This window comes from Pseudonaja textilis, chromosome 1 (assembly GCF_049901715.1).
Source record: "Pseudonaja textilis isolate UNSWEBS1 chromosome 1, rPseTex1.2, whole genome shotgun sequence".
Taxonomy (NCBI): Eukaryota; Metazoa; Chordata; class Lepidosauria; order Squamata; family Elapidae; genus Pseudonaja; species Pseudonaja textilis.
The window spans coordinates 233,414,080-233,558,258 of record NC_141990.1 but is presented as its reverse complement, the minus strand read 5'-3'; the positions used below and the strand labels follow the sequence as shown (position 1 = coordinate 233,558,258).

Here is a 144,179-nt window from a genome sequence, read left to right as displayed (position 1 = left end):
TTCAATTTTCAATTTCATCATCAAAGTTATTATGAATTAATCAGATGCTTTTCTGAACCACTAGTTTCTGCTTCCTCTGGAATTCCAATTGGAAAATATAGTAACACCTGTCACAACTATTCATAACACATAACACCAACAATTTCCTGAACTGCTCAGCAGGTGGCAATAGTGTTTTCCACTATTCCTATTAACTTCAAAAAAGACTCCATAGATTCCTTAATCTTAGTATATGAAAGAAATAACGATACACCCCTCATAATCTGTCTGTTGGACTGGTACAGTGCTCATTCCTTTATTTATTTGATGTTTTCCCCATCTTTATTACTTTATAAGTAACTTAAGGCTGGGAATATATACAATACTCCTATTTTCCCCACAACAACCCTGTGAGGTGAGTTGGGCTGAGAAAAAATGACTGGCCCAAAGTCACCCAGCTGACTTTCACACCTTAGTCTTGATTAGAACTCAGTCTCCTGATTTCTAGACTAGCACCTTAACCACTACACCAAACTGGTTCCTTTAGAGGGAATATTTATTATAATATGGCAAGTAGGACTTAGCCAATTTAGAGCAATTCTATTGTTTTATGTTTTGCTCTGTTGGGAAGAAATATTCTTCTGGGTTCAGTTCCAAGTGGGGAAAAAGAAACTAGATTCATGGAAGTTGTTTGGAAAGAAGGTTTATTGATGAACAGGATCACATGCCTTGGAGATCTTGGGCAAAAAAAAGGAAGATATGCTGAGGGTCCCTGGGTTTTATACCCTCTCTGGTTCGAACTTCCTGGGGCACAGGAAGAGTATCCTGACTGGTTGCTGTCAAGGGTCATAGCTAGCCTTGTAGGTTGTCTGTGTGCTAAGTTTGGTTGAATCTTGCTGGGTGATGCAATGAAGGGCAATTAAATGGCTCTGCCTGAAGGAGGTAGATCTTTGTTATGTAGAATAGACTGGCCCAGGCCTTAATGGCCCATTAACAAAGGAGGGAGGGTTGAGTTTTTGCCTCCCTTTTAGGGAAAATATTCTGCCCTTTTAATATTTCCTAAACTATTTCATTTTTCTAGAAGGGTAGGTTTTTACTTCCTACCGTGTTTCTCCAACAATACACCCCCCTCCCCAATAGGAAGGCCCAGCATGTTTTCTAGGTAATGAGGTGGAATTAAGGCCCTCCCCCAATATTTAGGCCTATTTAAACCATGCTTTCCCCATTACTCACATCGCTTGAATTACAAGGTGAAGAGAAATGGGGGAAGGGTGGGGGGACTTGCCTTTAGGAGTGCCCTCGGCTAGAGCACCCTGTGGCAGAGTTGCCTCTATCGGCCGATAGAAGCACCCCGCGGGCAGAGTCACCAGCCGCTTCTCTCAGCCGATAGAAGCGGCCTCGTGGCGAGGCGTGGCTGCCCGCGGGGCGCTAACAGGAGTGCCCCACATGCACTCACTTCACCACGAGGCCGCTTCCATTGGCCAAGAGAAGCACTCCGAAGGCAGAGTCACCAGCCATTTCTATTGGCTGAGAGAAGCGGCCTCCTGGCGAGGTGAGTGCGCATGGGGTGCTCTAAGTGGGGGTGCACGTAGGGGAGGAAATTAGCCGTTTTTGGGGGGCTCCAAAAAAAAAATACGGCCCGGCCTTATTTTGTGAGAAACACAGTACAACTCTGACTCGAGCTATTTGCATTACAGGAATAATGACTAGTCATGAGAGAGACCTGCTCTTTGGGTGGGACTATAAGAGAGGCAAACTGAAATACAGAATATACTGACAATGAACTATTTTCAGTGTCATAATTTTTCCAATTGTAATATCTATCTATCTATGAAAATGCTGAACCTTCACAAAGGGCAAAAAAAGCAAAAACTGAGGCTCTGAATTGCAATCCCAGCCAGGAATGCCAGGAATACCTTGATCTCAAAGGACAAAACATTCACTATTGGATGAAGTAAAGTTAGTCTGCTCTGCAGAAAAATGAAGCTACAGCTTTAATAGTTTGGATACAAAATACAAACACAAGAATCACTGGAGAAGACTTCAATGCATGGAAAAACCAAAGGCAATTGAATAGGAACCTAACAAAGTGGCTGGATACTATTACTGGTGACACGAGCATGGCCTTCAAGGAGTCAAAGAAGCAATCAATGACAACCAATCCTGGTGCAACTATTTCCATCAGGTAACCAAGAATTATAAGCAACTAAGAAACCACTCCAGATCCCATAGTACATTTGATGTCCTTAAGATAATTTGACTACTTGTTTTTTGTGTTTTTCAGCATGGTGCACTTGTTTTATTTTAACCATACTAGAGCACTGAGTAATTTTTTTCAGGAGTCAGTGCTTAAATGATCATGCTATAAAATTAACTTTTAAGCCTGCAACCCAAGTAAAATTATTCAAAATCTATGCCTGTTAAGTTATATTATACTGACAAACTACTGTATAACCATGCTTGCATAGTTAATTGTTCCAACTGATTAAATGATTAAAGTTAAATCTGTAGGCTAATTAATTTGGATCAATGTGCCTGAAAATTCTGTGCCCAGGGAGAACTTCAGCTTTGATGTTAAGATATTATGTTTACAGAGAATTTGTAACGTGTACCTTCTCAGCATGTCTACATTCTGGCAATTGCTCAGGCTGTTATCTGATTTAGCCTGGACAACCATGACTTTAATCTTAAATTCTGCCTTTGTACTTTTTGCTATACCAATTTTTTAAATCTATTTAATACAAAAGTATATATATCTGATTGTAAGCTGCTCAGTCGGGTCACAGTGAGATGGGTGGCAAATAAATTTAATATATAAAATTGGTTTGCTTAAAAACTATATGTATAATATTGAATTTTAATATGAGAAATGTTATAAATTTATCAATTGAAGTTAAAATGTTTGCTGGCTGTCTTCTGAAAACTGATTGTCCTAGACTAATACAAGCTGTTCTAGCTTTTATATTAATTTGTTCATTGATTTGGTGTATTCCAAACATAAACCAATTTATTTTTCAATTTCATTCATTTATATATTTAAAATAAAATTACATAGTTTTTTTTTTAAAAAAGTCAAATTTTGGAAAAACCTTCATTCCCCTCATCGCCTGATACCTGAAGATCTAACTATTTGAAAGCATGCAAATTCAAATAAATAACTACAACAGCGTTCTATGTATAGTCATGTTGGTCACATGACCACAGAAGTGTTTTTGGATAATGCTGGTTCCCTCTGCTAGGAAATGGAGATAAGAACCACTCCCTAGAGTTGGATGTAACTGGATAAGGGAAACCTTTACCTTTATAGATGGCAGTCTGAATGACAAAATCCCTGCCAGCTAAAATTTGATATTATCTTTCATTGCACTACATCATAATCAATTTACTCAAGCCAGCACAAGAGATACCTGCAACTTTTGTGTGTTTATTGTATGTCACATAAATGATCCATTACAAATGTCAAAACCTCTAATTGTACTATTCTCTTTCCGGTTGATGGGATGTTACACATGAATTTTAATTAAATGATTGCCAATCTTGGCAATATGAAATATATATTATTTAAATAAGTTTGAAATAATCAGGCTATGTTTCCCAATACATCATTCAGGTTATACCTTTGTTCTGCGGAAAACAGGAGTTGCAGAAGAGGTGAACACTTCAGAAGGTAAAGAAAAAAAGTGACTTTGAAGTAGCAGTCATTTCATTCATACCTTAAGGGAGAAATCAAAGTTCTGAGTTCTACACCAATTTGTGCTCTTAATATTTAGGCTTAATGCAAAGCAGGGTACAGAAACACAGATGCCTGAGAACCATCCATTCCCACCTGCCTTCCCCACTTTTGATTCTGTTTACATTTCTTTTTTCTCTTTTGCAGTATTCATCATATAGCTCACAAGATAATAAAGGGAATGACCATGTTCTGTACTAAACTGTCAGTCAACAGTAGTAACCACAGCTGATACTCTGATTTAGTAACCACAGTTGATATTCTGATTCATGGCTATTGATAAAAAGCCAAAACAGATATGATACAGTAGTTGAAAAGAAAATATGCCACATCCTTCCCATCATTTTAGACCGCAACCTCGTCTAGTGATCCAGACACAAGAATTTGTATTCTGTGTTATTATTTACTACCATATGCCAAACAGCCTCCCTAAACTCAAGACTGGGCATGTAGGAAAAACTGACGGGATAGAATTATATTTCAAACTGAAGCAAGCTAGAAAAGGATAATTTAATCCATGTGATTGTCCAAAGGTACTTTTATTTTCAAGAGGCAACTGGACTTTCTGGTTTTTCTTTGAAGACCTTTCGCTTCTCATCCAAAAAGCTTTTTCAGCTCTGACTGGATGGTAGAAGCAGCTTCTTGGTTGAGAAGCAAAACGTTTTCAAAGAAAAACTAGAAAGACCAGTTGCCTCTTGAAAAAAAAAAAAAAGCACCTCTGGGACAATCATGACCTGAACGACTGAGAATGTCCATATAGACAAATCCATGTGATTCTTTTAACTTCTCTGAAACTAAAACCCTTTCCCTTGGTGCTTATTTCGAAAAAAAGCCCCCCCTTAAGCATCCCTAAACAGAATCCCCCTGCAGTCTCAGGGAATCTTTCCACCACCTTGTTCTTAATTTTGTCTTGCACGGGACAAAGTTACAATGCTCCTCAAACTCGACAGCTCCAGTTTTCTACTGTTTTATTTCGGCCTATAACATCTCCCTTCTGGGAATGACTGGAAGATGAAGAGCGATTCTAAGGCAGTGGCTGAAAATCCCGGGGGGAAAAACGGTGGGGGGGGAGCCAATATCAATAATACCTCTCTCTCTCCCCCCCCCATAAAAAGCATCGCCTTCGTGTCAACTTTTTAGTCAGCGTTAAAATGTTGCCCCTCCCGCCCCCCGTTCTGCCAACCAATCGGATGACTCCCGTCGTCAAGGCAACGGGACCCTGGTCGTCTACTCGCGAGGTCTGAAGCTGAGGAAGCTGGTTGCTTTAGGCACGTGACCTCAATAACGGCGAAGCAGAAAGTCGAACGGCTTGAAACGTTCAAATAATTTCGACTAGCTCGACGGCTGGATTGCGTACATCACGTTCGACAGATCCCGAGCGAGCCCCCCTCCCCCTCGGTGTGAATCCTCGCCTAGTCCCGCGCTCCCTCAGAAAAAAACATCACGGGAGCTCGACGTCACCGGCCAAAAGCCGGTGGAAATTGACCGAGGAAAGGACGATGGTTGTTAAGACCGGAATTTCCTCTTTTTTGACGCATGCGCCTGGCTACATAGCGGGCCGCCTAACGGCGCCGGCTAACAAAAGAGCTCTGGCGCAAGCGCAGTGCTAAATAGCGGTGGATTTGGGGGCGTGGCGAGAGAGAGAGAGAGAGAGACGAAGGGGAATCGGCCGAGTTTTCCTGTTTGGAACATCGGCCGATCTGCGAGGGCGGAAGGAAATCTTGCGGGTGGTGCCATGGCGACCACCGTTACTACACAGCGGGGCCCGGTGAGTCGTGTTTGCTTGAAGATCCGGGGACTTTCCCATTTCGCTCATCTTCAGAAGGGGATAAGAGGGAAATGTCATGGGGATGTGTCCGGGGGCTCTTCCGTTCTCTTTTTCCTATTATGTGAGCGCTTAGGCGCGGGCTGTGATAACCTGGTTGTCCCTAAAGGCGGCTAGGGTGGGGACGGACAGCTCCAGGGCCGTGATGGTCTTGGGAACGGTAGGTGGAGTCAGAGGTCACCCGGGCTAGAGTCAGTTCCAGAGGCAAAATTCAGCTGGTCCGGGGGGCGAGGAACCCCCCCCCCCAAAAGAGCTTGAGTGAGGGCCTTCGTAACATGAAAAGCTCTTAAAAATTAAAACCAGCCTGTTGGTTGGTTGATCTAACTTTTCGGGCTTTTTCAGGCCGAGATTTTTCTCCGTAGTAAATGATCGTGCTATGAACCCAAGAGTGTTCTCAAAGAGTAAAACAAATTTCCAAAAGAGAAATCCTTGATTTAAAAAAGGATAATATTGTCGCGCTTCTATCTCTTTCACTTGCTGAGCAGGACAGTCATAGAGTTTGGCTGTAATGACATTCTTTTGTGGCTATTGCATTAACGTATTTTTGACTTTGCTAATAAAGTACCGTGTTTCAGCTATTTCTGCTTAGTCAGAAGCATGTGTTTCATCTATAGACAATAGTCAGATGATCCCAGGGACAGTTTATCTTTTCAAACATTTGGGATGGGAAGGGTTCCCCCCCACAAGGGTTGTATGTATAATTTTATATCTTCACTATTTACTAAGGATTCGTTTATGTGTAGGCTTTATTTTGAGATTGAATTGCTCAACCTATTGTATGTCTTTTTAAAAGGATGTATTGGAAGATTGTAGAATAGATAGAATCCATCTAACTAAAATGGTAATGATTATTAGAAGTCAGCATGGATATGTTAAGAATACACACCACACACACATATATCTATGGATATACATACATACATACATATTTTCTTAAGTTTTTGCAGGTACTTACATGTATGGTATTCAGCTTTGTTCGGGTATTTTCTCACGTCCTTGTAGTTGCGCTTTTAAAGTTGCAGCAATGTTTCTGCAGAATCTTATCTGCCAACATCAGGCTTCTGTATTGTGTTCGTCACAGGTAGTTGCAACATGTTTTCTTCAGATTCCAATGGAATACGAACTCAAGTTTTAGGATTTTACTTGGGTTGAAAAGATGGTGACAATACTTAGTAGATTTGTAAATGACCCATACCTAGGTAAGTTACCTAATACTCTAGAGCAGGGCTGTTAAACTCGGGGCTGTGGGCCAGATGCCATGCCTGGTTTAGCAAAGGGGAAAAAAATTCTGATATGTCACATGACACCACCGTGAAAACATGAGTTTGACACCCCTGCTCTAGAGCAGTATTTCTCATCCTGGATAATTAGGTGGATTCAACTCCCATGATTCCTCAGCCAGCATGCTGGAAGTTGAAGTCTACATGTCTTAAATTTATTAAGTTGAGAAACACAGTTCTAGAGGATAGAAATACACATGAAGAAGATATTGCTGATAGAAAGTTAATGACTGAATTAATTTTAATAGAGACAAATGTAAATGCCATAATATTTCTTCTGCTTATATTTGCTTTTTTTCAATGTACTGTCACCAAGCTGTTGATCCCCTTTCTATACAAAAAGGGATACCTGCTTGGCAATAGTGTATTGGAAAAAAGCAAATGCAAATTTGCTCAACAAATGTACAGTTTCCAAATCTTAAGGAATATTACAATCACAAGAATTTATTGTCCAGACCTTTCCTTAACTCTTGGGCCCAGTTTTATGTACTACGTTTTAGAAAGTATTCACACAAACTGGAACAATTTAAAGAACAACCAAAATCAATCAGAGGACTGGAAACTAAGTCTTATGAGAAGAGAGAGAGAGAGCAAACTCGGCATGTTCAGCCTTGATAAAAGATAACTGAAGGAGTATATTGTAGTATTCCAGCCATCTGAAGAGATGTGCCACTTTGAAAAAGATGAAAATCTTATTCCCTTACACAGCAGGAGACAAAATAATGATCTTAAGTTATAGGAAGATATATTTCAATTAAATGATAAAAAATAGTAATTGCAGTCTGACAGTGACATCAATTAACCAGAACCATGGTGGCTTCCTCTTCATTGAATGTGTTTAAGTAGAAACTGAACTGATACCTTTCTAATCATATATTAATATATAAAGTTTATTTCATAAAAATAGAAAGAGGTTAGGATCTCGGAACATTCACATTCCTTGATTTTTGTCTTATAAAAAGTATTGAAGTATTTTAAATTTTGAAAAGTTACAATTTTAAAAAATCTTCTGCCCTGTTCCCCATTGGAAATAATAATGAAAGCCAATTTGCTGGTAGTTATTTCAATCTTTGACTTTGATTTGGCTGTAAGAGAACCAAAATGGACTAAATTTAGCAAATCATAGTCCATAGGTAAATTCACAAATACCAAACAGCATAGCCCTATACCAGATATTAGGACCCCAGATATCAGTACTATAAACAAATAAAATGTTTCTTATTTGGAAGAAACTAGGAGAAATGAATTTGGTTGTCAGCATTTTAATTAAAAAAGGTGTTGATTCAAAGTTGATCTTCATTCCATCTTCATGCTTTCTGGTCCTTGATAATGCTCATGTCTGACTGCATTTTTTATTTCTATTTAATATATTCAAGAAGAAAATGTATTGTGTTATCCTGCATTCCTTATGGCAGAGGTCCCCAATCAATGGGCTGTGAGCTGTTTGCAACCAGGCCATAGAAACAGTGGTCAAGCATGCACATGCACACATGTATCATCACTTGTGTCAGTGGGTGAGTGTGTGCACGTGTGCTCGATTCACACAAATGGAGCTGCACATGCACGCTTGCCAGCCACTTGCAGGAAATCATCCTCTCTCCTCCACCCCACTCTGCCAGTTTGCAAAGCCAGAAAGGTTGGGGAACTCTGCCTTATAAGTACCATTTTAGGCTTCTCAAATAAATAAATAAATAAATAGAGGTATGCAATAAATGAATAGTGCAGAATAGCATATTGACTCACATTTTTATTTTCTTTACTTATACTTCCGCTTCTGGGTTTTTGGTCTTGCAATTCGGCTAGTCACTTTCTCTTAGCCCTAGGAAGAAGACAATGATAACCACCTCTGGAATTTTTGCCAAGAAAACTACAGAAACAAGTCAAGACAATTGCCAGGAGTCAGCAGTGACTTGAAGGCACACAAACACACAAAAATAGTATTTAGGGAAATATAAACATCTTCATTTCATTGGGGAAACATATATGAATATTTAAAACACATAAAGGTTATGCTTTTGTTTCTTTGAAGATACATAAGAAGTCCTAACAGTACAGATAGGTTCATTCATCAGCTTGTGATTCACATTTGCTAAGAAATAGTGATTCAGATTTGAATACAATATAGTGGACCAAGTAAAGGCCTGAGATAAGAAATAGTGATTAAATCTAGTTTATATGAAAACAATCATTAAACTTATTCATACCGTTCTGTCCTGGCTTCTACACATCCACACATCTTATGCATTGGCTTCATCAGTATCATCCATTCCATTTTTTTAACCTGTTCACTTTTTCATTATATATTTATAAATTAATCTAGTGTATATGAATACCCATCTATCCAAGAAGCTCTGGGCAGCAATTCACCATTGACTTCCTCTGTTCTTATTTTACCACATACACTTCTACATTCAGCTTTTAGGTTTTGTGGGACATATCCAGCTCTCACTTTAGTAGAACTAAGCATAATGTTATGTGCAGATTTTTTTCATTATTTGACATTCATTCTTCGACATTCTGTTCATGATCTTTTTCCTAACATTTGCACAGCTTAATTTTTTTTAAATCCATTTCCCCATTTTCCCCATAATGTTTGTTCCTCTTACTGTACTTGCCAGCATTGTATTTAACCTGCAGACACTCATTTTCACTTTATAAAACAGAACCATTTTTGGTTTTTATAAATACTTTTCCCTAGCCAGTCCTCTTGTACAATAAAATTTAACTATCATTGTACATCATTCTCAGTATCTGAGTTGGTTCCCAGAAAATTCAATCAGACTTATGTGAACAACCGACTACAAATTTGTCTGTTACTGATAAAGATACTGGCCTCCTCACTGGTTTATAGAAAAACTGTGGAAAAGAAAAGTCCTTGCTTAATGTAGATGGGGATATATTGGACCTAAACTGAATATAGTACAGTTGCTGAAATTCTTATGCCCATACTCTTTTCATCTTGTATATTTTGCAAAGCGAACCCTAAGAATTGTGCTCAGAAAAGAACTGCTTTCTGTTTTGGCAGCTGTCAAAGAACATGACATAATTGTCATGCAATAGTGCACATACATATACATCCTTAATCACCACAGTTCTAATGTTACCAGGAGCATTCCTTACATGAATATTTATCCATTAATGTGTTAATCAGTGGAGATTCCAATCTTCAATGGAGACTGAGTGGAGTAAGTGGCCAGTTTTAAGTTTCTGGGTGTTACCCTAAAAGAGGACCTGACCTGGGGTGCCCACATTGCAGTCCTGGTCAAAAGGGCCCAGCAAAGATTATACTACCTGACACTTCTCAGAAAACAACAACTGAATGAAAAACTGCTGGTGTCCTTCTACCGCTGCACCATAGAGAGCATTTAAACATACTGCACCTCTGTATGGTTTGCCAATTGCACTGTGGCAGATAGGAAAGCACTCCGGTGGGTTAATATCATTGCCCAGAAGATCATGGGTTGCCCTCTCCCCTCTTTGGAAGAGCTTTATAGCTCCCGCTGCCTTAAGAAAGTTCAAAACATTCTCAAGGATCCATCTCATCCTGAGAACTCTTTTTTTGAACTATTGCCATCTGGCAGACTGTACAGAATAATAAAAACAAGGACAAATAGACTGAAAAACAGCTTCTATCCCAGGGCAGTAGCTCTTTTGAATTCTGCTGTATAATACAGTGTTGGTGCGGTGTCGGGGGTTTCTGGTTCAATGTGTGAAGGATGTGTGTGTGTGTGTTTATTTCATGGTCATGATCATGATGTGCACTGAAGATGGTGTTCGATTTCATTGTACGAGGTGCAATGACAATAAAGCAAACTAAACTTATCAACTGAGGGGCATCACTTATCCTTGGTTTAATATTGAACCACTTCTTAAGGATTCTATTCTCACATAGATATTAGTTCTATCGTATAATGCTCTTATCACTTCCCACAACTAACCTTCTTCAATCCTACATCGGGATAAGTCATTGTATAATCCAGTCTTTACTTTATTAGTTGTTTTTGCAAATAAAAAAAATTTTTTTTGCTTCTTCATATTCATACTTTTCTCACTGACTATTGAACAACAAAAATCTACAATTACAGCTCCTTGCTTGCTCCTTCACTGCTGTTTTCCATTTTTTGCTCATAGTCATTGTCTAAGCCAGAATTCCCCAACCTTTCTGGCTTTGTGGACCAGTGGGGAGGGGGGGAGAAGGGATGGTTTCACACGAGTGTTGGCAAGCGGGTGAATGCAGCTCTATTTGCATGAGTGGTGGGCATGTGCACCCACCGCTCACGCAAATGGAGCGCATGTACATGTGCTTGCCTGCCGCTTGTACATGTGTGGATGTGCCCACTGCTTCCATGGCTTGGTTCCGAACGGTTCATGGCCCAGTAGTGGGCTGCAGCCCAGGGGTTGAAGACCTCTGGTCTAAGCGACTCAGTCACAAGTCAAGAACTTACCTATGTAGAGGAACAAGAAAAATAATTGCATTGTTCCACTTGTCATTCAAAGATGCATTCCCCCCCACCCCCGAGGTATGCTACTTGCTCAGTTGTTCCATAATCATCAGATCCATATTTTAATATAAAACACCCATACCTGAAATGACTATTTTCAATAGTGTTCATAACTTCCTTTTTTTTTTCTTTGCCATTAGCATTTATAACATTGTTTTGGCAAGTGAATGAATAGTCATGCTTTGCAACTCCATATAATCACTAAATATCATAGCACTTGTTAGGTCTGTAGATAATTTAAGAATGTATTTTTTCTGTTTTTTTAATGAACAGTGGTTGAGGTTTGTGGCTTCATTGATAATTAAAGATGACATATGATATACTATAACATTACGTTTAATACAGATAATGCAATGTAGTGGACCTAAAAAGTTACCCAATTCTAATTCGAAAGAAAAGGAAAGATCATTCATGGAAGAAAGACCTAAACTATTTTTACATAATTTCAGTATTTATAAAATACTGATAATTTCAGTATTTATACTCTCAGATGTAAAATCTCTAAAGTCTAGATATTAACTTTAGATGGCAATAGATTTTTTTTCTTTTAGTAATCCTAGATAAATGCATTGGAAAGATAAATATATGGCCTCATTCAATCCTGAGCTGATTATATATGCCACTATGAGCAGATTCCCTACAGATGTAAACTCTGTATGGACAAGTAGAATGAAATATAGGATGTAATAGAATAGGTTTTTAAAAAGTACAATAGTTTTATATATTTGTTAGAAAAATACACGTACACATACATTCACTTGGATATTTACATTGTAACTTTACTATTGACACATCATACATTTTATTTTTTTCTATTGTATTTTTCACTTTTAAATCACCGGTTACATATTTTTTTTGGCAATGCATGTATCTGTGTTTTGCTCTTTCTTGTGTTCTTTTTCTGTTATTTTAAAAATAAAATAATTTACAAATGAAAGCAAATATATGTGTCCCAGGATAATGATGCAAAATTGAATTTGGGTCGGTTACTTTTACTTCTTTCTAATTGAAATTATTTCTCATTGAGGACATTTTGGTATGGGGTAAGCAAGTGAAAATAAGAGCAGGTTATATTTGTGTTGCTATTAAACTGTGTGTTAATGCTTAATTTTAGAATTTGCAGGATGGATAACAAAGAATGAGAACATTCAGAGAGACCCAGGATAATACTAAATCTTGAAAATGATTTATTAAAAAATTGTCCCTGAATATACTTATAGTATCAGAAGGAACCAATCTCAAACAACTGGATGAGCCCAAGTGGCATGGTATGTTTCCAGAACTTGACTCATGAGGAAGTCAGGTAGAAGGGCAAATCTTACAGCCCTTTTTATCCAGGCTTCCACTGTTTGGAATGCTCATCCTGGTACTGGGATAAGTAGCAAGAAGGAAATTAATGTTTGTATTTACACTGATTGGAGAGGAAGGGATTACAAGCGAGTGAGCAGGCACATGGTTGGAAATACACAAACGAAATTCATGAACACTGGCTGATTCCCTAGCATTCTTGAGCTATCAGCCAGAGGACTCTAATCTACTAATTAAGATCATAGAGCTGAGCTTGTTAACTTGCAGTTAGTACTTTTTAGGGATGTGGAGAAAAGCAGCTCAGGAAGAGATGTTTAAGCAGTCTTTCCACTTGGTGAGGAGGGGAAAGCAGATCAGCAACAGGGCAATGCAATACTGTAATGGCAAACACATGATTAAGAGAGAGACCTTACAAATGTTGTAAATATATGCATCGGTTGCAAGTTTACTTTTTTCTCACAGTTATAATTGTGAGTGGACCTCTATTGAAGCAGTTGCTAAACAAAGACAATATATATTGATTAAGATGGCAGTTAGTGTTCTATTTGCAGTATGCTTACTTATATATTAAATTGTTCTAAAATAAAATGAGGTAGAATTATTTGCAGAGGGATCACGTTAAAGATCTGACCGATATGGTATGTGTGAAATATAAAGAATGGTTAGAAGCAGAAAAGAATGGAATATCAGAAATAGATACATTTAAAGAGGGCAGTTGGATGGATAGCGGGCATTATCTAACTGGATTATGTGTTTTCCTCCATAGGTATATATTGGCGAACTTCCTCAAGATTTCCTTCGTATCACCCCAACGCAGCAGCAACAACAAATCCAATTAGATGCTCAGGCAGCTCAGCAATTACAATATGGAGGAGCTATGGGTACTGTTGGGAGATTGAGTGTCACTGTAGTGCAGGTATTTTAAAAAGTACACTTTAAAATATACATCTCAATGCCAGCCTATAAAATTAAAAGAGTATCACTGGCTCCTGGCTAATAATTATTATATATTGTTCTTACAGGACATAACAAATTATATGCTGTAGTAAACATACATTATTTCTAGAATTGTATATTGTTGTAGTAGTACAAATTATCTTTAAAGTCATTAATCAGCCTCTAGTATGAGCATATACATTTAATTAATATGTGGTTTTTTTATTAGGAGGTTTTTAATCATCTAACATCAAGTACATAAGATGTCTGAATGTGATCAAGGAGGTTACAGATTCATTCCTACACAAAGGACTGGTCTCAGTTTCATTAACAGGATTACTCTCATATTGTCTTTAATTTGTCTCTTTGGCAGAAATCCATTTTGATCAGGATGGATAAAATTATTTAAGTATTTTTTAAGTCTTTCTGCCAATATTGAAGCAAAAATTTTATAATCTGCGTTTAGTAGCGAAATAGGTCTATAGTTCTTGATTTGTAATGGATCAGCCTCCTCTTTTGGAACAAGTGTAATATAAGCTTCTGACCATGATTCTTCTTTAGCATAACTTCATTCATAACTTCTAGCAATGGGAGATTCAATGATTCTTGTAATGTTTTATAAAATTCTGCCGGGAGTCCATCTGGGCCTGGTGCCTTTCCATTATTTTGCTTCTTAAGTGCTTCAGTTAACTCCATCATAGTTATATTGCTTTCTAACATTTTTTCAGTCTCTTTAGGTATCTTGGGTAAATTAGCATTCTGTAAATACTGCTTAACTCTTTCTTCATCAATATTCTCTTGCTTATATAATTTCCCATAAAAGTCTCGAATGATTTCCTTCTTCTCTTTACTTACCATGGCAAACTTGGCCTTGATCATCTATTAACTGCAATATTTTCCTTGATTCTTTCTCCTTTCTCAGTTTATATGCTAACCATCTGCTTGATTTGTTTGCATTTTCAAAGTAGTTCTGTTTAGCATCTCTGATTTTCTGTGCTAATTCCTCTTTCTCTATTTGACCCATTTTGTGTTTAATTATATCCATTTTTAGCTTAATGTCCTTTTTCTGTGACATTTTCTGTAGCTCTTTTTCAAGTATGTTATACTCATCATCTAGAGCCTTAGAGGCTTGCCTTTTCCTAGTATTCCTTTTCCTTGTATAGTCTATTATCAAGCCTCTAGCATATGCCTTCATTGTATCCCATACATTCTGAATTGATGTATCTTCTTCTTTATTTTCTCTAAAGAAAAAGGCCAATTCTTTCTCCATCTACTGTGTGAAGTCTTTTTCCTTTAAAATAGTATTATTTAATGTCCATCTCGATCTTCTTTTTTGTCCTTTTCATTTAATTGTCATTGGATTGTGGTCTGCCCAAGTACTTGTTTCAATATTTATTTCTTGAATATTAGATATTAATTCTGTTGACATCCATATGATATCTATTCTGGACCATGATAAATGTCTATTTAAATAGAAGGTATATTGTTTAGTTTTAGCATTTCTTTCTCTCCATGTGTCTTTTAAGTTTAATTCATCAACCATTTTAAAAAAGGATTTTGGGAGAGTCTTTCTGTTTTGCTTTGTTGTTGTTGCTGTATAGTCCAATTTATTGTCTACAGTACCATTAAAATCTCCCATAACTATTTTGGCATAGTCCAGTTCAATTATTTTCATATGCAATTTTTTGTAAAATTCTTCTTGTTTGTCATTCGGAGCATAGATTGCAATCAGGAGTGTTTTCATATTATTGTCCATTATTTCCACCATTAGTACTCTTCCATCTTCATCAGTATAAATCAGTTTTGCTGGGGTGGTCTCTTTAATATATAAAACCACTCCTCTTTTCTTACATTGGGTCAAGGAGGTAAATATTTTCCCTAATTTTGGCTGTACCAACAATTGTTCATATTGTTTTTTAATATAAACTTCTTGTAGACAAATTATATCAAATTTTAATTTCTCTAATTTATGAAAAGTTTTCCTTCTTTTGGCGGGCGAGTTAAGCCCATTTATATTAATTGTAATCAGTTTTTTCTTTTCCATGGTTATATTTTATAGTTGGGTTTAGCAGCTCTCATAGATCTTGGTTCACATTGTTCTTTGGCTCCCTCCTTTCCACCTACTGCGCCTTCTTCTTTTTCAGTCCCCATTTCTTGGAATTCAATTAGTGAGATTTCTTTTTCTGCCTCTTCCTCTTTCCTTCCAAAAAATTCTGTATAAAATAATTCTGCTTTCTCAATTGAATCAATTCTATGTCTCTGTTCTTGCCATGTGAACATTAACCCTTCTGGAATCAGCCCTATAATTCACCTCTTTTTTAAGTAGCATTTTAGCCAGGAATCGGTATTCTCTTCTCATCTCTCTCACTCTTCTGGGTATTTGCTCAATCTCCTTGCCTTTGTATTTCAATGTTTTCTCTCTTGCCACTTGCAATATTTGCGTTTTAATGGCTTTCTTTGTAAATCTAATATGAACTTCTCTTGGTAAGCTATTTCTCATCGCATATCTTGTAAAGACTCGATATACCTCATCTATTCCATCAATCATCTTCTCTTCAGTTATTTCCAAAGCTTCGACCAATATTTCTATCATTATCTCAGCTAGATTTTGTCCTTTTTCTTCCTCTATGTTTTGAAATCTAAGATAAAATTCTGATCTGTCCATCTCCCATCTCAGCATATCACTTTTATCTTGTTCAACCACAGTTAATCTGTTATCAATGTTTCCAATCTTCTTGTCTCTTTGTTTATCTTCTTCGATTTTTTGGAATCTCTCGTCATACTTCGACATCATTTGTTGAATGTTCTCCACTTTTTCATCAGTTTTCCCTGTTCTTTGTTTGATGTTCTCTATTCTCTTTTCAATAGTCTCTGATCTTGCTTTAATATCTTGGATTCCTTGCATAATCATCTGTAGAGTCACTTTTTCTTGTTCTTTTTCTTGCTTTAACATTGTCTATATTGAACGTTGTCCTCCAGATGGTGGAGAGGCAGAAGTAGAAGTTGAGGATCCAGGAGCTGTAAGTTTCCTACTCATTTTAAACAATTCAAAATCTTCAAATTCTTCTAAACCTTAATCCAATTGTGAAGTAGCCAATTATAATTCAGAGTAAAAAATAAAAATGGTAGAGAGGAAAAAAGCCAAATAGTAATTAAAAAAAGGGGGGGAGACAAAAAATTCTTCAGGTTCTTGTAAACCTTAATCCAATCAGTAGTTAAATAAAGAAAAAGACTTAAAAAAAACAAGAGAAGGGGAAAAATTCTTCAGGTTCTTCAACACCTTAATCTAATTGAAAGGTCTCAAATATAAAAAAATTGCATAAAAATGAACCAAAAGGGTAGATAAAACAAGAACAAAAAATGCCAGGAAAAAAAGAAAAGGCTTTTAAGGCTTTCCCTTTAAAATAAAAAGCAAACGTGGAGATTGGACTTCCAAAAAAAAAAAAAAAAAAAAAGACAAAAACAAGCTCCAACCAGGCCAAAAACCCAAATAGTTATTATAAGAATAAAGATTTTTTTAAAAAATACAGTAAAGCTGGTAAGGAGGGATAGCACAGCTTAGAAAAAAATAAAAAGAGCACACTGCACTTTGTTTAGTTATCCAAGGCTCTTATTATAACTCTCTTCTCCAAAGATTTATCACCTTTTCTTTTTGTAAGCTTCAACACCAGGCTCCAGCTGTTGATAGAAATCCAGAAGAGCACCTGCAATAACACTCTCCCATGCTGTTCCCTCTATCTTATCTCATAGCAATGTCCTTGAAAAGGAGTCTCAGTTCTTTCTTTCTCAGCTTTCTCAGCTTCGTCTGGTCACAGGAAATAAAGCATTTTCAAGCCTCTAGTTGGCAGTGTTACAAAGTTTCTTTGCTCTCACTTTCCCCCTCCTTTCCCAAGCAAAACGTAATAAAAATTACCCCCCCCCAAAGGAAAGAAATATTAAAAAGGGGAAGTAACTAAGTAACTAAAGGGAGCCTCTAGCCTGAAATATTACAAAATCAAAAAGGAGAAGAAAAGATAGGTATAAATAAGAAAAGAACCAGTCCAGTTTCAAAAATACAAAATCGCGTATAGAAATCCAGCAATGAGAAAAAAAAAAAACTTACTTTGACACTTCCATTTAAAATCGCCGCTTAATCACTTCTGTCAAAACTTTTAAAGATTCTTTCTTTTCCTTAGGGTGTCCTTTCAAGTCTTAGAATAAAAAAGTTCTCACCAAACCGGCACACTTTCTCTTTCTCCTCTCTTCTGTTTTGGAGCTGTCCCAACTTCAGCAGCTTTAATGGCTGCCTCTTTGCCGCTGGCAAGAAGAGCTTCTCCTGGATCTACCAGGGACTTTGCAGTATCCCTGGGATCAACAGGATGCGCTCTTCACTTTCTCCGTCTCTTTGGAACGGTTTATATCCGTTTGGACCGTCCAGGGGAAAAGATATCGGCTGCGATCTCAGACCTCCGAGATCGCATGCCGTATTGTCGCGACGCCAGCTCTGCCCTCGCCATGGGGTTTTTCAAGGTCCCATTTTATTCCTTGTGTTCACTGCCTATATGAACAGCTGGATAAGAATATTGAAAGATTAAGAATAAATGCCCTCTCTAGGCTAATGGCAGTCAGTTCCCGTTGTCCTTTACATCAGATTAAGGAGAGGCAGCAGAATGCTGAATTAATGCCTGGCTGCAATAATCAAGGCCAAAAAAACTGAATTTCAATCTAGATAAGAGAATTCCTCATCTATTTATATAAATAGCATATAGCTTTAAACTTACCCGTTAAAAGATCAAGGCTGTAACTTGAGATGGGTGTGTGTGGCATTCCTGAATCCATCTTTGATAGAAAAGTCACAAGGTCTTTGTGACATAAAGCATCTTTCTCCAGCTTAGATTGTACCTCTTCTTGGATGGAGGTAGCCTTGTTTGATAGTCTGATAAATTTTGTTCCAATTACAGCAGTATATTATAAATGAAGTTTTCCTTGAAGGAGGTTTGCAAAATTCCTTTAATATAAAATACTGTGGTGGCAAAACTGGAACTGAGTGATACAAACATACATTGCAGCTTTCTTTGCTATCTTCACTAGCTCCCACTTCATTTCTAATTCCAATTCAAGTTTTTAATTTTTACCTATAAATTCCTTCAGGACTTGGTTCTACATTAACCAAATGTCTCTGTTTTTGAAAGGATTGTTTTAAATTCAGAGTTTGTTTTTTTTACAGATGAATAGTCTGCTGGTGACTATCATGATATTTCAACCTGATTTTAGGAAAAAATAGTGAATATTTTCTAGGAGAAAGTAGTTTTATCATTTGGTTTTGAACTTTTCTGATAAGATATGTCTTTTGTAATTGTTTGGGGTATAATTTTCTGCTGGCCATTTTGTTCAGCCAGGTAATTTCTTTGTAATATTTGTTTATATTTCTCTGAATTTTGTAATTGGCAATCACCATATACCATATGTAAACATATTCCCCTTTGAAGACATTGTATACAGTTCAGAGTGCTATGGAAGAATGTCCTTGATTTTATTTAAGCTTTGTAGAAAACAACTTTTTGGGGTTGATCTGTTTAATATTGCAGTATTTATGTAATTGAGCTTTTACATGGTTGAGAGAATCATATGTTGACTTGGACTGAATTAGACTTGAATAGAATATTGTAATTCTAATAGGATAGAATTATGTAGATGTTTTAGCCTGGTAATTTGTATAATAGAAAGAATTTAAAATTCTTTTATTGTGTGTGGGTTTGTGTGTTTTTTTCTTGTAGGCAAAATTGGCAAAAAACTATGGCATGACGCGCATGGATCCATACTGCAGAATACGACTTGGTTATGCCGTCTATGAAACGCCCACTGCTCATAATGGAGCCAAAAATCCTCGATGGAACAAAGTTATTCAGTGCACTGTTCCTCCTGGGGTGGATTCTTTCTATCTTGAAATATTTGATGAGGTAAGATTGAAAAGGATGGTGGTGGTTTTTTAACTACTTTCACAATGCCTTGCCATTCCAGATTGGAGGAGAGTACATATGTACATACTTTTATCAAAATAATTTCTGGTATTTTTCAAGTCATTTGTGAAATAATCATATTCGTTGTAGTAAATCCGTGTTGGTTCAGCTGATTTGATCAGCAGGTTCCAAGAATTATAATCTATTTGTTCAAGAAGGATAAAAGCTTGTGATTGATAAATGAATTAATTAATGAATTTGTACTGTTTTCAACATGGCCTGGAGTGATAAGTTCTTTGTAGCCTCTCCACCACCAGTTTCAACTCTGCTACTTTTCATATCCATACTTGCAGCCCTCCCACTTGCGTTGCTTAAATAATTGATCAACAGTTAACAGAAGCTCCACACTGTAGGTGTATCAGCAGGATACCACAGAGCAGAATGTAGTTGATGGTTTGGAGGAACATCAGGGAAATTACTATTATAATTTTCTTGGGATTATCCTAAAAATGTTGTTTTAATATATTCTCTCACTGTGTGTTCAGATCCTACTCTTTGGTATAGGATTAGTCCAAGTCTGATAAATTCAATTCTTTCAAGTGATTATATAGTGACTGATTTATGCAATATTTCCCTAAAACTTGTCTTCGGATCTAGTAAGTTGAGACAATTATTTATTTCTACAGGTTGATCATCATTTCATGGTACTTTTTTCAAAAACTTTCTTCACATGTTAGGTTCCATCCAGCCTAAAGTTACTGACTTTTTTTAACCATTAATGAAGTACAAAGGTTTTCCAAGAGGCAACTGGACTTTCTGTTTTTTTTTTTTTTTGAAGATGTTTCTCTTTTCATTTCGCTTCTTGGATGAGAAGTGAAATGTCTTCAAAGAAAAACCAGAAAGTCCAGTTGCCTCTGGAAAAAGCACCTTTGGGACAACTATGAGCTGGATGACTGAGAATCGATTCAGAAGGAAACTACTATAAAACCAACCATACTGTTGAATTCTTGTGCTGTTACAAAAATGATAGTTTATGTAACTGCATACTATTAATTTCCAAAGCTATAATTCCAAACTAACAGAAATTAAAATATGAGCGATGATAATTGTATTATTATTTTGGCAACTGACTTACAAATACAATTTTCTGCAGACATATCTAATATCACTGCACAAATAAAAACCTATTCTGTGCAGTTTGTGATAACTTCAATTTTTCTTCACTCAAGTCTGTACTGTAAAATATACACCGCTCTGCTTTGCTATATCTGAAGCAAAATAACATTCCAAAACCTGTCCTAAAGAATTAGTTTGGTGTAGTGGTTAAGACATCAAGCTAGAAACCAGGAGACCATGATTTCTAGTTCTACCTTAGACACAAAGCCAGCTAGGTGACCTTGGGCCAGTCAAGAAGTGGAAGCAAACCACTTCTGAAAAACTTTGCCAAGAAATGGCAGAGACTTTTCCATGGAATCTCCAAGAATGAGACACAATTGAAAGGGGGGGGAAATGTGCAATACTAGGATGACTTAATGAAACTAGGTGATTTATTATGGTTAAAAAAAAGTCTCTTTTTAAGATTGATGATTTTTTTTCTCTTGTCAGTTCTACTTCAGTTTCCTTTGAAAAATCAACATTAATACTGCGAAGAACAATGTAGGTTTGTCTGGCTATAGAAAACTAAGTAACAATTTAGAGATTGGAAGTGTCTCAAATTTCCTCTTACTTCTCCTGAAGGGCTAAGTGAAGATTGCTGCAGATCTTATCCACAGAGACTAAAATTCATAGCAACTTCATTTATAATATGCTTATCTTCCATAGAGATTAAAAATAAAATAACAGAAGCCTTATTTGTATATTTGCTTGCACATATATGAGCAAAAGTAGAAATTTTTATCTGTTTTGAAGCTTGCTTCTCAAATACATCTAACCTTTTACATGCATTCAGCAATGGAATATTTTTCATATAATCATGCTAATGCTTGAGGGTATCTGGAAAGTACATATAGCTGGGCATATTAAATCAGGAATTCAATCAATGTGATTCATGTGGTCTTGGTTTAAATCTGCAGGTAAGCTGACCCTCACTTTTTTTAACCAAAATACCACAAAAAAATGAGGCACCTATAGATAATTTCATGGCTTTTGGTTAAAAATTCAGGGCTCTTCTTAGCAGCAGGTAGACTTATATGCAGATACATATGAAATATATGAGTACTTTAAAAAGTATTACCATATGGATAAGTCCATCAACAGGTAAGCTGAACTCAATTTTGGGGGGTATATTTTGGCACCTAAAATTCTGGGTTTATCTTTGAGTATATATGGTAATATTTCTCTCACTGAATTGACTTGACTTCTTACCAGGGAATAAACTCACCTGCTTCTGAAAAAAAGGATTGCAATTTTATGTTACCTCATTATCTAATCTAGCATTTAGGAAAATCATCTGTTGGAATATATTTCTTCATGTATTTCATTTTCATCTATTTTTCAGAGAGCTTTTTCAATAGATGATCGCATTGCTTGGACCCATATTACTATTCCTGAGTCACTGAAACAAGGAAAAGTTGAAGATGAATGGTATAGCCTGAGCGGAAGGCAGGGAGATGACAAAGAAGGAATGATTAACCTGGTCATGTCCTACACGGTAAGCTAGACAACTTAAGCTAATGGCTTTAGTTAGGAGTGGAATAGTTGGATTATAAAATATTGTTAAATTGACAGTAAGAGAGAAATAAACTGTTACTAGCTAGTGATGACTTAGTTAGATGTTATTATTATATGGTTTCCATTCCAAATTTTCACTGAATCACTAAACTTTCATTTTCCTAAGTTTATAGAGTACTCCTAAATAAAGAAATACCATTGGTATGATGGTTGTTTTTCTTCTAAACAAATCATGGAAAACTTAGGAAATGAGTACAGTTTTAAATTTTTTTAAAAATAAAGATGGCTCTCAATTGCATATGGACAAATGTTGCACATGATTTCATTTACATCACTTAAATAATTTTTAAGGCATATTGTTGTATTCTTCTTAGAGTAGTTTCTAAAATTTGAATTAATTGAAAAGCCTTAATGAGAAATACAGGACAGATATTGATAGGGGATAGTAAAGTTCTGTAGTTTTCTGTATTTGTTTGTATTCTTGGGACTCAGAAGTTTTCTTTGCCTATAGCACCTTGTTTTAAAAATCAAACTTTTCTCTATAAAATTGCTAACTACATAAAAATATGTATTTTTAATTGTGGAAACTGTTATTAGAGCCGATTGGGTCTAATGGTTAAAGCATCAGGCTAGTAAGGAGACTATGAGTTCTAGTCCTGCTTTACCCATGAAAACCAACTTGGTGACCTTGGGCTAGTCACACACACTTAGCCCAACTCTCCTCACAGAATTGCTGTGGAAAATAAGAGGAGAAAGGTGGTGTTGGATTGTTTTCTACCTTGAGTTATTTGTAAAAATTATAAAGGCTGGATACAAAGAAATAAATTTTGCCTTTCTGATATCGCATATTGTTTTCTGTAAACTCTTACATAATGGTTCTCAAAAGAGCAGGACTGGCAGAATTTCAGCCAATCAATCAGCTCTTCAGAAATCATTTTAGAAACTTTGCATTATTTCTTTTATATTCTGTAGTAAAATAATACCTAAAATAATACCTAAATATCTGTTTTAAGTTTTCCTAAACGGGTTAGACTAATTTGAACTGTGTAAAAATTATAATATTTTCCTTTAAAATATAGGCTCAGGAGCATCTCCCTGAATTTTTTTGCCCTGCTAAATTCTTGTTACATGATTCAAATTGTTATTAAGTGTAGTAAAATAACTGATTCAATTGGAGAGTTTCTGTAAATACTTTTCTTTCCGCCTGCCTTTTTTGTAGCGTATATTTTAAAAAACCTTTTTTCTTATTATTCTATTATTTCCTATTTGAAATCCAGTCTTTACCAGCTGCTATGATGATGCAGCCCCAGCCAGTGGTCCTGATGCCAACAGTATATCAGCAAGGAGTTGGATATGTACCTATTACAGGTATGATATAATTTTCCATTTTTAATCCACACTTAAATTTTTTTTATTAAAACAATAAACATAAAGAGAGGGGGAAGTTGTGTTCTCTGAAGAAACTGAACCATTGAATGAGGAAACATAATTTGAAGATAATAAACATATTTTTTGTTCACGTTGCCTACAAAGCTTCAGTGAGGCCAATGTAATATTTATATATTATTACTTTAGTTTTGATGTAATTCTAACTGTCATACTGTGATAATGAGTCTCAATGATTTTGGGGCTACCTTTGGGTTATTGTATCCTACCCCACCCTAAGTGCAGCTAGAAAGAGGAGATAGAAGCTTTTAATTCCAGTTTAAATAAACTGCAGCTTGCTAAATAATCCCAACTTGATCTAACTATTATTTAATTATGAATATTGGAAGCAAAGTAACTTCAAACCAGGGGTGGGATTCTACCAGTTCGCACCTATTCTCTAGAACCGGTTGTTAACATTCTAAGCAGTTCGGAGAACCGGTTGTTAGAAGAAATTACTGGCCTAATCCTGTAAGGAAGGCAGGAAGGAAACATTCTGGTGTTGCTTACAGAAACTCCCTCTCCCTGTCTCAGGAACATCTCTGGAGTTTTTTCCCCCTCCTTTGCTGGTACTTTGCTTGTGTGGAGTGACCATTCAAAGTTACAATGGCACTGAAAAAAGTGACTTATGACCATTTTTCACACTTACGACTGTTGCAGCATCCCCACAGTCATGAGAGGCCAGGCGAGGAGATGCGTGCCTCAATGTGAATGATATTGAGTTGGCCATACCCAGCCAATAACATGACCACCAAGCCATGTCTACCCAGTCACATGACCATCAAGCCATACCCACCACCTAAGCCACGCCCACAGAACCAGTTGTTAAAAAAATTGAATCCCACCCCTGCTTCAAACTATAGTTTATTTCCACTAACTGGGGTATATTCACACATAATGCTAAGCAGAGGGTTAAGTACCACCAAGTTGATTAGTGGTTAAGTGATTTGCTTGATTTGTCCCAAATGTCTGATGAAATGTTTTGACTCCTAAGACCCATTTCTTTAGTGTCTGTCTGGTTGTTAGAAAATAGGCTGTTCAGGAAGAAGGCCAGTATATGTTAATGAGATGAAACTCTTCACTGGCTTTCCCCCATCCCAAACCATTGCTCAATATGCTCTTTGGATGTAAAAAAAAACAAGCCACAGCAGCAAAGATACAGTTGTTTGAAAGCTCCTCCCAAATATTCTACGATGAGAGGTCAGAGGAAGGAGTTCAGTACTGGCCGCTCCTCTTAAATGTATTGCAGAGCTTTGGATAAGATAATAAACCAGCTTAAGCTAGGATTATGGCTGGGTAAAAACATAATTGTGATATTGCTAACTATATTATAGAGACAGTTTACAGTTCAGAATTCCCCCCTTTTCCCATGGAGGATAGACATATAAAAGGCCTGAAGTACGGTTTTTAATAATAAGTTAATAATAGTGTGTTCCAAATAGCAATGTTATGGCAGGAAGAGCGCACTGCATTTTTCTGTCTTGTTCTTCTATGTTCAGATGGTTCCACAGGCCTTATAGCATTTCAATGTCTTGTAATAATAAAACTACTTTTTAATATCACTGCTGCTACATTAAATTGTTGTAATAGATAACTGTTTGTTGTTGAAACTATCACGAGTTGCATATTTACTTTATTCTACAGTGTTGACTTTTCCTGTGTCAGGAACATTATTATAGGTAATTTTGGGACTTTCTCCCAAGGAGAGGTTTTTCCCCCAAGTGTTGCTTTTTCTAGTGCTACTATACATAGGTTCTTCTCATCATGAATATTTAAAAAAAAATGAAATGTGGCATGTTTCATAAGTAAGAATATGTTCTACTAACTTTTGATTGAGTGTTGTGTCAGGCGTGAAAGACCATGTCCACACGTGAAGGTTCAATTAAAATTATTTATTGCTAAAAACCTGTGCACAGAAATCTTTTCAACTAATGGTTAGCACCTGGTTAGAGTTAAATAAGAGTCAAGGGTTTTTTTTGGACTTAATTCTCTTAAGGGTACATAGGAATTCCAGGCTGATGCTCCTTTTCATTCTGCCTTCAAGTTCTGCCATCCCTTTTCCTACATATTTCCTCTGTTAATTTGGGATTTTTCATGTTTCAAAAAAATTGAGATTTATGTATTCTTGTACTAATGCTAACAGCTGTCTCTTTTTCACTGCTGTTGCTGTAGCTAATGCCCCAGTTAGCATATCTCACTGGGCTGTCTACCCTCTTGTCTTCTCAACAGCTTCCGTTCTCTCTTTTTGTCCTGCCCCTCATTCCCAATTAGATGCTGATTCCAATGGGCTTGGCTTTTTCCCATTCTTTTCCCCCCACACCACCAAATCCACTGTTGCCTGGAATAAGCAACTCCTTTCCTCCATCCTAAGGACCAAAACAAATGTGTTTCACTTTAGGCATGAACTACTTGAAACCCAATTGTTCCATAATATAATCATTCATGCATGGAAAATAGATACTCCTTGTTTATCAGGCAGAGTTGGGACTGGCTACATGGTCATTAAGTGAAAAGTGTATTCTACAGAGGGGTGTTATGTTTTAAATTTCCAATGAATAAAACAAAGATCCAGGTAGGATAGTCCATTCCAGGCACTTATTGGATCTTGCAGATTTCCTGAGTGGGATTAGGATTTTCTCAATGATTTAGTAGGCAATTCTGTGAAACAAACTACCGTGTTTCTCCAACAATACGCCTCCCCCCATAGGAAGACCCAGCATGTTTTCTAGGCATAAAATGAAATTAAGCCCCTCCCCCCAAATTTAGGCCTAGTTTAAAACATGTGAAATTGGGGGGAAGGCGGGGGGAACTTGCCATTAGGAGTGCCGCGCGGGCAGCTGCGCCTCACCATCAGCTGCTCCTAACAGCCAATCATGGTGGAGCACGGAGGGCTCCCTTACCCCCACCAAGCACCTTTGCTGCAGACCCAGGTCAGCAGGCGGGCAGCATCAGCATTGATGTCTGGCAGCGTTTCAGCCGCTTCTCAGGCCTCCGTAGCTTCCACGGTTCCCACTGGTGCTGGCGCCTCTCTTCCCAGCGCTGTCTCCAACAACAGTGTCTGAGTCGCTCCTGCTTTTCCCCCATCCCCATAACAACAGGGAAAAAACCCATTTTGAGGTACCTGGGAGCACTGCGCACTGCGTTTTGGTTTAATCCCGAGCGGCTGGGTGGGCATGAGAAGAGCCAAGCGAACGTCTCTGCTGCTGCTACCCTTGGTGCTCCAGCCTCGGGCTCTGCAAGTTTGCAAAAGTCCCGGTGCGTAGCCCATTCCTGAATTCCAAGCACCCAGGCCGAGCTGCAGCTGTCCCTCTCTCACCAGCGCCGTCTCCAACAACAGCAGCAGCAACAGTGGGAACTGTGGAAGCGTTTGAGCCGCTTCTTGGGTGGGGGAGCCACCTCCGTAACTTCCACGGTTCCCGCCGCTGCTGCTCTGTTATTGGAGACAGCGCTGGTGAGAGAGGGACAGCTGCAGCTCGCCTGGGCTCTTGGAATGCAGGAACAGGCTGCGCACCGGGACTTTTGCAAACTTGCCCAAGGCTGGAGCACCAAGGGTAGCAGCAGCAGAGATGCTCGGCTCTCTTCACGCCCACCCAGCCACTCGGGATTAAACCAAAACGCAGCGCAGGGCACTCCCAGGTACCGCAAAATGTTTTTTTTTTCCTGTTGTTATGGGGACGGGAAAAGCGGGAGCGACTCAGACGCTGTTGTGGGAGACGGCGCTGGAGAGAGAGGCGCCAGCACCGGTGGGAACCATGGAAACTACGGAGGTCTGAGAAGCAGCTGAAACGCTGCCGGCAGACATCCAGGCCCACCCGCTGACCTGGTCTTCAGCCCTTGGTGGGGATAAGGGAGCCCTCTGTGCTCCCCATGATTGGCCGTTAGGAGTGGCTGGTGGTGATGCATAGTTGCCAGCGGGGCACCCTAGGTGAGGGCATGCGGGGGGCGGGAGAAAGAAATTAATTCACCCCTGAAAAGACGTCCTAGCCGTTTTTTCGGGGCTCAGAAAAAAGACCCGGCCTTATTATATGAGAAACACGGTAGTTGAAAACAGAAATGACCAAGGCATTGAACAGAATTGCTTTTTTGAGGCCTCTTTTTTTAAACTGATTCCAAACGGTTTCACTGATCACTTCACTGATCCAGAATATTAAGAGAGTAAAAAGATACAGAGTGGCAATGACACAAGATCAAAACCGAATTTGACTAGGTGCTGATTCTACCCTACCAAGTGTCAGAAAAAGTGGTGGTGAAGGATCTCTAGACTGGTTTTAGCTGCTGATTGTTGCTTGGCAGCCCAATTCAAAATAACCTAGATATTCTTAGGGAAGGAAGAGTGGGCTATTATATCAGAGGACAGCAAAATGAGTTTGCTAGTTTCAGGTAGGGTTGGTAATTGGATAGAGCCATCTGAGGCAAATGGAGAAAAACCTGGAAGAATTAACAGATTTCATTGTGTTTTATGATGATGAAATTATACTATGTTTTATTATTTGTATATCGTTGTAAGTCTTATAAGAAGGCATTAGGGAAATTGAATGAATTAATACATGGAATAATATATATAAACCACCTGAATTAAAAATTAGCAGATCTTGTAGTACAAAAAAGCAAATTTCTTGTGGCATAGATTAGAATCTATGTCCACTTTGTTAGATAAATGAAGTTTTCTCTTCAGTATACAAATAGCAACCAATTTACATCAACAGTGTTGTATCCAACAAGTGAAGAATGTGTTTTAGAATTTCATGCAGGATACATGAAGATGTGTAGATGAATACAGATAGGAATAAAATCCATTCTTCTGTCCATCACGCAGCATTAACTTGCCCATGTTCTGATAAATGCTTCAGTGACTTTTATATAATCATATTATAAATATATTTGACATTTCTTCAAGTTTTTTTAAAATAGAAATTACCATTGATATGATATTTCTGAGTTAGAAAAAGAAAATTGGAAGGGGTGAATCAACAAAATGAAGAGATATGAAGGGGTGAATCAACAAAATGAAGGAAAACAGATTGAATGAACTAAAATGTTCTTTCAGTCTCTTCCATAAAAAAAAAAACTATCCCGGGATTCAACAGTACTGGATGATTGTCATCCAGTTTCCAACTTTCTCTTTTTAGGGAAAGTTGTCAAAAAGGTGATTGGCTTGCAGCTTCAAAGGATCTTAGAGGAAGTGAATAATCTACGTCGCTTTTAGTCTGGTTTCTGGTCAAATCATAATACTGAGACAGCATATGTGTTGATGATTGGATGGCATATACTGGAAGTAGTGGATCCATCCTGGCCTTCCTTGATATTTTACCAGCTTTCAGTATCATCAAGCTTGGTATCTTTCTGGACAAGCTAAGGGAGTTGGGAGAGGGATGTAATTGTGGTTCCTCTCCTTCTCTGGGTTTAGTTCCATATGCTCTTGGTAGGTGGTAAGCAGTCCTCTTGGACTTACAGTTCCCTGTTCAAAGACCAGGCAGCAGCCTTGAGTAGGAGACCCTCTGCAAAACTTCATCTAGTATGCCAGTTGTACCACACTGGTTAACTCATGTCCTTGTTTTACCATGTAAAACAATGCCTCGTTTTACTTACAAACTGCACTGGCTCCCATAGGCTTCTGTACAATTGAAGGTGCAATTATCACATAGAAAGCCCTTCATCAATCATAAGCAGCGTCTTTGCAGAACTGCTTGTCTGTTGTTGTTTTTCTGCATGCCCCATATAGGAGTGGACATTCTTCATGTCCTGTCCTTGAAAAAAATGCTACCTGAGACATTTCTTCTCTGTTAAGCATCTGCCCTGTTAAAAAGTCTTTCCTCCACCCAGAAACATTTGACTAGTTCTGGCTCTGTTAACCTTTTGAAAGTTTTTGAAGACCTGGATGATCCCTGAGGCTTTGGGGCCAGGATATTAGATAAGTTCATTCCGCAGGATGTAATATTTCTGGTTATTCTCATGGGGTCGATTGGGTTTTTGTTTTTAATTGTATGCTGCTTGGAGTCACAGTTTTTCAAGAAGGGCAGTCATGTACATCTTCTTATAAATAAATAAATATGTATGAAACTATTAATAGGCCAAAACTAAATGGATACTGAGAAGATTTCATATAATAGATTCAGCTGTTTAAGGAGCAAAATCCTAGAATTTAAGATCTAAAGGGCAACTGTTGGAATTTTTTCCAGCTTTCTTCCTGCAAGGGTATTTCTCATATAACACAGAGTAATATCTGTTTTCCATGTCTTATTCTTTTCCCTCACTTTCATCCGTCCCTAGGGCTTGAATATTTTGCTCTGGGTAAGTTGTCTTAATTCTTTTTGCATTCCATCCCATCTAACAAGAATTCTGCATGATATTGTATAAATTGATTTTTATTTGTATGATATGCTTTATGTTGGATTGCAGAACATTGCAGGAGGATGTCACAATACGTAATCTCATTAGTTAACCCATTCCATTTTCGGTAGGTAATAGAACCATAGCTATATGGAAATAAACTAGTGGTTACTCAAGAAAGATTATCTAACAACTACAAACCTTAATTTAATTTTAATGTATTAATCTTTAATATACTTTATTTTAAATGAATATATCTATCATTAAAATAAATATATTTATTGTTATCAGATCAGAAAATATAGGACCAACTACTTTATCATCACTGGAAGTATATGCCTTATAGCTTCAATAATCTTACACATGTAGTTCATCTTTCATTAGTTTGGCCAAATTGTACTGAGATTTCGAAGAGTGAAGGATTAAAGGGATGAAGAGAGAATGATTTTTTTTCTTAGAGGAAAAAATGGTGGCTGTCAGAAGACAATATATAGAGAGCATGAAACAAGCAAAAATGTTCTGTTTCAAATTTGAGAAAAATGTCTTACTCAAAACATTCCAATGAAGTTGGCTATGTTTCAGCAAAAAAAAACCATGGGATATATTTAGGTGCTTGAAACATTTCCAGTGTTTAGTCATAGGGAACAATAAGGATTTGAAAAAAGCCTCTTACTCCTTTACTTATGACTTTAAGACTACCAGGCTAGATTGATAGACAGAGGTGCTTGTTATCCTATCACCAAATCTACAAATGGCCAAGATGTGAATTTTCTAAAACAATTTTTTTTTAAAAAGGTCATAGATAAGAATGGAAACAACACTTTTTAAAGACTTTTCATACAGCTGCAGAAGCTGAACAAACATCCAACATACAGCATGATTTCATTTCAGCATAGTCTATGAACAGCAGCAGCAAAGATGTGCAGGATACAATAGAAACCGAAAAATAACACACAGAGCACAGACTATTAATTTAATGTGCCCCCAGCACATGATTTTTTTTAAAAAAAATCAATATATCTCTATCAACCAAACAAGCACATATTTGAAAAGAATTTTCACTCTTCTTAGATTGGATATTGGCCATTGAGAATTGCCTCTGAATGTAGATTCCCAATAGAGTCTGATGAAGACAATTTGGTGATTAGGACCTACCATTGTTTGTGTTTCAGCAGTTGATTAAGTCCCCGTTGTTTTTGCCTGGGCTTTATTCTTTCTGGGCATTGAGGATGGAACTGTCTTTGCTACTTGACTGGCAAAGCTGGACAATGTACATTAAAAACCATCCTAATTAAAGGACTCTGGACTCTTGAATCATTGCAAATAAGCAGTGTTAAAAATGGATCTGTTTTATTTGAACCCTGGAAAAAGCCCAGCATTTAGAACAGTTGCTAAAATTTATTTTAAAAAGCAGTCTAGAATGTTTTTGGACATTACAGAGCAAGGAATTTGGTGAGTTGTTATATATTTTGTTACACTTTTAATGTGCATTGTCTTTTTTCCAATACCCTTTATTCCCCCAAAAGTGACCCTGTCATTTTAGTGCACATTTTATGAATAGGGTCAGTCCTGTTCTTCCAAAGTTGATACCTACAGCAAAGTGAGAATTGAAGTATAAATATGCTTTGGGTTGTATATAGCAGCGGTCCCCAACCTTTCCAACTCTGTGGACCAGCGGTGGCGAGAGGAGATGGTTTCATCTGTGGGTGCCGCTTGCGCAAATCCAGCTTTATGCACTTACCCACTACTTGTGCAGCCCTGGGTTTGGGGTCCCCTGGTATATAGGAAGCACTTGTTCAAGATGTTTGAATGTGGTGAAGTAACATTGTGTTACCCAGAAAACATTCTATTAGTTGGAGGTTGACTCAATTTCAAGTAAAGTTTTGTTAGGTTCTCTATTTTATCACCTTAACAAACAGTTCCATTACAGTATGTTGTTTTCTGTTGAGTTATACTCTGCAACATCATGATTTGTTTGTAATACGTGGAGAGAGAGAGAGAGAGACGGAGAGAGAGATTAATTGAGTGTTGCTCAGTTTTTCAGGTCATCTAGATATATTTGCAAATGCAAAGCCATTGCTAGAAACACAGAGATACAGCTGGTCCATGGTGGCAGTGATGGGCATATTACAATATGCCCATGGTTCATTCCTATTTTGTGAGCTGTACTGCTTGCCGGTTGTCTTATGGATGTAACTCTCAGTGCTTATTTTCACCTCTAAAGCTCTTCATGCGCATGCGCAGGGAGACGGGAGAGTGCGGGGGGTCCCGCATGTATTGCATTATGATTACAAAAAGGTTAGCCATCACTGGTATAGGGTCTGGTTTCTGCCCACCAAGTAAGAACGGGCAGGCTCTTCAATTTAACAATGTCATCAATCAGGACCTAGGAAGTGTACCTTGTTTGCTGAGGCACCTTCCTCAGGAATAGTATCCCCACAGAGGTCCACATGGTTCTTCAACGTTTGTTTCTGCTCCAGGGCCTGGGGACAGAGTAACTGATGAACCCTTGACATTTCTAGTGGAGGTGGGGTTTGGATGTGTGGGTGTTATGTTGGTCTTTCCAGACATTTAGAATTTAATGATTCGTCCATTTTGTCTTTCTCCGTTGTTTGAAGTTAGGCAGCCTTTAAATTTAAATAAATAGGGTCCAATTGGAAAAAAAAGTTTCAAACAGTAATATGGTCATTTGCTTCATTTTATCTCAAATATGCTTACATTTAAGTCTGTTTACTCCAGGACACTACTAAGGGAATCTGGATCATGTTAGATTCCTTTGCAAAAAAACCCACAGACTTTGGTAACCATCTAGTTTTCGCAACTGGTATTTTTACAAGTTTCATTTGCTTTATTATAAAACATAGGAAGGAATAAAAATGAGCTGCATTTCCACTGTCTCTCTTGCAACATAGTATTAAATTCATGATTAAAAAGTCAGTATTGTGACATCCTTACTACAGTATAAAATGTTCAGTCAAGTGTCTTGAGGAAATGCCCTTTGCTTGATTAAATAAATGCTCAGGATTTGAGAACAGTCAGGCTAAAGAAGGAAATGCAAAAAAAAAAAAAAAAAGAGTACAACAGTGTCCTTCTCTGGTTATGATATGTGTTTAATATTCATCATAAGTTTTAGTTTGGGCAGGGGAGTCCTCACTCAAGAAAACAAGATGATACAGTACTTGAATCAGATACAAAGCTATCAGTAATAATGAAGGTTGGAAAGTTCTTTAATACATTTGAAAATATTTCAAAATAAAATATTGTATTTCTCCTATGAGATCAAAAGTGATGAGAAAAGGTAATTTGGATATAAAGGCACTTGACTGCATTAGAATATTGTCTTTAAATTCTGTAATATTTTCTGCATAATATGAATTATTTTTTATACTGAGTGTTGCTTTGTAAAAATATCATGTATCATCAAACCCATTGCCATTTTTTACATTTTCATTTCATTTAAGTGCTGTTGCTTATATCTATATGCTTTCTCACTTTATCAGTGCTGATGCACTTTAGCAATACTGATGCCAAATTAATTTTATAAACTTGAAGAGCACATTTTAAATGGAAAATAATGGACTATGGTAAATTCTGTTTTCAATTCTTTATTGATTATTCTGTGCTGCATTTGCTTGTTTAAATTCAAAAGCAAGTTGATAAATGATTGAAGTGTCTGTTTTGATGTAAAAACATATTTTAATGTTAGTTTGTATTAATTGGCAATATTGATTTTCCAAAGGAAATTACTTGAATGAAGATATTATTAAATTGAAAAGAGGCACAAGATGTTTTGGCATTTTTGTAAAGCATGGTACAATTAATGTTAGTGGTAGAGTAAATCTGAAAATTCCTTGTAATGGTTTTCTAAAAGAAAATCCAGTGGAGGTTGCTCTTTTGAAGTGGTTTATAATTCTGTATTTATTCAGGATTTTTATTCAGGATTTTTCTTTAAGACTCTTAATAAATGCTGCAAAACAGTATGCATAACAGTATGCCATATGCATTACAGTAAACTGTACACAAAATAATATTGGATTATGGTCTGTACAAATCTGGATTGGTACCTACATTGCTAATCCAGATATGGGAAAAGCTTCTGCAAGTTAGGTTTCTATGAATTAAGTTCATTTTTTTCCCCACTCCATCAATTTGAAGCTTATAAGCAAATCTAATAATTATCAGTATTAGAGGTTTCCCTCAAATATAAAAACAAGATAATAAGTGCACAATACAATGTTGTAATATCATTTATTCTTTATTTGAACTTCTTTTCTTAACATTGTGAACCTCTCACAGTTATCAGAGGGTGTTTAAATCTAGTTATAGCATCAACTTAAAAGTTGAAATAATTAATATCCTCTGTTTCTATTGGCATTATTAATTAACTTTTCAATAGTGAGAAACCAGCTGTGCTAAGTTTGGTTTATTCACTATATTTTCAAGGATAAAAGAACAATTCCTAGTAATTGTGCATCATTCTCTCTAAATTGTTATATTTATATAGTTTCCATTCTTCCTCTATCCTTGGCAGACTCTTGTTTCCTTTGCCAGTTTCTTTGATTCACTCTGAAGATAATTGGAAATAGTTAGTTTTCTTCTTTATCTTTTCACGACTGCAAAGCAGGACTGATATTCAGGAAGTATTATTGCAGGACACAGGGGTTCAAGGAAGTCCTGGCTAATTGCCTTGAGAAGTTGGCAACCATCTTAAAGGATCAGCATTTCTTTGTTCTCTCTTTAAAAAAACATACTACTTAAAAAAAAGAAGGGTGTTTTTTACTGCTTAAAAAAAAGAGGGTGTATACCTTGGTTTCTGTGATGCCTGAATGCACTCCTTCTCTTCCTACTCAGATAGTTCTTGAAAATCAGTAGCATTTTCTAATGTAATAATTTGCCACATTGCTCATCTTGCTTGCATTGATTACAAATAATTAACACTGAACCAACTCTTCATAGAATTTAGGAAAAAATAGTTTATTTTCAGGGGTGGTTTTTTTATATTTAAATGGGACTATATCACAGAGCTAAATTGTTTTAGGTTTGTAACACAAAGATTTTTTTTTTAATTCATGGAAATTTCTACCTTTTTAAATGTCCCAGGATTCCATGTAAAAATGGATTCCAATTAGTCAGAAGCAGAGGGGGAATCAGTCTGCTACATCTGCCTGACTTGTAAAGGTATAGGCCATCATTTAAATCGTTAGTTAAGAAAACTAAATTTAATTATTGAAACTGTTAATAAAGATTCACAAAATCAGAATTTCTAGTAAATGACATTTTATTTAACATCATAACATAACATGCTGGCTTCATTTTAGATGATATCTTATAAATATCATTTCTGTACTCTATAAATAAATGGCATTTCAGATTACTGATGATCAACAAACTGAATGACTATTTGGATACCAGCAAGAAGATTTAATATTATAAAGTTGTTAGAGTTAAACCAGTTTGATTTTGGTTAATTGTTGTGGATTATGGGAAGTTATTTGTTTCTTGATGAACTAGGAGAACACCTTACATCAATTATTATATTCTGTGACACTTACCACCAATGTTCACCAACATCTTTCATACAACTTTAATGATCAAGAATTGTATCTGGTATTTTATTGTACCTGCTTAAATGCTTTTTATCTATATGTCTGGGATTAACTGAATTTCTTAAAGGGGAGCTTTTAGAATTTGGTATTTTCCAATCAATCTCCATTCTCTGTCTTTTTCCAGGGATGCCTGCTGTTTGTAACCCAGGCATGGTACCTGTGGCAGTTCCTCCACCTGCAGTCAACCCTCAGCATGTATGTAATGAAGAGGATCTAAAATCTATCCAGGACATGTTCCCCAACATGGACAGAGAAGTAATCCGTTCAGTACTAGAAGCTCAGAGGGGGAACAAGGATGCTGCTATCAACTCCTTGCTTCAAATTGCAGAAGAGGCTTAGATCATTCTCATACTGCCCTTCATTGTTACCTTTAATTTTGATTTGCCAAGCCAGGAATTTAGTCAAAAAAAAAAAAACATCCCAAGCAAGCAACCTATCTGAGAGGCTGTAATCCATTTTTGTCATGGGTGGTCATTGGAATATTGGTTTTTACAGATAATCTTACAGAAATCTCAGCCATTTTATAGCTGTCACTTCCACCCTGTTCGCATTTCTGATGAAAGGTAGTGTTGAAATACCTATACCAATTCCCCTCCCCATTTTTTTGTTTGGTTTCCGAAACCAGCAACTTTCTCCCCCACTTGTATGCATTATGCATTTGGAAGTCCGGGAGTAGGGTGAGTATCAATTGAGGGATGAGGGAGACTGCTGTTCTACAAAGTGCTTTTATTAAAAGCAATCTGTCTCTCAAGTGATTCCTTCCTGTGAGACAAAAAGTGATCACACAGCACCCTTTGCCTTGTTTAGTGATACTTGAACATTAAAGCAATTTGTAATACTTGCTACTACAGGGATACTAGCTTTGTTGCAACTTTCACAGTTTTACTAATGAGAGACCACTTTCCAATCTACTCATTGGGCACCAATGCAATGTATTTATAATTTTTAATTTGCTGTGTTCCTAACTTACAATCAATCCTTTTGCAAGAGACAGAAACATACAGGTAGTTTTTGGGTTACAAGCATTTCTTCAGCAGCCATTCAAAATTATGACAGTGTTGAATGAGGGGGACTTGCGATGGGTCCTTGAGGTTGTGGCCATCGCAGCATTCGGCAGTCACATGATCGCCAGCTTCCCACAAGCAAAGTCTGGGGAAACTGGCAGGAGATCACAAGTTACGCTTGCAAGTCATTTCTGCTGTCCCCACTTTTTCTTCCAAGCAGCCAGGGCGGGAAGGAAGATCTTATACTCCATCTCCCACCACATCCGCCAACCTGCATTCCATAGTACCCACTTAGAGCACCTGCCTACCTGCACTCTGTAGCGCCCACCCAAACCACCAGCTTGCCCATAGCGTTTGTCCTTTGACTGCTTGCTTGGGATGCCATTTCAGTGCCTCTTTCCACATTACGGTCATGTGAGGTCCTTGCTTACCAGCTGGAATTGGTGTTGCTAAGTGATGCAGTCACATGTGTCCCATTTTATGACCGTATTTCTTAATGGCACAATTGCTATCGCAACCTGAGGAGTACTTGTATGCCAAAAGGGGACAGAAATCTTCCTGGTGTGTTTTTATGCTTGTTTGCTCCTATATTTGTGAGAAACCCATAAAATTGAAGCAGTAGAAGGTTATACTGTAGAAATTCAGCATTACCAATGTAATATACTCCTTGTGATAAACAATAATGCTTTGAAAAGAAACATACCTTGTCGGGATGAAATCTGATCTTTCTTTTTTTTTACCCTTTTGACAATTCATTTTAAGGTATAATATTTCAATGGAATATTCACTGTTGCAAGGTTTCATAAGATTCCATTTAACCTTAATTCTATTAAAAGCGAAAGATGCGAAAAATATTCATTGCCACAAATGAAGACATGCCGCATTTAGAGTACAATCCCAATATACAGAAGCTGTACATAATTTTCTATTAGAGTTGTAGATCTGTTGGAGGTAACAAAGTTTATATTTGTTTAAAGTTGGAAAAAGTGAAATAATGCACTTTAATAGACACATTTTACATGCTATTTGAGTTTTTTTTAATTGTTTTAAACATTTTTAAATGCTGTCTATAATTGCGAGACATACTTTGTATTTCCTAAAGTGTTTGAAGACAATAAGGCATCAAGGTGATCATTTTTATTGCTTTGAAAGAAGAAAAACCTCATTATTTCCTGCTTTTTTTCTCTCTAATAGAAAAGATCTATTAGAATAGCTTTATTGTATCATCATGAAAACTCCTGGCAGAGCTAGCTATAGTTAAAATATTTATTTTTTTAATTGTTAAAATATATTGAGAAAATAATTTTAAATACCATATCAGATTCATTTATTGCTTTGTTTAAGTTCTAGCTATTTTATTCTCATAGGTTTAATAGATTGGTATTTGTGAATGCAAAATCAGTCCTTTCCTCTTCTGTTGCTTTTTACATAAAATAAGTGCTTTTCAGAAGCTCCGGAAGAGGTATGTGTCCATCTAAAAATCAAGTATGTTTCTTTCTCCATAGTTTGCAGTACTGTCAGATTAATGTTACAGTTAATGTCAGTCATATATCAGTAATACATTGGTGAATTCTTGTGAATTTGTTTAGCTAAGACCCTTAAGATATTTTATTAATTAGAAGCAAGGAGCCAAAAGTCTGGAATACGCCATAATACTATCCCAGTGGAATAATGTGAGCTGCATAATATGGCTATGCAGATTTTTCAGTGATGCTTCACTTATGAAGTGTCTTTTTGGATCAGGAGGTGAGCTTCAGCTGAAGCTTTGGCACAGATACATCATGTACCTTCCAAAGTCTTGTGTTTGCATTTTTACAGATAGTTGGCACATTGATTTTGACTTCTGGATATTTGTTGAACCTCGAAGCCTCTGCTGCTTTTTTATGTATGCACAGTCCACATCCAGAGAGATTTCTGAAGAGTCTTCATAGCTCTTATTACAAAATTTAAAGAAAGTTTAGACCTATTTCTAGATGTTTAAGTTTACTCAGAGATAAGACAGTGAGGAAGGTTTTAAAGAACATGTCAGTGAATTGTATTCTTGCTCTTTTTGAAGTTAAATTAATCCACATTCAGATAGATCCAATGGTTGGTTTAGTTTTCTTGCTAATAGGGTTATTCACAGAAATCTGATCAGCAGTTTTCCACTGACAAGGATATTTTTAGAAGAATTTTTAGAAGAATTCATCTCATTTTTCCAGAGTACTTATTTGGAAGGGGTAAAGCATCTGGAGGTTGCAGAGAAGGAAACTGGCAGAGACCCTGGCTCTCACTTTGCCATTCAGCCAATTGGAAAGCTCTGCTGGAGGAAAAGCTTTCCAATGACAGTGTCAATTCTCAAAAGAGTAGGATGCAAGCATTGTTACAATTACATCTATGTTTTTGTGTTCATTCCTGGATGTACTTTGATTCTATAAACAAAGTTGGAAATTCTTCCCATGGATTTCAGTGAGATCCTGCAGTCCTGAGTGAAGTTGGGATACAGATTTCTGAGGTATAGAACTGAAATGCACCAGTTATCTACTACTTAGAGTAAATGCTAGGCAGCAAAAATTCCTTGCATTTTTCATCATCTTCTTTGTGACAGCAGTTTGTTACACAATCCACAGCATCTCTCCACAGCCCAGAAGCTGTGTTAAAAGTCTGATGTGCGTTGACAGTAGCTTTAAACTCACCAAGAATCCAAGACTAGTTAAATTCAGGAACATTTTGCCCAGCTAGATGCTTGCCACCTTTTATTCAATTCTGTCTGACTGTGCTGATGATTCTAAGCGTTTCCCTTTCTAGATATTATTGCCTGTGTTGGCTGACCTGTAATGCTGTACTGAGGGTGTTTTGCTGTAATTCTGAAAACATTTCTTTATTACTCTTATTCATATTCAGCTGTTTGCATTATACAACTTATTTCCCATTCTATCTAATTTAATAAATGTATATCAAATCATTTTTGGCCATGGTCTTTTATGGGAGGCATCAAATCATGACAACTGCTGAGGCTATCTGTATTCAGTAAGATGTAAACAGTCTTCATAAAGCATTAGCAGTTTGTATTCAAATACGGAATATCTAAAGTTCTAAAGCTTCCTTGACTAATTATTCATTTGTTTGTGTGTAATGGAATATCTCCAAGAATGGAGGGATGCATTCTTCGAAGGATGGAACAAATCCATTTAAAATTGGTAATCTTCAAGGACTGGAGTGGTATCCCTATGTCAAAAGAAATCTAGATTTGAGTTGATTTTCTGTTAATTCATATTGCAGTTTTTTTGCAAGCAGTATAGCAGGAATAGTAGCTGTTTCAGTAGAGTTGTGAAAGCAAGTGAAAACTTTAGTGAAAACTTTTTACTTCAGCAACTTTTATCAATTTTTTAAAAATGTTGTCCACAAAATGTTGTATAGGTTTGTTATCCCCTTCCAAAAAGTACGAAAGTGGGTAGAGAAATAATAAAATGGCTTCTTTCTCAGCCCTCTCAGACACAGAGAAGAGTCTCTACTGCTGCTACAGTGACTGAATGGAGATGAGGAGATTGTGAAACTGCTCCTTGTAGAGCCACTATAGGGCATTGCATGCCAAAACAACTAGACACAAAGATACTTTCTCCCCCATGCGTTCCCCTGCTAAACGTGTAATTCCCACAGCACTGATTTATGCCTAAGGACATCTAACCATATAGTAGGTCTGTACTACTATTTTCCTTCTCATCTTTCCTATTACCTGCTCCTGTTGGTATCTTATGACTTTTGCTTTTTTGGTTATATCTTATGACTTCTGATTCTATCTTATGGGTTACCACTTTGTTCTTATGTACACTGAGAGCTTATGCACTGGACACAAAATCCTTGTGTGTCCAGTCACACTTGGCCAATAAAGAATATTCTAATTCTCCTATTCCATTCCACTCCATTCTATATACTTGCCTGAATTGAATTGTATTGCTTTAGACTCCTGGTACATTTGAGTGTTTGACAACACTTTCTCTAGGCACGGAGCTTCATTTGGGAGTTGTCTTAATGCTTGTAAAGTTTTGCAAGAAGCAAGTCATTTGTACACATCCTACAAGGGGTGGTTGCACAATCCCCTCATTTGCTGTTCAGTCACTGGAGGAGCAACAGAGACCCTTCTCTGTCCGGTTGGAGAGGGCTTAGAAAGAGGCCATTTTAGTATTTTTCTACTTATTTTTGTTCTTCTTGTAAAGGATAAAAAAGCCAATGTAGGAAAGACAGAGGAGATGTTTTTAGGTATTTAATGAGTTATATGCTTCCAACAGGGTTAATAAGCTTGTGACAACAAAAACACTGTTTTGTAAATATATGACTAAGCATGCTACTGATGCGACTCCCTCTGATTCCTGAAGGTGCCATAAAGATTAAGACAAGTCTACATTGCCAATGTTTTATAAAAGCAGCCCATTGGAACTTACGATCCCATTTACAGACATTACTTTGGAAGAAAACAAAATGGACAGCAAGACTAACAATTTCAATTTAGTTCAAACCTGGCAGTTTCCAGGATGATCCAAATGCTGTGGCCTCGGCTGTTTGCTTCAGTCTATCTTGACTACCATACAGTTTGCTATCTGATTATGTACTGGTTTGATCATTGGTTAGATGCAAAAAAGAAAAAGAAATACAACCCCCATCATTTATATTATTGCAATCTTATGAAAATACTCTATTGCCCCAAGATTCTTTGTTATGGTGGGTAAATCATAAAGGTCTAACTGGAGAATTAAGTTGGAGCTCCCTTTTTGCACTTATTAAATAGACATATCAACGATTGAGGAAATTCAAATCAGTTCACGTTCTTAGCTGTATTCAGAACTCGGATGTCTTTTGAACTATTCTTTTAAGACCAAGTGATCAACAAAACAGCACCATTTTGGTGATGCAATATGTCACAAACAAGGTGGAAGCAAACATTGTTTAACTCTGTAATGCACTCTTGGGAAATATATATCAAGTGCCCAATGCAATGACTTGATAAATATCAGGACAGTAGAAATGCAATATAAATGAAAGATGCGTTTGATAGTCATCTAGTGCTGCCCAACAAATAAAGTCAGCAAAGTATCATTCGGTTTGTGACTCATGGTGATACACAATTTCTTCAATATAACACAGGAAGCTAATCTGGGATCCCAAGGTAATGGACAGGAGTGAAGTCCCTGTGTAATGCTCACCTTTCTGGCTTATGTTCTGGCTCACCTTTCTTCTTTCCCAAAAGATGAAAGAGTACAAACTCACACGAACACCGGCAGGCAAGCTGACTCGGACTTCACAGAGTTAATTCTTTGGAACTGATAATGTCCTTGGCATACCAACACACTCTGCCTGCCAAGTCCGAATTGATAACAAGTAAAAAGCTACTCACAGAGAATTACAAGGCAGACCACAAGAATCATTCACAACGAAAAACCTGAAGTAAGATTAAACCTTGTCCCGTACAAAGTTCCAGCCGACAACATGCCCAATTTTATCCCCTGTGGGGTGTGGCTCAATGACTCAGCTCACTCTCTGACCCTCCCACGCCTCCTACGTTGCTGCTCACTTTTCTCCCTATGACGCTGCTTAGCCAACATTCTTCCTCTTGACTCCCTGTCAGGGGCTGCTCTGATATGCCTTCCTCCTGATTAATCTCAGGCTGTTCCTCTTGCTTGTCTGATGAAACCTGAGTCATTATCAGGGAGGAAGGCATTGCCAGAGAGGAAGGTCCTGGGGAGGAAGGCATTCCCAGTTCCTCCTCCTCATCTTCCGAGTCCTCTTCCTCTAACAACACAGGCTCGGGAATCAGAGCCACAACACTCTTATGTCCATTCCACTAATAACCAGATACAAAAACTACACATGCTTTTAGATTAATAAGGTATTGCTATGATCAGATGTCAATTTTATTTATTTATTTTATTTTATAAATCCATTGGTCTGCTGGTGGCAGTTTCCAAGCTCCCTTCATGTGGCTGGAGCAATCCTTTTACAGGTAGTCCTTGACAAATTTTTGTTGTTAAGTAAGATATTTGTTCGGTGAGTTTTGCCCCAGTTTATGACCGTTCTTGCCACAGTTGTTAAGTGAATCCCTGAAGCTGATAAGTTAATAACCTGGTTGTTAATTGAATTTGGCTTCTTCATTGACATTGCTTGTCAGAAGGTTGCAAAAGGTGATTATATGATCTTGGGATACAGTCAACAGTCATAAATATCAATCAGTGTCCAAGCATCTCAATTTTCATCTCATGATCACAGGGCTACTGCAAAGGTTTTAACTGAAAAATGTTCGTAAGTCACATTTTTCAATGCTGTTATAATGGTTAATGGTCACAAAATGAATTGTAAATCAAGGACTACCCTATATTTTAGGCAGTTTGGAGGATATGAAATGATAACAAGAATACTTTTAAAACTAATATATCAATGAGTACAACCCCTTCCAGCAAAAGTGCTACTAATAATTGTATGTGTATTTAAATAATAATAATACAGAAAGCAGCACATTTTAGGGGTAAATTAGCACCTCAAATCTCCAGTTGTGAATTCAAAATACTATTATTATTTTTTGAAAAATCAACAGAGGCAGCTGTAAAGGAAATCATGGATTAGATTGCACTGGGATAAATAGCTCCTGTTATCAGTATTTCTATAGGAATATATGTATTTGATGGCAGTAATTACACTTGGTTATTCAACAACATAGTTGAATGGCTGAAATATCTATGAGATCTTCCATTCCACATTATAATGCGAAGAACCCTTGAGAGCTTCCATGATGATTAGAAGTTCAGTGTAGAGATAGAAAATTCTTTTTCCCTCCGTGCTCATCTCCCCAAGCAGTATGTTTTGCTCTAATCAAGCCTGAAGTGTATCCGGTAGGAAACATAATAGTATGTCAGCACTGATTAATTGCAATAAATGCAAATGGCTTTGTTACCTTCCCTGGGCCAAGATAAGAAGACATCTGTTAGTCATAATTACTAATTTTACGGTAAATGTTTTCTTCAATGGAGAAAAGATACAAGCACAGTGATGAGTAAGGATTTAGAAGAGAGGATGTTTCAAAGACTTATTACAGATTCTAAAAATATCAAGGATAAAAACTCTGCAAGTGCAATTTTTCGTAAAGGACGAACAGCATTCGCCGTTCTGTGCAATGTTTCAGCAGTCCTAATCCAATTTTGTGTTCAATGGCCTGCAATGGGCCAGGGGAGGCCCATAGACGGCTGAAAAGAGCATTGGAGAGCTGGATCTGTACCCTGGAGGCCTGCAACAGGCCGGGGAGGCCTGCGGAGGGCCAAATGAAGCCTTGGAGGGCCGGATCCACTCACTGGAAGCTCTATTTTGGCCAGCAACCTATGAGGAGACTGCTTGCTAGATCTTCACAAGTGCGGCAGGTTGAGGGGGGAAGCAATTGTGGGGAGCATGAGGTATTTCAGTGAGTCGGGGAGGCCTGTTCCATCAGTAGGCCCCTCATGGCTTTACCCACCCTAAAATACCTTATGTGCACTTAACGAGCCCCACATTCGATTAGCGAATGCATGGTCGAAAGGAGGTACAAGATTCACTTCCACGAATCCTCGGGTTACGAATGGAATGGGCAGGCTCCATTACATTCATAACTCGAGGACTACCTGTGCTGTAAAATGCCTCTTATGGCAGAAGTACCTTCCAGACATTTCCTGTATGATGATTAGGTGCCATTAAGATGGTGTCAGCTCTTAGCAGCTGCCTAGATAGGCTTCCTCCATGATCTGTCTCTCCAACTGGTCCTCTTTGGGGCCTCTACTGGGCTAGAAAGGCAGAAAGACCAGAGTTGAAATAAGCCAGCCTGAGAATTCTTATCAAAGGACTTCAGTGCTAATGAACTAGTCCTTGTGCCTTACTCAGTGACGATTTGCATTTGATTTGCATCCTGGCACAAGTGGTCCTCAACTTACAACCATTCATTTACTGACCATTTGAAATTATAACTGCACTAAAAAAGTGGTTTACACACTTATGACTGTTGCAGCCTTCCCACAATCACAAAATTGAAATTCAGGCACTTGGCAACTGGCATGTATTTATTTAGATTATTAAGTATATATGTTAGTGTTTGGGGATAAACCCCTTAGCAGAGTATGCAGCAGCAGTCAAGCCAGGCAGGCAAATGAGAGAGAGAGTGGGCCCAAGAGTATACACACACTGGAGACAAAAACACTGTTTGTGGTTTTAAAATAGTTATTTAATACACACAGAGATTAAGAAGTGTCATTCAGTCCATATATCATTATCCAGTATATCCATCCAGTTATCAAGTCCATTAACAGTAAATACAATGTCCTTATCTGCTTGTAAATCTTCTCCTCCCGATACCTTTCTCTCAAAGACAACGCTGAATCCTCAGCTCACCAGGCAAACAGTCCTTGTGTTCAGTTGAAATGGTATCTGGCACAGTAGCCATCCAGAAGCAAGCAGATAGACGTTCCAGCACAGCAGACCAGGAACAGAAACCAGGTGCATCCAGAAGCCAGGAAGTGTTACGTGTCTCTCACTGCCTCTTATTGCAGCTTACAACCGCACCCATAATTATGCAATGACATTGCAGTTTTTAGCTTAAAGCTGCAAACACTTAAAACTAGGTTTTATATATTCATTCACCCAAACCAGTTGGTGTATTCATATACCCAACATACTCCCCTTTTGGGTGACATGAATATATAATGCCTTTACAATCTGAACCCATATTTTTCACAACTCTCTAGGTGCTTAATGGCACCTTGGGCTTTAGTAAAATTATCAGCTATATTGTCCTCCGACATACAGTACTTTAGCTGTATCATTTTACTATTTACAGATTGTCTTACATTCAGATATCTCAAATCTGTATGCTTGCTCCTAGTTTTTACTGCAATATTAGTGGCCATTTGAATTGCTGCCTGATTATCTTCATGTACAACTACAGGGTAATGTACAGTTATACCCATATCCTTCAATATTTGTTTGTACATAATTAACTCAGTACACAATAAAGATAAACAGGAGAATTCTGCCTCCATAGTAGACAAACTTATATGCTGTTGCCTTATTGACTTCCAGCCTATTAATGTCTTACCCAGCATTATGGCTGTTCCTGAAGTCGACTTTCTAGTATCTCTTTCTGCTGCAAAACTAGCATCTGCATAAGCACTCAATATGAGATCACCTTTTGGTTCTAAATACAGTGCATGGTGTAATGTACCTTTAAGATACCTTAGGATTCTTTTCAATGCTATCCAGTGACATTGAAGCGGGTCGTTATTGTGTCGAGCCAGCTGGTTAATACTAAAAGCAATATCTGGCCTTGACCAATTGCTAATATATGATAAGCTACCAATCAAGGATTGATACAGTTCCTTATCACATTTGGGACTTTGAGTATCCATTTTGCAAATATCCTGACTCATTGGAGTCTTTGCAGGCTTACAAAGTTCCATCTTATAATCTATTAGCAATTTAGATATCTTATCTTCCTGAGATATCCTAAAACCTTTCTGTGTTCTCAGTATATTCAATCCTAGATATCTCTTTATCTCCCCTAATTGCTTGATTTTTACCTTCTTGGCTAATGATGTTATTATTTCATTTGCTTCATCATTAGTTTTAGTTATCAGAGCAATATCATCAGTAAACAACAATAATAATGATACTTTCCCATTCTTTTCTCTCTTAAATAGACATGGGTCGGCTAAACCAGCTTTAAACCCTATATTGGTCAGTTCTTTCACAATATACTGGTTCCATTCATAGCCCGATTGTTTAAGACCATAAAGGCTCTTCTTTAATAACCAACAATCATTATTATTGTCTCCTTTAAATCCATTAGGCCTTTTCATATACACAGTATGTCTTAGTGGAGCATGCAAGTAAGCAGTTTCCACATCTAAATGGTTAACTATATATTGCTTGCTTGCTGCCCACACTAATGCTGCCCTTAAAGTTGCTGCTTTCAGACTAGGTGCAAATACTTCATCATAGTCTTTTGCACTTTGTCTAAAACCTTGGGCTACTAATCTTGCTTTATGGATTATATTTCCATCCTTATCAGTTTTTAACTTAAAAATCCATTTGCAGCCAATGGGTTTTACACCAACAGGTAATCTCACATTTTCATATACCTTCATATCCTTCAAGGATTTTAATTCCTTATTAATTGCTGCATACCACTTTTCTTTCTCTTTAGAAGGATACCTTTTAATCTCATCCACAGTATTTGGGATTCTATTTTCCTGGCACACTGTATTAGCCTGGTATCTATCAGGCGGTCTAGGAATACGTGTAGTTCTTCTGGGTATTACTGGGCTTGGTTGAGTTACTACCTGTTCCTCATCCTCAGCTATTTCTTCCTCTAGGGGCTGTACTTCTTCCTGTACTTCTTCCTTTACATTATTTTTAAAGTTACAGGGATACTTAATGGGATTTCTGTATGATTCAATAATCACCTCGTTATTGTTATCCTGCTCTAACTTATCCCATCCTACGTGCTCTAGAAATTGGGCATTGGCACTACATAACACCTTAGATGTGCCTTTCTCCCAAAATCTATATGCCCTATGGTTAGCTTGGTAACCAACAAAGAAAAATTGTTTAGCTCTGTGTTGCCCTTTACGCCTGAGTTGTGTAGGGATATGCACCCATGCTGGTGCACCAAATGTGTGCAGGTAACTCAAATCAGGCTTCCTGCCATGCCACATGGTGAATGGTATTTCACCAGTGGTTGAGTTAACCACGTTATTTAATAAATGATTAGCACACATTGAGGCCTCCCCCCACAAAGAATCAGGTAACCCAGAATCAGTTAACATAGTACGGGTCATCGCCTGCAATGTTTGGCCTCGCCTTTCAACAAATGCATTGTGCTGTGGTCTGTATGGTGCAGATGTCTTATGAGCTATTCCAGCTGCCTTTAACCTATTCTGGAATTTGCTATTAACAAATTCCGTGCCATTATCTGTCACCAGGGTTATAAGTTGCCGTTTGGTTTTTCTTTCAGCAAACTTTAACCAGTTGAAGAAATGTTGATATGTTTCAGTTTTGCTTTTCATTAGGTAGCAAAACCCATATCTAGAGTAATGGTCCATAATGCTCAGTATATATCGAGCACCCCCCATACTGGGTTTCTTTGGACCTATAATGTCTGCAAATACTACTTCTAAAGGTTCTTTAGTTTTGAAACCATTTAGTCTATTTGCAGGCATTATTTTACTCTTATCTTCACAACAGACATTACAACGCAAATACTTATCACAGGGTTTTAACCTTATTCCTTCAGATAACTCTACTGTACGTTTTAGCATTTTAAAATTTACATGCCCCAAACGTCTATGCAATAAATGGATACATTCATCATGAGGCTTGATATTATTAAATACAGTCTGTGCCTCCCCTTTCTTACTGTCATGTAAGACATATAATGCTCCATTTAAAGCTGCAGTTACCCTTTTGCCATCTCTTTCCAGTATGCACTTATTATTCTTAAATGTAACTACATATCCTAGTTTATCTAATACTTTTACAGAAAGTAAGTTCATTTTTAACTGTGGTACATATAACATTTTTATATTCTGGTTTAAACATGGACAATAAGCAATACCTTCATCCTTGGCCTTGAGGTGCCAGCCATTGGCGAGTGATATACGTTGAGAGCTTGTAGACATTTTTATAAACTTTGTCTTATCTCTCGTGATGCAGTGGGATGCACCACTGTCCACCACCCATAAATCACTCTTCATATCACAATTGCCAAGCATGGCCAGTTCAAAGGATTTCTTTGGCTTCTTTAAATTCTGACTTTTTCCTTTTCTGCAGAATCTTGCCAAATGTCCTCTGCCTCCACAATTAAAACACTTTTTAATTGTGTATGCCGTTGAAGATAACTTCTCTTCTTCCGGGTGCTTTACTTTACACAGCTGGTTTCCTTCAAGCCTTGAAGATAATTTCTCTTCCTTATTCTTATCTTCCCTCAGCTGGTCACGTTCAAACCTTCTCCTGGCTTCTTCTAATAGCCTGCCAGTTATCTCAGTTACTGATAAACTGTCTTTAGGCAATACCTCTAAGGCAGTCACAAAATCATCATAGCTTCGATCCAGAGAAGACAGTATGATGTATACTTGTTGCAACTCATTAAAAATAAGCTCTTTTTCTTGCAATTCTTGAAAAATGCTTTTTATACAGTTTAAATGAGTTAACATGTCTCCATTTATCTCAAGATGTGTTCTAAACAGCTTCCGTGTAAGATTAATATGAGCTCCTACACTGTCTCGAACATAAATCTTCTTGAGATTATCCCAGCACTTGGCAGCACTTTCCTCTCCACGGATATGTATCAGTTGCTGGTCTGAGAGAGTGAGTCCTATGATGCACAAAGCCTGTTCATTCTTTTGTTTATAGTCCTGTATCTTTCTGGCATCCTCATCAACAGTAGGATCTAAATTAGATACATCTGGTGGGTTTGTAATTATATCCCACAAACCTTCTCTTCGCAGCAGTAAACTACACTTCAGTGACCATGAAACATAGTTTGTTCCATCTAGTCTGGATATCATGGACAGACTTGGCAAATTTACTTGTGCCATTGCTCTGCAGAAAAATAACTATTCAACAAACAGTTTGTCTTACAGTAATGTGCAACTCACCCCAAAAACTCTCACTGCTATAACCTGGTTAGCTAGACTGTGCACTCTGCTGGGCCCATAACCAATGTTAGTGTTTGGGGATAAACCCCTTAGCAGAGTATGCAGCAGCAGTCAAGCCAGGCAGGCAAATGAGAGAGAGAGTGGGCCCAGGAGTATACACACACTGGAGACAAAAACACTGTTTGTGGTTTTAAAATAGTTATTTAATACACACAGAGATTAAGAAGTGTCATTCAGTCCATATATCATTATCCAGTATATCCATCCAGTTATCAAGTCCATTAACAGTAAATACAATGTCCTTATCTGCTTGTAAATCTTCTCCTCCCGATACCTTTCTCTCAAAGACAACGCTGAATCCTCAGCTCACCAGGCAAACAGTCCTTGTGTTCAGTTGAAATGGTATCTGGCACAGTAGCCATCCAGAAGCAAGCAGATAGATGTTCCAGCACAGCAGACCAGGAACAGAAACCAGGTGCATCCAGAAGCCAGGAAGTGTTACGTGTCTCTCACTGCCTCTTATTGCAGCTTACAACCGCACCCATAATTATGCAATGACATTGCAGTTTTTAGCTTAAAGCTGCAAACACTTAAAACTAGGTTTTATATATTCATTCACCCAAACCAGTTGGTGTATTCATATACCCAACAATATATACGGTCCATCTCACCATGGGAAGCCATTTAGAATGGTTGTGGTATCCTGAGACCATGTGATCAGAATTTGTAACCTTCCCAGCTGGCTTCTCAATGGAGAAGTCAGATTTGCTTAATGACTGCATGTTTCATTTAACAATCACAGGGACTCATTTAACAACTATGGCAAAAAACAAACAAACATGAAACTCACTTAAACAATTGTATTGCTTAAGATCAGAAATTCTGGACCCAACTGTGGTTGTAAATCCAAGATTACCCATACGCTGTAGATCTTGTTTCAAGAATCTTGGAAAAGCAACTGAACGGCTTTAAAACTGTGTTTTATTTGGCTTGTTTGCTTATTTTTTTCAATCTAGCAACAAAACCCTATTGGACTTTGTCCCTCCTGTTCTGTGTTTTTTCATTTGCCATTTTTTTTTTTTTGCTTATTTGATCAGTGGGCAATCACTCTGCTTGATGACACAAACTCGGTGTTTTCATTTTCTTTTATTTGCTCCAGCTGCTTCTCGATTGTGAGCAGGTAGCAGAATTATATTCTGTGCTGGCTAGCTGAAACACCCTGACCGGGAAGAAGATGGAGCAGCTATGAACAGCGACAGGACGGATGAGCTTTTCAAACAACTGAAAATTGAAGAGCTTCCTCCCATATAGACTCTACTTTAGAAAGGGTGGTGGAGCTATTTACCTTAAACAACCAATTTCAGCCACTAGACTTATCAGAAATTGGAACGGAGTGAGAAATGACAATTGCCCTTGCCCATCACTATGCTTCTAAAGATGGACCTTGTTCCAAATAAGCAGCTCTACATTTTAGGGAGAAATGACTTGCAGTAGAACTTTCAAACAGAGAAGCAGTCTTCTCTATCTGCAGATACAGTACCTCTGGGTTTTAATGAGAAAATGTTCAGTTAGACTGACTATGCTTCTGAATTTTGGTCCAATTAATCTTCGATACAGGAAATAGGCTTTTAATCCCTTCTACAGTTTTGATAAAACCAGCTGCCTACAACTCTACTGGTAATATTCTTGTTTCTTTCTCAGTGTTTAAGACACTGTTCTAAGTTTGTAACAGTTAGTTTAAGTAAGTGACCGTTTGCAGTAAGCAGTTGTAAATGACATTCATGTGCCATGTGCATGTAGTGTAAATGTGAATAGTTAGCGCAAGAAATGAAACAAATTAACAAGTTGGAGTTGTATTAATTCCTTTCAAATTTGTGAGTTTTGATATTGCTGCAATTTGCCCAGCCTCGTGCCTAAGGTAGTGGGCTTTTTAGAGTGGCATCTTTGGGGGTTATGAAAGTTGATGCCATTAGCACATCATCAGGTTGGGAAGCATGCCTTAAGCTGTCTATTTAAGGCTTTAAGCAAAATGTTAGCAATTTAAGGCTGAAGGAAAATAAGGTCTTCATTGCATTTTGCTGAATGAATGATTGGCTGTTGAAGAGAGCTTCGACCTGGAAGGAAATTTAGTAACCTTGGTACTTATTTTACCTATTTATCTTACCTACAGTAGTTCATTTATACTGTTTATCCAAAGATGATCAGATTTTCTGCTGTCAAGAAATTCAGTATCCTTGGAATCTAAATGATTCTCATAAAACCTTCTGCCAAAAATCGAAGCCTCAGTTATACCTGAAATATTTTTGTTAATGGCTTTTAAAACTGTTTGCTGAAAAGAATCTGAAAATGTAGAAATGTGTTCAAAATCAGTCAAAATGTGTTAGCCATGCCTTACTAAAGTAAAAACAGTACCATTTATATTGCGCTCAGATTTTAGTCAGGTTGGCTGACTAAATTATGATGGCAAAGAAAGCAAACAAATTTCTTCTGATAGACTTCAGGACATAGCCCTGTATCATAAGGACTGATGGCTTTTGAGGCAAGAAAGAACCCTACATATTTATCAATTAGCTCAGCAAGGAAACTTAACTCTACCTACTTTCTCTTGAAGGAACAACATAACTGACTAGCTCAGATCAAGATGGAAGAATTCTTAAATTGAAGCCTTGTAATTCCGTGACTAACTCTCACCAGATACAACCATTAGACCAGCTGGAAAATCAGGGGAGCTTAATTAATGCAGTATAATTAATGAGTGAGTTGTGAGCAAACATCTGGATTGCAAGTGTTGCATTGTGCTTGTATTTCTATGGGGGGTGGGGGAAGCCTTGCTGCATAGATTCAGAACACAGCATCTTTTGTTGCTATGGCCTTTACAAAATCATGGGCATTTTGTAACCTAGTGAAAGGGATTGCGGGGGACAGAAAGATGAAAATTTGTTTCCATACACATCGGATAATGGGTGATTTCAATTTTGTTTGTGGCTGTTTCAGAATGTTTTCAGGAAGAAGTGTGTGCCAATCACCAGGTTTGATTTGGGCAGCAGTTTGGAAAACAACTTTTATCAACTTGGCCATTCGGTTTCAAATCTGAAACTTTGTTCATTGCTTCATCTATTATGAACCGAACATATGACCTTAAGATTAGGTCAAAACTGGATGACAATTACATGATTTGCTTGAAAATACAACCAAATCTATTAATTATAGTCACACTGGAAAGAGGCAGATGATATTGGCCATATAGTAAATGCTAATAAAATAGATGTCAACTACTTTTAACAAGATAGACACATAAAGGCAACAATAAGTGGAATGCATTAGAGAATTAAAGAGCATTGGATGGAAGGAAAATGGTTTTAGGGGACAAGAAAGAATCTATGGATTTCCAAACAGTTTGTCAGAAATTTTAAGGTTTGGTGTAATCTTTGGTGGGGGTGAGGAGGAATAATAACTGCCTCCAATCCATCAAGCAATAAAATTGGCTTGTTTTCTAGCTCTCCTATTGTTTAATATGTCTGTGAATTCAATAGTATTTACTTTAACCGAAAAGGGAGCCCATCCATTAAACTGGGCATCTGCCAGCACTGCTGTTTTCTGCTGATGCAGTCACTTTTTCAGTGGGTTTTGAGAGAAGTTGACTGGCTTTAGCAGAACTCTGTAAGAAGTGAGGGCTTACAATCAATCACTCTTGAGATCAACATTGTGGTTTTCTTGGGTTTCCTCTTATCACACACATCAAAGGCAAATTGTGTAACATCAAAATTTGAAGAAGCTCCAGCTTTTAAATACGTTGGCAGAATTTTTCAGGCCTCTGGAGCTTGGCATGAACAATTGTATTTCTGCCAAAGCTAATAATAGTGTCAAGGCAAGCCTGTTCGTTTTGTTTTCATTCTAAAGGAGCAAATGCCTACCTGTCACCATCAAGCTTTTTAAACAGATTTAATTTGCCATATCTATATCCCAAATGCTGTATCATGCAGAGTTATGTGCCTACAGTGATTCAAAATCCCTGAAATTGCTCAGGATAGATTGTTACATGTACTCTTCTGCAATCACCTGTGTTTCAATTGCTTTAATCAACATGAAAACTGACATGATTCCGCTGTGAGAAAAAGTTCATTATCTTGTTGGCTTAAATTCCTGTTTTCCAAAGTCACCTTAGTCTCATTAATGGTTTTTCATGGCTTTTCCTCAAGGTGAAAAGAAAGAAAACCTTTTCTGATTATTCATTCAATTCAGTGATTATTGTGGCCTTTCCATCTAGTCTCTGCTATCCCTTGATTTAAAGAGAAATAAAGCTGAAATCCATCAAATAATCTTTAACACTACATGGTAGATCATGGGTGTTAAACTCGCCATGTCATGTTATGCGATGCTTTTCCCCTTCACGGAGTTGGGGTGGGCATGGCCTGTGCATGATGCATCCGGCCCACAGACTGCCAGCTTGATGCCCCAGCAGTAGACGAATTTGGATGCTATAGCCATCCTTCGGTGGTGGTTGCAACCTGGAAAACGTTTTTACAGGTAATCTTCAACTTACAACAGTTCATTTAGTCACCGTTCAAAGTTGCAATGGCACTGCAAAAAGTGACTAATGACCGTTTTTCAGCTGAACAATCATTGCTTCCTCCCCATGGTCATGTGATTAAAATTCAGACGCATGGCTATGGACTCATATTTATTACAGTTGCAGTGTCCTAGAGTCATGTGATTCTCCTTTTGACAAACAAAATCAATGATCAGATTCACTCAACTGTGTTGCTAACTTAACAATTGCAGTGATTTACTTAACAACTCTAGCAAGCAAAGTTGTAATATGGGGCAAAACTCACAAATGTCTCACTTAGTAACCTAAATTTTGGGCTGAATTGTGGTTGTAAGTCAAGGACTACCTGCAAAGTATTTAATCTTGTTTCTTTGTCTCATTTTAGTGCTTCATTCTTGACAATACTAGTTTTCCCTGTGCCGTAGTGCCGTGGTTAGAATGCAGTATTGCAGACTAACTCTGCCCGGTACCAGGAGTTAGATCCTGATGGGTTCAAGATTGACTCAACCTTCCATCCTTCTGAGGTTGGTAAAATGAGGACCCAGATTGTTGTGGGCAATGTGCTGACATTTGTAGATTGCTCAGAGAGTGCTATAAAGCACAATGGAGTGGTATATAAGTCTAAAGTGCTATCTTTGGTGTCCCATAGCTCAGAGAACACCAAAGACCCTATAGTCCTGAGCTACAGATATTCTATGGTATTATATGACCCTTCTGATTGATGGACCTTGTGTTTGTGATGAGAATGAACCTGAAATACTACCACTGCCCACAGTTTCTATTTATAGTGATTTTTTTTGGGGGGGGGGGGGGAACCCTTCTATACTACCATCTCTTTCAATACCAGACAACACAGTATCAACCGTAGATATTTTCAAGTTTCTAGGTTCTATAATAATTCAGACTCAAGACTTAAAATGGACACCTAACATCAAAAACATCATCAAAAAAGCACAGCAAAGAATGTTCTTTCTGCACCAACTCAGGAAGCTCAGGCTGACCAAAGAGCTGCTGATACAGTTCTACAGAGGAATTATTGAGTCTGTCATCTGCACCTATATAACAGTCTGGTTTGGCTCTGTAACCAAACAAGACAGACACAGACTTCAACCGATAATTAGAACTGCAGAAAAAATTGGTACCAACCTGCCTTCCATTGAGGACCTGTATACTGCGTGAGTCAAAAAGAGGGCTATGAAAATATCTACAGACCCTCACATCCTGGACACAGATTGTTTCAACTTATACCCTCAAAATGACATTAAAGAGCATTGCACATCAGAACAACTAGACATAAGGACAGTTTTTTCCTCGCATGCCATTCCTCTGCTAAACAATTAATTCCCACAACACTGTCAAACTATTTACTAAAACTGTATTACTATTAATCTTCTCATCCTTCCTTTTACCTATCTCCTTTTCTACTTATGACTATAACCTTGTTGCTTGTATCTTACGATTCATATTGATTTGTTTAGTTTCCTAGTATGATTTTGATTGCTTATTTAGTATCCTACGACTATCACTAAGTGTTGTATCTTATGATTCATGATGAATCTATTTACAATGACTATGATCATGACTCATCACTTATATCTTTTGTGTACACTGAGAGCTTATGCACCGAAGACAAATTCCTTGTGTGTCCAATCACACTTGGCCAATAATAAAAGAATTCTACTCTATTCATAGAAAGGCATAACATTTCCCTATTTTATCATGATAGCATTAAGAAATCTTTCTTTACTCTTTAATGTTATTGCATTTTTATGTAATTACGCATTTCTATTTATCTTAAGTTTTATCTTGTTGATTGTATTATATTCAATTTTTCTCTTTCTCAGTTTTTTAAATCTTAATTTTTACATTTCATATGACCATTACACTGTTCATGTTGCATTGGATTGTTTGTTGTATGTTTTTATTTTGCAGATTATTGATCATACTTAAATAAATTATGTAACTCCTTCTAGAGGTTACTAGTTGCAAAGGGCTGCCCTGATCTTTTTATATAATTCAGCAGTAAGTTATCACAATGTGATAGTTTGACTTTAATAGATGCCAGCAGTTGGATGAATGAAAACAACAGTTTTACCAGGTGAACTTGTTTAAGTATTGTTTATTAATCTCAAAAAAGCAGAATTAAATGGGAAAGCAAGTTAAGTATTGATGCTATACAGAGGTTTATGCTTGCAGATTATATTGCGTTGTTTAAAGGCTTGTAACCCCTGCCCTCCCTCAAAAATCAGCAAAGCAAGAGAAGCATGGACATATAAGAATTTAATTTTCTACATTATAATGTTATACATTTCTATCATTATGTTAGGAATATTTGGAAGGTTTTCTAAAGAGAGAAACCTTCGAAGGAGAATGCTCTCGTTTTGAAAATTTGCCAGAATGAATGTAATTTTTTTTAACATGAAAAAGAACATTAATTTGATTAAATAACTGGCCAATAGAAAAACATCTGGTTCAAGGACACAGGGAGAGATCAGACGTAGCACTGGATGATGACTGATTTCTGATGAGTGATTGTTGGATTTATTTTGGACTAAGAAAAATTTAAAAAATTCTTCTTCTAGCTGGCTGAAGCTTCAAAGTTGCATTCACTTTTGCATTTACACTCATCCACATATAAATAGTCATAAATGATGGTTGTGCCATTCAGACATGTTAAGGTTACTTCTTTTTTATGGCTCTTGAACTCTTGGCAACAATTACAATTATGCTGAAATGTCTTTTCCTTTAGGGAATATCTGTCCAGGTGGAGGAAAAAAAAAGTTAGATACTTTGGTAAAACGTAACTTATTACATGCATTTTTACACTGCCCATCTCAAATAAGTCTTGGGGATAACTGTAGAGGTTAAAAACTCCAACAAATAGTTTGTCAGAATGATTAAAATTGCACATGGCCACCCAATCATCAAAACAATCCAACACAATCAACCAGCAAATCAAAAGTAGCTCTTGTCTCCAAAAGCAAATGAAGATATTTTACGAATATCACATTACCCAGAAGAGGAATGAACAGATAAAGAGTATGATAGGCCTCCTTGTCACTTACACTGAAGAGGTTAGACAAGTTCCTTCACAGTAGGTCAATTCAACAGTTTCCGAAGATATACATTCATTTTCACGAATTAAAGTTTGATTCTTATATGGCTTGCACTGTGGTGCTAAAAAATGAAAGGTAAAAAGAAAATATTTTACTGAAAAACAAATGGCTCTGATATTTCTAGATGCACAGAAGGCATTTGATAATGTGAATTGGCGATTCATGTTATTACTGTTGCAACAGATGGGTTTTGCTAGAAAATTTATTTAAGCAATAGAAGCTATACACTATAAGCAAACGGCAAAGCTAATGATAGAGGGAGAACTGACAGAATCTATCGATATAAGAAAAGGAACAAGACAAGGGTGCCCACTATCACCTCTGTTGTTTGTGTTAACTTTGGAAGTGCTAAACAGAAATATTAGAGATGAAAAGAATATAAAAGGAATGAAAATCAAAAAGGAAGAATTTAAGCTGCAAGCATTTGCGGATGATCTGGTTTTCATCTTAGAACACCCTTTAGAAACAGCATCAAAATTGATAGAAAAGATAGAGACATGTGGAAAGGTGGCTGGTTTGAAAATAAATAAAGATAAGACAAAGATTTTGACAAAGAATATGCCATTAAGACAAAAGGAAGAACTGGCAGACCTATTGAAAATTCAGGTCACGAATAAGATCAAGTACTTGGGGATATATTTGACAGCAAGATGTAGTACATTAAAAGAGAATAATTATATCAAACTTAAACAGCAGATAGTGCTAGATCTGGCAAAATGGGAAAATTTACAACTGTCACTAATAGGGAGAATTTCAACAATCAAGATGACTATATTACCCAGAATTTTATATTTGTTTCAAACAATTCCAGTTAGGCTTGGAAAAGATTACTTTGAAGATTTAAATAAAATTGTGTTGAAATATGTATGTCAAGGTAAGAAAGCGAGAATAAAGTTAAAACTTTTGCAAGATGCTAGAATTAGAGGAGGATTTGGTTTTCCTAATTGGGAGTTGTATTATCAAGCTACAGATCTGATGTGGGTTAAGGAATGGATAACACTAAGAAATACTAGATTGTTGATATTAGGACAAGATTTGTTGTTGGGGTGGCATGCTTTTTTATGGTATAAAGGAACTAAAACACAGGGGTATTTTAGAAGACATTATATACGGGAGTCTCTGTGGTTAAACTGTGAGAAGATTAAAAGACAACGTTATTTGAAAATTCCAGCCTGGTTATTGACTATTGAAACATTTTCTTATCCTATAATATACAAAAAGGAACAGTTAGATACGGTGACTTAAATCTATGCAAAAATTAGAGGAACAAGGTATAAAGATGAATTGGTTTTCATATGCGCAAATACATTCAAGGAATGACAAAGATTCTAAAACAGAAGGTTTCTATGATAAATTGATTGATTTAGATAAGATTTTGACAGGTCCTGATGAAAAGGTGATTAAAAAATTGTATGGATATTTATTAGAAATTAAATTAGAAGAAGAACAAGTTAAAGAAACTCTGATTGCTTGGGGGAAGAATTTTGGATATGGGATTGATTTAGAGAAATGGCAAAAATTGTGGTTATAATTATAAAATTATAAAATGACAATGTCAACAGCATATAAAGAAAATTTGTATAAGATGTTTTACAGGTGGCATTTTCCCCCGATAAGAATAGCAAGAATGTTCAAGAATAAATCCGAAAAATGTTGGAAATGTCATCAGACACCTGGCTCATATTACCATATGTGGTGGACTTGTGCGGATGCTAAAAAATGCTGGACTAAAATCCACATGTGGTTGGAAAAAATGACAAAAATCATATAGACTTGAAACCAGAGATATTTTTATTGGGAATTTTACCTGAAACATATAGTAAAGACTTGAAATATCTGATTGTAAATGTATTAACAGCGGCTAGTATTGTATTTGCCAAAAACTGGAAAAATGAGAAAACACCATCACAGGAGGAAATCATTAAGAAAATATTGGAATGTGCTGAAATGAGTAGATTGACATTTGAAATTAGAGAACAAAAGAAAATATTTTACTTTTCACTTAGTTTTCATATTTACTGTTGTGGTTGCTGATTAATGAAATAATCTACCATTTGTTTCCTTCCAACTTATTTTTTTTGATCTTCTCAATCTCTCCTACAACTTTGGAATTTCCCAGTGGCTGCCCATCCACATGTTAATCATGTATAACTCCACTTAGCTTTTTAATCCAGATAACTGAGAGCATATGTACCAAGACAAATTCCTTGTGTGTCCAATCACACTTGGCCAATAAAGAATTCTATTCTATTCTATTAGGAATGCCAGATGTTGCCATCTGCTCAATGCCCTACTAATAATGATGAATGTTACACAAGTACACAAAGCCTTCATTTTTCACTCTTGGGAATTCAATAATTGATAACACTGGAATATTACTTAAGAGAAGTGTGCAAGATGTGCGTCATAAACAGAATAGGTTTTGCTGACCTGATAGAAAAGAATCCATGAAATGTAAGATATAAGCAAAAAGAAATTGAAAAAAAAAAGTTTAGGAATCTCAGGAGACAATTTATCTCTAATGATATAGCAGAAGATTCCGTTCTTGGCCTGCTCTCTTCAACATTTTGATCCATAAATTTAAATGAGGTAGAGGTAATACTTATCAAATGTACTTAATAAAGGCCTTAGGAACTATGGATTTTTACATTTTTGTTTACTTACTCTCTTTGCATATCTTGCAGCAGCCATTTTGAGTCCATTCAATTTGATCCTTTGACAACAAAGAAAGTTTGTGTTATTTTAATCAATATCACATCTGGATGTAAAGTAAAAATAGCTATTTCTAGTAGGGGGGATTAATTGCCTTAAAAGTTCACTACCTACATAACAATATGCTTCAATCTATCATTTTTCAATGTTTCCAAAGAGGAGAATCAAAATCAGCAAGTTATGAATTGATTATGAGTTATTGCTGCTTAATACGTTACTGCTTATGAAGTGGGAAAATGCATTATTTTTTTATCTCTGTAAAAGAACAATGATTTCAAGGAATAGTTACACTTTTACTAATAGAAGCATTTAATGTTTTTTCATTGAGGAACACCACATTCTGTAAAAGGGCATTACCACTATAATTCACTAGTGGCAAGAATGAGAAAAACCCAACAGTTTTAATTTAATTCATCTAAGTGTGTGACCTCTACTCTTCTGCCAGAAAATAATATGGATTCCAGAAATTAATCCAGATTATAATGTAGATAAAGAAATACAAGTTGTTACCTCTGAGTTTCCAAATGTGGAAAGCGTGATAACCCTGCTCATCCAAATAAACTTACACGTTTTTTTTATACTGAATATATACATATTTTCATTCTGAATGTATTGTGAGCCAGATAATGAGTGGTGGGATACACTCTTAGCTTTAGTCACCACCATTTCTTCTTGCTGAACAAATAAATTGATCCACAACTTTATTGCATAGGAGGCAACTGTTAGTTATTCAGTGTTTATGAATAAGAATCATTAGAAAGAATAATCAATAACATTAATCTCAATCTTGAATGATGGATGTTGATCATGACTATTTGATATGGATCTTTAGTATGAGTTTTTTTTAAAAAAAACATATTCATTATACTCAACAAATGTAGACCATAAATGAAAAAAAGAATAAATAAAAACTTACAGGTTTGCAGTCTGGGTCAAAGAAAGGGCACGTTTCTATAGTCTCAACCAAAGCTAGCATATTGTTCTTGGGTTCACATTTGTACTGTTTACAATTATCCACTTTTGTCTGCCCAGGCTGTTTTTTTGTCATTAGGAGAAAGCGAGAGTATGAGAGAGGACTGTTATTTTAATTGTAAACTTTATAATACAAAATTATAAACCAAAGTTCTTAATATATTAGTGCTTCTCAACCTCAGGAACTTTAAGATGTACAGTATGGACTTCAACTTCCAGAATTCCCCACCCAGCATTCTCCACCTCAGGTGCTGTTCAAGAAGAGCCTGGCTGTTTAGATATCCTAGCACTGGCAGCACATGTGCCAGTGCCTAGGTTCGTTTGTGAATGGTTGGTTTTCTAGCAGTGGCTTGCAACATGGACTGAAGAGTGTGCACTATACCTCCCGCCTCTTTCTCCACCATCTTTTTTTCTCCTCTTTATTCTGCCACCCCACCAAACGATACCTCCCACATAGTCCTTTTTCTCAGGAAGCCACCACTGGCTCTTTGCCTTGCATCCTGCTGCGGCTCCTTCCTGATTGGGCCTCGCAAATCCACTTTGATAGACAAAGGTCCAGTGCTCTCACTGCATGCATCTCAGAACTGCACCCTTGTTCAGTGCTTAGAATCAGGGCCACCAGCAGGAGATAAAAAGTCAGCAAAGGTCAGCTGTGGGCTGCGTCACTGGGGAGTAGCAGGGATATGTGGCACAATGCAGGGTACCCAAAAGGGCAGAAATGGGAGAGAAGAGAAGTCAGATGAAGTGAAGGCAAGCATGGCAGAGCAAGAGAAATGTGAAGTCCTTGCCTATCAATAGCACTGGCCTGATCTCAACCAGGACTATTAGAACTGCTCTTGCTAAGTGGCACAGTAACATGACATTTTGCCTAATGGCCACATCGCTTAGCAATGGAAATTCCAATTCCAATTGTGGTCATATATTGGGGACTACCGGTTTTCAGTTTAGTCCAATTTTCCTATCCTACCAGTTGCTACCAGTCTTGTAGACTGGAGAAGATGAAGCATAGTCCAATATACTGTATTAGGAGGGAAGCATGCTGAGCTCTAGTCACATTTTAACAGCTTAGCGTGTTTGGATAATTCTGTTCTCATCTGCCAGTGCTAAGAAAGTAGGCATTAAACATACAGTGTGACAGTTTGACAAGGAGTTCAGATTAATTAGCAAAAGTGCAGAAACACCATATTATTTCACTTGTGCACAATACAAACGAGAAGATATTACCTCCAGTATCTCAGTAGTGCCATTAATGATGACGATGCAAGCCACTTGGATGCAGGTTCCACAACATTCACCAGGTTTTATTTGGTACTCATGACCCTGTTGGCAGACACTAGGAATTAATACTGATGGAGAGATAGCCTCCTGTAAAAATCCAGTTAAGCTAGATTTAGGCAGGAAAGACTTGTTCTTACCACGGGACAATCTGTGTTGCAGGTAACTGGCTTACATTCCACAATATTTCTCTTGGTAGCAGGGTCCGTAACAGAACTACAGGTGCATGTTTCACAGGATTTACCAGGAACGACCATTGTAGGCTGGGGAAAAAAATTATAGAATATAATTCTGTATAATTCTCATAAGGGCAGCGTTTGTGTTTACTGTAACTAAGCCTATATACAGTATATTTCTTTCATTAGACATGTAAGGTGATAAAGAAAAATGGTGCATATCTATATAAGAATGTCAGTGGGTGAGCAGCTCTGTGGCTATTCTCCTGGTGCCTTTTTCTTTATTTTTGTTTCTTACTTTTATTTGTTAATATCACATATACTGTTACATTAATATCTATTTATTATTTATTTATTTGATTTATCAGTCGCTTACAAGATAATAGGTATAAGTATAAACATGAGTGAGAATACAGGAAATAGGAATAAATGGGGACAATAGGACTGGGACGGTAGGCACAATTGTGCACTTATACATGCCTCTTAGAACAAGAAAACAACCAAGCTCAGAGAGTACCAAGGACCCCACATTTCAACCTTAGCTACAAATATTCTCCTATGTAGACTTAAAAGGCTTTGACTGTGCCATCATAAATGCCATCTTGATATTTGGGTTCCCCCTCACAGATCTCTGTTATTCCCTAGAGCTCAAGCCAATGAACCCTTTATCTGACAGGGATGGTGAAATCCAGAGTACAATATGGATCTTCATGCCAAACTTTTGATTTATAATTGAAAATGTAGAAAACAGTTTTATTCACAAACATGAATAATAAAAACTAGTTTCTTTACCTCATAAACTGATCCATTAACCAAACAGACATTTTCTGTTATTTCTGAAAACAGAAAGAACCAATTATTTAAAGTATAATGGGAAAAATATTCAGATATAAAAGTAATAAAAATAATAAGAATTTGATAGAATTAGAATAGTAGAATTATAATTACAATACTTTATTTGGCCAAATGTGACTAGACACACAGCGAATTTGTCTCCAATGCAGAAGGTCTCAGTGTAAATGCCAAGCAACAGAGTAATAATAATAATAATGATACCAATAAGAGGGGTTAGTGAAGAAGATGAGAAGGATAATAATAATAATAATAATAATAATAATAATAATAATAATAATAATAATAATAATGCCACACAACATGGGTATATAGACATCAGAAATACCGTGAGGATTAGGTGTTCAGTGATGATACAAGGGGAAAAAACTGTCCCTATATCTAGTTGATTTGGCATGCAATGCCTTACAGCGGTATCCTGAGGGAAGGAGTTGAAACAGTTTATGCCCAGGATGTGAGGGGTCTATAGATATTTTCTCAGCCCTCTTTCTGGCTTGGGCAATATACAGGTCCTTAATGGAAGACAGGCTAGTTGCAATTGTTTTTTCTGAAGTCCTAAGTATCCATTGGAGTCTACCTGACCTATTCAGTTTTTGTACCAAACCAGACAGTTATAGAAGGACAAATGACAGACTCAATAATTCCTCTGTAGAACTATATCAACAGCCCCTGGGGCAGTCTGAACTTCCCCAGTTGACTATTTAATACTGACTATTTAATACTATTTAATTATCCAGTTATAAATAATTCTAAGATAGCTGAATACTTTATATACAAAGTTATTTTATTTCATTTTATTTATGACTTTTAGATTTCTTTCCTCCAAGAAGCTTATGGCAGCCAACAGCCTTCTGGGATATATAAGGCACAGATATAGTGATGAGACTATGGAATTCTGGGTGAATCTCCTCTGACTTAGACCCCTTAAATTCAGTGAATATGTGAATATGAAATGTCAGTCTTTATTGCAGAATGAAGGTTTGAATGGAGATTTGACAGTTTTATCAGACTTGTTATTAATAATTAGATGAGATAAAATATTAAAGTAGGGAATGCTATTTCAATACAACTTCGGATCTACAGCACAAAACTGCTTATCATGCTTAAATAATGACTTCTATAGCTACCCTAGATTCCCATTTTTTAAAATTAAAATTTGTTATGATACAAATAGAAACCAAAGTTAGGAATACATCCATCCTACATTCATGTTGTTTAATCTCAATTACAATTCTCCTGGTTATGGCTGTTTTCCCCTTAGACTATATAGTCCATTTATTTTATAATATATCTCAGCAAGTTTGAACTTACCACATTTAATGCTGCCACAGCAGTTATCATAAGAGATTGAGGCTACATGATATCCGGGTTCACAAATCTTCTTTTCGTTGGAGCACATACTGGTGTTGCATACTGTGGAATAGATCAACAAGAAGAAAGAACTGAACAAGGCCCTCTCATCTATAATTCTAATGTTATATCAGAACAAGTAGATCCTAGTGTATTGGATGCACATAACCTTGATCTTATAGGAAATGAGGAAAAGAACATTTCCAGATTTCTAGTTTCTGCCTAAAAATATCTATCTGAAGCACATGGTGCTAGCATGTGAAGAATACAGGGTGTTTGAACCTCCAAAGATTGCTATCTCTCCTATATATCAAATATGAGGATTGGTAATTTAGTTCTCTTTTGAGTGTTCATTTACTATCCCTATTAGATGCTCTCTCTCTCTCTCTCTCTCTCTCTCTCTCCTCCCTCCCTCCCTCCCTCCCTCCCTTTTCTGTCTAAAAATGACAGGCAGTCCACTTTTTCTCTAACGGAAACATATTTAATATTAACATTTTAAGACTCAATTATTACTTCTCTTGTTTCTGTTTCCAGGAACCAGAATAGCTTTGGCTCATTGTTCATCACAATACTGCAAAGATAAGTGGTAGCAGAAAGATGACATGCCTCTATTTTCTAGGAATAACAATGCCTCCCCTCTCTTCTTTCAAAGCGAAGGAGTGCTGGCTGTGTGGAAGATTCAACAACCACAACCAAATAAACCTGTTTAGTCTCAAAAGTGCTGGAGAAGGGGGCAGTATGTGTCAGCCAGACAGAAAACATGATAAGAAGAGCTAATTTTACTTTATTGAAGAATTACAATCACAGAATCTGGCAAGTTTGAATTTACCTTTTTCCTTCCTCCCCTTTATAGCCTTCAAAAACAGTCTCTTCTGGGCTCTTGCCCTGTTCACGTTCTTGCTGCAGGCTAAGCTGCCTTTTAACTAATCCATCCCTTGGCTGCCTTGCCCCTCAAGGTCATTCCACATATCCTTCCTTCCTTCCTTCCTTCCTTCCTTCCTTCCTTCCTTCCTTCCTTCCTTCCTTCCTTCCTTCCTTCCTCCCTCCCTCCCTCCCTCCCTCTCTCTCTTTCTCCCTCCCCCCCTTTTAGTGTGTATGTGAATTGAAGTTTTCTCTGATTGTTTCTTATATCATTTTAGACCTTGGCTGTGCAACACCCTGATATTGTCTCTTTAGATCATTTTCTCAGACTTTTGGGTCTGAAAGTTCATTGGGCCACAGTCATTGTCTTTCCAAGCAATCATGGCATGACCAGAAGGCAACCGAAGTTGTGATGTTTGTGGAGCCTGTAATATATTAATGTGGTATATGGATATAGGTGTGTGTGAGAGAGAGCACAACAGAGTTTTACAACCCTTTTGGTATTAGAGATAAGTAATAATGCATACCGCATTTTATTATGGGGCAACATCGATCTGTTGCATTTACCACAGAGACGGGCATGTATCCTTCCTCCTCACAATCATGGGTTGTTGGTGGGCAGCTCTGTGGCTTACAATGTATGCTTATAGTCAAAGGATCACATGTACACTCTTGACAGTTGCTCTTCCATTTGCTACCCGGCTGCCATAAAGAAAAGTCAGATTAATGAGGATACAATGATAACTATAATTTTCTAACTTATCGGATGGACCATCAGTGTACTTAAGAAGGAGCAATTACTTGGCTTTATATTTTTCATTATGTCAGATATACCTGCTGAATTGTTCCTTAAAATTTGGAAGAGATTTTCTTCATGGTGATTTTATTTAATGGCCAAGAAGGCTTCTAAAATTACAAACTATAGGAAACGTATGATAAATTAGGTACGCATCATTTCAAGAGTTCTGTCTGATAAATATAAACTTAATACTAGCAGACATGAAGTCAAGAATTTTAGTTAGCACTGGAGGTTAACTGCTTTTTTTTTAAATCCTGCTTTTTTCATATACAAATGAAGATGGTGAACATACCAATACTCTTCCTCCTCATATTTTCCCCACAACAACAACCAGTTGTTGGGCTGAGAGAAAGTGACTAGTCTAAAATCATTCTGTCAGTTTTACATCCATAAGATGGGACTAGAATTGACAGCCTCTATAATTTTCATTTAGTTTAATCTTGCTCTTCTAAGAACAACTTTTGGGCATGTGTTTTGACTCTGCCTGTCATGCCCCTGTTGGAGTCTGAATCTGAGGAAGAAGACAAATAGCTGAGAGGGGGTGGGAGTGTGGCTCTGTTGGAAACTGGGGAAGGGCAAAGTCTGGCTGGGCAGAGCAGGAGAGAGGTAGAACAAGGGAGAGGGAATTCAGAGGAAGACCCAGGCCCACCCCCCTCTTCATCCTAAGATACCCAGGGAGGAATGGAGAAGAGAGCAACGTGGGTTGTGTGGCTTACGGGGGAGGAAAGGGCCCTGATTCCTTTCATTAGCCACACCTGGGAAGAGAGTTTAAAAGAGATGCAAGCTGAGTGCGGCATCTGCTGGGAACAAATGTGAGTTTATCTTGTGTTGACTTTGATTATCTGAGTTCCTGGCATACTCCCAACCATGTTGAATTACCACCATTCTTTCATGTCTGGAATTCCTTATTTTGCCCTGCTGATCTAATTACCTCATCTTGCCTTGATTGGACAGTTTGGACAGTTTTTGTTGACCATGTTTTGGACTTGATTCTCTGCAGCCAAAGGCTGTTCCCAGGGGAGTTTTTCTCCAGCCAGAAGGTAACCAGGACACTGGGGGCAAAGTTGGAGCTAATAAAGGGACTCCTACTCATTATCTGACTGTGTTGCCTTTGTGCCATGCCCTGGGTCATCACACTGCCACTACCTCCACTTATAGTTTATCCCATTTTGTGTTTCTAAGTGAAATGGTCTTCCATCTTCAATTAAAAGTGACATGATGTCCTTTTCTAGTGATGTACCCTGGGTTCATGATGACATAGCATTCTGTATGAACTACTTACCGGTTTTGGGGATCCATCTGGTCCCACACAACCTATTAAAAAAAGGTTAAAAATTCACACAGTTGTCCTTTGCTCAGATAATATAGTACACTCTCCTTCAACATGGAAGCATCCAGATGCATTAAGACCACAATGAGCTTGGGATTCTGAACATTGTACTGATGATGTTAGCTAGTTTGGGATATGAAATGTCTGCAAGAAAGCAAGCAAACTCAGAGAGCACCAAGGACCCCTCATTTCAACCCTGAGCTATAAATATTCTCTTTTACTGAATTACAACCAGTTGTGAAAAAACTATGGCCACAAAAAAGCTGATGTACTTAATTTCCTTGGAAAAGCAAAATTGAAAAGGCCACCATTTCTCTCTCAAACCATATGACTATTCTCCCCATCTGCCAAATATAAAGATGATTCAACCTATTTTTAGTATGTTGTATGTTCAGTAACCAGTGGGTCATTGCTATTCATAATGAAAAGAGAAACTTACCACATTCTGGAACACAGAGGCCAGTGTGAGAACTGAACAAGATTGAGCCCTCAGGGCAAACACATCGTTCAGCAACATGGTCGTTCTGGTCATGCATTAATCTGCAAGAAATGGAGAAAATTGTATATAATTGAAATATTTGTTAGTATTATATATTATATTCCTGCTCACTTTTCAGTAATAAAATAGTTGCCAGACAAATTAATAGGATGTCTTCCATTTTGTTTGAAATGTTTAAAAAGCACATCATGAAGAGATGCAAAAAAACCCAAAAAACAAAAAACCCACAAAAAATCATGTTTTAGTTGTTCAAGCATAAAAGAAAATTGTCATTTTCAGGGCTAATTCTATGTAACTCTTTTCCCCATTTCTAGCAGTCAAAGCAACCATTTGTCCAACCAGAACAGGGCAATGCTTGATTGGTTGAGGATGCCATTTCTGGGCAGACTCTTCCTTGTCACAGTTGTTTAAGAGAATCACTGTACTTCTTAAGTTAATAATATGGTTGTTAAGTGAATCTGGCTTCCCCGCATTGATTTCGCTTGTCAGAAGGTCACAAGGACCCCTGGACTCTGCAACCATCATAAATACGAATCAGTTGCCAAGAGTCCAAGTTTTCACCATGTGACCATGGAGATGTTGCAATGGTCATAAGTGTGAAAAATGGTCATGTCACTTTTTCAGTGCTGCTGTAACTTTGAACCAGAGGTGGTATTCAGCAGGTTCTGACAAGTTCTGGAGAACCGGTAGTGGAAATTTTGAGTAGTTCAGAGAACCGGCAAATATCACCTCTGACTGGTCCCGCCCCCATCTATTCTCTGCCTCCTGAGTCCCAGCTGATCGGCTGGGTCATCTTTTCTTGCCCTGCACAGGAGAACAGAGCTGGAAAGCAGGTTAGTGGGGTGAGAAATGAATGGGATTTTGTAGTAACCTTCCCCCAGGAATGGGGAGGGAATGGGGATTTTGCAGTATCCTTCCCCAAGCCATGCCCACAAAACGAGTAGCAAAAAAAATATATGAATCCCACTACTGCTTTGAATGGTCACTAAATGAACTGTTGTAAGTTGAAAAGTACCTGTATGTGTTTTCTGAAAAATTACTAGGATCTCATCTTTTGATGCAGGGATCTTTGGACCTCTTCAAGGCCATGCATATTCCCTATGTATTTTGATTGGCTTGTTTCCCCCCTGCTTTAATGATAGGAGGTCTGAATGTAGAAAGGACACTCAGAAATGGCCATTCTTATTGCTTACTCTTCATTTAATAATTATTCAAAATTAGATACTTCAAAAATCCATTTTTAGCATTTTAAATCTCCTCTCTCAAATGTGAAAGTTAAGGCAGACTGATTCTGAACCATCTTCTCAAGTACATGGAGATGTCTTATCAAAAGGCTTCCTTTTTCTAGAATACTAGAACGCCTCTCACGAATAATGTTTGCAGCTTACACAACCTTAGGACTTTTCTGGAATCCCCTAAAAGAATCCAATATTTTTCAGGATTTCTGGTGAGCCTAAACAAAAGATGCAACTGCTTTAAGGTATCCAAATATTAGATTTCATGCAACTCTTTCAAAAACATGATTCTCCCCACCCCCCCGACTCAAGCAGAAATATGAAAAAAGCTGGACTATGTTAGAATTGGGTGACATCCAAATTGAATAAATTAATAAATAATAAAAAATAACTAAAAATAAAATTCCAGAACATAATTACATAGTACAGTGACAGTTATGCAGTAGTGTAGAAGGAGAGCAAGATGTAATCTTATTGTATGAATTAAATGCAATGTTAGTTCACATAAACTTTAAATTTGCTCATACCTCATTACATAGATACAAATGTTTAGAATAGAATAGAATAACAGAGTTGGAAGGGACCTTGGAGGTCTTCTAGTCCAACCCCCTGTCTTGGCAGGAAACCCTACACCATTTCAGACAAATGGTTATCCAATCTCTTCTTAAAAACTTCCAGTGTTAAGAGCATTCACAATTTCTGGAGGCAAGTCATTCCACTGATTAATTGTTCTAACTGTCAGGAAATTTCTCCTTAGTTGCTTCTCTCCTTGATTAGTTTCTACCCATTGCTCAATCCAATCCAAATAAGTTTTAAATAACTTTTTTTTTCTAATTAATACATAAGTTGTCATAATGTCACACTTGAGTCTAGATTCATAATATTCCATCAAGTCACATTTCCTATGGAAAGAAATAAAAATGTGCTTGTTAAAGGAATTAGTACACGTTAATTATTTCTTTCTTTCTTTTTTTCTTACTCATTTTCACAGGTCCGTGGATGAATAGGAGCACAAGGAGCATACACCTTGTCTTTTGGGCAAAGATAGGCTGTAAATGAGAGAATAAAATGCATTACAAACAGGCAAAGGTAGTGATTCCTTTGGTGGGGGGAACTATATGGCACTTATAGATACACAACCTCTTTCTCCAAAGATTTTGTAAAACAACAAAACCAGTAAAACATCTACAAGTGATTTGAAACTGTTTAGAGAATCAAGGGGAGAAAATAGATCTTTTTAACTTGTCATTTTTTCTTATTTATCTTTCTTCCTCTATTTTTCTCTTGAAGAAAACAATCAAATCGCCATGTTATTCCACTAAGAGTGCTTTCTGTTAAGTTTTGAGGACTGAATATTAAGTATTTATAAGTTCATGGGATGGAGGGGCAACTTCTTCCTTTTGAAAAACATTTATGTCCTGATGAACTTGCAATTCTTAATTAATTATTTTTAATTGCAAAAGAAAAAAATAGCATTGTTGGTAATAGAAACAACATCTTTGGATTTGTTTCTGAGCTATTTAAAACAGATCTTGACAGAGTTATATTTAGGATATCTTCAGAAATTTTGCAGTTTTTAGGATTCCCCACCCCCTCTGAATCTGTTTTTCATTTCATTATTGTAAAAACATTTCTGTTGTGAAACAAAGGACACAAATAAGAGTGATAACAATTTAGTGTATTAATAAGCAATTTCGTCCAGTATTTGCTTTTTAAACTTCCCACTAATTAAAACTTAAGTCTTGTGGACTTTCTCTTTTGATGGTTAACCAACATAGTACTGTATATGTATCTATTCAGATAACAAGGCTATAGAAATAACACATCCTGTGGAATTTGATCTACATGGGTACTGGCAAAGTTGACTTATATTATACAGTATAATATGCAGAACTTGCTATGTTGCTATGTATGTTTGCTATTGCTTCAAGCTTACCACTGTTAATGGTTAAGTCACCAGGCTAGAAAGCAGGAGACCATGAGTTCTAGTCCCACCTTAGCAATAAAAGTTGTCTGGGTGACCTTGGGCCAGTCACTTTCTCTTAGCCCAATTCACTTCACAAAACTGTTGTTGTGGGGAAAATAGGAGGAGGAAGGTGTGCTGGATATATTCACTGCCTTGAGTTATTTGTAAAAAGAATAAAGATGGGATATAAAGAAATATTTTAAAATAATCATATTCTGGAATAGAGGTGGGCAGCTATGGCCTCTTTATGACTTGTGACTTCAATTCCCAGAATTCCTAAGCCAGCATGGTTGGCTCAGGAATTCTGGAAGTTAAGTTCTCAAGTCATAAAAGAGTCATAGTTCTCCACACCTGTTCTAGAAGAACAAAAAGACCAATATTAGGGAGCAGATATATCTGAATAATGGAATACAGGAAGGAATTATCTAAAACTTATGTTCTAAGTGCAACTTCCAAGAATGGGAATCCACTCCTTTTCTTCCCAGTACTTTACACATTTCCTGCTACCTTGCATTCTGCTTTTAAATTCTTCAAAAACAATAATAAAGATTGAAAAAAGATTGGGATACAAGATGCAGATGTTTGCCCGTGTCACCTTGTTGTTCAGTTTGTATGGTTGACTATTTGTCTTTTAACAGACGCAGAAGCACCTCATTCTCTACTTACGGCATTTCCCTTCAGTTTTGCTCCTCCAGTCAGCACAAGCCCCATTAGCCGTACAAAGAGAGGCATACATGTCAATGTAGAGGCAGCTCAAGGAATCATTGAAAATCTGACATGTTTCAATGAGGCAGTTGTCATAGAATTTTCTTGGAGACAGAACTTTATGGCAATCTGCAAAAATACTTTAAAACCAGGAGATGAAATTAACATAATATCAATTAAACAAGCTTGGTTTTTTTTTTTCATGGTGAAGGTGCAACTGAAAGAATAAGCTTTGTGGCAAAACATGATACCGAAGCATATAAAAACTCTGATTCTGCACTGCTAGGTCATATTCCTAGATGACTATTCTGTCTGATATATAAGAAAGCCGAAGAACGTTCGAATATCTGGTAAATAATACAAAGCAATGCTTAATTCTGTAAAATATCATAATATTACTACAGAAGGTATATGTATAGTTGGGGAGAGCATTCCTGGCCCAAGGACAGGTTGTGGACTGAGATAGCCTCCCATCTGAACTGCTGTTAGAATCGCTGCTTCTTAGCTCAATAATAGGATAATGCCCAGGTTAGGGTCTATTATGCTATTATGCTGGTGAATCTCCCTTTCCTATCATTGTGCCAGATGAGTGACAGGCTGCTGAGAAGCAAGAGAAAGAGGAGAGAAAGTCTTGGTGAGTGAATAGAACTGGGGAATAGGAGTAGCTTGTAGACATCTATTTGATGGACTGATATAGGACAGATTGGAATATTCTTTATTGGCCAAATGTGATTGGGTACACAAGGAATTTGTCTCCAGTACATAAGTTCTCAGTGTATGTACAAACAACAAAGTGATAAGTCATAGATCCAAAGTCTATGGAGATTCTCAGTCATCCAGGTCATGGTTGTCCCAAAAGTGCTTTTTAAAGAGGCAACTGGACTTCCTTGTTCTTATTTGAAGATGTTTCACTTCTCATCCAAGAAGCTTCTTGGATGAGAAGTGAAACATCTTCAAAGAGAAACAAGGAAGTTTAGTTGCCTCTTGAAAAAGCACCTTTGGGTCATAGATACAATCATAAACCATAACATACAAACAACAAGTGATAAATCATAAGATACCAATAGGAGAAGATAGTAGGAAAGATGAGAAGTAGGAAAGATGAGAACATGAGGATAATAGCAATTCAGCCTCACTACATGGGTAAATACTGTATATTTAGGGGTAGGGTTAGTCTTCATTATGGCCAAATTACAGTGAAGCAGGGAACCTGACCCTCAAGCAATTCTGCTGCACATGCTAGTAAATGTTTCTGCATATAAATGGATATAGATGTGTGCTTGTGCATACACCTCACAATCTTTCATATGATGCATATTCAGGTCCTGTCACTGCTATTAAAAGTAACTTTATATTTGATGAGCCTCCAATGTTTTCTGGGAAGCTCTCATATTATTTATTGTGCTAGAGACAAAAGAGGACATGTTTGCAAAAACTGAGTTTTACTTACTCGCTTATAATCAGCTGGCACAAAGGTGATGGAAAGCTGCAGGGTGTTGGTGTTGGTGTAGCCTCCACTGATGTAGTTGGCACAGTTGTGCTCACTATAGGAGGTGTTGTTGGCCCCACCTGACAGTAGGGCTTATTGATATCAGGCACTTGCCAGTAGATGGCTGATTCTGAGCAGGAGTCAGCTTTCTGTCCATTGGGCTTGCGACAATCATCTGACTGGTCATTTGAACAACTCCCTAGGAATAAAAAGAGGCAAATCATAAGTAGGTTAAAAATGCAAGTTGTATGAGTATGCAGCATGCCTACTTGGAATAACATTTGGATGGTGGAATGGATTTGCTATTTCAATAATAAGAAATAATGATATAATATGGGCACATTTCTGTAACACACAAGCACACACACACACAATGTGGCTCTGAGTATTAGTGTCTATTTGTCTATTTGCCTCTGGCAGAGGCCCACGGTGCCTCTTCCAGAGAAAACGGGCTCCCAATCTCAGTTTTCGGCTGGGACAGCCTCCTGCAACCCTTTGCCAGTGAAAACAGAGCTCATGCGGCTCTCCTGTCCCAGCCGAAAACAGAGATTGGGAGCCCGTTTTCTCTGGCAGAGCGTTTGGATCACCACAGGACCCCCTTGACATGAGTGATGTCAAGATGGCCATGCCTACTCTGGCCATACCCATCTGTGCCCCCTGAGGTCAAACACAACCCTGATGTGGCTCTCAATGAAATCGAGTTTGACACCCCTGCTTTATATTACTCCGTCTTCAGTCTGATCTAAGTATGGCATATAAAAATCATACATTGCAATGACTTACCTGTAAATGAATACTTCAGCTTCAACCATAACAACACAAGAGCACACAATAGATACAAACTCAAGGTTAACCGCACCAAACTTGATTGTAGGAAATACAACTTCAGCAACAGAGTGGTCAATGTCTGGAATACTCTACCTGACTCTGTGGTTTCTTCCCCAAACCCCCAAAACTTTAACCTTAGACTGTCTACTATTGACCTCACCCCTTTCCTAAGAGGTCTGTAGGGGGCGTGCATAAGCGCACCAACGTGCCTACCGTCCCTGTCCTATTGTTTCTTTTATTTTTCTTATATGTACCCATTTCATGTATTCATAACTATGTATATTCTTATCCATATTATCTTGTAAGCGATTGACAAATCAAAATAAATAAATAAGTAAATATATCAAGTCACTTAGAAAGTGTCATCACCGAGCCCACACGGCTTGCCTCACAAGCAAAACTGGGCCAGACTTAATAAGAAACTGGATAGGAAACCACCTGGAGAACTCCAATGCTATTTGTTAAGACTAGAAATGTGAGAAATATCCCAGGAAAAACATGTGAGAAACCATTTGCATCACACTGTTTAACCAGTCTGCATGAATGGAATTAGTGAAAGCTAAGTTCACCTTGAAGGCATTTTTATTTCTGAACTGAATCAAACCATTGATTCAGCTAGCTAGACGCAGGTAGCAGCAACTTTGAATTCTTTTATAAATGGAAGTATAAGGAGTTGGAAAGACAAATATTCTGACTGTTAAACATCATCTTACTGCTAAACTTTATTTTATTATTGATTATTATAATAGTGGGCATGTTCACATATTAATTTATTTATTTTGAAGGTACTGCCTTGAAGAGAAGGTGCTGAAGTATTTTGTTTATTCTTGTTACTTACCACACTGTCCTTCTGTGTTGCCTTGAAAGAGTTCATATGGAAGCATAATGAAGAAGGTGAAACCATTGAAGGAAACAAAACTATCGATGTCAAGCATTTCAATCGTCATGGTAACACCAGCTCTAGTAGCCACGATGCCATCTTTGGCAAAACCCTCTTGGACAGACTCATTGCCAAAAAAAATCTAGAAACAGCAGGATAAAGGAGATTGAAGAGCATACTGCAATGTAAACCTGAACAATTTACCTTATGCCATTTTAATGCGTTTTAGTTCAACTGCTTCTATAATGCTTATGTTCTGCTGCCTTTTAGAATTTTTTTTAAAATATAATTTGTTTGTTGTAACCTGCCTTTCCTCCAAAGTACTGTTCAAGCTAACATCATCATCATCATCATCATCATCATCATCATCATCATCATATTCTGACTTTGCAACAAACCACCTTACTCAGAACTGCCAACATACCGAGGCATTGCCTTAACAGCTCTTAGGTCCTTGGTTAGGATTTGAACTGTTAAGTTTTTACCAGTCCCAGACTGTGAATCGAATTGAAAATTAACCATTATAATAAGAAAAAGAAAAAAGCTATTTGTATATGTGTATCCATCTTCCTATCTATCTATCTATCTATCTATCTATCTATCTATCTATCTATCTATCTATCTGTCTTTCCACACATGCATGTATGTGTATAAGTATGTGTGTGTGCACACACACACACAAACGTACACATACATATACACATACAGACAGTATGTATGTATGTATGTATGTATGTATGTATGTATCTCTGTATGTGTTTCCCATATGTGTGTTTCTTCATCTATATTATACAATGATAGAATAGAATTATTTTTGGCCAAGTGTGATTGGACACATAAGGAATTTGTCTTCAGTGCATAAGCTCTCAGTGTACATAAAATATATAAGTGATAAATCATGATCATAATCATCATAAATACATTCATTATGCATCATAAGATACCACACTTAGTGATAGTCATAGAATACTAAATAAGCAATCAACATAAATCATACTAGGAAACTAAATAAACAATATAAATTGTAAAGATACAAGCAACAAAATTATAGTCATAAGTAGAATAGGTAATAAGAAGGATGAGAAGGATAATAGTGATACAGTCTTAGTAAATAGTTTGGCAGTATTTTGGGAACTAATTGTCCAACAAATGATGCCCAACTGTTTAAAGTTGCAACCATACATAATCGCCAATAAAAAAATTTCCCTGAGTATAAATGCAGCTGGCTGAACTGTTCAGGCTTGCAGCTTCCGAAGGTATATAATCAATGGGCAACTAGAATGTGAAGGGCTGGATGTTTGAATGCTCTTCTGTCCCTATCAAACATCTTTTCCAAAGGGCAGTATTTTGATTTGGTAGGCTTCTTTTCACATTGGAAATGGCTTCAATTTATAATGGTGCTTAGTGGTAGCCTGGAAGTAGCTATAAAAAACACTTCCTGGGCCACTCTTCCAACATTATGTGGCTCTGTGGGTCATCTGGAAGCTTCTAATTTCCCCAAGGTGTGGCTTAATGGCATTGTTTCTAGGAAGATATTTATCTGAACTTTAAGAAATTTATTTGTAAGGGGAAAAAATACACCATAAATAAACTTTATTTTGAGATTAAGGTTAGAGTAATTGGTCTGTCCTAAATATAGTTCAACACATAAAAAGAAAAACAAATACTTTTCTCTTGATAACTATAAGATTCAACAACTATTTTGCAATATTGTCTTATCATAACTATCTCTTTCACTATTATTTTTTAAACCTGTGACACATTACCTTGTTAACTCTCACTCCTTCATGTATTTCACTAGTTAGTCGGACTTCCATAGACTTGTAATATATTAATAGGGATCTGGAACAGGTTTGATTAGCAGCTACATCACAGAAGTCATTGTCAAGCAAAATTCGGAGGTTTCCGTATTTATTCACAATCTCTTTCACCAAGATGTAAGTGCAATTGCCATGAAAAGTGTAAGAAGTGCCGTCAAAAGTCATAAAATTGTAATGGTCCCAACCCTTACAGAAACCTATAAGAAAAAATTAAAAAGTACACAATTAAGTGTGCAATCTTTTTTAACCAAGGATATTTAATTCACCACTGAAAGAATTAGTATCCATGACATTTGGAGGACTACAGAGCTGTCTTGTAACCATGAAAATGAGTGAATAAGTCCTAACTTGGCTGATGCTATAGGTCAGTGCTGTCAAACTCCTGCGGGCTGAATGCGTCATGCGCTGGCCACGCCCATGCCTGGTTTAGCGAAGGGGAAAAAAGTCCTGATATGTCACGTGACTCCGCTGTGATGACATGAGTTTGATACCCCTGCTATAGGTGATATATACATGCAGATATATATGAGATAATTGCATGTTACATAATATTAAAATATACATATTTTTCTTCCAGGAACCAAAGTTGGAATGCTACAAGTAGCTGCAGAAAGGAGATGGAGTTAAACCTGACAGATCTTACTCCTTTGTAAATATGAATATTGTACTGCAATCTATTTTGCTTACATTCACACTCATAGCGTACTATGCAACCATCTTTATCCACTATTTTCTTTGGTTCAAGTCCACTGGCACAGTTGTTCTTCTCAGCTTGTGGGAGCGGCACCATAACAATTCGGTTGTTCCCCTCACATGTTGCTTTAGTGCAATTATTAAACATCCACGTTTCATTATACTGGGAGGCAAAGAGAATATTATTCATTATACTGGGAGGCAAAGAGAATATTATTCATTATACTGGGAGGCAAAGAGAATATTATTCTAAAATTATTGACATCATTAAAAAGAAAGAAAGAAAGAAAGAAAGAAAGAAAGAAAGAAAGAAAGAAAGAAAGAAAGAAAGAAAGAAAGAAAGAAAGAAAGAAAGAAAGAAAGAAAGAAAGAAAGAAAGAAAGAAAGTCAATTAGGAAGCCATGGGGACCTTCTATTTGGGAAGCAAATAGGGATCTTTCCAATATGGAGCAATAACACCATTTGGGAAACACAGAGTGCCACAAGGGAGCAGCCACTTGATTTTGTCTAGCCTCATAAGATAATCAGGTATACGTTTGCTTAGTACCTGTATGAGTAATTACTAAGAAATCCTAGGCTTTAAACTACACTGGAAAAAGAATAGAAAAAAATTCATGACAAAAGTGCAATTGCAAATTATTTCCATAGTCTTGCCAGGAAAATTGCATGAATGTGTCCAGGAAGATACTATGAGTGGAATAAAAGAAGACATGCTTTGCATATACAGAGCTCTATTCAATCTTCTGCCTCAAGGACTGTGATTGTGAAAGACCCATGCTCGGAACAAGGAGAGTGAGCTAATGAAGACGGGGCTAAAATAAAGACCTGAGTATAAAGGAAGAGCCACCGTTGCTAGTTGTGCCCACCCAAGGACTGTAACTCAATAAAGAAGAGCATTGAGTGCTATGCCAATAACCTCATTCCTTCTTTCTCTTTCTGGATGTTATAGTTGTTGGCAGTGTGCTTTCTGGAATGCAGAAATCTCTGTCAACGTCTGTCATTGGATGGAATGCTGCTTACTGCAAAATGCTAAAACAAATCAATGGAAATACTGGTTCCAAAGCAGATCACCCTTTTAGAAAGTGAGACCAACAGGAATCTTGAAAGCACAAGGCTTCATTTTATGGATCCATGCTCACAGCAAGAAAAAACAAATTGCAACGGGGAATTTGAACATGGGCCTCCACATTCCATGGCCAACATTTGTTGTTTTTCATTTCAAGGAGACTTGCAGGAGGTCCTTTCTTTTGTTTTTAGAGCTTATGTGACACTTTGCATTTTGTCTTCTAGGTCAGATACTTGGCAAAGAGTAGATGTAGTCAGAGTGGGCTTTGGGAATTACAAGAAGGTGTTTGGGGACTCCATGCTATCACTGCAGATATAAACCTCCAAAGTTTGCTTTACTGAAGGCAAACATTTAGAAAGTTGTGCTCCATTAATTTAAATTCCCCATACAAATCTAGTAAATGTCATATTTCATCCCAATTATAAGAAAATTGTATTTGGAGTGCACAAGAAAAATCACATTACCTTTCTAGGTGGATCCACATCAGGGCAATCTGGTACAGGAGTTGTGAAAACAATTTCTGTAGTACTTGGAGTTTCTGGAGTAACAGTTGTAGAATTGAGAATAGGCAATGTTCCTGAGGTTGTAACTGATGGACGGGGAGTCGTTGTAGGGCAGGATACTGGATACCTCTTAATTTCACAATTTGCATCACAGATTGCAATAAAATGGCATCCAGAACTATCGGTTCTGTTATATATTACTTCCCCTGTTTAAAAGAATCAACAAATTAAAAAGTAGCATGCACAAATGCTATGAACCCAAACACATAATTAAATGTTAAATGCATGTGTAATTCAAACATTATGTTTTTGATCACAACATGTCATTCTAATCAAGTTTATGCAGACATAAATCCGGTATACTGTTTAAGCATCAGGATGATTCAAGATGTGTTCTTTGAATGGAACTGGAAACCATTGTTTTTAGTGGATATTACTCCCCCAAAATTGTGGATGATATTACAGCTTTTGTGATTTATCATGAGCAAATATCAATTCCCAGGAAGAGAGAGAGAGAGAGACAGAGAGAGAGACAGAGAGAGAGACAGAGACAGACAGAGAGAGAGAGAGAGACTAGCATGAGGATCAATAATCATTCCTTTTCCTCATCTAGCCCCAAATGGTGCCGGACAGAGATGGATAAATAATTTATTCCACCCCATTGCAAAAGTTTCCTGAATCTAAGGGAAACTAAAAGGCTATATGCAAGCCAAAACTCATAGTTTAAAATATTAAGCAAAATTATTAATAATTGAAAATTAACACTTTTATTAAGAAAAAAGTTTCCTCATGAGGTCAGGAAAAATACACATCAAAAGGCACATATTAACAGAAATGTTCACAAAAATCATCCATATTATACAAACTGGGAGAATAAGAAAAATGCCTGAAAATAGAATTTATAGCCTTGTCCATCTCAAGTCTGAGGATCCTGGAAAGACACAAATCTCATTATCCAAATGCTGGGGAGCAGAGTGGCAAAGTATACGTTGCTCTCCCCATAAAAGGAATGACTGGCATATGGTAATGAATCTCTAAGAACCAATATCCTAAAATAAAACATTCAAAATAGGAACTGATGCTTTCAGGTGCATTATAAAATAAGAAAATGTTAAATGTCTGAATAAATGAGAGCATTTTCATTAGCTTCTCAGCAAAACAGCTTTCCCCAGATAAAGCAGTCGAAAACTATAATGTACTTATGTGGAAGGGTGAACTCTAAATATATGTACAGTAAAAGCATTTATTGAATGAAACTCACCAGGAGAAAATAAAGAATCAGGAGTTCCAGATACATGGCAGAAACATGGAGTTGCTCTGCTTAAAGTAGTTGCTAGTGTGGAACCTGTTATTTGATAAAGACACAAAATATAACATAGAAATAACCAAATGACAGGAGATTGATACCAACTGGAATTGTAATACCAAAATTTAAAACTGCCCTTCATAAATTATGGCAAGAAAAAACTCCCTATCACTACAAAAATCAAAGTTAATTCAAAAATTCTGCAATTACATTTAGGACAACAGCTTTATGCTTAGTAGAGTCATTCACCACTGACTATTTCAAATCCATATTTATTGAAAATACTGTTAGAGAAATCCAGTCCTAGACCACATACTGTAGCATGAATAAAGCAAACCTGAATGAAGAAGTAGTTTCCTTAAAACATTGGAGCAAATGCAATTTCCCAATAAAATAGATAAATTGTCACCACAGCAAAATCAATAAATATGCATTGAAAATGGGCCTGAAATGTCTTGCTGAAAACATGTAAGATAATAATGAAAATGACATTATATACTTTTCTTTCCTCTCTCTTTTTGGTATCATCAAAAAAATATTTGACAGACTGTGTTGACAGTGAAATAGAAAGAGTTGTAGTTCTTTACTTACCAGTTGATATTCCGAAACTCGTAGAGACAAGTGTTGACAGTGGAGGAGAAAGAGTTGTGGTTATCTGCTTTCCTGTTGTTACTCCTGTGCTCGTAGAAACCAGGGGTGTGCTTGTGGAAACAAGTGTTGAAAATGGAGTAGGAAGAGTTGTCGTTGTTTGCTTTCCTGTTGTTACTGCTGCACTGGTTGACATCAACGTGGTGCTTTGGGTTGCAGTCGGTGTCGTTGATATAATTCCAGAGGTGACTGCTCGTGTTGATGGTGGAGTAGGAAGGGTTGTGGTTTTTTGCTTTCCTGTTGTTACTTCTGCACTTGTAGACACCAGGGGTGTGCTTTGACTGGTGGTCGATATTGTGTGTGGTAGGATGGATGAACTGGATGTTGTGGAAGTGTATTGTGTTTTGGCTGATGTAGGTTTGGAAGTTACTGATGTTGTGAGTTGTTGGCAATGGCTGTAATCACAACACAGGAATTTCACCTGGTAGTTGAGACATTTATATGGTTTTTTTGTCTGCTCGCTATGGTTGCACACAAGTCCAACTTTGACATTGCAATGGATATTCTGATCAGGGGCAGGATTTCTAGTGTGTGCGTAGTCCTTTGCCTGACATTCAATGTCTTGGGGATGCTCACAGACCAGTCCACGTGCTCGTAAGTCTTCAAAGCGCTCAAAATCACCATCAGGGTTAGTTTTTGGATTGTGGTCATCAAACCATTGGGTCCACTGGCATTTAGGAGGGCAGGATGTAGATATGGGCTGCATTGAACTTAGTGTAGAAGGCTGGGAAGTAGAGAGAGTGGTGCCAATAACAAGTGGAGTGGTAGATTCAGGTATTGATGGTGGAGTAGAGAGAGTAGTGGTTGTTTGCTTTCCTGTTGTTACTCCTGTGCTTGTAGACACCAGGGGTGTGCTTGGACTAGTGGTGGATGCAGTGGAGATAATTCCAGAAGTGACTGGTTGTGTTGATGGTGGAGTAGGGAGAGTAGTAGTTGTTTGTTTTACTGTTGTTTCTCCTGTGGTTGTAGACACCAGGGGTGTGCTTGGACTAGTGGTCAATGCAGTGGAGATAATTCCAGCAGGGACTGGTTGTGTGGATGATGGAGTAGGGAGAGTAGTGGTTGTTTGCTTTGCTGTTGTTACTTCTGTGCTTGTAGACACCACAGGTGTGCTTGGACTAGTGGTTGCTGTAGTAGAGATAATTCCAGAGGTAACTAGTTGTGTTGATGGTGGTGTAGGGAGAGTAGTGGTTGTTTGCTTTCCTGTTGTGACTTCTGTGCTCGTAGAAACCAGGGGTGTTCTTGGAGTAGTGGTCGATGCAGTGGAGATAATTCCAGAGGTAACTGGTTGTGTTGATGGTGGAGTAGGGAGAGTAGTGGTTGTTTGCTTTCCTGTTGTTACTCCTGTGCTTGTAGATAGCAGGGATGTGCTTGGACTAGTGGTAGCTGTAGTGGTAGCTGTAGTGGAGATAATTCTAGAAGTAACTGGTTGTGTTGATGGTGGAGTAGGAAGGGTTGTGGTTTTTTGCTTTCCTGTTGTTACTTCTGCACTTGTAGACACCAGGGGTGTGCTTTGACTGGTGGTCGATATTGTGTTTGGCAGGGTGGATGAACTGGATGTTGTAGAAGTGTATTGTGTTCTGGCTGATGTAGGTTTGGAAGTTACTGATGTTGTGAGTGGTTGGCAATGGCTGTAATCACAACACAGGAATTTCACCTGGTAGTTGAGACATTTATATGGTTTTTTTGTCTGCTCGCTATGGTTGCACACAAGTCCAACTTTGACATTGCAATGGATATTCTGATCAGGGGCAGGATTTCTAGTGTGTGCGTAGTCCTTTGCCTGACATTCAATGTCTTGGGGATGCTCACAGACCAGTCCACGTGCTCGTAAGTCTTCAAAGCGCTCAAAATCACCATCAGGGTTAGTTTTTGGATTGTGGTCATCAAACCATTGGGTCCACTGGCATTTAGGAGGGCAGGATGTAGATATGGGCTGCATTGAACTTAGTGTAGAAGGCTGGGAAGTAGGGAGAGTGGTGCCAATAACAAGTGGAGTGGTAGATTCAGGTATTGATGGTGGAGTAGAGAGAGTAGTGGTTGTTTGCTTTCCTGTTGTTACTCCTGTGCTTGTAGACACCAGGGGTGTGCTTGGACTAGTGGTGGATGCAGTGGAGATAATTCCAGAAGTGACTGGTTGTGTTGATGGTGGAATAGGGAGAGTAGTAGTTGTTTGTTTTACTGTTGTTTCTCCTGTGGTTGTAGACACCAGGGGTGTGCTTGGACTAGTGGTGGATGCAGTGGAGAAAATTCCAGAGGTGACTGGTTGTGTTGATGATGGAGTAGGGAGAGTAGTAGTTGTTTGCTTTGCTGTTGTTACTTCTGTGCTTGTAGACACCAGGGGTGTGCTTGGACTAGTGGTTGCTGTAGTAGAGATAATTCCAGAGGTAACTGGTTGTGTTGATGGTGGAGTAGGGAGAGTAGTAGTTGTTTGCTTTCCTGTTGTTACTTCTGTGCTTGTAGACACCAGGGGTGTGCTTGGACTAGTGGTCAATGCAGTGGAGATAATTCCAGCAGGGACTGGTTGTGTTGATGATGGAGTAGGGAGAGTAGTGGTTGTTTGCTTTGCTGTTGTTACTTCTGTGCTTGTAGACACCACAGGTGTGCTTGGACTAGTGGTTGCTGTAGTAGAGATAATTCCAGAGGTAACTGGTTGTGTTGATGGTGGTGTAGGGAGAGTAGTGGTTGTTTGCTTTCCTGTTGTCACTTCTGTGCTTGTAGACACCAGGGGTGTGCTTGGAGTAGTGGTCGATGCAGTGGAGATAATTCCAGAGGTGACTGGTTGTGTTGATGATGGAGTAGGGAGAGTAGTGCTTGTTTGTTTTACTGTTGTTACTCCTGTGCTTGTAGACACCAGGGGTGTGCTTGGACTAGTGGTTGCTGTAGTGGAGATAATTCCAGCATGGACTGGTTGTGTCGATGATGGAGTAGGGAGAGTAGTAGTTGTTTGCTTTGCTGTTGTTACTTCTGTGCTTGTAGACACCAGGGGTGTGCTTGGACTAGTGGTTGCTGTAGTAGAGATAATTCCAGAGGTAACTGGTTGTGTTGATGGTGGAGTAGGGAGAGTAGTAGTTGTTTGCTTTCCTGTTGTTACTTCTGTGCTTGTAGACACCAGGGGTGTGCTTGGACTAGTGGTCAATGCAGTGGAGATAATTCCAGCAGGGACTGGTTGTGTTGATGATGGAGTAGGGAGAGTAGTGGTTGTTTGCTTTGCTGTTGTTACTTCTGTGCTTGTAGACACCACAGGTGTGCTTGGACTAGTGGTTGCTGTAGTAGAGATAATTCCAGAGGTAACTGGTTGTGTTGATGGTGGTGTAGGGAGAGTAGTGGTTGTTTGCTTTCCTGTTGTCACCTCTGTGCTTGTAGACACCAGGGGTGTGCTTGGAGTAGTGGTCGATGCAGTGGAGATAATTCCAGAGGTGACTGGTTGTGTTGATGATGGAGTAGGGAGAGTAGTGCTTGTTTGTTTTACTGTTGTTACTCCTGTGCTTGTAGACACCAGGGGTGTGCTTGGACTAGTGGTTGCTGTAGTAGAGATAATTCCAGAGGTAACTGGTTGTGTTGATGGTGGAGTAGGGGGAGTAGTGGTTGTTTGCTTTCCTGTTGTTACTTCTGTGCTTGTAGACACCAGGGGTGTGCTTGGAGTAGTGGTCGATGCAGTGGAGATAATTCCAGAGGTAACTGGTTGTGTTGATGGTGGAGTAGGGAGAGTAGTGGTTGTTTGCTTTCCTGTTGTTACTTCTGTGCTTGTAGATACCGGGGGTGTGCTTGGACTAGTGGTTGCTGTAGTGGAGATAATTCCAGAAGTAACTGGTTGTGTTGATGGTGGAGTAGGAAGAATAGTGGTTGTTTGCTTTCCTGTTGTTACTCCTGTGCTCGTAGAAACCAGGGGTGTGCTTGTGGAAACAAGTGTTGAAAATGGAATAGGGAGAGTTGTCGTTGTTTGCTTTCCTGTTGTTACTTCTGCACTGGTTGACATCAAGGTGGTGCTTTGGGTTGCAGTCGGTGTCGTTGATACAATTCCAGAGGTGACTGCTCGTGTTGATGGTGGAGTAGGAAGGGTTGTGGTTTTTTGCTTTCTTGTTGTTACTTCTGCACTTGTAGATACCAGGGGTGTGCTTTGACTGGTGGTCGATATTTTGTGTGGTAGGGTGGATGAACTGGATGTTGTGGAAGTGTATTGTGTTTTGGCTGATGTAGGTTTGGAAGTTACTGATGTTGTGAGTGGTTGGCAATGGCTGTAATCACAACACAGGAATTTTACCTGGTAGTTGAGACATTTATATGGTTTTTTTGTCTGCTCACTATGGTTGCACACAAGTCCAACTTTGACATTGCAATGGAGATTCTGATCAGGGGCAGGATTTCTAGTGTGTGCGTAGTCCTTTGCCTGACATTCAATGTCTTGGGGATGCTCACAAACCAGTCCACGTGCTCGTATGTCTTCAAAGCGCTCAAAATCACCATCAGGGTTAGTTTTTGGATTGTGGTCATCAAACCATTGGGTCCACTGGCATTTAGGAGGGCAGGATGTAGATATGGGCTGCATTGAACTTAGTGTAGAAGGCTGGGAAGTAGGGAGAGTGGTCCCAATAACTAGTGGAGTAGTAGATTCAGGTAAATAAGGTGGTGATGTTTTTGTTTCAGCAATTGATGTTGTTCCTCCAGTAGTTTTAGTAGCAGGTGTTGCTGTCAAAGGACCACATGGTTCAAAATTGCAGCAGTAGAATCTGACCTCATAGTTGTAGCACACTGGTGGAGTCTGATCCTTGTTATTGCAAATCAAGCCATCAGTTGGTGTGCATATTACATTTTGATTGAGAGAATGCAATGTTTCATCAGGAAGTTCTTTTGCTCTGCATTCCACTTTATCTGGATTTTTGCAAAGATTATGTCCTTTGGCTCTTATATTTTCTGGAGTTTCATAATCTCCACTGGTTGATTCATATGATGGATAGTTAAGATCATACCAACCCATCCATCTACAAACTTTATGCACACACATTGTTGTTCTTGTTGGAATTGACTCTGTAATATAAAACATAATTGTTTCAATAATATGTATCTACATTTATTCTCTAAATGTAGATATCTTTAAAAAACAGCAGTACTCTTTGTGATGCTTTTATCTTTAAGGAAACAAAATAGAAAAGATATTTATGTACAGGCATTCCTTGACTTACAATAGTTCATTTAGTGAGCCTTTGAACTTATATACTGAAAAAAGTGACTTATGATCATTTTTCATACTTATGACTATTGCAGCATCCCCATGATCATGGGATTTACATTCAGATGCTTGACTTACATTTATGACGGTTGCAGTGTCTCAGAGTCATATTTTCCTTTGCTTTGGAAAATATTTAATGTACTTTAAACTTTGAATATCAGTAATAAAAATAATAATAATGAAATTGTAAGTGTATGCAAATTCCTCTTGATACTTATTTTTGTCCTGTCCTGAATCAGATAGCAGACTTTAGGAACTGTTTATACTGTACAATTGTTGGATTGCTCTGTCATTAGCTTTTGTACTTTAAAAAAAAAAAGGAGCTGGTGCTTTACATATTTTATTTTTTTAAAAAAATGTATTGCCTTATAAATAAATTGAAAGAAATTAATACATCAATTTCATTAAGATTTGAAATTCTTTTTCAGTCAACACATTCAAAATATCAGACTTAATATGTCTCTGGTGAGAACTGAGAATGGACCCAGGTTGTCTATAATATCTACGTCACATTGTGACATTAACCAATAGTTGTTGTTTGCAGTACGTAATAAATTATCTACAGCAGGAAGGCTACCTGCTGCAGACATGAGATCAGTACCGTGATTTCTTGCTCTTTAGGGATTGGACCTTATATTGAAGGTATAAGCACTATCAATCACTCTCTCCATCTGCATGAGAATATATCATCTTAACAGGCTTCGGTCTTCTCTGAAAATTTTTGCTCTTTTACATTCACTCTGATACTTTTTGTTTACAAAGGTGGGAACATACTATACAGAAAGATGTTGATTAATTTCTGCAAAATTCAATATTCCATCATTGGAGGAAGAAGATTTCTCTGAAATCACAAGATACTTGCAGTATAATTTATTAAGGCCTTTGGAATTTTAAAAATACCTAATAGTTGTATTCTCTTTGCAGGTATTCATGTAGAACTGGTAGGGCTGATTCACGTTTTAGTTCATTTTAGCCTTTGCCAGTATCTAATATCCTCTAATTCAGAGCTGTCAAACTCCCGCCCCATGAGCCAGATGCGTCACGCACTGGCTATACCCATGCATGGTTTAGCAAAAGGGAAAATAATCCCAATACGTCCCGTGACACACCACGATGACATGAGTTTGATACCTCTGCTCTAGTTGTATTGGGCAAGTATATTGGAAAAGGACCAATGTCAGAAAAACTGGTGTCATATCCAACTATGGAGTGAAATACCTGTTCTACTTGAAGTTGTGAATTCAAACGGTGGTTTTGTGGTAATTCCAGCACATTTGTAGACTTCTCTATTGATTGTTCCATTGACGCCACAAATTGCAGTTATACAAGAACCCAAGCCATCCGTGGTATTGTAAATGACTTCATTGTAGTTATACCTCTTTCCTTCGTAGTAGCAGTAGCAAGCTGCATTTAGAAATAACAATGTGTGTCTAGACAAAGTTGTATCAAACAATTTTATGGTGCTATTAATAAATATTTTCAAGTTACCTTTAGTATCATGTTCACAGCTAATAATGCCTTCATTGGTACATTTGCTGTAAGAAACAATGACATATGATTCATTAAAAACATGTTCCAATTTTTCCTACTAAATTCCACTGAATAGCTTTGCTTGCATATATCTCAAATAGGAACATTCTTTTTAACACCTCTGATGAATATCATTGGAGGTGTTATGCTGCAATATGGTTCTCTAGCAACTGAAAGAAAGGGTATAATAACTTCAACATTTTGGTTCTCTAAAAAGTGCCTGGGTTTGAGATCTGAATGCCATGCAAAATGGTGAGCTCCCATTGCTTGTTCCAGTTCCTGCCCACTTAGCACTTCAAAAGTACGCAAATGTGAGTAGAGTAATAGGTACCAATTCAGTGGGAAGGTAACAGCCTTCTGTGTGCCTTTGGTGTATAGCCATGAGGGCCACATAACTACAGAAAATTCTTTGGACAATGCTGGCTCCCTTGATCAAGAAATAGAGATAAGCACTGTGCCCTAGAATGAGACATGACTGGACAGGGAAAACTACCTTTTATATGGCTATTAACTTACTGAAAAAGGCAGGCATCAATTACTACAAGAATTGAAATTTATGTAAATTACTTGAGGAAATATTATTGAACGTTCATATGGTATAGATATTAGTGTATAACTGAATCTTTCATATATCTATATCTATATCTATATCTATATCTATATCTATATCTATATCTATAGATAGATGTAGATGTAGGCGTAGGCGTAGGCGTAGGCGTAGGCATAGGCATAGACATAGACATAGACATAGATATATAGATATTTGTAGATTTTCATGGGTACAGGTATGTAGGTCTAGGTATGTCCGGGTCTTTTCCCATGTAAGATTAAGAGTATCTTGGCGACGTTTCGGCGAGGTCCCACTTGCCATCCTCAGGCTGGTGCTTTTGGCTTCGTGCCAGTGCAAGCAGTGTGTGATCAGAGCTGCTGTGTCTCTATAAATAAGGGGGGTGGGGGGCTGGTGTGCTGGTCTGGTTGACTGCACTACTGCCTCTTGATTGGTTGATGGAGTTGATGTTGGTATAATGGGCTGTGGATGGCCTTGTGAGTTTTGTTGTGGAGATATCCTGGATCTTGTGCTTTAATCTCCTGGGTCGTTTGTGTTTTGATCTCTTTTCCATTAGCCTCCTGTGTTGTAACGGCTTGGGTAATGGGTTGTGTGGTGACCTTGTGAGATTTATTGCTGTGGTATCCTTGGTCTTGTGCTGTGATTTCCTGGGTCGTTTGCTGTGTTGCAACTTCTTGAGTTCTTGTGGTGTTATTTCCTGAGTTTTCTGATGTGATATCCTGAGCGGGTGGCTGTGATGTAGCATTCTGGGTTTTAGTCTCAATTCGAGTTTGGGGTCTGGGTCTGTGTTCTTGGTGTGTGTCAGCTTGTTTGGTTTTGGGGTTGGGGGATGCGACAGCTGGCGAAGCAGCCATGGTCTGTTTTCTGGATAGTGGTTGTCCTTTGTTTATAGGATGGGCTTGGGCCTGGGTCTGATGAGGAGGATTGGCGGTGGTGTCCCGTGTTGTTTTGGGTCTAGTGTTGGTTTTCATGGCTGGGATTCATTTGTTGGTGAGGGCTAGTTTCCAGATGTCTGGTAGGCGGGAAGTATCATCCCATCTATTCATGTTATGGGGGTGTTTCTCTATCTCAATGCCTTCCCTGATTATTCTCTTGCTGGAGTTCAGTGTTGGATATTAATTTGGTTCCTTCGAAATTTAATTTCGAAGGAACCAAATTGTTTGGTTAATTAAGGAACACAATGTATATACATATATATACATACACATACATCTATAATGTTATTATATATAATCATAACACACACACATTAAAATTGAACTGAAGCTGTTTTTTCTACCAAATAGATTCTGCTAAGAAGAGAATAACCACCAGCAAGATGGATGGATTCAGTTACAATGACAATGGGTGTAGCACTGGAAGACCTGAAAACCCAGGTTAAAGATGGATCATTACTAAAAAAAATATCTATCTGTGTAGTTACTAAGAGTCAACAATGCCTTGATAGCACATAACCAATCAAACATATGATGAATTAACACCTAATTGTAAGTGTATGAAAATGAACAGGGTCATTTAGGAGTCACTGCAACATGTATTCTGAATATGCCTACTGTTCCAAGGCTTGTAGCGTTTATTATTACTCACCATGATTGACACACCTCTCCAGTAGTAAAGGTTTTTCCTAACTGATGATAGTTACCCATAGCATCATAACAGCCGCAAACGCTAACACATTTCATCTCTTCCTCGCTGAAATAAGGCCTATCTCCTGGGCAATTTGGATAGCAGCCTAAGTGAAAGGTGGGGATAAAGGGCAAAGAAAAACCAATAATCAGGATGATATTGAATTCAAACAAAGCGATGAGTCACAATCAGCATTTAAGCTGCTTTGGACCAATTCCAAGACCAAGATTCCCTATCTGCCCCACAGGAGGTCAATTAGAAATCAAATGCAAATAACTATATGCCATGCATGCAATATAATTTCATTGCTTTTACTTTGAAGGTAATTGCTATTTTTTTTTCAATTTACATGTTTGTGTGTGTGTGTGTGTGTGTGTGTGTACATCTTAATAGCCTGTTGGTTTGGCCCTCCACATTAGTTCTAATTTAGAATTCATCCTCCCTCCTTCCATTGATTTCTTTGGTATATGTATTTTATAGCTTTGATCAGTTTAACGTTCAAATTCTTCCAAATGATATATGAAAGCCCCCTTTTTCTTTTTGCCAATTATCCCTTTCGGAATTCTCTTCGCAGCCCAAATATTCCTGATCATAACTGAGAATTAAAAGAAATGGATGAAATACCGGTGTCTTGCCTTTTCATGAATCCCCACAATCTGCAACTTGATATTGAAATAAAAGATGCAGAAAGAAAAAGTGAACATTCTATTCAGTTCAGACTCACAAATATTAAAGTAGGTGAATCATTAAATCTGATGCTAGATTTCTAGCTCCGTGCCTTGGGAGAGTCTCAGAAGGATTAACTACAAATTATTTAAAGCCAAAGACAGAAACATAATAGACATTAAGCAAGGTGACATTCTTTATAGAGTGATAACTTTGACCTACTATGCTGTAAATAATCATTATGCTCATACAAGATATTAGCCAACTATTAAATAGCATGTTATAACACTAACTGGTATACATGTGATAAGAAACATCTTCTCACCTTCCAAGCCAGGTAAATGATAAGCACACCTCCCACTTGGGTTCCTACAGGTCTTCGTGCATGGGGCTCCACAAGGTTTGTAGTGCCATTCACATCCACCTTCATTATTGTAATAGTCACAAAACATGGCTAAGGGAACCAAGAGAGAACCAAGAAGAATCAAACATCTTAATTCTTGATAAATGCTAGAACTTATGTCACTATGAAAATAATCACATTTTAATGCTTGCATTTTAATGACTGGAAGATAACCACTCAGGTATTAGATGAAATGGTGCCCTAACTTGATTGAAACACCTGAAGTAATATCTATTTAGCACAGAGGTGGGGAAAGATGGCCCCTTTATGACTTGGAGACTTCAACTCCCAGAATTCCTGAGCCAGCATTGCTGGCTCAGGAATTCTGGGAGTTGAAGTCTCCAAGTCATAAAAGGGCTGTTGTTCCCCACCCCACATCTAGCATGAAGAGTCAGGCTTCTGTTTTGTATCACAGATTGACCAGTTGTTGATTTAATATATATTAACAGTTGCACAAATATCTAGATGTTTCCTTCATTGCTTTTTATGATAAGGCATAATATGAGAGCATTGTCATATACTCAGGGGATGTTATAATCTCCAAGTTGATATTTCACTTCCCAGCTTTGTCATTGTCCATGCAATCATATATGATACTCACGGCAAATCGATGGAGTTCTCCATGACACACATATGCCATGATCACTACATACTTTAGCATATGCAGCTGCAGCTGTACAGAAACATTCACAGTCTCCCCCGGTGTCACAAGCACAGGCATCAGTCACACAGGCTTCATAGTATTTAGTTGGGTCCACCTTTGAAGAAATGAAACAGACACAACATCTTTTGATCAAGTGACAATTCTTTCAAACATTTGTGCAAAATATTGACTAAAGGTGACTACAATTCATTTGCTAAAGGATGTGGCCATTGAGCCATGGTGACACAGTGGTTAGAGTGCAGTACTGCAGGCTCTTTCTGCTGACTGCTGGCTGACTGCAATTTGGCAGTTCGAATCTCACCAGGCTCAGGGTTGACTCAGCCTTCCATCCTTTTGAGGTGGGTAAAATGAGGGCCCAGATTGTTGGGGGCAATAGGCTGACTCTGTAAGTGGCTTAGAGAGGGCTGTAAAGCACTGTGAAGTGGTATGTAAGTCTAAACGCTATTGCTATTAAGCGAGTCATCACGTGATCTAACCCAATTTTATGACAATTTTTACCTGTTTTTTTTTTTAAGTAAATGATGTGGCTTTTAAGTGAATCGTGCGGTCTTTAAGTGAATTTGGCTTCTGCAACTGATTTTGCTTTGTGGAAGCTGGCTAGGAAGATGGTCACAAAATGACAGTGATAATTTGACCTCTGGGGTGGTGTGACAGGACATCATAACTTCAAACCATCATTAAATGAAAGGTTGTAATTCAGGACAACTGGTAGGCAGGCAGGCAGGCAGGTAGGCAGGCATGATTGCCACCTGAAAGAATGATCTTTGAAAAATCTGTTTAGTGTACCTGAGAGTGGCAGGCAGCGAAGACTTCGCTGTTGATGATGCTGCACTTCTTCTGTGACCAAGCTTTCCTATAAGGATTCTTGGAGCAAGGATCCTTGACACATTTGGCATCAGGGCATGTGGGTGATACCTTCCAACTGTTTCCAAACTCCAATACATCACCTACTACAGATCGACTCCGAGTTGTAAAGTCATTAACTGCATTTCCATCATTGTTCCCACACAGTCCACAAACCTCACCCTGAAGAAAGGAGCATACGAATCAACTGAATTCTAGAGAATGTGCAGTACATTTAATGCTTGATTTTTCTGTTTAACTAATTGACATACCATCAACTCTAAGGTTCATTTATAATAGGAAAAGTTCCTTTCTTCCAATTTTAAAAGTAAAATTCAATAAAAGAATAAAACTTGTATGTAGCCTTATGTTTACATTTTGAGACATTTGCTACTGATTTTGTATCATGTTCATGATACTGAATTATTTTGCTAAAATATTACTTACTACTTAACTAGCAAAGAAGTCAACAAATATGAGAAGAGAAAAAGGAAAGGAGGGAGGGAGGGAGGAAAGAATGAAGAAAGAAGGCAGGCAGCCGTGGAGGAAGGAAGGGAGGAAAGAAGGAAAGAAGGAGGGAAGGAAAAAGTGTTATTTAATTCATGAGAAGTGTTAATTTGGGATCTAAAAGATTGCTGCAGATTTATTCTTCCAGATTTATTCTTCCAGTTGGCTTCAGACCCTAATGGGGATATAGCTAAGAGAAGACCCTACTTCTAACCCAGCACATCCTGCTCCCTTCCTCCCCATCTTTTAAACTGTAGTTTATCCTGTTATTAAGAATATTTATTGTTCATGGTTTTATTAGCTTTTAATATTTGTAAGCCACTCAGACTTGTGTGAAAGTGAGATGGGTGGCAAATATATCTAATAAATAAATCCAATAGAACAGTTCCTTCTCTTTGATCCAGTAGATCTTGAAGCATGCTATAGCAGAAAAATCTTCACTGATTTCCCACGTCTTTCTATGATCCCTTGAAGATTCCTTAACTTTTAGGACAATTTTTGAGAATTCCTTCCTTTTTTTCCAGCATGACTGGGACTTTATTGACTACAAGTCTAGATAAAATCTAGATGAATGTTCTTTTTATAAGAAGACAGTTCCAGCTATGTCAGTTGTTGCCAAACACCTAAGGAAATCCATCCATGGGAGGCATGTTTTTAAAATGTTTTTGAATGAGGATTCAGCCAATCTACTCTTTCTTTCTGATTCAGCAGGATCTCAACTTACTATGTTGTATTTTTAAAGAGCTGGAAGAGCTAGTGTAAAGAAGGTAAGGTAGAAAAGACATTTTTTACTATTCCAATTATGTACACATGTCTATGGATCCAACCTTTAATTCTTTTGTGCACTTAACTTTAAATCATTTTTTACTAGGACTTTAGACAGTGAGCTAGGGAATTAAAGAATGAATACACACTTTTAAAAAAACGGTAGAAAATACAGTATAGGTGAACCAATGTTTCCAATTAGCTAATCCATCCAGACCTCCTTCTTCTCCTGTCTCCAGATACCCAGAGGTGGTATTCAGCAGGTTCTGACCAGTTCTGGAGAACTGGTAGTGGAAATTTTGAATAGTTCGGAGAACCGGCAAATACTACCTCTGACTGGCCTTGGCCCCATCTATTCTCTGCCTCCCAAGTCCCAGCTGATCATCTGGGTCTTCTTTTGTTGCCCTGCACAGGAGAACAGAGCTGGAAAGCATGTTAGAGGGGTGGGGAGGGAATGGGATTTTGCAGTATCTTTCCCCTGCCATGCCCACCAAGCCACACCCACCAAGCCATGCCCACAGAACTGGTAGTAAAAACTTTTGAATCCTCCACTGCAGATACCTCTGCTTTCTCCCACAAGATGTGCTCCAGGTCCTCTCTATTAAGCAATGTCATCTAATGGGACCCAGGAAACACAAATTCTCTGTAAAAGGACCCCACCCTGTAGAACACACCCCTTGCCTCAAGATTTGATATTTTATTTGCACAACCATTTGCCAGAGTGACTCCAGGGGACTCTAGCATCATTTAGGCAAGCAGTGAGCCTAGTTCATTGCTGTTGGGCTTTGTTTGGTGAGTATAGCTTTGCTGTTGTTGCAATGCTTTTAATTATATTATTTTGTTGATTGTTAGCCACTCAAAATCATGTGCCAATCAGGTAGTCTTACCAAACTCTTTAATAGAATCTTCAGTAAATGAAGAGACAATATGCCTGACTTTTAAATGATATCTCACCTTGAATTCTGCACCGAGTTTGATAAATACACTTGTTTTCTTGTCCCATAAGACAATTAATTCTTTCTGAATCTCAATCATCAAGTAGATGCCCATTTGGTGAATTCTATAAGGTATTTGACCTCCACTCTCTCTTTTTACCACTTTATACTGCTCTTCGGTAAGTATCAGTTCATAGTTCTGAAAGAGTTGAACAAATTATAGGAAAGAATGACAATTTTCTAAAGCTACCTTTTTTTATAAAAACAAACAAACTTTATTGATTACAAAACCAAAATATCAAACAAAGACCCTAAAGTTACCTTTTGAGTTACTTATCAAAAAAATATGTACAACAGTAATTTTATTAGCCAATAGGGTAGACAAAAGCCGAATATTTCCTTAAATAAATATCACCTGCATCATCCAGTTAATAAAAATAATATATAGAACAGGGAAGAACAGCATTGGACTTTACAGAAACTGTGTCTGTTGGGATAGGTACAGCAATGGTAGCAGTGTCAGCTGTTTGATCTAGACCAGACTAGGACATCAAACTCATGCAGGCTAAACCTACTTTTATTATTGTTGAAGAAACAAAATCTTGTAACTCTGAATCCACTTTTTATCTCCTTTCACGTTCATGAAAACAAAGGTGGTCTTGTATGGGTCACTTTCTCAAGTTATAGTTCTGTCCAGGACACAGGTTATCTGAGTGTTATCTTGTAGTAGCTCTTCTCCTGTTCTTCAAGGCAATTCATTCTATCTATTATTCTAAGTGCCTTAAATGAATTCTTATTTGCACTAACTACTTTCCTAACTATATCTTCAATGTTTTTAAAACTGATGCAATGCATAGGGCATTTCTAGGGAAGTCTAGGTATTGTACACGTTCAATAGGATATTTGACATACTGTATTTTTTTTAATTTCGCACAAGAATTAAATCAGTTTAGCCTTCTCTCTTTATTTGCCTACATTTCCAATACAATTTGGCATGAAACAGAGGGAATAACTATATCAGTATCCCAAATGTAATACTCCATGTGCTCAATGAAAGTAGTTGGATGAAGGAGCTGACTATACCATCCTCTTTAATTAAAATAAGTTATTTTGGAAGATTTTTTTTTTAATATCAGGGAATTAATGGTAGATCATCAATTCAGCAGCAATGTTACTCACTTTGAAGAACACTTTAATAGATTTAGAACAAGTGGTGCCAGTGGTGCCACAAGGAATATTTTCACTGATGATTCGGAATAACCCCTGGGTGGAACTGTTCTGGCCACAATAATTCTAAAAAGGAAGGGGATAAAATTATACAAAAAATATTGCCTTCTGTGTTAGTTCCAGACAGTTTCTCCAGTAAAAACAAGAAAGCAATGCTTGATACCTGCAAGAGTGTATATTCACATTGGCCACTGAAAATATAACGCTTGTCATCAAATGTGATATAATGTCCATCTCCATAAACAGCACAGGTTGATAGGCACTTCTCCATGGTACATTTCCACATCCTGTTCTTACATACACTAAAATAAGAAAAGGGAAAATGTGTTTCAAGAATAATTCTATTTGCACCCATAAAAACAATTTTGTGTACAGTGTTCATGTATTAACACTATATTTTAGTACTGTAGAGTTCAGCTAAATAATTGTCTCGTGAACTGGTGATAGACTAAATGTGAAGAGGCAAGGATATGGGATAGGAAAGAAAAGAAACTGAAACAGTATTGTATATACCATAATGTCATTTAAGAAATTAAGAAACAATAAAAGTAAAAAAGCAAAGGAATTGAATTTTAATGTAAATTACTTTTTAAAGAAAATTGAATTATATTTTAAAGTTGCTGTTCTGTTCTATAGAAAAAGAATGGACAGCATTTTCAGATTTGTTCTGAATCATTAGGTTTTCCTTGTTATTTATGAAGAGGGTCTAGGAAAGTTTGCCACGGCCAATTTGCCACAGCCAACTTGCCATGGGACAACTTGCCATTCAAGCCTGTATTACTAATTTCATTCAGTCACTTTTATTATTGGTGACCATGTTTTCATTGAAATGATTGTAACTCTTATATTTCTGGATTGACTTCATTTTATTATTATTGGCCATGGTTCCGTGGAAATGACTTTAACTTTTGTATTTGTTGAATTTTCTTGCAACAAGTTGTTGTCCCATGGCGATTTAGTCATGGCAAGTTGGTTGTAGCAAGTTGGCCATGGCAAATTGTCCCATTCTGTTATGAAAGTCAGTGTTCCATAATAAAAGTTGCTGAGAAACTGAATATGAGATTACATTGCATTCTTCTCTGACCTGCTATCCTCTTGGGATCTATTTCAACTCTTGCCTCAAAAGTTGGGAATTTTGGAAACCTCCCAATATGTGTCATACCGAGAATGGTATTTTTCAGAGGAAAACCGTTTTGCACATGTGCTTATAAAGAACATAGAAGATTTAAAAGATGTAAAATATATACATCCATTAAAAAAAATGTTTCACATCCAAAAGCACATTTCCATGTACTGTTCATGTGAGGGATGGTACAAATGGGAATTATTGAATTCCTCCCTCCCTCCCTTCCATAGCTGCCTTTTTAAAGCAGTGTACAGAACACAATAACCTTGTGAAGCAAGCTATATTGAAATGATTAATCATAGCTCCATATTTCCTGGCCCGTACAGCCAGATTACAAACAACAAAAAACTGTAATCATGAATTCAAGAAAGAAAATTATTTGAAAAATAGAATATATATTTTTCTAAAATTGGCTCATGATATATTTATATTATAGTTTTAGGTACTTGGGTGAAATATGCATCATGACCCTTGCCAGTTTGCTTTTAATCTGGTATGTTGCTGTTGTGTGTGGGGGGGTTCCCCCCAAGGACAATATGGCCATTTTACTTTAGGAATATATATCTAACAAAAAATACTCTGTTCACTAGCAAATGCTTACCAAGTGTTACAGTCAACTTTGATCTTTTCTCCAGGCTGATATGTGGCCTCATTGTGAATACATGGGCATTCTTCCACAGGAATACAACCACCTTTCCCATCTGACACTAGCCCGTCTGGACATATGCAACCAGAGACACACTTTGAGGTGTACTGTGAGCATCAAGAATAAAATATGACTCAGGAGAGAGCAAATAAGCAGTCAAATAATTTGCTTTTCCAGTCTAGGTTAAATAAGAGTGACTCATACACAATGTTGGTGTTAATTCAGCTAGAATTGCCACTAGGGAATGGCCACCTGAATTAATAACTGTCCATACCCTGAAGTTTTTCTATCTGTATATGTGTATTTTAGATAATAATGGTATGTTTCTGAATAAATGAAAGACACCGAAGAAGATGGAACAATAGGATCTAGAAGGAATTGGGCAAGGTGAGACTGGGAAAGAGTGACTTGTCTAAGATTAATTTATGGCTTCATGGCATAGGAAACTGTTTTCTGATTTGTAATACAATCTCTCAGATAGAACCTCAATACTTACACAGTAACTATCAAGAGTCTGACAGCTTTTCTGACATCCGGCTCCTTTGCTGTCCGTGGTGGCATTTCTGCAGTCAAAGTAAACCATTGGAGCAGTACATTCTATCCAGAAGAGAGAAAAATTTGATATATCATATGAAAAGATAGATATAGATATCGTGGGTCAAAAGAAGCGGGCAAAAGATGTGTAAAGTCTTTGGAACTAACTTTACTCATTTGCATTGAAGACTTATCAACTTTCAGTTGTTATGGAGTCTCTAATTGAGTTATTGAGGAAGGAAGGAAGGAAAGAAGGAAAGGAAGTCTGAGTCCAATTTATGTCATTATCAAAATATATCTCAAAATGAATATATTCTACCTGTTATGTTTCAAATATTTGCAAGAAAACCAGCTTTTAGTTTTGTATGAAATTTACAGCCAAGGAATATTTCTCAAAAGGACACTATCAACATCTGAATTATACCTCTTCAGTTCTCTCAAACATTATATTTTTCCATACCCAACTTTTCCAATGAAAAGGAAAAGAAAATTACTTCTATTTGCTTACTGTTTATATCATTTTTAAATATGTTGACATCTCTAATATAATTTAAGCATTAAACACAATTTAGGTCCAAATAATAATTAGCTTCTTTGTCAATCCATCTACAAGATAAATGGTTCTCACTAAAATATTAATTTGTAGTTTAATCTGTGTGTATTTTTTGTGCAATGGAATTTGCTTCCAGTTATCATGCTCAGACAATATTAAAATGCTGGTTTGTTTCTGGGTTATCTTTGTTGCATACTGCTTTTTTAACTTGGCTGGTTCAATTTAAATGAGAAGATGGACCAAGAAATGTGCATGTGAGTAATGCCTCTGTATTCCTTACCTTGTTTGGAGTCTCCATCGCCATAGCAGCTTAATTTTCCTTGGTTACAAGTGCTGAGTAAAAGAAATCGGAATGATTATTGTGTCCAGATTATCTGAGAGTCCTAAAACTTTTTTTTTTTGAGTTGAGAAACTGCAAATTATCAATTCTACTATAAAAAGCACTCCAAAGGCAGATTAGTTAACATAATCTGGCTATAACATTACATATTTAAAATGAAAGGCTTGAAGATTTACTGTGGACCCGAGTCAGAAACAACTTAAAAAGCGAAGACTCCAGAGTGGAAGGGGTGAATGTGGAGATTAAGCGGCAGAGGCTTAATTTATGTTTTTACCCTCTAACTCTGGAAGTTAAATGGCAGCTTGAGAAAAGGGTGATAAAAGGAGGAAAAAAAAGGGGGACTAGACGAGAAGAAGAGGTGTGAAGAAGGTTTTTATTCAGGAAAACTGACTTTTGAAACTGAGATTGATTGTGAGTTCCAATGATGGAAGAACTGGAATGATGTCTACAGTCTCCATTTAAATCAAATCACCAAAAATAATTCTAAACGGCCACCAATTGGTGAGAACAAAGGAAACTCACAGAGAATTGATAGTCTCCATATAAATCACCCAGCTTCATTTAAAACACCCAGCAGATTAGTCAGTCTGAATTTAAATTCCCACTCAACTGATTGGACAACCTCCACTAAACCCCCACCCAAATCTCATCCTTTCCAAACTCCAAAGCAGATGATTGGTGAGCTCATTCAAATCTTCTCCATTCAAATCTATCAAACAGCAACACTTCCTCTTTAAAACAAAAACAAAACAAAACAAAGACCAAAAGCTTTAAGGCTTTAAGGAAAAACAAAGGAACTTTACACAACAAACCTCCAATACTTCATTACCTCCACTATTTTAGTACCTCAAGACCAAATATTTATAGATAATGCTTTGTCTATAATAATTGATTTATCGTATAATAATATAATAATTAATTGTTAAATGACCACTAATTTACTGATTCATTGAATTGATAGAGATTTAATACTGTATCTTTGATTATCTAGTCAATTGATTGATTGATTGATTCTTAGTTATAAGTTGATTGATTGATTTTTAGTAATAAGTAACCTTACTTTTGATTTGTTCTCTAACTGATCAATTAACATTTATTAATTACCAACATTCATTAAGTAACTGTCTACCTATCACATTAATTAGCTATTGTCATTGATCATGCCAGCCAGAAACTTCAGAAACTCCAAATCCTCCACTACCAAACAACAACAAAAAAATAATATCTCTACCAATGACCTCCCAGACTCCTATACATGCTTCAGATGTCTTAAAACCATCAATGAAAGTGAAAATAACATCAAATGCTACCTATGTGACAATCAAGCCCACCTTGCCAGCTTAAACTTAAACAAAAACCTAGTTGATCTCCTAAAAGCATCAAATACATTCCCTTGTCTATGTCCATCATGTTTTCCTAAGCTAAACAAACCAACTACCCTGCCTGACAGAGTTGATAGCATAGAATCACTTATGCACTCAATAGAAAAATGCTTAGCAACACAGATTATGCATATCAATAAGGAAGCTTCAATCCAAAAAGAGATCACTTTGGTGGAAAAACAAATCTGGTCATGTTGCCAACTTCAAAAGCCAATACAAAAATTTATGCCACCAGATAAAGACTGAATGCACCAATTATCACATTAAACAAGAGGAAAACCTTCTACGCATCAATTCCACTTGCACTTTCTACAATTTTGTAAACAACAAACTAAAAGACTCAAGGTCAATCCCACCCCTGAAAGGACCTAATGGTAAAGACTGCAATGACGACACCATTAAAGCCAACCTCTTTAACACATTCTTTGGCTCAGTATTTGTAAACAGCAATGGATCATGCCCAGTATTTCCTAGTTGAACTACAGACAACTACAATGATTTAATACATATCGATTTTACAGAAGACAATGTTGAAAAAGCACTACACAATCTAAAACCATCTCTATCTGTTGGACCGGATGGAATATGTGCCTACTTCTTAAAAAAGCTACCCAGTGCCATAGCCGAACCTCTAAGCATAATATTTGAAAAATCTTTCAGGACCAACTCCTTGCCAAAACTATGGTCACAAGCCACGGTTATCCCCATCTTCAAAAAGGGAGACCCCAGCCTAGTTGAAAATTACAGAACAATCTCCTTATGCTGCGTCACCAGTAAAGTCATGGAATCAATTATTAACCAATCCATTATCCTCCACTTAGAATCAAACAACCTACTCTCTAATAAACAATTTGGTTTCAGAAAAAAACTATCCTGTAATCTGCAACTCTTACACTGCAAAAACATATGGACTACACAACTCGATCAGGGCAAAACAATCTACATAGACTTCTGTAAAGCCTTTGATTCAGTGGTTCAGTGATTCATGTTTTTACTTATACCTATTAACTTGTAAGCAACTGACAAACCAAATAAAATAAAATAAAAATATTTAACATTTGCAGATAAACTTGTAAATGTAATAAATCTTAGTTCTTCCAAACTCTGCACTTTATGATTTTAAGCAGTGCCATTATATCTTTATTAACAAAAAATACTTGGGACCAAATGAAAACATTCTAGAGACTGACACTATTCAATCTATTCTTGATAACTAAGCTTAGTTTGTAACTTAAATCCTCTTACCACACATCACCAAACTCATGGAAAACTTCACCAGGGAGTATGGTGGTTCCTTTGTAATAGCAGGGACATTTGTTAGCAGGCACACATGTTTCAGAATCATCCATGTAAGTTCCATGTTCACATGTGCAGCCATCAACTGGGACAAATTTGATGTTGCAGGTAATATCAGGTTCACTCAGTGATCGGCAAGTAGGTTGACAAGAGCTAATTTCATAGCTATAATTCAGGGATTTGGGACAGGTAGTATATTTGACTTGAAAGAAGAAAAAGAAATAATAGTTATTTATATTGTATAGACTACCTGTTGATCTCAAGTCTCTGATAAAGCTAAAAGAGAAGAATATAACACACAACATACACAGAGCCACATCTGTGTTGAAAGCAGAAGAAAGGAACTAAGATCCATTTAGAACAACGTTTAATGTTTTGCATTTATTTATTTACAGTTCAACTCCAGTCATAAGAAAATATATTACATACTGCAGACTTAAATAGATAATCATGAAAAGTTATGAGAAAAGCCTGAAACAATTTATACTCTGTGAAATGCAACAAAAACATCTTTAAGCCATAACTATTTGCAATCTCTATTCCCTTTTAGCACTGGTTACCTAGTTGGGTAATAAAACGTCTATATGAAAACAACCAAGTCAGAAAGCACCAAGGACCCCCCAGTGCTAAGAATATTGCAGCCTTCTTGGAAATACCTAGAAATTAGCAATCTAAAATGAAAGCAGTAACACTACCTTTTTGGGAGGGTTGAAAAAAATTGGGACCAAATGAAAGCATTCAAGAGATTGGCACTATTCTGTATGTTCTGAGTTTGTAACTTGATTCCTCTTACCATACAATGCCAAACTCTTCCCTAAGAAGAAAAATAAGGTTGATTTGGCATAGTGTGGTTGTGTTCTTCTAGCGATATGCACATGTATCACATGTGTTGTGAAAGAATCCATTGCATATTCAATGGTGAATAGATCTTAGAACACCAATTATCAGAAGATGTTTCATAGTTTAGTATCACAGTACAAAAAAATCCCTCTTTAAAAAAATCTGTTGAGCACAGATTTGTCTACTACTCTAGATACATACATAATACTACATATATCCAGGTTCCAGATAAATTAATTCAGATGGAGAGGACTTTAAAGCTCAGCAACAAATAGACAACCAATGAAAAAAAATCATCTTATGTATGTTTTCCAAGCATGCAGCCTTGTAGTTTGGTTGCTGCAAATTAATAGTAATTTCCAGATGCTTTAAAAAATCATCTTTGTATGGAGCACATCCCAACTATCTGGGATAAATATAAGGAAGGTATAAATGTCCATCAGAAATTCATCATTTCATAGAAATGCCAGCAAGAGAGATGGAGATTAGAATTGACATTATATTCAAAAGTCCATTCCTTGGCAGCATTGCTAGAAAAAATTATCACAGACTAGAATTTCTTGCTGAATGGTTTTATCAGATTACTCACAACAAGCGTTGGTTCTCCATCCTGCAAGTTCAATTCCTTTGGCTCTGCATGCTCTGACATAGGAAGAGAGGGCAGCACACATGCACTTCTCACTTATCTTACAAGCGCAGGAATCATACATACAGTTCTAGAAAAGGGAAACATATTCTTAATCAAATAATAGTTTCCATGTCATTTCTTGTTATGAGGTTGACTCAGCCTTCCATCCTTCCAAGGTCAGTAAAATGAGGACACAGATTGTTGGGGACAACATGGTGACACTGTAAGCCTCTTAGAGAGTGCTGTAAAGCTCTATGGAATGGTAAAGAAGTCGAAGTGCTATTGCTACTGCTATCCTACCACTAAATTGAAATTCCACCCAAGTAGTACATTGAGTTGGGTGTGCAAGGCTTTGTTAGTAGCGTGATTTAATGTGCTTTCACATCATTTTGGCAATATAACACATGACATTGAAAATCCAGCTCTGTGGGTAAAATTCAGTCTTTTTCTTCAGGAAGATCCATTGGTGGTGGTGGTGGGGGGGGGGAAGTTTACATAAGTTTCTGCAATAACAGCCTACTGAAATTGACTAGATTCTGGCCCAAAATAACATTTGCTCACCCCTCCCCTAAAGGATGATCCTTACTTCCCACTATTGTTAATGTCTTTCCAGGCAATATTCTTAATTAAAATGATCATAGTACCGTATGATAAGCCTTTGGATTCACTATGGGGTGACATTTAGCAAAAGGTCCTTCACCATCAGTCAGAAGTCCGCACCAATGTCGGGCGTATTTTTCTAAAAAGAGAAGTAATACATCCATATCCTTTGGACTATTTCTATAGAGGTACATGGCAAATTTAATCACAGATTACATGTCTAGCTTCAATGTTCACATTATTAGCATGCTAATACAGACAACTCAGAGGTGGTATTCAGCAGGTTCTGACCAGTTCTGGAGAACTGATAGCGGAAATTTTGAGTAATTTGGAAAACCGGCAAATACCACCTCTGACTGGAGATTTTACAGTATCCTTCCCCTGCCACGCCCACCAAGCCACGCCCACAGAATTGGTAGTAAAAAAAGTTGAATCCCACCATTGAGACAACTATACTTAGATCTGAAAAAGAGTGAAACAAACTTGAGTCCATTTATCTCATATATCTATTCTCTCTCAAACTCTGCTTGTAAGATCTTAATTTGCACATGTTTGATTTTTCACTCTTGTTGTCAATGCATTACTTTTACTCCCCACTCCCATTTGTAATATTTCTATTGAGTTTTCCCTTAACAACTATGTAGAAGAATTGTTTTAAAGAATATTTTGCAGTAATTCTGCTCACCATTTTCAGTGCTCACGGTGCAAGGGTCGTTAAAATGCTGTTTAATGTTCTCACAGGCAGCTTCAGTTTTCCAGGTATTAGCAAATGCAATTGCTGTTCCTTCTATCAATCCATTTAGGGCTTTGAAGTCATCCCTCTGGTTATGGTTAAAGTTGCCACAGAGGCCTTTAAAAGAAATTTTATAATTTGAATGATGGCAAAATAACAAAACGGATGCTTTGAACCTAGGAAAGGCATAGAATTTTGAAATATTTCTTACCACACATTCTCCCTTGGAAAGATGGATCCAGATAAATGTACAACTGTAGCAACGGTTTAACCTGGACCACGATCTGAAGGCCAAAATTTGTTTCCAGAACGATGAAGGAAAGTGAAGGCTGGAAGATTGTTACATTAGCTATGGAGAAAGAATAAATGCCATTCTGAATAAATCAGCAATTGCAGTTCTTCAAGAGAGGAGGAGCTAAATTTTGGGTAGTCATTTCCAGCACCACATTGGTGAATTGGGAATATGGTACAGGGCTTGATTACAAAAAAAAAAAAAAAAACACCAAAGAAAAACCCCAGTGTAATTACTTTTACCATGTGTTCAATGATATGATGCACACAGCATATTTTACTGAACTAGTTAAGGGTCTAGCATGTTGCTTTACATGGTTGCCTTTACTCTTTGTCTCCCACCTATAAACTGGCTAGAAACAAAGCCAGCATTAAACATCCCTTTTCTAGTTATTAGTTCTTTTTTTAGTTTTGGCTATGGTAATAACACTTAGCAATAGCACTTAGACTTATATACCGCTTCATAATGCTTTATAGATCTCTCAAAGTGTTTTACAGAGTCAGCATCTTGCCCCCAACAATCTGGCCCCTCATTTCACCCACCTCAGAAGGATGGAAGGCTGAGTCAACCTTGAGCCTGGTGGGATTTGCACTGCCATATTGCAGTCAGTCGGCAGTCAGCAGAAGTAGCCTGCACTACTGCACTCTAATCACTGCACGAACATTTAAGATTTAAAACTCTTCCTTCTGCACAGCCAGATATTTCTAATGAACTACATACCTACTGAGATAGGCAGCTGAGCAGACATCCCATTAACAATTATTTTGCCTCGATGGTTGATTGCAGCATACTGAAAAAAGAAAGAAGAAGCAATCAATAGGGTCATGATCTTAGAAACTGATAAATAGAAATATGATCTATCTATCTATCTATCTATCTATCTATCTATCTATCTATCTATCTATCTTTCACGAAAAAATCCACCCTTTGTGTGGATAGGCTGGTCATTCAGTAAAGGCCATCATACACAGAAAGGGTAGAGCACGTCAAAACTCTGCAACAATAAACTGATCTGGAGATAAACATCTAAAGAAATAAGTCTGAGCTATGTTCACTGTGTGTTTGTGGTTCAAAGGTGTTAATATCTAACTCTCTCCTATCCTTTCATTACAGTAGAGAGAAGACACAGCTTACAACTTCTGGAAAGGTGTACAGGGCAGGATTTATAAAACAGCTATCATCTATCCTATCAAATGCAAATTCATCCTCACATGAACAATTCTTTTGGTCATCTACTGTGATATTTCCTATGTTCTTCCAAAGTATCTTTCAACAGTTCATGTAGGCTTTTAGAGGGTGACAGAAGCTATTGGAAGCCATTTTTCCCTTTCTTGAAGGAGAATAATCTGTGAGCAGGATTGAACAATGTCCAATTCCTCACAATGTTTTATTTTGTTTTTCTCAAGAGTATGTTAACAGCTACATATTAATGGTATTCATATACTGTACATATAAATGTGGATAGGTTTTAAATATAAATGAATTATATGGGAAGGGAGGAAAAGAAGGTAGAAGGAAAGGTAAGAAGGGAGAGACATTACAAGTGCTAAGTCAAATTCTCACCTCTCATCAATTCATATTTAGATAAATTGTTTAATTTAATTTGGTTTAGTTGTTGACAGGAATTCAACTGAACTGTTACTTAAGAAGAAAACAAAATTAAAGTGCTGTAATCCAAAGTTTCAAAGCTCCTTCATTTTACTTCTAGCAACGAAATTCTTGTTTTAATATAGAAAAAGAAGTGAATTCTGCTTATTAGATTTCATTAGTTTGTCAGCAAATGGTATTTTTTAGATTGGTAGACAAGCCTAATGATTACATGCATATTCTGAACTCAATGGCACCTGAGCCATTTTGATGCATTATGGTACTTACAGTTTCTCCTCTATTGATGGTAAGAGCCACCATTTTTAAGCAAGTCTCAGACTCTGTGAAGCCACATGGCCCAAGATCTCCAAGAACAGTAAAGGTTTCTTGTTCACAAATCTGGGGGAGAAAGATCAGGAAAAATAATAATCACACAACAGATAGATTTCAAGGATGCTACTTTAAAAATATTTTGGGATAATTTCTATAGTAATTTGGTTGACTTTGCAAAGAAAGGGAACCAACCTTATTAGAAGAGAGAAGGGAAGAGCCAGATTAAGAGCATTTTCTGAATTGTTCAGTCTCTTCCTAGCTAGCTTAATTTTGTGTTCATTATCAAACCACTTTATTGAGCAGCATTCTATCTGCTTTTTTTGATTATACTAATATAGTAATTGATTTAATCAGTTTTAAATGGTTATCATTTACATCTCCTGGAAAGAAAACAATAGCTTGGTGAAGTTCTTCTCCATCACCCAAGAGTTCCTCTTTTTAATGTACAAATGTAATAGAAAGCTACCATTTTATAAGGAAAAAAGCAAGATATAAATAAAATCTAGAAACAGAAACTGGATAAACTGTATGATTTGATATTTATAGCAATGGATTGACATCAGGAACAATAAATGTAATTTTATAATTCCAGAAATAAAGCTCAGGTTTAGGTTGTGGTACCTAAAGACATTTTTGCTAATGTGAAATCTTAGATGACTTGCCTTAGTTAGAATATAATTACACTTTCCATGGAAATTATACCACACTTCATCATAGGTGGAGATATGCGATCCTCCTTCTATTGAGCAAATACCACGACAAGGAAGATCTGTGCAATTCCACTCACCACCACTGCAGACACTGGAGGAAAGAGAATCTAAAATTAGGGATTTAACTTTGAAGAAAAAGTACCTTACTTGTATTATTTTGCTATGGCATCAATTAAATTCCCATTTTGAACATGTAACTATAGGTGCTTAGTTTGATTGAGTATCTTACAATTCAAAAGCTATGGTAGGCATGATTTATGATCAGAGTTTCATTTCCCGGAAATTAATAGAATGCAGGAAGTGTTTACACATAGGTTTATTTATTTATGCTGTCAGACCAAATAATATCAAACATTAATGTGAAACTATACACTAAAATATTAAAGAGAAAAATATATAGCTTATCTTCCAGCATGGAATGATATGACAGTGCTTAATGTTTTCTTATTGCAACCATAATTGAACAACATTTTGCAATTCGTTTTAAGATTTCTGAATGTTTATCGGCTAGTAAAAAAGATGTGCTATCTTCCACTATACATTTGGGACAATTACCAGAAGAGGTAATAGCTGCAAATGTGAGAAAGCCTTTTTCTCTGATATTGCAAAGTCACAGTGAACAATACCTGCAAAAAGTAGTATTACATTTTCTTCTTTCTCCTAAAGAGTTTAACAATATGTTCATTAGTTAACTGCTGTTCTTTAGTTACCCAGCTAGCTTCAAAAATCCAGCAGAATCTTCCTTTGGAATGAATCTGAAGGACAGATTAATAGCCAGTCATAATATATGCAATCTGAGAGGTTAAATGGAAGTATGGACTTTAGATCAGAGCCCAAAATCAGGAATTACAAATAAAAATTATTGACAACATAGATGAAAAATCGATTCCTGCACAAAAGATTGGTCAAATGTACCAAAAGATAGTAATTACCAGGAACGGCATGGTGCTGAATATGTCATCCCTGGAGCATAGGATTCTCCATTATAAATGCAGGAACATTGCTCAAAGGGGATGCAGGCATTGCCATTGATGTCATCCAGAACAGTTCCTATGGGGAAAAATAAATTATAATGGATTTTCAACATGTGCCAGAACAGTTTCATTTCATTTTCATTGAAATTCTTCTATACCATTTTTTTAAGAAAGTACTGAAGAGAATTGTATATAGTAGACCATACTATTTTAATGCTGTTAATACTATTGTAATACTGTTAATACTGGCAGGGTAGTACAGTATATATACTTAGCACTATATCCTCTCATTTCCCTCCTCCCTCAGTAAAGGAATAATTTATGCTGAAGATAGCAGCTCACCAGGTGGACAAAAGCAGCCATCTATGCAGTGATCTTCACAGACATGTGATCTTTCAGAATTAGTACAAGTATTTGCACAAGGTGATCCACATTCTTGATATTGCATACCCGAAGGGCATGATATTGCTGAAATAAGAACAGTAAGATCAGGTCAGTTCCCCACACAGCATGCTGGGCATAAAATAAGCCTGACAGAGAGTCATTATGAGTAATATGAATCACTTTCTTCATTAGACTTGCAACATGCCATAATTTGAAAGAACTCTCATCAGTTAACAAAGATACATGAGATAAGACATCCAGGATAACAGGACAATTGTATCTTAATCATCATCATCATAATATCCCAACCAAAACCAATACATAGCAAAAATTCACATAGGGGTCCCTCATACTACAAAAGCTCTGTGAAAGAGCTTGGTTTTCAGCATCATTTGAAAACAGGGGATTGCTTGATGCTGCCATAGAAAAATAGCCCCTCAGTGTTTCAGTCCCCCTTACTGTATGGGGAGAACCTATATAGTTTCTCTTGGTACATTCAATCCAGCCTGAAGAATAGAATTCTGAGAATATGTAAGTGCCAAAAATATAGGTCTTAATACAGCAAAACTAGCACTTCAATTTGTGCTTGAAAGCCACTTGCTACTTGAAGCCAATGCAGGGGTCACAGCACAGGTAAAATGCTTCTTGGGGACATGTGTCAGGTAACAGGTAGGCCACTATATTTTATAAACTATCAGCACTTGGATAGTCTCCTGAGATGTCCCCAAGTACAACACATTGCAGTAAAACAGGATGCAACTCCAAATAGTAACTGCCGTTCATAATTAACTGTTTTGAATGAAATCCATTATGTTTTCAGAAATCATTTTTAAACTAAAGTGGTTACTCACAGCACATCCTACCACCTGTCTCTTGTTTTTTGCATATATTTCATGTTCTTTATTTATGAATGCTTGCCAATCTAGCCAAATAGTTTTATAATTTATATAAATCCATTATTATTTTTTGATGGACATGCACATAGAGAAGATATCTCTGTGGATTTTTCGCTCCTTTTCCTTTGATGCTTCGTTGTTCAAGACTTCTTGAAAGTAGAAATGGTATAAGTGAGAACACGATTCCTCAGTGATTGATAGCCCAGTTCAGCTGTTTCTCATTTTAGCTGAATAACTGAGCAGAAAAAGCACAGCTTGTCACACACAAGCACACATCCAATTGTTCATCCAATTCCTTTCTTCATCTCATTGCTTAAAGAATAGGGCTAATATGTTTTAAAGAATGATTACGTTTGTAATCTTTGTGATTTTCCCAGTTCCTTTCAACTGTTTGTCTGGGAAGGTAAGACTTGCATCTTCTCTGATCCTTCAAGCTTTTCATAACTCTAAAACTAGTACAGAGATCTTTTAAAATAAAATAATCTTTTATTTGTAATGCAATATTTATTCATTGTTTTCTGTTGCAAGTAGAAATCTATTAACTCGTATATTTTCAACTTTCCAATTTCATAGTTTCTTGTTTTGGCAGCACTCTTTCATTTCCACACTTTCAACTAGAAAAAGAATCTGAATCAAGAATCCTGATGAAGTCTAGAACAGGGGAGTCAAACTGGCAGCCTGCGGGCTAGATGTGTCATGTGCAGGCCACGCTCACCCCAGGGAAAAAACTTCATGAAACATCACATGACAGCAACATGACACCACAAGTTTGACACCCATAGTCTAGCTAGAGGGAGAGATTAGAGTCAAATTACTTTGGTCACTTGTTTGGTCACTTGTTTATACTTACGGCATAATTCTAGACTTCTCCAGTTTTGAGGTTGGCCACCCGCATGAGCACATTGTCGAGAGTATTCAGTGAAAGTTTCACAGAGGCAGGAGGATTTTTCAACTTCATTACAGAGACACATGTCATGTACACAAGCATCAATGTAGCTATTCACACTGACAATATCATTACATTCAATAAATGCAGGACCAGTTAGTATTTTCCGACAAATATCCTAGATGGAAAAACAAAAGGTAAAAGATTTTATGAAACAATTTCTTTCTAAAATGGGGGCTTTCCCTTAAAAAAAAAAACAGCCCTCATTTTTCATGCTTGTATTAGATATTAGATTAGATATTTTACACAGCAACGTAAGCCCTTCCTCCAAAGTTAGATTCCAACCTAAAATGTCAGACCCCAAACCAAGATCAATACATCACAATTCTTCCAAGCTGAATTCGTTATGTATGTTTCATGCATAGGTAAAATCTTGCCAGACTGAGCAATCTACTAATCTGCATCTACAATATACCCTGTGAACTATTAAAGCAAAGCTGTCTTCACTCTCTTCTTCTCATTCATAACATCTAGACTGAGTTTGCCTCTTATTCCTTTGGAATGCATCCTTACCCTCTTGGAAATTCAGATCTTTTCTACCTTCCATCACACAATATTATAATAATATAGCTGTGGGGTGGACTGAGAGAGAATCAATTGTTTTCAATGAAATGGCAACTAGTACATATTAAATGTAAGATTCTAGAATCCTTTTGCAAATTAGAAAAATGCAAAGCAGAAGAACAAGAAAGAACATTCTCACATATTCATCAGTGCAATTCTTCTGAGGAGGTGGTATAGGATCCTCACAATCTTCTGTTGGATCATTCACCTTCCATTGATTCCCAAACTGGAAGTCTGTTATGGGGGTATCTTCAAAAAATAAAGTCATAATAGAGATTGGTATGCTAGTAGTACCTCTGTCTAAGATTTCCTTTCAGAAAAGCCATGTAAAATTAGCTATGAAAGTTGATCAAGATCTAAAGGACTGTATGGCTTCCAGAAAGCACAATTAATCTAAATTCAACCCCATTAAATTAAAGAGCTCTTTCCTGTTTGTAGCACCTCAACTTTCATACATAAGAGAGAATATTAGTTAGTTAGTTTACTTTATTGTCATTACACTTCATACAACAAACTTAAATGCCATCTTCAGTGTACATTACAACTATAAAAATAAAACAAAAACATACATCTTTCACATTCTATACAATTGAATTGAAAACCCCTGATATTGCATTACCGTTGCACTATAAAGTAGAATTCAATATAGTTACTGCCCTGGGATAGAAGCTGTTTTTCAGCCTATTTGTCCTTGTTTTTATTATCCTGTACAGTCTGGCAGATGGTAATATTTCAAAAAAAGGGAGCCCAGAATGAGATGGATTTTAAGAATGTGTTGAACTTTCTCAAGGCAGCGGGAGTGTATAAAGCCCTTCCAATGATCCTCTGGGCAATGATCTTAAACCCTCTGGAGTGCTGTCCTATCTGCCACTGTGCAATTGGCAAACCATACATAGGTGCAGTAAGTCAAAATACTCTCTATAGTGTAATGGTAGAAGGTCACCAGCAGTTTTTCATTCAGTTGTTGTTTCCTGATATAAATTTTTCATATGAAATTATATTGATGTAGACCTCTCAGAATCTGTTTCTACATAAAGTATGAGGTGATTTAATAAGGGGAGATGGGAAAATGAAGAGACACTCCTGAGTTAAGATTAATTCCTGGTAATTACATAGACATTGTGCAGTTTTTCTTGACACCACTGATATTGTGGTTAAAGAGGAAAAAGCATCTTGTTTTACTCCCAAATGTCATACAGTTGCATCTTTCAAACTTAAAATAATAAAATATCTACATATCATTTTGTAATAATAAATGATTTGATATTCTTAAGTCAGAGAACAAGGTGATTAAAATACTAATTCTAAATTTGAGAATATTTAAAGTTTGAGAACTTCTTTGATTTGTTTAATATGGAACCTAATACTCATCCAAGACATAAAAAGTGAAGTATGACAGGTATGAAGCAAAATTACCAGGTTGTTAATACTAATGATCAAAATATTGAGGAAAAAAAGTTTTTCTGCTATTCCACTTTATTGAAAAATCAGGATTATGAAAAAGTAGAGTATTCTTCTGTAGCATTCATTTTGTAAAGAGGGATAAACTGTGATAAAAAAAATTCAATAAGCTTTTTTATATATACTTACTCTCAAAATAAAATTCTTTGTATTTTGAAATGCCGTTAAAATCTCCACAAAGTCCACAGGTACTATTGGCATATTTTTTATCAAGTTCCAGCTGAAATTACATTTGAGAAGGTTGATAACATATAGTAGATTAACTCTCCCTAATAAATATTACAAATTCAAGACAATGCTTGCACTAGATAAACCAAAATAGTGTGTATCAAAGTTACGTTTCAATGATCCAAAGTGAATTTATTGGATAGAAAATTGGGGTTTCCTTTGTGAGTCACAGGCTCAATGTTATTCATAAAAACCTCATTTTCATTGTATGAGTCCTAACAAAAGCAATCCCCATGTTTCCCTTATCATTTCTGTCCTTTTGAGGGAAACATCCCCAAACCTCAAATTTTCCAAATAAGATTACATGAAATTAATAAATTACCACACAATAAAATTTGAGATTACAGAGATGTGTTTATGCAAAATATATAATCTAAATGTGCTTTTATCTTTAAAAATTGAAATCAAATGTCAGGTGTAGAAACATGCTTGGTATCTTACTTCAGTATGAAATAAATAAAGGACCATTATCTAGGATCATTATTGGCAACAAGAACATTTGAAAGAACATTCCTTGTCTTTATAGCTAACTGAGAAGTTTAAAGGAGGAACAAGTATTACTTTGGTTTGTGTTTCTACTCATTGTCTTATTTTATTGCATTTATATACTACTTTTTCTCTGAGAACTCAAGCTGTTATATAGAGGATCATTCTTTAAGCTTATCCTACAAGAACAATTTGTAAGATAGATCAACCAGGAAGGAAGAATGATTGCCTCGGCCATGTTTCAATGGAGATTAAACCCAGGACTCCACAACTGAAGTCTTAATTTAATTATTATATTACCGTGGTTTGCTAATTGATTAATTCTTAATTTGAGCCATCTCTTTGCTTGATACATTAAATTTGAACTTAGATGTAGATTTATCATTCCAGCTTAGCCATCTCTTTTCATTATTACCCCATTTGAATCAGGGTGGGCTTCGAAAAATTCAGTAATGGATTCTCTGGTGGGCATGGCCTAGTCAGACTCCTGCACCATGGCAGGGATGGGATGTTTTCGCCCTCCCTGCGCTCCAGAGGCTCTCCAGAGGCTGGAACTTCCAGGAGGCCCATTTTTCACCCTTCCCAAGCCTCTGCACAGGCTCTGCACTTACCTCGCATCCAAAATGGGCTGTGTGAAGACTCCTGGGAGGGGTGGGGTGAAGTAGGTGGAGGACAGCCAGGGGTGGGATTTGGCAGTTTGCCAAAGCAGCTGTAATGTTAACTACAGGTTCTCCCGAACCCATAGCAGCCCACCCCTGATTTGAAAGATGAAATGAAGCTCCCTCAAGCAGCAAGGGAGAACATTTCAGTATGTAACTGCCATTTCTGAGAGGAAATCCTTGCAAATAAACTTGACTTTTGAATTTTAGTCACCATATCTGTATTGAGAGGGATGATCTGTGACGTATGTGGTTGTAATGTGTGGCCTTATTTATGCGTCATAAGCAAAGTCTTGCCCCAGTAAGCAGCTAGTGTTGTTTTCAATGGTTGTATAATACGATTATTGGCCACTTGGCTATGGCTTTTAACACTATTGGGAATTCTGAATCAAACATAAAGATAGCTTAACTTCAGTTGTCTCTCTGTGTCTCTCTATTTGGGAAGTGAGCTCTAAAAGCGAGAGTGATCAGAAATCACAGAATGCAGAAAGTGTATAGGCATAGAATATTTTGAAAGAAGCTGGCATCTAAAACTAGATTCCATCCATCCATCCCTATTTTGTTTCAGCTCACATTTATCAGTTCTGCATCATTATATACTTACCATTAGACTGTCTTCTTTATTCCACATGAGGGTTAAGCCAATTTTACTTTCCATTTTAATGTAGTTGAAAAAGTTCTCTATTTCAAATCCAGGTCCATTGTAAGGTAACTGGATCCTGATCAGAATAAATGAGAAATACAGAGTGTCATTTATGTTACAATATTTCTACAAGCCCCCTTTATTTTTTGCCTGGAATTTTAGGGATGCAATATTTACTGAAGGTTTCTTTCTTTTTATTTTTTTTTGGAAAAGGGGGTATTGGTGTCTTGATGCTTTGTCTTATAGTTAATATAAAAGATATGGGCAAAACAGGCAAATAGTAGTTCAAATAGCCACCATTGTCTTTATATCTATCCGCTAGTGCCAGATGGGCTCAATTTCTGTTCTACTTCCTACTTTCTAAACATACTTTTTCATATTACATTGAGTGCTCCTGACTATTTCCAATAGGTCATTGACTACTTTGAAGAGGCAGGAATGCCCCTTCAACTGAGTCACTACTTATTATGACCTGTAATATTTTTTAGAAGTATAGTTAATGTGAGTGCTATGATAATACTCAGCTATGAATGACTAAAGGTAAAGGTAAAGATTCCCCTCACACATACATGTTAGTCATTTCCAGCTCTAGGGGGTGGTGTTCATCTCAGTTACAAAGCCGAAGAGCCAGCGCTGTCCGAAGACATCTCCATGGTCATGTGGCTGGCATGACTAAATGCCAAAGGTGCACAGAATGCTGCTACCTTCCCACCAAAGTGGTCCCTATTTTTCTACTTGCATTTTTACATGCTTTCGAACTGCTAGGTTCGAACAGGAACTCATTCCATTACATGGTGTTAGGTATCTGAACCGCCGAACTGCTGACCTTTCTGATTGACAGGCTCAGTGCCTTAGCCACTGAGCCATGGCATCCCCTTTATGAATGACTAGGAAAACAATAAAATAATGCAGTGACACACTTAATAATAAACTCATGGAGAAACCTAACAAATTGAGGGAAGAAAAAAATAGTACGGCAATTAAAAAAGCTTCTGCCCTCAGCAGCTATTTCTAAAGTGAGTACAAGTAGCCCCTTGACTTACAGCCATTTTTTAGTATTCAAGGTGACCACAGCACTGAAAAATAGTGACCTTTTTTCACACTTACAACCATTGCAGTATCCCCATGGCCATGTGATCAAAATTTGGATGCTTGGCAACTGGCATGTATTTATGACAGTTGCAGTTTCCTGAGGCCATGTGATCACCTTTGGCAATCTTCTGAGAAGCAAAGTCAAGGGGGAAGCCAGGTTCACTTTAATGACCACATGGGTCACTTAACAACTGCAGTGATTCATTTAACAAGTGTGGCAAGGAAGATCGAAAAAGGGGACAAAACTCACTCAACAACCACCTTGCTTAGCAATGGAAATTTTGGGATCAACTGTGGTTGTAAACTGAGGTCTACCTGTACACCACCAATTGCATGATTACAACATTCATTACACAGATAGCTTTAAAATCTGTAAGGTAGTAAGAAAGGATTATTCTGTAAAAAGGATTGCTTCTTATACCTGCATATTTTCATACTTTATCTTTGTATATCAAAATTCAACTTTGTCTACACATGCACACATATACACACATGTATATACATCTTGTAAAGAATTAAGGAGAAATTTCCTAACAGTGAGAACAATTAACCGGTGGAACAGCTTGCCTCCAGAAATCGTGGGCATTACATCACAAGAGGTTTTTAAGAAGAGGCTGGATAGTCACTTGTCTGAGATAGTAAAGGTTCTGCTGCTCGAGCAGAGGGCTGGACTAGAAGATCTCCAAGATCCCTTCCAGATTCTATTCTATTCTATTCTATTCTATTCTATTCTATTCTATTCTATTCTATTCCATTCTGTAGGGCTGTCCATGTGAAAGAAGGTGATTGACAATTGTTTTTACACAAAAGAAGGGGTGGGTGGGTAACTGACCAATGAAAGGCCATAGAGTTTGCAGTTAGCATAAATACCTTGCAAACTTGCCTAGGTGTCTCAGTCTTGATAGGATTTTCTTAAATTGGCTTAAAATCAAACTTGTATGACCATTAAACACTGGACACAAGCATTTTAAACAGTAAATACAGATGTGCCTACAGGCTAGCTACTCCCAGTTAAGATTCTTCGAATGTTCCAACAATCAATTTCAATCAGCATAGTCAATAGGCAGGGACCTTCCTTGGTGAAGGTGAATATAAAGAGGTAGCAAATATATGAAACCTAAACAAAACTTTCTATTCCTTTCCAAATCTATATAATACCACAGTAATTTGTTCTTGCCAATTCCTATTGATTAGAAGAACAGTTTCTGATGGATAATTTCTTCTAGCCGTTATCTAGCCTCTTAAGATGGTCACATAGCTATCAACTCACCTAAGGATTGCAACCCTTCCTATATTTAAAACCCACAAAAGGAAAAATAAAGGTAATCTGATGAGATGATGTAAGTATTTGGACTTCTTTTCTTCCACATGTATGCTGCACATAACTTCTTACCATGATGTTCTGCTTGTTTCTTTACTCATGTTCCAAAAATTAGAAGGAACAGAAACTGGTCTGAAAAATCTAACTTGTCTTCATCATGCATGTTTGAAATAATGCCACTTAAGATATCCTCAAATCATCTACTCATTTGCAAGTGTTTTGACATTACAAACATCTGCATCTTCAGGAATGTTTGGTGATAGTTGTCAATACTAACCATGATGATGACATAATGCGCATATGTGTTATCACAATACATCTTCTGCCCTTTTGCATTTATGGTCTAGTGTTGTATGCAAATATGTAAAGGCTGAGTTTGTGTCACAGTCCATGATTTTCCCTTCTCTTATCCCTCTCTTGTGGATGCCTATGTCTGTAGATGATACTTCCACATGAAAATTTTGAGAAATACAGAATTCAGAGTATGTTGTGGATTCTAGATGAGAATCTCCACAAAACATACTGTTCAGCATGCAGAACTAAGGACTTACCGTTTGTCGTTTACCAAAATGTGATCCTTTTCCATTTTAAAATTTGTCCCAGCCAGAATCACGGCAACATAGCTAATTGTGGAGGTGTTCCCTACTATTTGACGTCTAATTTGTATATTGAAGTCCTCAAATGTTTCATCGCAATGGGAGGCAAATATGTAATTGCAGACTCCAGGAAAATTATAAATGTCGCCATCAAATGTCTTGAAGTGAAAGGAACCCCATGTGCTGCAGACTTGTCCGTTATGAGCGGAGTGAAAGGCTGTGAAAACCCAAGAGGATGTAAATAATTAATACAAACATATTAATACATACACTGTTACTACATTTTATTTGGGGTAGATAAATAGAGGGGCATAAAGCATAAACATTTAGACAAGGAAGAGCTTTGCAGCATTTGGCTCTTTCTCCATTTTGCTCTGGTGATTTCTTCTTTCGTGTTCTTGACTTAGAAATGGAGTAATAGTAGTTCTGGATTTTCTCTAGGCCTGGATCCCCTACTCTAATGCCTTCCCAAGTGTGATGAAGACCAACATATCTGCTATCATGGTAAAGAAAGCTCTTCTAGAGGAAATCCAGCCTGGAGGAAGATGAATAATTGTGGAGCAATCATGAAGCAAATCCACAAGATTACTGCCTCATTCCCGTGTATCAACTGGAGTAAACCATAATTAGATACTTACTAACATGAGTTTGTTAAAGTGCAAACAAGCAAGATCAGCAGTAGTAAAAGAAGCCTTGCGTCTTTAGCAGGCTACAACAGGCAGCAGATTTCTCTGCATCATAATAGGTTTAAAACTAGTTGCAAAGATCTGTAAATACAATTAAGCAGATTGCTATTGTTGTGGAAATAAGATCAGAATGTTGCTGGAAGGGACCTTGGAGGTCTTCTAATCTAATCCTAGTCCAACTCCCGGCCCAAGCAGGACACCCTATACCATTTCAAACAGGTGGCTGTCTTGTGTTTTCCTAAAAATCTCCACTGATGGAACACCTACAACTTCTGAAGGCAAGCTGTTCCACTGGTTAATTGTCCAAGTTTCTCCTTAGTTCCAGATTGTTATCTCCTTGATTAGTTTCCATCCATTGTTTCGTGTCTTGCCTTCTGATGTTTTGGAAAATAAGTTGACCCCCTTTTCTCTGTGGTGGCCCCTCAAATACTGGAATACTGTTATCATGTCACCCCAGTCCTTCTTTTCTCCAGACTAGCTACATCCTGCAATCTTTCTCCATATGCTTTTGTCTCCAGGCCTTTCATTATCATAGTTGCTTCTCTTTGCAATTTCTTCCAAATTCTCAACACCTTTTTTGGTAATGTAGTTACCAAAACTGACTCATATTTATGATGGTTGCATTGTCCCAGAGTCATGTGATCATCTTGTGCAACCTTCTAACAAGCAAAGTCAACAGGGAAACCAAATTCATTTAACAACCATGTTATTACTTCAACAACTACAGTGATTCACTTAACAAATGCGGCAAGAAAAGTGGTAAAATGGGGCAAAAGTCACTTAACAGATTTCTCACTTAGCAACATAAATTTTGGGTTCACTTGTGGTTATAAGTCAAGGACTACCTATATTAGATGCTTTATTAACATTGCTGGCTTTGTAACTAAAACTCATAGATACAAGAACATTTCATTTTAGTCACTTACATGATATAACAGCAATTTTTTTCAATGGTGGGATGATGGTAACTCTTTCAGGTACATCTTCTACACTTGAAGCTACAGAAAAAAGAAGAACATGTGGTTATTTGTGTGCACACATACAGCAGAAGCAGTCAAACAAGGGTCTCGATGGGTGAAACAATAATAAAATTATGTCATACGAATGAGCGGAGCTTGATTTTTTCATTATTTTTTCCTTTTTTAGTTGCATGACTAAATTCAGTTTATGCCTCCTTTATTTGGTTTTCCTGCTAAAGTTGAACACATGCATCTCTTTTATTTATGATTTAATGATACATTTCAGTGGTTTCAATACAGATGGTCACATATTCACAAAAGGGTTGTCAAGACCCACCTCCCATTTGCTCATCTCTGCCCCATTCTTCCATCATGTACCCTCAAGATATACTGGCTTTTTAGACCCAATTTTAGTGACTCCCCATATATTTATGTGGAAGCTATCTGTGGGAGAAAGTTCCACATAAAATATAGAAAAATAGGACATTTTGAAAAGATTGCAGAGATTCTTGAGATCCTCCAACTTGGATTAATTGATATAGTATAACATCTAACTAAAATGAAGAAATATTTTACATGGGCATAATCTAACAAAAGTTATGCCCTTAATAATCTTGTTTGTCTGAATGGGAAAAATGATATTTTTGAGCACTGCAAATAGAATCAAGGATTAAGGTTGCAAATTAATGGCAATCAATGTAGCTGATTAAAAATGAATGATTTCATTTGTTTCTGTTTTATATATTCAAAGGCTTTATAGATTGATGGCATAAGAGATATCAATTCAGGGGAGAGGGGCAGTAACTATCAGATGCTTCATGGGATGGAGCAGAACAGGTCTCCTTAATGGTTCTTGAATGAGATGAAACCATATTACTCTAACAACCAAATGGAAAACATGTTAGTCTAAATTCAAATCAAAAACTTGATTCACATTCATTTGCTATTAAAAGGGTTGTCTGTCATCTCTTAATATCAGCTTCAAAAAAAAAAAATACAGAAAACTGACTCTTTGTTCCTATCTGGTGGCAATCCAGGTTTTGTAATTCAAATAAAAGATGAAGTCAGATGCAAAGACATGGGTGTCTGAACACTGAGTCTCATTCCATCTCTCCATTTATATAATTAAGAAGAATGAATACTTTTTCCTTTTTCAACAATATTCAAGTTTTGATAAGAGAATTAATCTCCTTAAAAACAACAATAAACATATACAGAATATACTGTACACTCATGTCTACAAAACTGCACAAGTTTTGTAGACATGAGATAAAGGGAAGCTGTTACTGTTATTGTTCTTCAAAGCTTAGTTATAGACTGCAAGGTTTAATATTTTAATTAAAAATGAAATAGTTCAAGACCTTCTTCTTCGGCCAAAAATGCTTCACTCATTCCAATCTCTTCAAATAAGTAGCATAGTTCAAAAGGGATATTGTTATTTTTCTTTGAATGTTAAGTTTCCAAATTCCATATAGGTTATACAAATTAATGAAGGCACTGGGATAACTTAAAAAGTCTTTCTTTTGAAATCTTTCTAAACAAGAGACATCAGTAAACTTCATCACTACAAGCTAATTATTTTGATAAGAAATGTGTATTCAGAATGAAATAATGTTTGGAGGAAGGTTTATGCTTTTACAAGATTAGATTTAATCTTCAAAGCCTTCCTCATAGATATATCATTAAGCATGTTGTATTTCAGGCTGCATCAAATTAATGCTTCCTTCAATGAAGATACATTAAATATTTAGTTTAAGTAGTACTAACTGTTGGGGAAAGGAATTTGCTGAAATTGAAAAATCCGTATAATTTACAAATCAAATGACCTGTGTTTTTCAGAATCAATTTATTATATATTTGATTGCTTTTTATTTTTACAAATATATCACAAAAATGAGAGGTTTTTTTTTTACCTTTCTGTTGGATACAGCAGATCACTAGAATTACAGCCCATAATGGTATCCTGGGTCCTCTACCAAACCCCATCTTGAATGGAGCTTGGTAGCAACTTGTGTGCAGCAGGCTCTGACCAGCAGGACAAAGTCACCTGAACTCCTAAACTCTTATATAGTGGGAGATTTGGACTATTTTTCCATGCAACTAACAAGGTGGAGCTGTGAGAGGTAAATAGAGGATGCTCTTCCATTTCCTTGATGGTTAAGCTAAGACTGTTTGCTTTTGGTGAGGTGTATTGTTTTTTGTCAAAGTTCCATCTAGTAAGGGAAATCAGAAATGAATCCTTCTTTGGAAAAAAAAAAAAAAACGTTGAAGATCCTGGAGAAAAAAAAAGTAAGCTCGAGGATCTTTTGAGCGAGAACATGGTTTTGTGGAAAACAGACTATTATTTAAGGTTCTGGAAATTGCTAAGTATTGTTGTCAAGCATTGATTAAATGGGGAATATAGAATATAAAAATATAGAAAAGAAGTAAGATTTCTATTATCTTGAGCCAACATCTCAGCACTGGTGGTGCTTGCTTGTACAGTATTCGGGACTGATGGGGCTTGAGACTTGAACTACCCAACTCATTTGATTTCTCCTAATATATCGCAGATAGAGGCACTGAGTAAGGATCACAACAGAAACGCCCTGCTGCAGTAGCCTTTCTATTCATCAGATTCAGCCTGGTATCACTGTCTGAAAAAATAGTTTGATTAGATAGTGAAAAACAATATTTTGCCAATAAAGGAGACTATTTATAGCTCAGGGTTGAAATGAGGGGTCCTTGAGCAGGCCCTCTGAGCTTGCTTGTTTTCTTTCAAACATTTCATTATCCTAACTAGGTAACATCATCAATGCTAGTCTGTGGGGGGGAAAAGTTTGATTGAATAGTGAGAACCTAATAAATAAGAATTTTTGGGAAATAGGCCTATTCCATAACTTGCTCTGTGCACACCATAGTAGACTGTTCTAAATTAATGGTGAAATGCATTTCTACTGCAAGTGATAAAACATGAGAGGAAACAGATACAGCACTACCATGCTTGAGAGTCTGGCAATGGTGGGGAGTTTTTACAGTGGCTTTGTAAAAGTGTACTTTTACAGAGTGGACTTTGGCTACTGGCCATGGTTATTGAAGGTTATCAATATCTTATATAGGCATATATTTTTAACTTGTTTTTTTATTGGATTATTGTTTCAGCTGTTGTAAGTTACCCAGAGTCACTAAATGAGATGAGCAGCCATACAAGTTGAATAAACAAACAAATAGCAAATAAAGGTGACAATGGTTATGCTCAGACTGGAAGACAGTCTCTAAAACAATTCCATCGATGGAATGATAATGTGGAGCACACAGTTTTTCAGCATGACTGATGGAAAAGCTAAACTCCCTGTTGTTTTGATTTGAGGCCTCAACCCTGTTGAGTCTGATTTGCTTCTATTTGTTGGCACCCATATTACTAGCTAAGCTGCTATTTTGTCATGAATGTTCATTTATATTCTAAGTATTTAAAATAAATTAATCCAAATGACAATGGAGATAAACTGCAACGCCTGGCAGAAAAAAATGCCATAGATACGAAGAAGAGAGGGATTATTCTTACAGCTTTGTATACAGGTAGAATTTTCTGATTAACAAACATTGTTGCACTAGAGAAGCATATAACAACCAGCTTTGCTTATTGCCCTGGCTTTTAGTTTTAGCTATTTGTTTTCTTTACAGAAAGAAAAAGACCATGAGATTCACTATAATGAGAAATGGTAAAAGTGAGAACCTCTGCTACATATTCTACATGCTAATACCAAAGCAAAGTTAACAAGCAGAAAGAATACCCATAATTTGAGGACAAAGTTTTTTGAGAAGAAATGTATTTGATTAAATAGACAAGCACATAATTACTCTAAAACTTTTGCACAGTTGTTTATTGGCGTGTTTTGAAAGGGTTTATTTTCAATTGTCTGTAAAATTATGTTCTTATCTGGAAATTCATTTCTAGAATGGATTCTCCTCTCCTTCTGCTATCCTTCCCTTCCCATCTTTTAAATACTTATTTTTTTCTCCTTAACATGTTGTTTTCAGAAACAACATGTAACACCGAGCAGTGTTGAGCTTCAGGATTTAGTGACAATGATCTATAATATATCAGATTTTCTGACCTTTCACCAGTGATTGTGGCTTGCACCTTCAAGAAATGTCAGGAAATATGTTGCATAGACCACAGCTACTAAACCAGAAGCTCAACATAACTCAAAGGCTATGGAAGCCTACACCTGTATAACATATTACATTGCTTTCTCAATCTAGACTCCTCTACATAGGAAGAAAGAAGTACAGATTCCATTACTCCCAATTAGGTTCTAACATAATGACTACACAATAGGAGACTTGGTTCAACATATATATGAAAGGCTCAGGACTGGCAAAACCTGAGGTATGATGATCAAACAGATTGAGATGCCTTAAAATGTATTTTGAACATTTTCTTCAGGGCACTTCTCAGCTTATATAACTTTGGTTATATGTGTATTTTTGCTGTTGATATTCAGCAAATTGTAATAATGGTGAAAACTTCCACTAAACACATGTACAACAAAAATTATATGCCCTTCATTTAAAAATGAAGTAATGGTTTTATTATATTTGTTGCATTTCCTAGATAATTATTATCCTCATTTCATGTGCACCCCTTAATCTGATGTTTTTATTTTTATTTGAAATAATATTTTCTACAAATCTTTTTAAGGAGTAAAAGTTCCCAACAACCATTCAAATGCAGTTGTATTGTGTCATTGATCATCCTGTCCAGGACCTCAGTATTGTTGGTTAGGATATTGTTTAAAGCTAATTTATGATGTTTACAAGTCCAATTTTGGTCTGGGTAACATTTCTGGCTGGAAAAAGGAAGATAGAAAAATGAAAATAAAATAAAACTGAACAGTGGAAGGAAGGAAGGAAACATTGGAGAACCAACAAGAGATTTTAGCAGATCCCAGTAAGAAATCATATTCATCATGAATTGAAAAAGGTCAATTATATCCACACTGCCCCACATATTTGTCAAAAGGATTAAATGAACACAATAATCAGCTGCCACAGTATTTTCATCCTCTGATGTTGGATATTTTTTGCTCTGTCAACATGGATATTTAAACAATAAATATCCAGAGGAATGTTGCTGATAGAAAGGAGGAAATGCTCATTATTTGTAAGGAACTGATGAATGGCAAAATTCCCCTTCACACTTTCCTAATCCTATGATTAAAAATGATCTTGTAGGAGAATCTCATAGGGAAATAAATAAAAGTTGCTTGACGAACAATTGAACATGATGGCTTTTATCAACACTTTATGTGCACTTTATTTAGAATAAATCACTGTAATTGTAGATCTTTAAGAAGGACTGTAGAGGAGGGGGGGGAGACAATAAAAGTCTTTTAGCAAAGCTGAAATCTATCCCAGTAGTTCCTTAAATAATTTGAAACCCCATGGTTACCAAATGATTAGGATAATTGTATAAAAGTAGTTTTTTAAATAAACACTTTTATTGAATTTTGGATATATAACCTTCTGAACACATCAAACACATGATAGTCATAATGGTCTGTCCAAATCCTCACTCTGTCCCACTGGGAAATAAATTAAGGCCATCTAAAATGTCGTAAAAGAGAGTAGGAAAGAAAAAGAATTCTTAGGACTTTTCATTAAATAATAAGCTATAGAAGGGAAAGAATAAGGAAGATACTGTATTCAAAGAGACTCTCCCAAGTGGTATAGAAAATTTAAACTATATATTACTAAAAGTATTTGGAGGTTATATTGCTTGTTTCAGCTGATACAGGAAGCCACTGAACTTTCATTAAAGAGCATAATGTCAAATCGGGCTTATTAGAAGAAGATACATCCTTGAGATACCCTAATCCTAAATTATTCATGACTTAAAATCTAAATCTTCATTTAAGATCCAAAACAGAAGTCTGAGGAAATCTATCTCAAATTATAACAGGATAACAGAGTTGGAAGGGACCTTGGAAGTCTTCTAGTCCAACCCTGCTCACACAGGAGATCTAACAGGTGTGCGCAGTTTTCTTAGATTCTTGGCTCCTGCAAAAGAAACAGGTGACAGCAGTAGACAAGGAGGCTTTGGGTAAAGCAATGTTTTTAGCTTTGGCAACTTTTAAGCTATGAGAACTTCAGCTCCCAGCACAGGGGATTCTGGGAGTTGAAGTATGCACATTTTAAAATTAGCAAGGTTAAGAAAGACAGATCTAGGTTTTTATAAAGATGTTGACTATTGTATTGCTGCAGGATCTCACTTAGTACTTTTCTCCTGAAAACAGTGAAGGACTGGCCCGCAGTGTCTCTGCTTGTCCTCCTGGGCTCCATTTTCATTGATAGAAGGCTTCAGAACATCAAGTTGGCCATGTCTACCCTGGCCACGCCTACACCATCCACGCCCACTAGACCCCCCTGAGGTCAAATACAACCCTGATGCAGCCCTCAATGAAATTGAGTTTGAACCCCTGCTGTACAGAGTTCCCTCAGTTTCATTTTTAAAAGAAAGGTAGTTATTTTTCAAAAAATATCTTGAAATTGGGAAGATTAGATTTGAAAACCTTACATCACAGAAATCTATGTAGCAGAAAATGACATAAGATGAGCTTATAATAAGCTTTTTCCTGTGCAAAAAGTAACCCTAGCTAAAATAAGTGCCACATTCTCTCACCATTCAAAACATTACCAAAGGCATATAGCTGTGTATACGTTTACAGTATATATGTAAATCACAAGCCAGTAGTAATAAATACATTTTTGTATTGTGTTTCTGCTTCTTTCCATGACTGGTTCAGATGTAGACTATGGGGTAATGGGTGAGGGAGGATCTAGATGATCAGTCTAATTACCCCTAATTGTATCAATAAGATAGTGTGACATGGTTATGTATGCTGTTGGAAATCCATTGATCATGCAGTTGAGAACTGTATAAATAAAGTTCCTGCACTTAAGTCCCATCATTAATTTTATCTTCCTCTAACTATGCTGGGATTAGAGCTCCCAGTTTTTTTCTCCAGAAACACCTGTAAGGGTATCAGGATTTCTTCTTTTCCTTTTTTAAAGGGCTAATTTAATGTTTCAGAAAGGAGTTGACACTTTTTTCCTCTCTCACATTTCTTACCAGAATTGCTTGTTTTCTTTTAAAGAAGTGTTTAATCACACTCTGCCACCACCCCATTATCTCCAAAGGGACAATTTGAATGGGAAAACAACAACAACTTGCATTTGAATTTGCTGAATATGTAAATTGCCTTAATGACCCCCTCAATGAACAGGACTTGCAACAGCAGTCAGGTTTCATCACTAGATTTCAATTAAATTCCTTTGTCCCTCATTTCTCCTCCAGCCTGAGATGGTAAATTGAGATCCTTTTTCTCAGATCATAATGCTTTCTGTTGCATAAACCCTCAAGCTATTACATTGCATCTTGTCTCCATTTTACACCCCATTAAATACCATAATTTCTTTCTTCCTCTTTTTTTTTTAACACAACAGCACTGGTAACCCTGTAATTGATGGCCCCCAATGAAAAGCTCCACACCAAATTTCCTTATTGCTTTAGCACCAGCCACGTCAAAATACCCCTTTCCACTTGTCTAAGGTGCATCTATTTGCCCAAGGTGCATCACTTTGAAAGAAATCTCAGGATCACTTAATCCACTGTAAATCTCAGTCTTTCAAGTTCAGTTGAGGAGCATGCCCTATTGCAGGGCTGTCAAATAAAGTTTAGCAAAGTGGGGGGAAGTCCTGATACGTCACATGATACCGTCATAATGCTGTTGGTTTGACGTCCCTGCCCTATTGTTGACTCTTTTGTGTATATAGACCTTTTAATTCTTTTACAAAGTCAGGCATTGATCCTCTTGACTTACTGATTTTGCTAAAATGTTGCCTACATTTTTAGTCAAATGTGACTCCCCTCCCCCTCAAACAGTAAACTGCTTAAGAAACTCATAGTACGGTTACATACCTTGGAGTCTAAATTATACTTAAGTGGATATCTAGCTAATATTAGTTCTAATCATGCCCTTTTCCTAAATTCTGGTGAAGGCCCTTCTTTCTGCTTCAACCATGAAAGAAACAAGATGTAGGGAATAAGAGCTAGAACAAAATTAAAACATAGAGCTCCCTGATTAAATATGCCAGGCTAGTGTCTTTTCTATGGGACATTTGTGGATTTAAAACACTTCTGGAAAAGGAACTTGTATAGGTTATTTTCTTGCTTTTATAAAGTACCTTCTGTTAGAAATGGTTTGTCTTGCTTTTGTTTTTTATTTTAAATTAGCATTTTTATTATTAATAATATTACTGGTATAATATTATTAATAATAATATTAATATAGTGGCATAGGCTGGCATGGCTGGCATCAAAAGAGCAGTGATGAGTCTTTTTGCAACTGAGAGGTACCCTACAAAGAAAATGACAGTTGCAGCAGTCAGAAGAGTCAGAACAAAACAAAATTAGACTACAGCCTGAAAACTCATATTGTTAATTAAATAATAAGCCATATTCCTTAAAATGTACCCCATACACACACTTTATAGATTTACCTGGTGAAGGCCAAGTGGGGACTAGAAATATGTTGTGATTTGGAATCAATGTATCTTCTCTGACCTAAGGTTGCCCTGTTCCTGCCTTCTCCTATTGACATTGTTGAACTGTGTTCATTTTGGAAGCTTGCTAGACTTAGGATGGTTAAAGACTTAATCAGTGGGTCAACATGTTTCCATTCTTATTACACAGTGTTATATGACCCTTGCCAAGCAGTACAGGATGTTTACCGTAGCTACCTTTGAATGACTGGTTAACTATTTACACATCCTAAGACAATATCTTCATGGTTCAGAAAACATGAAAAATAGAATGACGAAAAGTAAAAGACCTGGATTTTGTGACTATATATATATATATGTGTGTGTGTGTGTGTGTGTGTGTGTGTGTAACAATATCAACATTAAACAATATATTAAAAAATATCAGTGTGCATGAAAAGCCATCCAGTTCTCCAACTTCTGAAAACTTTGAATGAAAATCACACACACACACACATACACACACATATATACACAGTACATATATATATATATACAGTATATATATATTTGTTTTCTATATATATATATATATGTGTGTGTGTGTGTGTGATTTGTGTGTGACATGCATATATACCCACGTGTATACACAGTACATATATATACAATATATTTATATATATGTGTGTGTGTGTGTGTGTGTGTGTGTGTGTGTGTGTGTTTTCTTAAGTTTTCATGGGTATTTATATGTATGGTATTCAGCTTTGCTCGGGTATTTTCTCACATCATTATAGTTGTGCTTTTAAAGTTGTAGCAACGTTCGTTTGACGAACACTATACAGAAGCCTGATGATGGCAGATGAGATTCTGCCGAAACGTTGCTACAACTTTAAAAGCACAACTACAATGACGTGGGAAAATACCTGAACAAAGTGAGTGCAGGCTTTCAGACTGTCAATCATTTGGAAGCCTGCACTCACAAACAAAAAAATCTCCACACCACAAGCCAGGCAAACACCTGGGCACAGACAGATCCCCCCTGATACCTCCAGCTCAAACACACCCCAACCAGGCACCCAGATGAAACCTAGCTTCCTAACTAATGATAGCCGTCCATTTACCCAGAGCCTAGCTGCACTAAAGGCCTCCAATAAAGTAACACAATGTTGCCAGCAAATCAAGATACAAAAAGAGCCAAAAAACAGACAGAAGATATTAGAAACACCAATCAAGCAGAACACAGCAAACTCCAAGACCAATAAACACAGACCAAGACTCCCAACCAATCAGGGTGAAGAAAAAACCATTCTGGCACAGCAATAGGCTGCCCCAAATTTAAATCTGAAACCACTGTAAAAGCCTGACTCACAGATGAACACTATACAGAAGCCTGATGATGGCAGATGAGATTCTGCCGAAACGTTGCTACAACTTTAAAAGCACAACTACAATGACGTGGGAAAATACCCGAACAAAGCTGAATGCCATATATGTATATATATGTATACACACAGACATACATACACTATATATATATTTGTTTAAATGTTCAGTGTTCTTCAGTGCTGGATAGCCAGCTATCACTGAACATTTGTCAGAATCATGATATGGCTGCGTAAAATGTCTGATACAATGAAATATTGGTGAACTTTAAGTAACACTTTCCTCTAAAGGAATAATAGTATTAGATTATCTTCATGAGGAACTCCCTGTGTTATGAACAGATAAACATGACTTTTTTCCACAATTCTTCTTAACTATGTTCTCACCTGTTGTAGATTCCAGTTAGTGTTTTAGTTTACCAGGGTGCTGACAAATAATAAAACAAATATAGTTGACTAGGATTAATCATCTAAATATATAATATCCATACTCTACATACTTATCATAGATGATTACAATTTCAGATGATGAGAAAGAACACATTAACCTGTCTATTTTGTGGTAATTGTAAGGAAGGCAAACCGCTTCTTATTCTCCAATGTTTTCTCCAGTAGTTTTCAGCAGACTCTTTGAGTAAGAGAAAAAAATAATTACTTCTGGCACCTGAGAGCAATACTGTAGCCTGGTCAGATTTGTGAGGCACTTTGAAACAAATACTGCTGACAGGCTGACAGGACTTGGCAGTCAATCTCAGAGCTCCCAATTTAATTCAGTGAAACTCATTTTATAGGCTAGGACATGGCAGAAATTTCACAGATACAATTTGGCTAGATAAAGAATAGTCATCAAATGAAACATTTGATTGTCTACTGTCAGGATGTGGATCAAAGTGCTTCTTTCATCTATGATTATTTTTCATCCTGTACTGTTTTGGCTTACTTTACAAATACCCTGCAATCTATCTTTTGTATTTGTTATGATATGTACAGAATAACCCTTGAATAACAAGGATGTGCACATAGAAACATTTATGAGAATCGTTATGAATAATTATCCAGCACACACAGATACACTAAATTGAGTTAAAGTTTACTTTAAGAAATAGCACAGTCTAATAAATGGTCCAGGTCATATATGTTTAACAGTCCAAAGAATATCCAATTACAAAGTCTTCTTACCTGTTGCCTTTGTCATTTACAGTAAACAAAGATATCAAAGTATAAGCTCAGCATAAATACAACAGAGAACCTTAGATAGCAACAGAATGTCAGAGAGAAAGAATGTCAGAGAGACAAAATGTCAGAGAGACAGAATATCAGAGACAGCAAGCTATGATCTCTAGCTCCCTCTTATGGTAATTTGCAATATAATCAACCAATCGGAATATAGTATAAATCAATACAGTGATTTTGTCTTAAAGCTACAAACATACATTGTTGGTTTATATATTGCCAACCCAACTAATTGGTGGACAGATTCCTAACATTCTCCCCTTTGGGTAGGTCAATATATAATACATTACATCTTTAAACCATAATTCTCACAACACTCTTTATGCTTTATTGCACCTTGAGCTTTCGTGAAATGATCTGCAATATTATGTTCAGTCATGCGGTATTCTAACTGAATTAATTTATTTTGAACACACTGTCTAACGTTCAAATATCTCAGTATGTTTAGACCTTGTTTTAACAGCAAAATTAGTAGCCATACTAATTGCAGATTGATTGTCTTTATAAACAATAAACAGATCACGTACAGTAATTCCAATATCCTTCAACAATTGTTTATAATATATCAATTTTGTACACAATAATGATAAACACGAGGATTCCGCTTCCATAGTGGATAAACTAATATGTTGTTGTAGACTTCCATCCTATTAAAGCATTACCCAACATTACCACTATACCTGATGTTGACTTATGAGTCATTATTTCAGTAGCAAATCTTGCATCAGCATATGCAGTTAACACTAATTCATTACTTGGTTCTAAATAGAATGAATAATGGATTGTGTGTTTTAACCTAATCATTCGCTTAGCTGCTTGCCAATGCCTTTCATTTGATTCAGCGTTATACCTAGCCAATTGGTTTACACTGTAAGATATATCTGGTCTAGACCAATTACTCAGATATGATAGACTACTGATTAAGGATTGATATATTTCCCTATCAAACATAGGACTTTTAATATCACTATGTGTAAATTTCTTACTCATTGGTGTCTTGGCAGATTTATAATGCTCCATGTTATAGTGTTTTAATAATTGGCTAATCTTCTTGGCTTGCAAAATTTTAAAACCTTTATTCGTTATCAAGACCCAAATAATACTTAATTTCCCCTAAATTTCTAATCCTGAACTTTTTCTGTAATCTATCAACAGTATCATTTGCTTCTTGTTCAGTTTTAGTTATAATTGCTATATCATCCGTAAATAACAGTAATAGAGAAATTAAACCATCTTTTTCTCTTCAGAACAAACAAGGATCAGCTATACTAGCTTCAAAACATATTGAAACTAATTCCTTTACAATACATTTATTCCATTCATAACCAGGTTGCTTTAGACCATAAAGACTTTTCTTTAATTTCCAATAATCAGTTTTTCCATCATCCTTTAAGCCTAATGGCTTTTTCATATAGATGGTATGTTGTAAAGGTGCATGTAGATATGCAGCTTCAACATCTACATGCTTTATTTTACATTTATTCTTAGCTGCCCAAACTAATGCTGCTCTCAATGTATTTGCTCTCAGACTAGGTGCAATCACTTCATCATAGTCCTTATGTGACTGAGCAAATCCTTGAGCAACTAATCTTGCTTTATGGGTAATGGTCCCATCCACACCAGTCTTTATCTTATACACCCATTTGCAACCTATTGCACGCTCACCTGGTGGTAACTTTACATCCTCATACACCTCTAAATCCTTTAACGATTTTAACTCCCTATTCATAGCTTCCTGCCAAGCTACGTGATCCTTTGTAGGATACAGTTTTATTTCATTGAAGTTAGAAGGTTCTGTATTAACCTGACATACAATGCTTGCTTGAAATCTGTCAGGTGGACGTCTCTCCCTAGTTGACTTCCTAGGCAATTCAGTACATGTTGTTGGCATGTCCTCTTCCTTTACCTCCCCTATCAAATCATCATCTTCTACAGTCATAGAGGGTTCTTCTATTGATGATTCCTCCATTGAGGATTCCTCCACTATCTTATCATCAATATTTTATTATCATCAGGATTATCAGTAAACAATAGAGTCTCAACAACAACACTATCCTGTACCTTATTATATTCCTGTTCAAGCTTTCTCTGGCCAACATGCTCCAGAAATTTAGCACTTGCACTGCATTAGTAGTACCTGGCTCCCAAAATCTAAATGATCTATGATTAGCTTCATAACCTACAAAATATAATTGTCTCACTCTATGTTGTCCCTTTTGCCTTACTTGCGTGGGAATATGAACCCATGCTGGGGTTCCAAATGTATGTAAATAACCGAGATCTGGCTTTTTCCCATTCCAACGAGTAAATGGTAATTCACCAGTTGTTGAATTCACTATGTTGTTCAAAACATGGTTAGCACATATTATTGCTTCACCCCAAAGTTTCTCTGATAAACCAGAATCTGAAATCATAGTCCTAGCCATAGCCTGTAATGTTTGTTCTCTACATTCAATATATGAGTTATGTTGTGGTCTATAAGGAGCAGAACACTTATGTTCAATGCCAGCTTTCTGTAACATGGCTTCAAATTTTCTATTGGTAAATTCAGTACCATTATTTGTTACTAAGCTAATAACTTTCTGTTTCTTTTTTTCTTTCAGCAATTTTTAGCCAGTTTACAAAATGCTGTTATGTTTCTGTCTTCGTTTTCACTAAATAACAGAAACCATATCTGGAAAAATGATCAATTATACTTAACATGTAACAGGCTCCACCTAAACTAGGTTTCTTAGGTCCAATAATATCAGCAAAAACAACCTCTAATGGTTCACTGGTTTTGAATCCATTTACCCTATTTGCAGGAGTTACCTTGCTTTTTTCTTGATTGCAAACATTGCAATTTAAATACTTTGTACAAGGTTTTAATTTTATACCATTAGATAACTCAACAGTTTTCTTTAGCATTTTGAAATTTATATGTCCCATACATCTATGGAGCAGGTGAATACATTCATCATGAGGCTTTTTATTCTCATAAACTGAGCTAGCATTAATTAATGGATTCTCATGTATAATAAACAAACCATTATCCAATCTTGCAGTAATGCTTTTACCCTGTTTTTCAATTAAACATTTATCTCCCTGAAAGGTTACAACAAATCCTGCTTTTACCATTGCTCTTAGATAGCAAGTTAAATATCAGTCTAGGTACATATAACATTGGTAAATGTTCATTAATACATGAACAATATGCAGTACCTTCTCCAGATGCTCTCAATTTCCATCCATTAGCTAATGATACATGTTGTTTACTCTTTGTCATGTTAACAAACCTCTCTTTACTTTTACTTATACACTGCGATGCTCCACTGTCAACTACCCATATATCATGCTTTACAGTTGTAGTTCTACTTGATATGGCTAAACTAACCTCTTTATAAGCTCTCTGTATATTAATAGCATTCTGTTTCTTACCCTTTTTACAGTATCTGGCTATATGACCTTTAGCCCCACAAGAAAAACATTTCCTAACAATATAGGCAGTTGAAGACCGTTTTTTTGAAGACCGTGGTTGTCTTTCTCTCAGTTGATTTCTATCTTGCCTTCTTCTTGACTCTTCTAACAGTCTTCCAGTTATGCCAGTCAATGTAAATTCATTTCTGTTTAAAACTTCCAGTGAAGACACATAATCATCATAAGTTTCATCCAAAGAAGAAAGAATGATGTAAATTTGATGCAACTCCAAGAAAATCAGGTCCTTTTCTAGTAGCTTTTGTAAAGTCCTATTTAATGAAATGAGCTAACATATCACCACCTTTTATAAGACGGGCTCTAAACAGTTTACGTGTAAGGTGTATGTGTGCACCCACACTATCCCGAACATAAATCCTCTTCAAAATGTCCCAACACCTAGCAGCAGATTCTTCACCATGAATATGGACTAACCACTGATCACTCAGTGTCAGTCCAATTATACTAAGAGCCTTTTCATTATCCTGGTTAAAGTCAGCTATTTTCTTTTTATCTTCATCGTTCAATGGGTCCCAAGCTGTTACATCCGGTGGACTATTAACTACAGTCCATAATCTGTCTTTATGCAGAAGTAGGCTTCACTTCATAGACCAGGAAACATAGTTTGTTCCATCCAACTGGATTATCTGGGATATACCGGTTGACTGTTCTTGTGCCATTAGTAGTTTAACAATAAACCACAATCAGCTGTCTGAATATGAAACTGTATATTCACATTGATTCTCAATATCTCTCTGGGCCCATAGCCAATGTTATGATATGTACAGAATAACCCTTGAATAACAAGGATATGCACATGGAAACATTTATGAGAGCAGTTATGAATAATTATCCAGCCACACACAGATACACTAAATTGAGTTAAAGTTTACTTTAAGAAATAGCACAGTCTAATAAACGGTCCAGGTCATATATGTTTAACAGTCCAAAGAATATCCAATTACAAAGTCTTCTTACCTGTTGCCTTTGTCATTTACAGTAAACAAAGATATCAAAGTATAAGCTCAGCATAAATACAACAGAGAACCTCAGATAGCAACAGAATGTCAGAGAGACAAAATGTCAGAGAGAGCAAGCTATGATCTCTAGCTCCCTTTTATGGTAATTTGCAATATAATCAACCAATTGGAATATAGTATAAATCAATACAGTGATTTTGTCTTAAAGCTACAAAAATGCATTTTTGGTTTATATATTGCCAACCCAACTAATTGGTGGACAGATTCCTAACAGTATTTCCCTTAAATTTAATTTAATTGGTTTGATTTAGGTACCATCCAATTCCAGAATGACTCTAGGGAATATCTATATTGAATAAATTAACTTATTAATTAAATAAATTAAATTAAATCTAAGGATCTCAGGTATTTCCTCTTTTCTCCTCCCATGGTTTTGAGCTTGCATATCTACCAATTGGCCCCAAAATGTCTCATAAAGAATTCAATTCATGTCGATTCTTACAATCATTGATATACTGTAGTTTCAGAGACATGTGCGGAGTAAAATCTCATGATTTTGGGGGGGAGGAAAGTCTCTCAGGGATCTGAAGCTCGTTGTCATTAGTACATTGATGAGAACTTAATAATCTGTTTTTGAATCATCTGTGGAAATAATGATTTGTTATCGGCATGAAGACCAATAACCTGAAGAGAAAGAGATAGAAAGCAGGGGCTTTCCATGCATTTATTTTCATAAATTAGTTATGCTTCCTGAGGTTATTGCAATTGTTGTTACATTCACATGGACTGCAGTACCAGTCAAGACAATGAATGTTCAGTAATGAAATTTGTAGAATAAATAAATAAATATAATTAGGAGAGGAATGTTTATTCAGTTACATATCCCACCATAGATTTCTGAACCAGGAACAGGCAGTTGCATAACCATCTAATTTAGATCATGCACTGCTATGATCAGTTCACCTGATCCAGACAAGCGTAAGTCAGGACCTGAAAAACAATCCCTTAATAATTGCAGGAAATTGCTTCACGTGCTCAAATACGGCAGCATGAATTGAACAAGCCCCTTAATCAATCTGATCAGAGAAAAAGGATATGCAAAATAAGTATTTCTTTGATAACAGGAATGATTCCCTACATGCAAAAGTAAATGACAAAGCTCCTATTTCCCCCCCACAGTGCTCCACTGTTCAAGGAAGGGGGATACTACATGAACATTGAGGTGTCATCTCACTCTGATGGGACTAGCCTGCCCCACTTATTCTAGTGCAAGGGTCTTCAAACTTGGCAAGTTTAAGACTTGTGGACTTCAACTCCCAGAATTCCTGAACTAACATGAATGGAGAAGGAATTCTGGGAGTTGAAGTCCACAAGTCTTAAGGCTGTCAAGTTTGAAGACCCCAGTTCCAGTGGAAAGGTTCTACTTAGATCTCTCTGCCAAAGAATTTCAGTTGCTGGGATCCAAGAGAAGAGCCTTTTCTGCTGTAGCCCCAAACTCTGGAATATTCTCCTTTTGAAGGTGAGATTTGTCACCCTCCTCCCAGCCTTCTGAAAACGTGGCTCTGCTGCTTGGCCTGAGGCCCTGACTGACAGGGGCTACATTGGAGGTGGCTGACCAGGTAGAGAAGATCTCCACCCCAGACTCCTCATCATCTTGGTTTTTAGTTTTTCTATTTATTTCTTCTAATTTTAATTGTCTTGTAGTACTTTTTTTACTGTTCATCATATTGTAGAACTCCCAGAGTCACTGTATTAACGAGATGGGTGGCATGAAAATTTAATGAATAAGGAAATAAAGTAAATACTAAAATACAGAAATAACTGCATCCCTTTCACCTGTGTTTTTGCAATTTGTAACATTTCTGTCGTGCTATGTTTCAGGAAGGTATTATTTGAAGTCTTTTTCCAAAGACGTTTGTCTTGCTTGCATGTTTTTTAATTGAAAATTCTTTTAGTGGCATAAAATTACATTAATTTTAGTTTCATAGATTTTACTTGAAGCCAGACTCTTATCAAACTTATAGCCATTTTATTTAATAAATGATGTTATAACTGATTTGCAACAGATTACAACATTGGGGGGAAAGCTAAGAGATGGCTATAATTCTGTAATGGAAAAAGTTTTTTTTTTCTATAGACTGAGCTCAAGAGTTTCTAATAGCAACCAAGAAAAGCAAATGTGAGCTGCCTCCTTAGCTTTGACCTACATAGCTATTGATAACTAAGGAATGAATATACCTAAAGTAAGATATCTCTTCTAAATTTTAATAGGGTCCTATCTGCTTACACCAATTATTTTCTTGTTCTCTTTCATATTAATGCAAACATTTTCTCTTCTTTTTCCAGTAGAAATATCAAAGAACTGGAAAGAAAAAAAAGGGTGGGGGAGAAAGGTAAAATTAGAGGAGGGAGGAGCTGAATTGGACTTTCAGGCCAACTACGAAAGACAACATACTTTTTAGCAACCCTTATCATGCTTTCACAGAAATCAAGAAAACTAGATTCTCAGAAAGTCTCATTAGCTAGATGTATTACAAGAAAAAAAAGGTTGAATTACAGAATGTTGGAAATTGATACAGTCTATAATTCAGGGGTGCGATGGATCACATGCAGGCCATGCCCACCCCACTTTCATGAAGGGAAAAAATAGGTCATGTGACAACAAGTTTGACACCCGTGCTATAGTTCATTCATTCATTAATGAAGACAAATGAAGGCAAACCTCTGTTCCCCATGACTGACCCAGATTGGATCCTATCATTCATTCCAGAGGTGCTATTCAACCGGTTCGCACCTACTCGGGCAAACTGGTAGTGCTTATTTGGCATGGGTCGCCGAACCGGTGGCAATCCCTGGCTGGCCACGCCCCCAACCCGGTCGCCCAGTCGCTCACTTGCGATCGCTCTCCTAGCTTTCCATTCCCCACGTCCTCTTTCTCCCCAGGGAAAAGGAAGAAAGGCATGGATGCTGCAAGTATCACTTTCCCCGTGTGAGTAAAGTGCCTAGAATGAGAAAGAGTGCAGCCTGACAGAGGGGGTGGGGGTGAATCCAGCCTTGGAGCACTTTTACAACGTAAAAGAATCCACTCAAGCCTTGGAGAAATTTAAAGGAGCTGCTTCCCAAATGCTTGTCTGTTAAGTTCTCTCTCTCTCTCTCTCTCTCTCTCTCTCTCTGTGTGTGTGTGTGTGTATGAAAGAGAAAGAAAGAAAGAAAGAAAGAAAGAAAGAAAGAAAGAAAGAAAGAAAGAAAGAAAGAAAGAAAGAAAGAAAGAAAGAGGAAGCTAGAGAAAGAAAGAAAAAAATAGGAAAAGAGAGAGAGCTAAAACTCTGTGCTATTATTTTTAATTGTTCCATTATTTATCATGTGTTAATATTTTACACATCTCTACACCTAGAGTGATTTTTCTGCCTTTCTTTTGCCCAGGGCTACCACATATTTTTCAGGGTTTACATGCATTCAATGTCAATAGTCCAGAGCATAAAATACACATGTGTTTAACAAGAGTTGGAAGGGACCTTGGAGGTCTTCTAGTCCAACCCCCAGCTCAGGCAAGAAAGCTGAGGATGCCAAACTCTGAGTAGAAATCTTGGGAAAGGTGTCAGAATAATACTTAGAAAGGACCTTGGGGTGAACCCTATACCATTTCAGAGAAATGGCTGTCCAGTCTTTTCTTAAAAACTTCCAGTGACTGAGCACCCAGAACTTCTGGAGGCAGGCAGTTCCACTGGTTAATTGTTCTCACTGTCAGGAAGTTTCTCCTTAGTTTTAGGTTGCTTCTCTCTGTTCAGTTTCCATCCATTGCTTCTTGTTTGCATTCTGCTTCTTTGGAAAATACATTGTCCCCCTTTCTTTGTGGCAGCCCCTTAAAAGCCTGTTGCCTATCACACTCTTGAGTAAAGCATGTGAGTCATTTCCTCCTTTCAGTGGTCCATGAAAGTACATCTATAGTATGCAGATAATAAAGTCAAAAAAGGTGAACAACATTTTTACAGAACTATAGATAAATTGAGGATGGGTGACAAGGAATGGCTGGGAGGGAAGGGGCCAGGTGAGGCACCCCTTGATGTGAGTGACATTGAGTTGGCCATGCCCACCCAGTCACAAGACCACCAAGCACGCCCACCCAGTCACATGACCACTAAGCCACACCCACCCAGCCACATGACCACAAGCCATGCCCACCGAATAAGCCACGCCCACAGAACCGGTAGTAAAAAAAATTGAATTCCACCACTGATTCATTCATGTCCTGAATGAATGGGGCCACTGCTGACATCTACCACCCCCATAGTATGGCTAACTTTGTATCCAAGAGCTGCATGTTAAGCATGAACAATTTAGGGAGTTCCTAAAAATATGAAGTCCTAATCCTTTTCAGGATAGCTTCCCTTATTATGCTTCTTTTGACATATGATCTCAATGTGTGAGAAGTTGAATTTAATTTTGACTGGATATACGTTTGTATCAGGAACAAGGGATGGGACAAATTCTAGTTTCAGTAAATTGATCTAGACTTCATTTCAAACTGATCAAACTTTACTAGAATGTCAACAGGATCTCACACGAACAAGCTGAACTTTTGGGTGGAACTTAGGTTACCCTTTATTTTATCTAATGTTTGCTTATCCTAACCTTTCTTTATATGAAAGCATACAACTGCTATGTTATTAGCATAACTGGAACTGATTGTATTACAGACTTACAGGAACAAACAGTCCTGGTACACAGGGATAGTTGTATTACCAATTTTCAAAACTCTTGCATTTTGTTTCCCCATTAAAGCTTGCATTTGGGTCATGACTTAAAATTGATCCAATCTAGCTATTTCCTCAATTCAGAACTACAGCAACATTTATGGCTATTCAATTGTTGCTTAAAGACTGTATTCAAGAGACAACCCATCTTTTAGAGCCAGTTTCAGCAGTGGCATATTATGGGTTACATTACTGGAGAGATTTACACAGTAAAACCAGCCTCTCGCTGCCTCTATCACTTCTGTCTCCATTTCCATCTCAGTCTCCATTTCCAACTCCATATCTACGTCTTTATTTATTTTATCATATCTCTCTCTCTCTCTCTCTCCTGTCTGTCTGTCTGTCTCTTCACAATTTTAAATTTCCCATCTTCCCTCAGGGAGGAACTCTGGGCAGTGCACAATAAAATGTTAAAATATAAAAATAGTATATAAAAGTTAAACATTTAGAAATAGGCAGAGATAATTAAATATTGTTTAAATTGTTTAAAAGGCAAAGGAGGGATTTTCAGGGCACAAGCCAGCCCTACAGATGAGTGCTCCTCTGGTGTCATCATGTGAGGCCACACACCCATGCTTTGACTCCTTTTTGGAAGGCCAGGTGGGGGAAGGGTTTCATCTCCAGGTTGGAGAATATATCTCTGTAAATAATGTTTGCTGAGAATTTCCATGCCATGTGTTATGTGGTGAGAATTCAGAAACAGGCATTCTGTGGAATCACCTCTTGTGGGACAGCATACTAGTATTTAAGAAAATATGAAAAAATGGATTGTTCAAAGAATTTGGGACTGTGGAGTACGGAATGATTGTATCTGAAGTGATTGATATGCAGTCATGGATGAATAATAAAGAAATGGAATGTATGTTGAGATTTATTTTACATGTTAATTCATATTTGTATTTAATGAAAATTTATATTTTGTACTGTTGTTGTTTTTCATGTTTTGTTGGAATGCATTTCATAATGGCTGAAGTGGCATAAAGCACTTTAACCAATTAACTAAAACCTGCTATAATAATACTTGCATAGTCTTGAAGCATCACTCTAGTTTAGAATTGGAGTTTGTTAGAAAAAAAAATCCACATTTTATATAAATAGTATAGATAAATAATAACAGGAGAAAATATCAGTAGTAGCATTATAGAAGGATCTGAATAGTCATCAAATGAGTATTACTTTGGGTTAAACATTAAATTAGTGATATTTTAGCTAATATTTGCATGGAAAAACAAAAAGATATTCTATCCTATTATATTCTTGCTTGATTATAAGAACATTCAAGTAAAACAAATAAATGTTCTGGAGTACCATTAACACTAACACCATGATTCTCTTCATATATGAATACTCCTCAGATGAATAATAACAAATTAAGTATTAGAGCAGGGGTGGAGAACTGTGGCCCTTTTAAGACCTGTGAACTTCAACTCCTAGAATTCCCGAGCCAACGTGTCTGACTCAGGAATTTTGGGAGTTAAGTCCACAGGTCATAAAGAGGCCATAGTTCCCCACCTCTGCATTAGAGAATATAATATTATGTAATTTAATGCCAAGGGAGAAGGAGAGCATTGTATGGAATGCAGAGAATGGAAACATGTAGCTTCCTTCAACAGAGAAGACTTAGAGTCTTAGACTACGACCTATCATTCATAATTTCATCAATTCATTCATTGCTAGAAGGCTGTGGAAAAAAACAAGTATGCAGAATCTGAACTAGGACTGTTTATAAATGTTGTACCGTTTCCTTGCCTTCTCAGAAGCCCTCAGTGTCTATGGTAGCTGACATTATAGCATCATAATACCAAGGTAGTTCTTAAGTCGTGTTTGTCCAAATTTCTGGGAACTTACAGCCTTGTTATGTTTATATCAGGGAAGCTTAATACCAAATCTCTCAAGCCAACCATTATTTCTTCATAAAGGTTCTGTTCCCTATTCTCATAACCCTTTGGGATTTAATTTCCTCTATCCAATGTTTCAGTCTTTGTAACAACTTACAAACACTGTTACAGTTAGTAGGAAAAGCAAAATATTGGCATGCTATCATTTCACTTTAAGACAGTCAAACTGACTCAGGAATTCTGGGAGCTGAAGTCCACAAGTCATAAAGAGGCCATAGTTCCCCAGATCTGCTTTAAGAGCAGGGTGTCCCAAAGGTGCTTTTTCAAGAGGCAACTGGACTTTCGTGTTTTGCTTTGAAGACAGTTTGCTTCTCATCCAGCTATATATCAGAGCTTAAGAAGCTTCTTAGGTGAAAAGTGAAACATCTTCAAAGAAAAAACAGAAAGTCCAGTTGCCTCTTGAAAAAGCTCCTTTGGGGCAACTATGACCTGGATGATTGAGAATCTCCATAGACATAAGAGCAGGGTGGTTTTTAAAATAATAATTTGTACTGAGGTTTAGATAAAGATTTAAAAGAAAACTATTACAAACTAAGGGGAATATGAAAAGGAAACAAAGTGTGAAGAAAAAAAAATGAAATCCAGAAAAATAGTAAATAGGAGAGAGATAAAGAAGTGACTTCCTGAAAAATTCTTATCCACTGATTCTCCACGTACACATTTCATCACATTTTGATCTTCAAGTACAAACAATTTCAGTAATTCATCACCTTCTCTGATTTTACAACAAAAAAACCTCTTTCCCCCTATATTTATCTCTTTATAAACAAATTTTAAAACCTTATTATTCAGTCTGCAAAAGTCTATTAAGAGTTACCAGTAATAATAACATACTGTATATTTTAATCTTTAACCAGTGTACAGTAATAACCTACTGTGTATACAGCATATTTTAACCTTAATCAGATATACCACTTTAAAATCTCATCGTACAAACCTGATTTTAAAAAAAGCCATTAATAGTTACCAAGCCCTACCTTCCTACATATACATATGCACACGTACAAACACACACAGACACAATCTTGATAAAATAAACCAACTTTATATGCTTTTCATTTGCTTTTAAAAATTTTGATTTAATCCCTTAAAATAATGCCCCAAAATTGATTTCTTTTTATTTTCTTTTTGTCTTTTCTCAGGAGCTCCTTCCTATGTTTAACACGTCTCTTTTCTAAGACATCCAAGCTATTCTTCTTCAAATTTGTGTATTTCTTTTAATTATTAAATTGATTTTTCTTTACCAGGATTCTATGATGAGGTTTTAAAGATTTGTTTATTTATTTATTTATTAAATTTATGTGCAACTCTGTGCAACTTACAAACATCAAAAGTTTATAAAGATGTAAGATGTGGGAAGAAGAAATACTTTGTTATATTTTTAGATAAAGCAATATGTTATGATGTTATAAATAATGAAATGAACAGCCAGTCTCATTTGTAAATCTAGTGTAATATCTTTTTCCATATCATTCTTGTAACTTGCCGTTTTTCAAGTCACATTCAAAACATTTCATCTCAATCTTACCCTTTTCCATTATCTCTTTTAAATCAATTTTTGTGATAGCAGATAATATTAAGAGAAACTTCTATGTGCATTGTTCCCCAATTATCTTGAGTTCTTCCAGAGTTAAAATATGTTATTCCAGCCTGTATTGTGGGCATATTTTCTTTGAATTGTAATCTTTAATTTTTTTCGGGTTCCCTCTAGTGTCCAACCTCCATTCTTATCATATCTGCCTCTAATCCACAACCTTTTCCCATGGGAAGATTTCTTGTACTTTCAAAATCTTCATATATGTTAACAGAATTTTAAAAAATCCACAGGAAAGTTTCTTCTACTAAATTTCAAAAACATATTTCAAATCAATCTGGCCCTTTAGTCCATTTGTAGCTTCCCCAAATCAATTTCCTAATCACTCTTTTGCTGTTCATTACAAAATAAGAATTTTTAAAGTTAAAAATGAATAAAACGTAAACTTGCATAAAACATCTTTTGCTAAGGAAATCTTTTGAAGGAAATTCACCTGGTCTAATGAACTTGTCCTTTCCGAAAGTTCTTAATATCAAAAAACCTCTGTATAAGCCATTTCTCAAGGTGGCTAATAAAGTTAAGTATGTAAATTGTGTGACCATAAAGGTTTTGAGCTTGAGTTTTGCAACCCAGATCTTGTAGCTCTAGAATCCATTAGCAAAGACTCTTTTCCTGGCCAGAGCAAGTGGGGATGACTCAGTAACCACCTCCCCATCCTAGCAGATAATGTCATAATCACTCTTACGTTGAACTTAGAGAATGACAGAGTTGGAAGGGACATTGGAGGTCTTCTAGTCCAACCTCTGCTCAGAATGGAAATCTTATACCATTTCAGACAAATGGTTGTCCAATCTTTTTTTTTAAAGCTTCCAGTGTTGGAGCACTTACAATTTCTGTAGCCAAGTCGTTTCACTGATTAATTGTTCTGACTGTCAGGAAATTTCTTTAATTCTAGGTAGCTTCTCTCCTTGGTTAGTTTCCACCCATTGCTTCTTATCCTACCCTCAGGTGCTTTAGAGAATAGCATGACTCCCTCTTCTTTGTGGTAGCCCCTTAGATATTGGAACACTGGTAACAGGTCACCCCTAGTCCTTCTTTTCAACGTTCCTAGCCTTATGCTTTCCACATTCCCCTTCCAATGTGCCATTAGGCAGA

At 37.0% G+C, this 144,179-nt stretch overlaps 2 protein-coding genes across 5 annotated transcripts; one reads left to right on the top strand and one right to left on the bottom strand.

Annotated features, from left to right (window-relative positions):
• Window positions 1–4,944: 4,944 nt before the first annotated feature.
• Window positions 4,945–39,478, top strand: TOLLIP (toll interacting protein). Of its 3 annotated transcripts, none has more exons than XM_087920977.1 (7): window positions 5,258–5,477; window positions 13,391–13,540; window positions 19,317–19,499; window positions 21,997–22,149; window positions 23,447–23,537; window positions 29,865–29,885; window positions 35,655–39,478. In XM_087920977.1, the coding sequence occupies exons 1-7, from the start codon at window positions 5,445–5,447 to the stop codon at window positions 35,867–35,869; spliced, it is 846 nt and encodes a 281-aa protein (XP_087777103.1). In that variant the 5' UTR covers window positions 5,258–5,444; the 3' UTR covers window positions 35,870–39,478. The 3 variants fall into 3 exon arrangements, with proteins under 3 accessions (XP_026562379.1, XP_087777103.1, XP_087777105.1); XM_087920979.1 differs by lacking the exon at window positions 5,258–5,477 and adding an exon at window positions 12,495–12,627; XM_026706594.2 differs by lacking the exon at window positions 29,865–29,885 and having other exon boundaries at window positions 4,945–5,477.
• A 16,349-nt stretch (window positions 39,479–55,827) lies between these two features.
• Window positions 55,828–121,331, bottom strand: LOC113440291 (uncharacterized). Of its 2 annotated transcripts, XM_087920980.1 has the most exons (50): window positions 121,178–121,331; window positions 119,232–119,303; window positions 117,575–117,836; window positions 114,572–114,686; window positions 112,724–112,814; window positions 111,273–111,382; window positions 110,474–110,687; window positions 108,686–108,811; window positions 108,302–108,419; window positions 107,322–107,460; window positions 106,615–106,725; window positions 105,460–105,529; window positions 104,659–104,796; window positions 104,400–104,564; window positions 103,759–103,853; window positions 103,076–103,202; window positions 101,596–101,848; window positions 98,909–98,961; window positions 98,038–98,138; window positions 97,497–97,648; window positions 95,933–96,071; window positions 95,722–95,835; window positions 94,562–94,741; window positions 92,279–92,518; window positions 91,430–91,586; window positions 90,751–90,879; window positions 89,721–89,865; window positions 87,524–87,570; window positions 87,254–87,439; window positions 82,086–85,833; window positions 80,749–81,956; window positions 80,113–80,196; window positions 78,813–79,057; window positions 77,277–77,445; window positions 76,536–76,786; window positions 74,728–74,911; window positions 73,023–73,260; window positions 71,534–71,712; window positions 69,881–69,950; window positions 67,607–67,707; window positions 67,120–67,151; window positions 65,566–65,740; window positions 64,139–64,240; window positions 62,768–62,811; window positions 61,940–62,062; window positions 61,749–61,844; window positions 60,469–60,585; window positions 59,505–59,553; window positions 56,790–56,901; window positions 55,828–56,480 (listed from the first exon to the last, which is right to left on the bottom strand). In XM_087920980.1, the coding sequence occupies exons 1-50, from the start codon at window positions 121,248–121,250 to the stop codon at window positions 56,303–56,305; spliced, it is 11,427 nt and encodes a 3,808-aa protein (XP_087777106.1). In that variant the 5' UTR covers window positions 121,251–121,331; the 3' UTR covers window positions 55,828–56,302. The 2 variants fall into 2 exon arrangements, with proteins under 2 accessions (XP_087777106.1, XP_026562380.2); XM_026706595.2 differs by having other exon boundaries at window positions 80,749–85,833.
• Window positions 121,332–144,179: the final 22,848 nt, after the last annotated feature.

Excerpts from the sequence above, each read along its gene's own strand:
- LOC113440291 (XM_026706595.2), bottom strand. The coding sequence starts at position 121,250 with ATGGGGTTTGGTAGAGGACCCAGGATACCATTATGGGCTGTAATTCTA. Across the intron at positions 103,854-104,399 it reads CACCGTGAGCACTGAAAATG|AAAAATACGCCCGACATTGG; the intron begins GTGAGCAGAATT and ends TTCTCTTTTTAG. Across the intron at positions 69,951-71,533 it reads CAAAACTGAAGGGAAATGCC|CCTATCTTTGCCCAAAAGAC; the intron begins GTAAGTAGAGAA and ends TCTCATTTACAG.
- TOLLIP (XM_087920977.1), top strand. The coding sequence starts at position 5,445 with ATGGCGACCACCGTTACTACACAGCGGGGCCCG. Across the intron at positions 22,150-23,446 it reads ACCTGGTCATGTCCTACACG|TCTTTACCAGCTGCTATGAT; the intron begins GTAAGCTAGACA and ends TTTGAAATCCAG. Across the intron at positions 23,538-29,864 it reads TGGATATGTACCTATTACAG|GGCTTGAATATTTTGCTCTG; the intron begins GTATGATATAAT and ends ATCCGTCCCTAG.